This window comes from Melanerpes formicivorus, unplaced genomic scaffold, assembly GCF_026170545.1.
Source record: "Melanerpes formicivorus ecotype bairdi unplaced genomic scaffold, bMelFor1.0.p_v2 SCAF_468, whole genome shotgun sequence".
Lineage (NCBI taxonomy): Eukaryota > Metazoa > Chordata > Aves > Piciformes > Picidae > Melanerpes > Melanerpes formicivorus.
This window is the reverse complement of record NW_027142820.1, coordinates 523-135019: the sequence shown is the minus strand read 5'-3', so window position 1 is coordinate 135019 and position 134497 is coordinate 523. Positions and strand designations below refer to the sequence as shown.

The 134497-nt window shown below is 63.1% G+C and overlaps 5 protein-coding genes across 5 annotated transcripts; 1 reads left to right on the top strand and 4 right to left on the bottom strand.

The window, feature by feature from the left end:
- The first annotated feature begins 47419 nt into the window (after positions 1-47419).
- LOC137459942 (uncharacterized) lies at positions 47420-52465 on the top strand. Its single transcript, XM_068170612.1, is given in 3 exon segments — positions 47420-47957; positions 48978-51653; positions 52317-52465. Coding segments are annotated over 3 exon segments (3363 nt in total).
- A 7569-nt stretch (positions 52466-60034) lies between these two features.
- LOC137459943 (hydrocephalus-inducing protein-like) lies at positions 60035-70951 on the bottom strand. The gene is made up of 11 exons (XM_068170613.1): positions 70917-70951; positions 68885-68987; positions 68079-68283; positions 67489-67730; positions 66455-66606; positions 64909-65101; positions 64140-64245; positions 63296-63556; positions 62539-62681; positions 61625-61843; positions 60035-60156 (listed from the first exon to the last, which is right to left on the bottom strand). The coding sequence occupies exons 3-11, from the start codon at positions 68263-68265 to the stop codon at positions 60037-60039; spliced, it is 1623 nt and encodes a 540-aa protein (XP_068026714.1). The 5' UTR covers positions 68266-68283; positions 68885-68987; positions 70917-70951; the 3' UTR covers positions 60035-60036.
- A 2512-nt stretch (positions 70952-73463) lies between these two features.
- Positions 73464-75564, bottom strand: LOC137459944 (hydrocephalus-inducing protein-like). Its single transcript, XM_068170614.1, has 4 exons — positions 75517-75564; positions 74431-74625; positions 74153-74325; positions 73464-73737 (listed from the first exon to the last, which is right to left on the bottom strand). Exons 1-4 carry the CDS (start codon positions 75562-75564, stop codon positions 73464-73466), a joined length of 690 nt encoding a protein of 229 aa, XP_068026715.1.
- Positions 75565-77155: 1591 nt separating this feature from the next.
- LOC137459945 (hydrocephalus-inducing protein homolog) lies at positions 77156-86460 on the bottom strand. Its single transcript, XM_068170616.1, has 7 exons — positions 86389-86460; positions 83739-83882; positions 82729-82872; positions 82317-82454; positions 78849-79026; positions 77640-77770; positions 77156-77193 (listed from the first exon to the last, which is right to left on the bottom strand). The coding sequence occupies exons 1-5, from the start codon at positions 86449-86451 to the stop codon at positions 78982-78984; spliced, it is 534 nt and encodes a 177-aa protein (XP_068026717.1). The 5' UTR covers positions 86452-86460; the 3' UTR covers positions 77156-77193; positions 77640-77770; positions 78849-78981.
- A 16763-nt stretch (positions 86461-103223) lies between these two features.
- On the bottom strand, positions 103224-109419 carry LOC137459941 (ubiquitin carboxyl-terminal hydrolase 36-like). The gene is made up of 13 exons (XM_068170611.1): positions 109158-109419; positions 108866-109087; positions 108065-108175; positions 107066-107168; positions 106415-106482; positions 106182-106252; positions 105737-105819; positions 105314-105425; positions 104873-105013; positions 104467-104570; positions 104092-104179; positions 103502-103801; positions 103224-103235 (listed from the first exon to the last, which is right to left on the bottom strand). The coding sequence occupies exons 1-13, from the start codon at positions 109417-109419 to the stop codon at positions 103224-103226; spliced, it is 1677 nt and encodes a 558-aa protein (XP_068026712.1).
- Positions 109420-134497: the final 25078 nt, after the last annotated feature.

Sequence of the window (134497 nt, the reverse complement as noted above, 5' to 3'; positions counted from 1 at the left end):
GGACCCAGCCCCAGCCCAGCCCCAGCCCCAGCCCTGCCCTAGCCCAGCCCCAGCCCTGGACCAAGCCCCACCCCTGAGCCGAACCCAGCCCCAGCCTGGCCCCAGCCCTGCCCTAGCTCCAGCCCTAGCCCTGTCCCCAGCCTCGGCTCGTGCCCCTGCCCCAGTCCCAGATCTGCCCCATCCCAGCCCCCAGCCCCAGCCCTGCCCTCAGCCCAGCCCCAGCCCCAGCCGAGCCCCAGCCCTGTCCCGAGCCCCAGCCACAGCCCAGCCCCAGGCCCAGCCCCAGCCTAGCCCCAGCCCTGCCCCAGCCCCAGCCCTAGGCCTGACCTCAGCCCTGCCCCAGCCCTGGCTCCTGCCCCAGCCCTGGCTCCTGCCCCAGCCCCAGCCCTGCCCGTGCCTTGGTTCCAGCCCGAGCCCCAGCCCTGCGCCAACCCAGCCCCAGCCCAAGGCCCAGCCTCAAGCCTAGTCCTGCCCCAGCCCTGGCCCCAATCCAGCCCCAGCCCTACCCCTACCTCAGCCCTAGCCCCAGCCCTGTCTGCAGCCCCAGCCCCAGCCCCAGCCCCACCCTCACCACCAGCCCAGCCCCAGCCCCAACCTTGGCCCCACCCCAGCCCCAGTTCAAGCCCTGCCGCAGCCCTGCCCCTGCCCCGGCCCCAGCCCCTGCCGCAGACTCGGCCCCAGCCCAGCCCCAGGCCTAGCCCTGTGCCAGCCCTACCCCAGCCCAGCCCCGGTCCCAGCCCAGCCCAAGCCCTGGCCCAGCCCCAGCCCCAGCCCAGCCCCAGCCCAGCCCCAGCCATGCCCCCTGCGCCGGCCCCAGCCCTCAGCCCCAGCCCAGCCCCAGCCCTGCCACCAGCCCTGCCCCAGTCCTGCCCCAGCCCCATTCCTAGCCCCAGCCTTGCCCCATCCCCGGACCCAGCCCCCTACCCCAGCCCAGCCCCAGCCCCGGCCCAAGCCCAGCCCCAGCCCTGCCCAAGCCTTGGTTCCAGCCCTGGCCCCAGCCCCAGCCCAGCCCCAGCCCAGCCCCAGTCCCGGCCTGAGCCCAGCCCCAGACCTGCCCAAGCCTTGGTTCCAGCCCCGGCCCTAGCCCCAGCCCAGCCCCAGCCCAGTACAAGGCCTCAGACCAGCCCCAGCACCAGCCCAGCCCCCAGCCAAGTCCTAGCCCTGCTCCAGCCCCCACCCCACCCCCAGCTCAGCCCCAGCCCAGCCCCGGCCCCAGCCCAAGCCCCAGCCCTGCCCCAGCTCATGCCCAGCCCAGCCCCGGCACCAACCCCTGCCCCAGCCCCAGTTCCAGCCCCGGCCCTAGCTCCAGCCCAGCCCCAGCCCAGCCCCGGCCCCAGCCTCCAGCCCCAGACCTGGCCCCAGCCCAGCCTCAGCCCTGCCCCAGCCCTGCCCCTGCCCTAGTCCCCAGCCCACTCCCAGCACAGCACCAGCACAGCCCCAGCCCTAGACCCAGCCCATCCCCTGCCCAAGCCCCAGCCCAGCCCTGCCCACAGCTCAGCCCCAGCCCAGCCCCAGCTCTGCCCCAGCCCTGCCCAGCCACCAGCTCACCCTTGCCCCAGCCCCAGCCCAGCCCTAGCCCCAGCCCAGCCCCAGCCCAGCCTCGGCCCCAGCCTTCAGCCCCAGCCCTGCCCAAGCCTTGGTTCCAGCCCCAGCCCCAGTCCTGCCCCATCCCAGCCCCCATCCCCAGCCCTGCCCCAGCCCTGCCCTCAGCCCAGCCCCAGCCCCAGCCCAGTCCCAGCCCTGAAAGTGCCCTGGCCCCAGCCCCGAAACTGCCCTGGCCCCAGCCCCACCCTCAGCCCAGCCCCAGCCCCAGCCCTGTCCCCAGCCCAGCCCCAGTCCCAGCCCCAGCCCCATCCCAAGCCCAGCCCTAACCTAGACCTGCCCCAGCCCCAGGCCTAGCCCAGCTGTGCCCTCAGCCCAGCCCCAGCCCTGGACCAAGCCCCAGCCCTGAGCCGAACCCAGCCCCAGCCTGGCCCCAGTCCTGCCCTAGCTCCAGCCCTAGCCCTGTCCCCAGCCTCGGCCCGTGCCCCTGCCCCAGTCCCAGTCCTGCCCCGCCCCAGCCCCCAGCCCCAGCCCTGCCCTCAGCCCAGCCCCAGACCCAGCCTGGCCCCAGCCCTGTCCCCAGCCCTGGACCCAGTCCCAGCCACCGCCCAGCCCCAGCCCTGCCCCCAGCCCAGCTCCAGCCCCAGCCAAAGCCCTGCCCCAGCCCAGCCCCAGCCCAGCCCCAGCCCAGCCCCAGCCCCATTCACAGCCCCAGCCCAGCCCCAGCCCTGCCCCAGCCCCATTCACAGCCTCGGCCCAGCCCCAGCCCCAGCACAGCCCCAGCCCCGGCCCAAGCCCAGCCCCAGCCCTGCCCAAGCCTTGGTTCCAGCCCCGGCCCCAGCCCCAGCCCAGCCCCAGCCCAGCCCCAGTCCCGGCCCGAGCCCAGCCCCAGACCTGCCCAAGCCTTGGTTCCAGCCCCGGCCCTAGCCCCAGCCCAGCCCCAGCCCAGTACAAGGCCTCAGACCAGCCCCAGCACCAGCCCAGCCCCCAGCCAAGCCCTAGCCCAGCCACAGCCCAGCCCCGGCCACAGCCCTGCCACAGCCCTGGACCCCGCCCCAGCCCCAGCCCAACCCCAGCCCCAGCCCAGCCCCCAGCCCCAGCCCTGCCCCCAGCCCAGCCCCAGCCCCAGTCGCAGCCCCCGGCCCCAGCCAAGCCCTAGCCCAGCCCCAGCCCAGCCCCAGCCACAGCCCTGCCACAGCCTTGGACCCCGCCCCAGCCCCAGCCCAACCCCAGCCCCAGCCCTGCCCTCAGCCCAGCCCCAGCCCCAGCCTGGCCCCAGCCCTGTCCCCAGCCCTGGACCCAGTCCCAGCCACCGCCCAGCCCCAGCCCTGCCCCCAGCCCAGCCCCAGAGCCAGCCTGGACCCAGCCCCAGCCCCAGCCCAGCCCCAGCCCTGCCCCAGCCCAGCCCCAGCCCCAACCCTGCCCTGGACCCAGCCCCAGCCCCACCCCAGCCTCATCCCCAGCCCAGGCCCAGACCTGCCCCAGCCCAAGCCCCAGCCCCAGCCCCAGCCCTGCCCCCAGCCCAGCCCCAGCCCCAGCCAAATCCCTGCCCCAGCCCAGCCCCAACCACCGCCCAGCCCCAGCCCGGGACCCAGCCCCAGCCAAAGCCCTGCCCTCAGCCCAGCCCCAGCCCCAGCCCTGCCCCCAGCCCAGCTCCAGCCCCAGCCAAAGCCCTGCCCCAGCCCAGCCCCAGCCCAGCCCCAGCCCAGCCCCAGCCCCATTCACAGCCTTGGCCCAGCCCCAGCCCCAGCCCAGCCCCAGCCCTGGACCCAGCCCCAGCCCAGCCCCACCCCAGCCCCAGCCCTGCCCCAGCCCAGTCCCAGCCCAGCCCCAGCCCCATTCACAGCCCCAGCCCAGCTCCAGCCACAGCCCAGCCCCACCCTGGACCCAGCCCCAGTCATAGCCCAGACCCAGCCCTGCCCCAGCTCTAGCCCCAGCCCCAGTCCAGCCCCTGCCCTGGACCCAGTCCCAGCCCCAGCCCAGCTCCAGCCACAGCCCAGCCCCAGCCCTGGACCCAGCCCCAGCCCCAGCCCAGCCCCAGCCCCAGCCCCAGCCCCAGCCCAACGCCAGCTCCAGCCCTGCCCATGCCCAACCCAAGCCCCAGCCCAGCCCCAGCCCAACCCCAGCCACAGCCCTGCCCCAGCCCTGGACCCAGCCCCAGCCCCACCCCCGGCTCCATCCCCGGCACCAGCCCAGCCTTAGCCCAGCCCTGCCCCAGTCCCAGGCCTAGCCCAGCCGTGCCCTCAGCCCAGCCCCAGCCCTGGACCAAGCCCCACCCCTGAGCCGAACCCAGCCCCAGCCTGGCCCCAGTCCTGCCCTAGCTCCAGCCCTAGCCCTGTCCCCAGCCTCGGCCCGTGCCCCTGCCGCAGTCCCAGTCCTGCCCCATCCCAGCCCCCAGCCCCAGCCCTGCCCTCAGCCCAACCCTGCCCTCAGCCCAGCCCCAGACCCAGCCTGGCCCCAGCCCTGTCCCTAGCCCCAGCCACAGCCCTAGCCCCAGCCCTGTCCGCAGCCCCAGCCCCAGCCCCACCCTGCAACCAGCCCAGCCCCAGCCCCAACCTTGGCCCCAGCCCAGCCCCAGGCCTAGCCCTGCCCCAGTCTCCACCCCAGACCCAGCCACAGCCCCAGCCCTACCCCTACCCAATCCCGGTCCATGCCCAGCCCCAGCCCTGCCCCACCCTCGTTCCCAGCCCAGCCCCTGCCCCAGCTTTACCCCTGCCCACTCCCGGTCCATGCCCAGCCCCAGCCCTGCCCAGCCCCAGACCCAGACCCAGCCCTGCCCAAGACTTGGTTTCAGCCCCAGCCCCAGCCCTGCCCAAGCCCCACCCTCGGCCCCAGCCCAGCCCCAGCCCCAGCCCTAGCCCTGCCCTGGACCCAGCCCCAGCCCCACCCCAGCCTCATCCCCTGCCCAGCCCCAGCCCTGCCCCAGCCCAAGCCCCAGCCCCAGCCCCATCCCCATCCCAGCCCCAGCCCCAGCCCCAGCCCCAGCCCCAGCCCTAGCCCTGCCCTGGACCCAGCCCCAGCCCCACCCCAGCCTCATCCCCTGCCCAGCCCCAGCCCTGCCCCAGCCCAAGCCCCAGCCCCAGCCCCATCCCCATCCCAGCCCCAGCCCCAGCCCCAGCCCCAGCCCCAGCCCTGCCCCAGTCCCTGCCCCAGCCCGGTCCTGGTCCCAGCCCAGCCTCATCCCAGCCCCAGCACTGCCCCAGCCCAGCCCCAACCCCAGCCCAGCCCCAGCCCTGGACCCAGCCCCAGCCCCAGCCCCAGCCCTGCCCCAGCCTAGCCCCAGCCCCAGCCCATCCCCTGCCCTGGACCCAGCCCCGGCCCCACCCCAGCCTCATCCCCAGCCCAGGCCCAGCCCTGCCCCAGCCCAAGCCCCAGACCCAGCCCCAGCCCCATCCCCATCTCTGCCCCCAGCCCAGCCCCACCCCCAGCCCTGCCCCAGCCGAGCCCCAGCCACCGCCCAGCCCCAGCCCTGGACCCAACCCAGCCCCAGCCCTCTCCCAGTCCCCGCCCCAACCACAGCCCCAGCCACAGCCCCAACACCGGCCCCAGCCCCTGCCCCAGCCCAGCCCCACTCACGGCCCCATCCCCGGCCCCAGCCCAGCTCCAGCCACAGCCCTGCCCCAGCCCCAGCCTAGCCCCAGCCCCCGCCCCAGCCCAACGCCAGCTCCAGCCCTGCCCATGCCCAACCCCAGCCCCAGCCCAGCCCCAGCCCAACCCCAGCCACAGCCCTGCCCCAGCCCTGGACCCAGCCCCAGCCCCAGCCCCACCCCCGACCCCATTCCCGGCACCAACCCAGCCCTAGCCCAGCCCTGCCCCAGTCCCAGGCCTAGCCCAGCCGTGCCCTCAGCCCAGCCCCAGCCCTGGACCCAGCCCCACCCCTGAGCCGAACCCAGCCCCAGCCTGGCCCTAGACCTGCCCTAGCTCCAGCCCTAGCCCTGTCCCCAGCCTTGGCCCGTGCCCCAGCCCCAGCCCCAGCCCTGCACCAACCCAGCCCCAGCCCAAGGCCCAGCCTCAAGCCTAATCCTGCCCCAGCCCTGGCCCCAATCCAGCCCCAGCCCTACCCCTACCTCAGCCCTAGCCCCAGCCCTGTCCGCAGCCCCAGCCCCAGCCCCACCCTCGCCACCAGCCCAGCCCCTGCCCCAACCTTGGCCCCAGGACAGCCCCAGTTCCAGCCCTGCCCCAGTCCCCGCCCCAGGCCCAGCCACAGCCCCAGCCCTGTGCCAGCACTACCCCAGCCCAGCCCCGGTCCCAGCCCAGCCCAAGCCCTGGCCCAGCCCCCGCCCCAGCCTAATCCTTGCCCCCAGCCCAGCCCTAGCCCGGCCCCAGCCCCAGCCCCAGCCCCTGCCCTGCCCTGGACCCAGCCCCAGCCCCACCCCAGCCTCATCCCCAGCCCAGGCCCAGCCCTGCCCCAGCCCCAGCCCCAAACCCAGCCCCAGGCCCGGCCCCAGCCAAGCCCCACTCACGGCCCCATCCCCAGCCCCAGCCCAGCCCTAGCCCAGCCCTGCCCCAGCCCTGCACCGAACTCAGTCCCAGCCCTGCCCCAGCCCTGCCCCAGCTCTGGCCCCAGCCCTGTCCCCAGCCCCGGCCCCTGCCCTCAGCCCCAGCCCCAGCCCCACCCTCGGCCCCAGGCCAGCCCCTGCCCCAGCCCTGCCCCGGCCCAGCCCAAGCCCCAGCCCAGCCCCAGCCCTGGACCCAGCCCCAGCCCAGCCACAGCCCAGCCACAGCCCTGGACCCAGCCAAGCCACAGCCCCAGCCCCAGCCCTGCCCCAGCCACAGCCCTCAGCCCAGCCCCAGCCCGGCCCCAGCCCTGCCCCAGCCCCGGCCCCAGCCCCACCCTGGACCCAGCCCCAGCCCCACCCTGCACCCAGCCCCAGCCATAGCCCAGACCCAGCCCTGACCCCAGCCCAGCCCCAGCCCCACCCTGGACCCAGCCCCAGCCCCAGCCCAGCCCCAGCCACCGCCCAGCCCCAGCCCTGACCCCAGCCCAGCCCCAGCCCCACTCTGGACCCAGCCCCAGCCCCAGCCCCAGCCCTGCCCCAGCCTAGCCCCAGCCCCAGCCCATCCCCTGCCCTGGACCCAGCCCCAGCCCCATCCCTTCCCCCAGCCCAGCCCAGCCCCATCCCCATCTCTGGCCCCAGCCCAGCCCCAGCCCCAGCCCTGCCCCAGCCCAGCCCCAGCCACCGCCCAGCCCCAGCCCTGGACCCACCCCAGCCCCAGCCCTCTCCCAGTCCCCGCCCCAACCCCAGCCACAGCCCCAACCCCGGCCCCAGCCCCGGCCCCAGCCCAGCCCCACTCACGACCCCATCCCCGGCCCCAGCCCAGCTCCAGCCACAGCCCTGCCCCAGCCCCATCCCCCGCCCAGGACCCAGCTCCAGCCCAGCCCCAGCCCCACCCTCAGCCCTAGCCCAGCTCCAGCCACAGCCCAGCCCCAGCCCTGGACCCAGCCCCAGCCCCAGCCCAGCCCCAGCCCCAGCCCTAGCCCTGTCCCCAGCCGCGGCCCGTGCCCAACCCCAGCCCCAGCCCTGCCCCAGCCCAACCCCAGCCCCGGCCCTACCCCTGCCCAGTCCCGGTCCATGCCCAGCCCCAGCCCTGCCCCACCCTCGTCCCCAGCCCAGCCCCTGCCCCAGCCCTACCCCTGCCCAGTCCCGGTCCATGCCCAGCCCCAGCCCTGGACCCAGTCCCAGCCCCACCCCAGCCTCATCCCCTGCCCAGCCCCAGCCCTGCCCCATCCCAGCCCCAGCCCCAGCCCCAGCCCCAGCCCCAGCCCTGCCCTCAGCCCAGCCCCAGGCCCGGGCCCAGCCCCGGCCTCAGCCCAGCCCCAACCTAGCCCTGCCCCAGCCCCCGCCCTGCCCAGCCCCAGCCCTGTCCCGAGCCCCAGCCACAGCCCAGCCCCAGGCCCTGCCCCAGCCTAGCCCCAGCCCTGCCCCATCCGCAGCCCTAGGCCTGACCTCAGCCCTAGCCCCAGCCCTGTCCGCAGCCCCAGCCCCAGCCCCAGCCCCACCCTCGCCACCAGCCCAGCCCCAGCCCCAACCTTGGCCCCAGCCCAGCACCAATTCAAGCCCTGCCCCAGCCCTGCCCCTGCCCCGGCCCCAGACCCAGCCCCAGACTCGGCCCCAGCCCAGCCCCAGGCCTAGCCCTGTGCCAGCCCTACCCCAGCCCAGCCCCGGTCCCAGCCCAGCCCAAGCCCTGGCCCAACCCCAGCCCAAACCCCATCCTTGCCCCCAGCCCAGCCCTAGCCCTGCCCCAGTCCCAGCCCCACCCCAGCCCCAGCCCTGGACCCAGCCCCAGCCCCAGCCCCACCCCAGCCTCATCCCCAGCCCAGGCCTAGCCCTGCCCCAGCCCCAGCCCCACCCCCGGACCCATCCCCGGTCCCAGCCCAGCCGTAGCCCAGCCCTGCCCCAGACCCAGCCCCAGCCCTAGCCCGGCCGCAGCCCTGTCCCCAGCCCCGGCCCCTGCCCCAGCCCCAGCCCTAGCCCCGCCCTGCCCTCAGCCCCAGCCCCACCCTCGGCCCCAGCCCAGCCCCTGCCCCAGCCCCTGCCCCAGCACTGCCCCAGCCCAGAACCAGCCCCAGCCCAGCCCCAGCCCTGGACCCATCCCCAGCCCCAGCCCAGCCCTAGCCCAGCCCTGACCCAGCCCCAGCCCTACCCCAGCCCTGCCCTCAGCCCAGCCCCAGGCCCGGACCCAGCCCCAGCCTCAGCCCAGCCCTAACCTAGCCCTGCCCCTGCCCACCCCTGCCCAGCCCCAGCCCTGCACCGAACCCAGCCCCAGCCCGGCCCCAGCCCTGCCCCAGCTCTGGCCCCAGCCCTGTCTCCAGCCCCGGCCCCTACCCCTGCCCCAGCCCTAGCCCAGCCCTGCCCTCAGCCCCACCCCAGCCCCAGCCCCACCCTCGGCCCCAGCCCAGCTCCTGCCCCAGCCCTGCCCCGGCCCAGCCCCAGCCCCAGCCCAGCCCCTGCGCTGGACCCAGCCCCAGCCCAGCCCCAGCCACAGCCCCAGCCCCTGCCCTGGTCCCAGCCCCAGTCGCAGCCCCAGCCCCAGCCCCGCCCTAGCCCAGCCCCAGCCCCACCCTCAGCTCCAGCCCAGCTCCAGCCACAGCCCAGCCACAGCCCTGGACCCAGCCCCAGCCCAGCCCCATCCCCAGCCCTGCCCCAGCCCTGCCCTCAGCCCAGCCCCAGCCCCAGCCCGGAACCAGTCCTAGCCCCGGCCCTGGACCCAGCCCCACCCTGGACCCAGCCCCAGCCCCAGCCCAGCCCCAGCCCTGCCCCAGCCTAGCCCCAGCCCCAGTCCAGCCCCTGCCCTGGACCCAGTCCCAGCCCCAGCCCAGCCCAAGCCCAGCCCCAGCCACCGCCCAGCCCCAGCCCTGCCCCCAGCCCAGCCCCAGCCCCAGCCCTGCACCAGCCCTGCCCCAGCCCCAGCCCAGCCCCTGCCCTGGACCCAGCCCCAGCCCCAGCCCAGCCTCATCCCCATCCCTGCCCCCAGCCCAGCCTCATCCCCAGCCCCAGCCCCGGCCCCAGCCAAGCCCCACTCACGGCCCCATCCCCAGCCCCAGCCCAGCCCTAGCCCCAGCCCCAGCCCTGCACCGAACCCAGGCCCAGCCCGGCCCCACCCTCAGCCCCAGCCCAGCTCCAGACACAGCCCAGACACAGCCCTGGACCCAGCCCCAGCCCAGCCCCAGCCCCAGCCCTGCCCTAGCCCAGCCCCAGCCCTGGACCAAGCCCCACCCCTGAGCCGAACCCAGCCCCAGCCTGGCCCCAGCCCTGCCCTAGCTCCAGCCCTAGCCCTGTCCCCAGCCTCGGCTCGTGCCCCTGCCCCAGTCCCAGATCTGCCCCATCCCAGCCCCCAGCCCCAGCCCTGCCCTCAGCCCAGCCCCAGCCCCAGCCGAGCCCCAGCCCTGTCCCGAGCCCCAGCCACAGCCCAGCCCCAGGCCCAGCCCCAGCCTAGCCCCAGCCCTGCCCCAGCCCCAGCCCTAGGCCTGACCTCAGCCCTGCCCCAGCCCTGGCTCCTGCCCCAGCCCTGGCTCCTGCCCCAGCCCCAGCCCTGCCCGTGCCTTGGTTCCAGCCCGAGCCCCAGCCCTGCGCCAACCCAGCCCCAGCCCAAGGCCCAGCCTCAAGCCTAGTCCTGCCCCAGCCCTGGCCCCAATCCAGCCCCAGCCCTACCCCTACCTCAGCCCTAGCCCCAGCCCTGTCTGCAGCCCCAGCCCCAGCCCAGCCCCAGCCCAGCCCCAGCCATGCCCCCTGCGCCGGCCCCAGCCCCCAGCCCCAGCCCAGCCCCAGCCCTGCCACCAGCCCTGCCCCAGTCCTGCCCCAGCCCCATTCCTAGCCCCAGCCTTGCCCCATCCCCGGACCCAGCCCCCTACCCCAGCCCAGCCCCAGCCCCGGCCCAAGCCCAGCCCCAGCCCTGCCCAAGCCTTGGTTCCAGCCCCGGCCCCAGCCCCAGCCCAGCCCCAGCCCAGCCCCAGTCCCGGCCTGAGCCCAGCCCCAGACCTGCCCAAGCCTTGGTTCCAGCCCCGGCCCTAGCCCCAGCCCAGCCCCAGCCCAGTACAAGGCCTCAGACCAGCCCCAGCACCAGCCCAGCCCCCAGCCAAGTCCTAGCCCTGCTCCAGCCCCCACCCCACCCCCAGCTCAGCCCCAGCCCAGCCCCGGCCCCAGCCCAAGCCCCAGCCCAGCCCCAGCCCCAGCCCCAGCCCTAGCCCTGTCCCCAGCCGCGGCCCGTGCCCAACCCCAGCCCCAGCCCTGCCCCAGCCCAACCCCAGCCCCGGCCCTACCCCTGCCCAGTCCCGGTCCATGCCCAGCCCCAGCCCTGCCCCACCCTCGTCCCCAGCCCAGCCCCTGCCCCAGCCCTACCCCTGCCCAGTCCCGGTCCATGCCCAGCCCCAGCCCTGGACCCAGTCCCAGCCCCACCCCAGCCCCAGCCCCAGCCCCAGCCCCAGCCCTGCCCTCAGCCCAGCCCCAGGCCCGGGCCCAGCCCCGGCCTCAGCCCAGCCCCAACCTAGCCCTGCCCCAGCCCCCGCCCTGCCCAGCCCCAGCCCTGTCCCGAGCCCCAGCCACAGCCCAGCCCCAGGCCCTGCCCCAGCCTAGCCCCAGCCCTGCCCCATCCGCAGCCCTAGGCCTGACCTCAGCCCTAGCCCCAGCCCTGTCCGCAGCCCCAGCCCCAGCCCCACCCTCGCCACCAGCCCAGCCCCAGCCCCAACCTTGGCCCCAGCCCAGCACCAATTCAAGCCCTGTCCCAGCCCTGCCCCTGCCCCGGCCCCAGACCCAGCCCCAGACTCGGCCCCAGCCCAGCCCCAGGCCTAGCCCTGTGCCAGCCCTACCCCAGCCCAGCCCCGGTCCCAGCCCAGCCCAAGCCCTGGCCCAACCCCAGCCCAAACCCCATCCTTGCCCCCAGCCCAGCCCTAGCCCTGCCCCAGTCCCAGCCCCACCCCAGCCCCAGCCCTGGACCCAGCCTAGCCCCAGCCCCAGTCCAGCCCCTGCCCTGGACCCAGTCCCAGCCCCAGCCCAGCCCAAGCCCAGCCCCAGCCACCGCCCAGCCCCAGCCCTGCCCCCAGCCCAGCCCCAGCCCCAGCCCTGCACCAGCCCTGCCCCAGCCCCAGCCCAGCCCCTGCCCTGGACCCAGCCCCAGCCCCAGCCCAGCCTCATCCCCATCCCTGCCCCCAGCCCAGCCTCATCCCCAGCCCCAGCCCCGGCCCCAGCCAAGCCCCACTCACGGCCCCATCCCCAGCCCCAGCCCAGCCCCAGCCCCAGCCCCAGCCCTGCACCGAACCCAGGCCCAGCCCGGCCCCACCCTCAGCCCCAGCCCAGCTCCAGACACAGCCCAGACACAGCCCTGGACCCAGCCCCAGCCCAGCCCCAGCCCCAGCCCTGCCCTAGCCCAGCCCCAGCCCTGGACCAAGCCCCACCCCTGAGCCGAACCCAGCCCCAGCCTGGCCCCAGCCCTGCCCTAGCTCCAGCCCTAGCCCTGTCCCCAGCCTCGGCTCGTGCCCCTGCCCCAGTCCCAGATCTGCCCCATCCCAGCCCCCAGCCCCAGCCCTGCCCTCAGCCCAGCCCCAGCCCCAGCCGAGCCCCAGCCCTGTCCCGAGCCCCAGCCACAGCCCAGCCCCAGGCCCAGCCCCAGCCTAGCCCCAGCCCTGCCCCAGCCCCAGCCCTAGGCCTGACCTCAGCCCTGCCCCAGCCCTGGCTCCTGCCCCAGCCCTGGCTCCTGCCCCAGCCCCAGCCCTGCCCGTGCCTTGGTTCCAGCCCGAGCCCCAGCCCTGCGCCAACCCAGCCCCAGCCCAAGGCCCAGCCTCAAGCCTAGTCCTGCCCCAGCCCTGGCCCCAATCCAGCCCCAGCCCTACCCCTACCTCAGCCCTAGCCCCAGCCCTGTCTGCAGCCCCAGCCCCAGCCCAGCCCCAGCCCAGCCCCAGCCATGCCCCCTGCGCCGGCCCCAGCCCCCAGCCCCAGCCCAGCCCCAGCCCTGCCACCAGCCCTGCCCCAGTCCTGCCCCAGCCCCATTCCTAGCCCCAGCCTTGCCCCATCCCCGGACCCAGCCCCCTACCCCAGCCCAGCCCCAGCCCCGGCCCAAGCCCAGCCCCAGCCCTGCCCAAGCCTTGGTTCCAGCCCCGGCCCCAGCCCCAGCCCAGCCCCAGCCCAGCCCCAGTCCCGGCCTGAGCCCAGCCCCAGACCTGCCCAAGCCTTGGTTCCAGCCCCGGCCCTAGCCCCAGCCCAGCCCCAGCCCAGTACAAGGCCTCAGACCAGCCCCAGCACCAGCCCAGCCCCCAGCCAAGTCCTAGCCCTGCTCCAGCCCCCACCCCACCCCCAACTCAGCCCCAGCCCAGCCCCGGCCCCAGCCCAAGCCCCAGCCCTGCCCCAGCTCATGCCCAGCCCAGCCCCGGCACCAACCCCTGCCCCAGCCCCAGTTCCAGCCCCGGCCCTAGCTCCAGCCCAGCCCCAGCCCAGCCCCGGCCCCAGCCTCCAGCCCCAGACCTGGCCCCAGCCCAGCCCCAGCCCTGCCCCAGCCCTGCCCCTGCCCTAGTCCCCAGCCCACTCCCAGCACAGCACCAGCACAGCCCCAGCCCTAGACCCAGCCCATCCCCTGCCCAAGCCCCAGCCCAGCCCTGCCCACAGCTCAGCCCCAGCCCAGCCCCAGCTCTGCCCCAGCCCTGCCCAGCCACCAGCTCACCCTTGCCCCAGCCCCAGCCCAGCCCTAGCCCCAGCCCAGCCCCAGCCCAGCCTCGGCCCCAGCCTTCAGCCCCAGCCCTGCCCAAGCCTTGGTTCCAGCCCCAGCCCCAGTCCTGCCCCATCCCAGCCCCCATCCCCAGCCCTGCCCCAGCCCTGCCCTCAGCCCAGCCCCAGCCCCAGCCCAGTCCCAGCCCTGAAAGTGCCCTGGCCCCAGCCCCGAAACTGCCCTGGCCCCAGCCCCACCCTCAGCCCAGCCCCAGCCCCAGCCCTGTCCCCAGCCCAGCCCCAGTCCCAGCCCCAGCCCCATCCCAAGCCCAGCCCTAACCTAGACCTGCCTCAGCCCCAGGCCTAGCCCAGCTGTGCCCTCAGCCCAGCCCCAGCCCTGGACCAAGCCCCAGCCCTGAGCCGAACCCAGCCCCAGCCTGGCCCCAGCCCTGCCCTAGCTCCAGCCCTAGCCCTGTCCCCAGCCTCGGCCCGTGCCCCTGCCCCAGTCCCAGTCCTGCCCCGCCCCAGCCCCCAGCCCCAGCCCTGCCCTCAGCCCAGCCCCAGACCCAGCCTGGCCCCAGCCCTGTCCCCAGCCCTGCCACAGCCACAGCCCTGCCACAGCCCTGGACCCCGCCCCAGCCCCAGCCCAACCCCAGCCCCAGCCCAGCCCCCAGCCCCAGCCCTGCCCTCAGCCCAGCCCCAGCCCCAGCCTGGCCCCAGCCCTGTCCCCAGCCCTGGACCCAGTCCCAGCCACCGCCCAGCCCCAGCCCTGCCCCCAGCCCAGCCCCAGAGCCAGCCTGGACCCAGCCCCAGCCCCAGCCCAGCCCCAGCCCTGCCCCAGCCCAGCCCCAGCCCCAACCCTGCCCTGGACCCAGCCCCAGCCCCACCCCAGCCTCGTCCCCAGCCCAGGCCCAGACCTGCCCCAGCCCAAGCCCCAGCCCCAGCCCCAGCCCTGCCCCCAGCCCAGCCCCAGCCCCAGCCAAATCCCTGCCCCAGCCCAGACCAACCACCGCCCAGCCCCAGCCCGGGACCCAGCCCCAGCCAAAGCCCTGCCCTCAGCCCAGCCCCAGCCCCAGCCCCAGCCCTGCCCCCAGCCCAGCTCCAGCCCCAGCCAAAGCCCTGCCCCAGCCCAGCCCCAGCCCAGCCCCAGCCCAGCCCCAGCCCCATTCACAGCCCCAGCCCAGCCCCAGCCCTGCCCCAGCCCCATTCACAGCCTCGGCCCAGCCCCAGCCCCAGCACAGCCCCAGCCCCGGCCCAAGCCCAGCCCCAGCCCTGCCCAAGCCTTGGTTCCAGCCCCGGCCCCAGCCCCAGCCCAGCCCCAGCCCAGCCCCAGTCCCGGCCCGAGCCCAGCCCCAGACCTGCCCAAGCCTTGGTTCCAGCCCCGGCCCTAGCCCCAGCCCAGCCCCAGCCCAGTACAAGGCCTCAGACCAGCCCCAGCACCAGCCCAGCCCCCAGCCAAGCCCTAGCCCAGCCACAGCCCAGCCCCAGCCACAGCCCTGCCACAGCCCTGGACCCCGCCCCAGCCCCAGCCCAACCCCAGCCCCAGCCCAGCCCCCAGCCCCAGCCCTGCCCTCAGCCCAGCCCCAGCCCCAGTTGCAGCCCCGGCCCCAGCCAAGCCCTAGCCCAGCCCCAGCCCAGCCCCAGCCACAGCCCTGCCACAGCCTTGGACCCCGCCCCAGCCCCAGCCCAACTCCAGCCCCAGCCCTGCCCTCAGCCCAGCCCCAGCCCCAGCCTGGCCCCAGCCCTGTCCCCAGCCCTGGACCCAGTCCCAGCCACCGCCCAGCCCCAGCCCTGCCCCCAGCCCAGCCCCAGAGCCAGCCTGGACCCAGCCACAACCCCAGCCCAGCCCCAGCCCTGCCCCAGCCCAGCCCCAGCCCCAACCCTGCCCTGGACCCAGCCCCAGCCCCACCCCAGCCTCATCCCCCAGCCCAGGCCCAGACCTGCCCCAGCCCAAGCCCCAGCCCCAGCCCCAGCCAAATCCCTGCCCCAGCCCAGCCCCAACCACCGCCCAGCCCCAGCCCGGGACCCAGCCCCAGCCAAAGCCCTGCCCTCAGCCCAGCCCCAGCCCCAGCCCTGCCCCCAGCCCAGCTCCAGCCCCAGCCAAAGCCCTGCCCCAGCCCAGCCCCAGCCCAGCCCCAGCCCAGCCCCAGCCCCATTCACAGCCCCAGCCCAGCCCCAGCCCTGCCCCAGCCCCATTCACAGCCTCGGCCCAGCCCCAGCCCCAGCCCAGCCCCAGCCCTGGACCCAGCCCCAGCCCAGCCCCACCCCAGCCCCAGCCCTGCCCCAGCCCAGTCCCAGCCCAGCCCCAGCCCCATTCACAGCCCCAGCCCAGCCCCAGCCCTGCCCCAGCCCAGCCCCAGCCCCAACCCTGCCCTGGACCCAGCCCCAGCCCCACCCCAGCCTCATCCCCAGCCCAGGCCCAGACCTGCCCCAGCCCAAGCCCCAGCCCCAGCCCCAGCCAAATCCCTGCCCCAGCCCAGCCCCAACCACCGCCCAGCCCCAGCCCGGGACCCAGCCCCAGCCCCAGCCCTGCCCCCAGCCCAGCTCCAGCCCCAGCCAAAGCCCTGCCCCAGCCCAGCCCCAGCCCAGCCCCAGCCCAGCCCCAGCCCCATTCACAGCCCCAGCCCAGCCCCAGCCCTGCCCCAGCCCCATTCACAGCCTCGGCCCAGCCCCAGCCCCAGCCCAGCCCCAGCCCTGGACCCAGCCCCAGCCCAGCCCCACCCCAGCCCCAGCCCTGCCCCAGCCCAGTCCCAGCCCAGCCCCAGCCCCATTCACAGCCCCAGCCCAGCTCCAGCCACAGCCCAGCCCCACCCTGGACCCAGCCCCAGTCATAGCCCAGACCCAGCCCTGCCCCAGCTCTAGCCCCAGCCCCAGTCCAGCCCCTGCCCTGGACCCAGTCCCAGCCCCAGCCCAGCTCCAGCCACAGCCCAGCCCCAGCCCTGGACCCAGCCCCAGCCCCAGCCCAGCCCCAGCCCCAGCCCCAGCCCAACGCCAGCTCCAGCCCTGCCCATGCCCAACCCAAGCCCCAGCCCAGCCCCAGCCCAACCCCAGCCACAGCCCTGCCCCAGCCCTGGACCCAGCCCCAGCCCCACCCCCCGGCTCCATCCCCGGCACCAGCCCAGCCTTAGCCCAGCCCTGCCCCAGTCCCAGGCCTAGCCCAGCCGTGCCCTCAGCCCAGCCCCAGCCCTGGACCAAGCCCCACCCCTGAGCCGAACCCAGCCCCAGCCTGGCCCCAGTCCTGCCCTAGCTCCAGCCCTAGCCCTGTCCCCAGCCTCGGCCCGTGCCCCTGCCGCAGTCCCAGTCCTGCCCCATCCCAGCCCCCAGCCCCAGCCCTGCCCTCAGCCCAACCCTGCCCTCAGCCCAGCCCCAGACCCAGCCTGGCCCCAGCCCTGTCCCTAGCCCCAGCCACAGCCCTAGCCCCAGCCCTGTCCGCAGCCCCAGCCCCAGCCCCACCCTGCAACCAGCCCAGCCCCAGCCCCAACCTTGGCCCCAGCCCAGCCCCAGGCCTAGCCCTGCCCCAGTCTCCACCCCAGACCCAGCCACAGCCCCAGCCCTGTGCCAGTCCTACCCCAGCCCAGCCCCGGTCCCAGCCCAGCCCAAGCACTGGCCCAGCCACAGCCCCAGCCCCATCCTTGCCTCCAGCCCAGCCCTAGCCCGGCCCCAGCTGCAGCCCCAGCCCTAGCCCTGCCCCAGTCCCTGCCCCAGCCCAGTCCTAGTCGCAGCCCAGCCCTAGCCCAGCCCTAGCCCAGCCCCCGCCCTGCCCCAGCCTAGGCCCATCCCCAGCCCAGCCCCATCCCCAGCCCAGCCCCTGCCCTGGACCCAGCCCAAGCCCCACTTCCGCCTCACCCCAGCCCAGGTCCAGCCCTGCATCAGCCCAAGCCCCAGACCCAGCCCCATCCCTGCCCCCAGCCCAGCCCCAGCCCCAGCCCTGCCCCAGTTCAGCCCTAGCCCAGCCCTGCCCCAGACCCCGCCCTGCCCCAGCCCCAGCTCTGCACCGAACGCAGCCCCAGCCCTGCCCCAGCCCTGCCCCAGCTCTAGCCCCAGCCCTGCCCTCAGCCCCAGCCCCAGCCCCACACTCGGCCCCAGCCCAGCCCCTGCCCCAGCCCTGCCCCGGCCCAGCCCCAGCCCCAGCCCAGCCCCTACCCTGGACCTAGCCCAGGCCAAGCCCCAGCCCAGCCCCAGCCCAGCCCCCATCCCCAGCCCTGCCCCAGCCCTGCCCTCAGCCCAGCCCCAGCCCCAGCCCGGCCCCAGTTCTGCCCCAGCCCCAGACCCAACCCCTGCCGTGGACCCAGCCGCAGCCCCACCCCAGACTCATCTCCAGCCACAGCCCTGCCCCAGCCCCAGCCCTGCCCCGGCCCAGCCCCAGCCCCAGCCCAGTCCCTGCCCTGGACCCAGCCCCTGCCCTGGACCCAGCCACAGCCCAGCCCCAGCCCTGGACCCAGCCCCAGTCGCAGCCCCAGCCCCACCCTCAGCCCCAGCCCAGCTCCAGTCACAGCCCAGCCACAGCCCTGCCCCAGCCCAGCCCAGCTCCATCCCCATCCCCATCCCTGCCCCTAGCCCAGCCCCAGCCCCAGCCCAGTCCCAGCCCTTTACCCAGTCCCAGCCCCAGCCCTGCCCCAGCCTAGCCCCAGCCCAGCCCCTGCCCTGGACCCAGCCCCAGCCCCACCCCAGCCTCATCCCCAGCCCAGGCCCAGCCCTGCCCCAGCCCAAGCCCTGCCCCAGCCTAGCCCCAGACCAGCCCCTGCCCTGGACCCAGCCCCAGCCCCACCCCAGCCTCATCCCCAGCCCAGGCCCAGGCCTGCCCCAGCCCAAGCCCTGCCCCAGCCCCAGCCCCAGCCCCATTCGTTCCCCCAGCCCAGCCCAGCCCCAGCCGCAGCCCTGCCCCCAGTCCAGCCCCAGCCACCGCCCAGCCCCAGCCCTGGACCCAGCCCCAGCCCCAGCCCTCTCCCAGTCCCCGCCCCAGCCCCAGCCCCAGCCCCACCCCCAGCCCCAGCCCCGGCCCCAGCCCAGCTCCAGCCACAGCCCAGCCACAGCCCCCGCCCTGCCACTGCCGTGGACCCAGACCCAGCCCAGCCCCAGCCCTGGACCCAGCCCCAGTCGCAGCCCCGGACCCAGCGCAGCCCTAGCCCAGCCCCAGCCCCACCCTCAGCCACAGCCCAGCCACAGCCCTGGACCTAGCCCCAGCCCTGCCCCAGCCACAGCCACAGCCCTGCCCCAGCCCTGGACCCAGCCCCAGCCCTAGCCCAGCCCCAGCCCCAGCCCAACCCCAGCCCCAGCCCAGCCCCAGCCCAACCCCAGCCCCAGCCCAGCCCCCCAGCCCCGGCCCTACCCCTACCCAATCCCGGTCCATGCCCAGCCCCAGCCCTGCCCCACCCTCGTTCCCAGCCCAGCCCCTGCCCCAGCTTTACCCCTGCCCAGTCCCGGTCCATGCCCAGCCCCAGCCCTGCCCAGCCCCAGCCACAGACCCAGCCCTGCCCAAGACTTGGTTTCAGCCCCAGCCCCAGCCCTGCCCAAGCCCCACCCTCGGCCCCAGCCCAGCCCCAGCCACAGCCACAGCCCTGCCCTGGACCCAGCCCCAGCCCCACCCCAGCCTCATCCCCTGCCCAGCCCCAGCCCTGCCCCAGCCCAAGCCCCAGCCCCAGCCCCATCCCCATCCCAGCCCCAGCCCCAGCCCCAGCCCCAGCCCTGCCCCAGTCCCTGCCCCAGCCCGGTCCTGGTCCCAGCCCAGCCTCATCCCAGCCCCAGCACTGCCCCAGCCCAGCCCCAACCCCAGCCCAGCCCCAGCCCCAGCCCTGCCCCAGCCTAGCCCCAGCCCCAGCCCATCCCCTGCCCTGGACCCAGCCCCGGCCCCACCCCAGCCTCATCCCAAGCCCAGGCCCAGCCCTGCCCCAGCCCAAGCCCCAGACCCAGCCCCAGCCCCATCCCCATCTCTGCCCCCAGCCCAGCCCCACCCCCAGCCCTGCCCCAGCCGAGCCCCAGCCACCGCCCAGCCCCAGCCCTGGACCCAACCCAGCCCCAGCCCTCTCCCAGTCCCCGCCCCAACCACAGCCCCAGCCACAGCCCCAACACCGGCCCCAGCCCCTGCCCCAGCCCAGCCCCACTCACAGCCCCATCCCCGGCCCCAGCCCAGCTCCAGCCACAGCCCTGCCCCAGCCCCAGCCCAGCCCCAGCCCCCGCCCCAGCCCAACGCCAGCTCCAGCCCTGCCCATGCCCAACCCCAGCCCCAGCCCAGCCCCAGCCCAACCCCAGCCACAGCCCTGCCCCAGCCCTGGACCCAGCCCCAGCCCCAGCCCCACCCCCGACCCCATTCCCGGCACCAACCCAGCCCTAGCCCAGCCCTGCCCCAGTCCCAGGCCTAGCCCAGCCGTGCCCTCAGCCCAGCCCCAGCCCTGGACCCAGCCCCACCCCTGAGCCGAACCCAGCCCCAGCCTGGCCCTAGACCTGCCCTAGCTCCAGCCCTAGCCCTGTCCCCAGCCTTGGCCCGTGCCCCAGCCCCAGCCCCAGCCCTGGACCCAGCCCCACCCCTGAGCCGAACCCAGCCCCAGCCTGGCCCTAGACCTGCCCTAGCTCCAGCCCTAGCCCTGTCCCCAGCCTTGGCCCGTGCCCCAGCCCCAGCCCCAGCCCTGCACCAACCCAGCCCCAGCCCAAGGCCCAGCCTCAAGCCTAATCCTGCCCCAGCCCTGGCCCCAATCCAGCCCCAGCCCTACCCCTACCTCAGCCCTAGCCCCAGCCCTGTCCGCAGCCCCAGCCCCAGCCCCACCCTCGCCACCAGCCCAGCCCCTGCCCCAACCTTGGCCCCAGGACAGCCCCAGTTCCAGCCCTGCCCCAGTCCCCGCCCCAGGCCCAGCCACAGCCCCAGCCCTGTGCCAGCACTACCCCAGCCCAGCCCCGGTCCCAGCCCAGCCCAAGCCCTGGCCCAGCCCCCGCCCCAGCCTAATCCTTGCCCCCAGCCCAGCCCTAGCCCGGCCCCAGCCCCAGCCCCAGCCCCTGCCCTGCCCTGGACCCAGCCCCAGCCCCACCCCAGCCTCATCCCCAGCCCAGGCCCAGCCCTGCCCCAGCCCCAGCCCCAAACCCAGCCCCAGGCCCGGCCCCAGCCAAGCCCCACTCACGGCCCCATCCCCAGCCCCAGCCCAGCCCTAGCCCAGCCCTGCCCCAGCTCTGGCCCCAGCCCTGTCCCCAGCCCCGGCCCCTGCCCTCAGCCCCAGCCCCAGCCCCACCCTCGGCCCCAGGCCAGCCCCTGCCCCAGCCCTGCCCCGGCCCAGCCCAAGCCCCAGCCCAGCCCCAGCCCTGGACCCAGCCCCAGCCCTGCCCCAGCCCAGCCCCAGCCCAGCCCCATTAACAGCCCCAGCCCAGCTCCAGCCACAGCCCAGCCACAGCCCTGGACCCAGCCCTGCCCCAGCCCCAGCCCCAGCCCTGCCCCAGCCACAGCCCTCAGCCCAGCCCCAGCCCGGCCCCAGCCCTGCCCCAGCCCCGGCCCCAGCCCCACCCTGGACCCAGCCCCAGCCCCACCCTGCACCCAGCCCCAGCCATAGCCCAGACCCAGCCCTGACCCCAGCCCAGCCCCAGCCCCACCCTGGACCCAGCCCCAGCCCCAGCCCAGCCCCAGCCACCGCCCAGCCCCAGCCCTGACCCCAGCCCAGCCCCAGCCCCACTCTGGACCCAGCCCCAGCCCCAGCCCCAGCCCTGCCCCAGCCTAGCCCCAGCCCCAGCCCATCCCCTGCCCTGGACCCAGCCCCAGCCCCATCCCTTCCCCCAGCCCAGCCCAGCCCCATCCCCATCTCTGGCCCCAGCCCAGCCCCAGCCCCAGCCCTGCCCCAGCCCAGCCCCAGCCACCGCCCAGCCCCAGCCCTGGACCCACCCCAGCCCCAGCCCTCTCCCAGTCCCCGCCCCAACCCCAGCCACAGCCCCAACCCCGGCCCCAGCCCCGGCCCCAGCCCAGCCCCACTCACGACCCCATCCCCGGCCCCAGCCCAGCTCCAGCCACAGCCCTGCCCCAGCCCCATCCCCCGCCCAGGACCCAGCTCCAGCCCAGCCCCAGCCCCACCCTCAGCCCTAGCCCAGCTCCAGCCACAGCCCAGCCCCAGCCCTGGACCCAGCCCCAGCCCCAGCCCAGCCCCAGCCCCAGCCCCAGCCCTAGCCCTGTCCCCAGCCGCGGCCCGTGCCCAACCCCAGCCCCAGCCCTGCCCCAGCCCAACCCCAGCCACAGCCCTGCCCTCAGCCCAACCCTGCCCTCAGCCCAGCCCCAGACCCAGCCTGGCCCCAGCCCTGCCCTCAGCCCAGCCCCAGCCCCAACCTTGGCCCCAGCCCAGCCCCAGGCCTAGCCGTGCCCCAGTCTCCGCCCCAGACCCAGCCTCAGCCCCAGCCCTGTGCCAGCCCTACCCCAGCCCAGACCCGGTCCCAGCCCAGCCCAAGCACTGGCCCAGCCCCAGCCCCAGCCCCATCCTTGCCCCCAGCCCAGCCCTAGCCCGGCCCCAGCTGCAGCCCCAGCCCCAGCCCTGCCCCAGTCCCTGCCCCAGCCCAGTCCTAGTCGCAGCCCAGCCCTAGCCCAGCCCCAGCCCTGCCCCAGCCTAGGCCCATCCCCAGCCCAGCCCCTGCCCTGGACCCAGCCCCAGCCCCACTTCCGCCTCATCCCCAGCCCACGTCCAGCCCTGCCCCAGCCCAAGCCCCAGCCCAGCCCCAGCCACCGCCCAGCCCCAGCCCTGACCCCAGCCCAGCCCCAGCCCCACTCTGGACCCAGCCCCAGCCCAGCCCCTGCCCTGGAACCAGCCCCTGCCCTGGACCCAGCTCCAGCCCCACCCCCAGCCCCATCCCCAGACCAGCACGAGCCCTGGACCCATCCCCAGCCCCAGCCCAGCCTCATCCCCAGCCCAGGCCGAGACCTGCCCCAGCCCAAGCCCCAGACCCAGCCCCAGTCCTGCCCCATCCCAGCTCCCAGCCCCAGCACTGCCCTCAGCCCAGCCCCAGACCCAGACTGGATGCAGCCCTGTCCCCAGCCCCAGCCCCAGCCCAGCCCCAGGCCCCGCCCCAGCCTAGCCCCGGCCCTGCCCCAGCCCTGGCTCCTGCCCCAGCCCCAGCCCTGCCCATGCCTTGGTTCCAGCCCCAGCCCCAGCCCTGCGCCAACCCAGCCCCACCCCAAGGCCCAGCCTCAAGCCCAGTCCTGCCCCAGCCCAAGCCCCAATCCAGCCCCAGCCCTACCCCTACCTCAGCCCTAGCCCCAGCCCTGTCCGCAGCCCCAGCCCCAGCCCCAGCCCCACCCTCGCCACCAGCCCAGCCCCAGCCCCAACCTTGCCCCCAGCCCAGCCCCAGTTCCAGCCCTGCCCCAGCCCTGCCCCTGCCCCGGCCCTAGCCCCGGCCCCAGACTCTGCCCCATCCCAGCCCCAGGCCTAGCCCTGCCCCAGTCCCCGCCCCAGACCCAGCCCCAGCTCTGTGCCAGCACTACCCCAGCCCAGCCCCGGTCCCAGCCCCCGCCCCAGCCCAATCCTTGCCCCCAGCCCAGCCCCAACCTGGACCCAGCCCCAGCCCCAGCCCAGCCCTAGACCTGCCCCACCCTAGCCCCAGCCCAAGCCCAGCCCCTGCCCTGGACCCAGCCCCGGCCTCACCCCAACCTCATCCCCAGCCCAGGCCCAGCCCTGCCCCAGCCCAAGCCCCAGCCCCAGCCCGAGCCCCAGCCCCATCCGTTCCCCCAGCCCAGCCCAGCCCCATCCCCATCTCTGCCCCCAGCCCAGCCCCAGTCCCAGCCCAGCCCCAGCCACCGCCCAGCCCCAGCCCCGGACCCAGCCCCAGCCCCAGCCCTCTCCCAGTCCCCTGCCCCAGCCCCGGCCCCAGCCAAGCCCCAGTCACGGCCCCATCCCCGGACCCAGCCCAGCCCTAGCCCAGCCCCTGCCCTGGACCCAGCCCCTTCCCAGGACCCAGCCCCAGCCCAACCCCAGCCCTGGACCGAGCCCCAGCCCAGCCCCAGCCCCAGCCCAACCCCAGCCCTAGCCCAGCCCCTGCCCTGCCCCAGCCCAGCCCTGCCCCAGCCCAACCCCTACCCTGGACCCAGCCCCTGCCCAGGACCCAGCCCCAGCCCAGCCCCAGCCCCACCCTCAGCCCCAGCCCAGCTCCAGACACAGCCCATCCCCAGCCCTGGACCCAGCCCCAGCCCTAGCCCCGCCCCAGCCCAACCCCAGCTCCAGCCCTGCCCCAGCCCAACCCCAGCCACAGCCCTGCCCCAGCCCTGGACCCAGCCCCAGCCCCAGCCCCACCCCCGGCCCCATCCCCGGCCCCAGCCCAGCCCTAGCCCAGCCACAGCCCTAGCCCAGCCCTGCCCTCAGCCCAGCCCCAGGCCCGGACCCAGCCCTGGCCTCAGCCCAGCCCTAACCTAGCCCTGCCCCAGGCCCAGGCCTAGCCCAGCCGTGCCCTCAGCCCAGCCCCAGCCCTGGACCAAGCCCCACCCCTGAGCCGAACCCAGCCCCTGCCTGGCCCCAGCCCTGCCCTAGCTCCAGCCCTAGCCCTGTCCCCAGCCTCGGCCCGTGCCCCTGCCCCAGTCCCAGTCCTGCCCCATCTCAGCCCCTAGCCCCAGCCCTGCCCTCAGCCCAACCCTGCCCTCAGCCCAGCCCCAGACCCAGCCTGGCCCCAGCCCTGTCCCTAGCCCCAGCCACAGCCCTAGCCCCAGCCCTGCCCTCAGCACAGCCCCAGCCCCAGTCCCACCCTCGCCTCCAGCCCAGCCCCAGCCCCAAACTTGGCCCCAGCCCAGCCCCAGTCCCACCCTCGCCTCCAGCCCAGCCCCAGCCCCAAACTTGGCCCCAGCCCAGCCCCAGTTCCAGCCCTGCCCCAGTCCCCGCCCCAGACCCAGCCACAGCTCCAGCCCTGTGCCAGCCCTACCCCAGCCCAGCCCCGGTCCCAGCCCAGCCCAAGCCCTGGCCCAGCCCCAGCCCCAGCCCCATCCTTGCCCCCAGCCCAGCCCTAGCCCGGCCCCAGCTGCAGCCCCAGCCCCAGCCCTGCCCCAGTCCCTGCCCCAGCCCAGCCCCTGCCCTGGACCCAGCCCCAGCCCCACTCCAGCCTCATCCCCAGCCCAGGTCCAGCCCTGCCCCAGCCCCAGCCCCAGCTCTGGCCCCTGCCCCAGCCCCAGCCCTTGCCCAGCCCTGCTCTCAGCCCCAGCCCCAGCCCCAGCCCCACCCTCGGCCCCAGCCCAGCCCCTGCCCCAGGGCTGCCCCGGCCCAGCCCCAGCCCCAGCCCAGCCCCTGCCCTGGACCCAGCCCTAGCCCAGCCCCAGCCACAGCCCCAGCCCAGCCCCAGCCCAGCCCCCGTGTGGTGGGTGGAAGGGTAAGGCCAAGAAGCCTCCTCCCTTCCCCCTTGTAAAGTAAAGGGAAAGAAAAATTGAAGGGAAAGAAAAAAAAACTCACAAGCTGAATTAGCAAAGCAGTGGAGCTATATTTACAAAGCAATGTAGGGTATGCAGGGGAATATTTACAAATTTACAATATCTACAATATATACAAAGATATACATCAGAGTAACACAGAAATGAGAGTAACCCCCCTCGGACACAGAGGGGTTCCTCACCTCCGCTCTCCCCTCTCTCCCCCCCCTTTCCCCAGAATGGGATAGAAAGAGAAAGAAAAGAGAGGAAAAAAGGTTAGAAGCAGTTCGTGTTAATTGGAAGGGAGTTAATACAGGCCTTTATCTGGTTTTCAAGGCAGAGGCCTTGGCAGAAAGCCCAGCACAAAACAGAGCTGCTGCACGAAGAAGAGGTGGAAGCAAGACTGAAAATAAAGTGCTGGAAAAACCCAGTATGCCCTCCTGCTGTCCCAGTTCAGAAGGTGCTTCCTCTCACTCTTCCAATGAAATTAGTTTAGATTATTCCTTCCGTTTACCAACTTCCGTCCACCATATTCCCTTTCTTAAGGGGGCAACGTCAACCGGCCACAGTCCACCCCTTCTAAACAATTTCATTGGCTGTTCATACTGTCCATCCAATCCACAACGATATTTACAGTTCGTGAGTAAAGTTCATAGTCCATTCCGGCTATGCTCAGATGTAGATGATTCAAAAGTCCAAGAAAATCAGAAAATGAGAAAAATGGAAAACAGTTCATTTCTTCACCGACGAAGCAAAGAAAAGGGAAACAGGGATTCTCAGGGTCTCTTAGTTGACTCAGGGCTCTCAGGGATCTCAGGGTTCGTGCACCGTAGATTCCTCGTTGATTCTTCCTCTGGACGCGATGTAGCTGTACAGCAGTTTGAAATTAACCTCTTTCAGCTAAAGTTAAATTTCTTTGTGGAATACACTGAATTTCACCATTCTCTTGCATTACCCAATAAGTGTGACCCAGACCTTCAGCTGAAACCACCCCTCGGACAGGTTTAGCCTCTCCTGAGGGTGAAAATACCCAAACAGTTTTACCTAACAGATTCTTTTCTCTAACAACAGGAACTCTATCACCTTCTACTTTCCGTAGCAAATCTGAATGTGCAGGTCCAGCTCGGTTCACTGAACCTCTACTATTTACCAGCCAGGTTGCTTGTGCTAAATGTTTTTCCCAGTTTTTCAAAGATCCACCTCCCATGGCTTTGAGAGTGGTCTTCAACAAACCGTTGTAGCGTTCAATCTTCCCTGAAGCTGGTGCATAGTAGGGAATGTGGAATATCCACTCAATACCGTGCTCTTTTGCCCAGTTCTTTACAAGGTTGTTCTTGAAATGAGTTCCGTTGTCTGACTCAATCCTCTCTGGAGTTCCGTGTCTCCACAGGATCTGTCTCTCCAGACCGAGAATGGTGTTGCATGCAGTTGCATGTGGAACTGGATAAGTTTCCAACCATCCAGTGTTTGCCTCTACCATAGTAAGCACGTATTGCTTACCGGAACGAGAACGTGGTAGAGTGATGTAGTCAATCTGCCAAGCTTCACCATACTTGTACTTGGACCATCTGTCACCATACCACAAGGGCTTAAGTCGTTTTGCCTGCTTAATAGCAGCACAAATGTCACAGTCATGGATGACTTGTGTGATAGCATCCATGGAAATGTCTATGGATCTGTCACGAGCCCATTGGTATGTTGCATCTCTACCTTGATGTCCTGACGAATCGTGAGCCCACCGAGCTAAGAATATCTCACCTCGGTGTTTCCAGTCGAGATCAAGATTAGAGTCCATGTCTACTTGAGAAACTCTTGCAGCTAGATCTGCCTGATGGTTGTGTTGCTGTTCCTCAGTAGCTTTGCTCTTAGGAATGTGAGCATCGATGTGTCTCACTTTCACTGGAATTCTCTCGATTCGGTCAGCAATGTCCTGCCATAGGTTGGCTGCCCAAATGGGTTTTCCTTTCCTCTGCCAACCACTCTTCTTCCAGTTCTTTAGCCAACCCCATAGAGCATTGGCTACCATCCATGAGTCGGTGTAGAGATAAAGCTTTGGCCATCTCTCACGTTCAGCCACGTCGAGAGCTAGCTGGACAGCTTTTACCTCTGCAAACTGACTGGATTCTCCTTCTCCATCTTTCGCTTCTGCAACTCGGCGTGTTGGACTCCACACTGCAGACTTCCACCTTCGCTTGTTTCCAACAAGACGACAGGAACCGTCTGTGAACAGAGCATATTTCTTTTCATCATCAGAAAGGTCATTGTAAGGAGGAGCTTCCTCAGCACGAGTCACTTTCTCCTCTGGAGGTTTAGCACAGTTGATGCCTTCAGGCCAACTTGAGATCACCTCCACTAGACCAGGTCTTTCAAGATTTCCCATTCGAGCTCTCTGTGTTATCAGAGCCATCCACTTAGACCAGGTTGAGTCTGTGGCATGATGTGGTGTGGATCCTTTGCCTTTGAACATACAATTCAAAACTGGTAATCTGGGAGCTAGGAGAAGTTGTGATTCAGTTCCAATCACTTCAGAAGATGCTTTTACTCCTTCATAGGCAGCTAAGATTTCTTTCTCTGTTGGAGTATAATTAGCCTCTGAACCTCTGTAACCTCGACTCCAGAAACCAAGAGGTCGTCCACGTGTCTCACCTGGAGCTTTTTGCCACAAGCACCAGGTTGGACCATTGTCACTTGCAGCCGTGTACAAAATGTTCTTAATGTCTGGACCATCTCGGACTGGTCCCAGACCCATTGCTTGAATCACCTCTTGCTTTATCTGGTCAAAGGCTGCTTGTTGTTCAGGTCCCCAGTGGAAATGGTTTCTCTTTCGAGTCACATCATACAGAGGTTTCACAATCTGACTGTATCCAGGAATGTGCAGTCTCCAAAATCCCACTATCCCCAAGAAACGTAGGGTCTCTTGCTTGTTGGTGGGACTTGCCATGGTAGAGACTCTATTTACCGCATCCACTGGAATGTGTCGGCGTCCATCCTGCCATCGCACTCCCAGAAACTGAATCTCTGTGGTAGGTCCTTTCACCTTGTCTCGCTTGATGGCAAAACCTGCATCCAGAAGAATGTCAATGATTTTGTTCCCTTTCTTGAAGACTTCCTCAGCAGTTTTACCCCAGACGATGATATCATCGATGAACTGGATGTGTTCTGGAGCACCGCCTTTCTCCAGAGCATCGTGGATCACTGCATGACAGATGCTTGAGCTGTGGATCCAGCCCATTGGCAATCTGTTGAAAGTGTACTGGATTCTTCTCCAGGTGAAAGCAAACTGAGGCCTGCATTCCTCTGCTATGGGAATAGAGAAAAATGCATTAGCAATGTCTATGGTAGCATACCATTTGGCCTCTTTGGATTCCAGCTCATACTGTAGTTCCATCATGTCTGGTACTGCTGCACTCATAGGTGGTGTCACTTCATTCAGGGCTCGGTAGTCTACTGTCAGATGCCAGTCTCCATTCTGCTTCCGCACAGGCCACACTGGACTGTTGAAAGGTGAATGAGTTTTGCTGACAACTTTCTGACTCTCCAACTGACAAATCAGATTCTGAATGGGCAACAAAGAGTCACGGTTGGTTCTGTATTATCTGTGATGCACAGTCTGAGAAGCAACCGGCAATTTAATGTCCTGTATCTTATGTTGTCCCACAACTGCAGATTCATCAGAAAGTTCAGGTCTGGCAGACAGCTTCAATTTTTGTCCATCAATTTCTATAGAAGCTACTCCAAAAGCCCACTTGTAACCTCTAGGGTCTTTGAAACGCCCTTCTCTCAGAAAATCAATTCCCAAAATACAAGGTGCATCAGGTCCGGTCACAACTGTATGCTTCCTCCATTGTTTACCAGTTAAACTTATATTAACCTCTACCTTACTTAACTCTTGAGATCCACCAGTGACTCCCAGAATAGTTATAGACTCTGATCCCTGATAATTTGATGGTATTATGGTGCACTGAGCTCCTGTGTCAACCAAGGCCCTGTACTTCCGAAATTGTGAAGTGCCAGGCCACTGGATGTACACATCCCAATAGATTCTATTATCTCTGTTATCCCTCTCCTCCCCCTGGCGGGAGGCAGGGCACCCCTAGTTATGGGGAACATGCGCACATGTGCATTGCACATAGTTTGCAGGGTTATAACTTTGCATGTTATAACTGGAGCCACTGTTGGAGCCATAAGAGTCGTTCTGGGGAACTGTGGAAGTAACAGCTACCCTACTGGTATTGCTACCTCGGGTTCTGCCACTTTGCAATTCCCTCAGTCTCCTGAAAAGATTAGCAGTTGGTTGGCCATCCCAGCGGTTCATGTTCTCACCAAACTGATCACGCAGAGTTATCCAAATAGTTCTACGTGATTGCCTTGGTGGTCTGTTTTGGAACGACCCGTTTTGGAATGTCCTGTTTTGGAATGACCTCCTTGGAGGATGTGTATTCCTCACAGATGAGACTTGTACCCACCTGGAGGAAGAATTGAAATTATCCCTTTGTGCCAATTGGGATATGGAATTTCTAAATTCATCTTTTAACTCTCTTATGCAATTCTGAATATCACCAGACATCGTTTTAATGGCCGAAACCAAAGAACCACGTGTCATGCTATCCTCCAATTGTCTCATTTGATCACTGAATTGGCCAACCGTGGGAGAAGCTCCACCATAACTTCTTGACACAATTCTGCTTGCCAGAATGTTTGCATAATTAGAAGGAGCAAGTTTGATGATCTTTTTAGCAAGACCAATACCCACAGGAATGTCATCAGGATTCAGAGTTTCATGTTCACCATAGAGTAGCTCTCTAACAGCAAATTCTCTCAAGCGCTTAATTCCCTCATCTATGGCAGTCCAGGGTTTAGGATTCCAGGAAAGATCATCTCGGGAAGGGTATCTCAGGGCAACCGCCATTAAAAGGCGTATCCACAGATTAACCTTACCGAGAGCTTCGCCTAGATGTCTATCTATTCCTTTGTCCCTTGAGAGAGTTCCTAACTGAGCTGCTGACTTGTCTCCAACTGTTAGAGCTGAAGCACCTGTATCATAACACCTACTAAGCCAAGCTAGAACTGGCTCCTTATCTGCCCTGGTGAAATCTTTACGGACATTTCGCAATTCCTCCCGTGGAGAAGAACACTCCAAAATATCATCTTGGTCTTCATCTCCCTGAATTCTTTGCCCATAAAATCCTGCTGTCATTCTCCTAAGGATCTCTTTAAGCTGAGAACCACCTTTGCCAGCTGCCTTCCTAACTTCATCTCTATCCTGCTTTGATCTCACTAGGTTAGCTAGATCTTTAAAACAAACCTTCTCTTCCTCCTGAGCAGGATCTTTTAGAGTAGAGGGCCCCTCACCAGGATCAGTCTTTACCTCTTCTTCTCCATCTTGGGCCTTTCCACTTCTAGTCTTTAAAGGAGCCACCTTAACTGGAGCTGTGTTTGAATTTACAGCCACCTTAATGGAAGCTGACAGGTCCTGAGATAAATCAGCTGCTGGGGCAGTGACTTCCGGTCCCACCGAGGGAGTGGGTGGAAGTGACGTTGCTCCGTTAATGGCCGATGGAGAAGAAGAAGGAGGAGAAGGAGTGGGAGAAGGAGTAGGCGCCATGTTGATACCAGCCGATGCCCTTGGCTGCTTGCTAGAATCAGCAAAGTCATTTAGAGCTGCTTTACCAATTAACTTTTTAGCCTTCTTTTTAACTGACACAGGTTCTCCACAGTCCTCGTCACTAGATGACTCTGGGACTGATCGAGAACCATGGCGTTTTCTTTTTGATCTAGTTTTAATAACAAAACAAGCTCTGGACACCTTTCTCTCTCGACGCAGAGAAATCAGGAGATACACGTTAATTATCACCAGCAGCAGAATTATAAACATGAGATAAATCACCTTTGGATCCCAGGCATCACCTAAAGTTACTCTTTCCTCCGGTGGAATCTTAAAACCCTTTATCTCAATTGGGAGAGTGGTGGAGGTAACATTCCTGCATCTCACTGGCCATAGGAAATTCATACATTTTCCATACCATAATTTAACTCTATACATAACCCACATATAAATTGTCCGCACCAAATATTTACCCAGGTAATCCAAAATCAAACCCAAACAATATCTGTAAACCAGAGCCCCAAAAATTGAAAAGAATAATCGCTCCACAAACCACAATACCTTCATGTTTGCTAATTCAGCTAGAAAACACTAAATCAATCAAGTAATAAATTAAACTAATTATCTGCCCCACGTTGGGTACGCCAATAAAAAAAATGTGGTGGGTGGAAGGGTAAGGCCAAGAAGCCTCCTCCCTTCCCCCTTGTAAAGTAAAAGGAAAGAAAAATTGAAGGGAAAGGAAAAAAAAACTCACAAGCTGAATTAGCAAAGCAGTGGAGCTATATTTACAAAGCAATGTAGGGTATGCAGGGGAATATTTACAAATTTACAATATCTACAATATATACAAAGATATACAACAGAGTAACACAGAAATGAGAGTGACCCCCCTCGGACAGAGAGGGGTTCCCCACCTCCGCTCTCCCCTCTCTTCCCCCCCTTTCCCCAGAATGGGATAGAAAGAGAAAGAAAAGAGAGGAAAAAAGGTTAGAAGCAGTTCGTGTTAATTGGAAGGGAGTTAATACAGGCCTTTATCTGGTTTTCAAGGCCGAGGCCTTGGCAGAAAGCCCAGCACAAAACAGAGCTGCTGCACGAAGAAGAGGCGGAAGCAAGACTGAAAATAAAGTGCTGGAAAAACCCAGTATGCCCTCCTGCTGTCCCAGTTCAGAAGGTGCTTCCTCCCACTCTTCCAATGAAATTAGTTTAGATTATTCCTTCCGTTTACCAACTTCCGTCCACCATATTCCTTTCTTAAGGGGGCAACGTCAACCGGCCACACCCAGCCACAGCCCAGCCCCAGCCCTGGACCCAGCCCCAGCCCCAGCCCCGGCCCCAGCCCCAGACCTAGCCCCAGCCCCAGCCGAACCCCAGCCCCAGCCCTGCCCCAGCCCAACCCCAGCCCCAGCCCAGCCCCTGCCCCAGCCCTACCCCTTCCCAGTCCCGGTACATGCACAGACCCAGCCCTGCCCAGCCCCAGCCCCAGCCCTGCCCAAGACATCGTTCCAGCCCCAGCCCCAGCCCTGCCCCAGCCCCGCCCTCGGCCCCAGCCCAGCCCCAGCCACAGCCACAGCCCTGCCCTGGACCCAGCCCCAGCCCAGCCCCAGCCTCATCCCCTGCCCAGCCCCAGCCCTGCCCCTGCCCAAGCCCCAGCCCCAGCCCAATCCCCATCCCCATCTCTGCCCCCAGCCCAGCCCCAGCCCCAGCTCTGCCCCATCCCAGGCCAGCCCCAGCCCCAGCCTAGCCACAGCCCTGGACCCAGCCTCAGCCCCAGCCCAGCCCTAGCCCAGCCCTGACCCAGCCACAGCCCTAGCCCAGCCCTGCCCTCAGCCCAGCCGCAGGCCCAGACCCAGCCCCGGCCTCAGCCCAGCCCTAACCTAGCCCTGCCCCAGCCCCAGGCCTAGCCCAGCCATGCCCTCAGCCCAGCCCCAGCCCTGGACCAAGCCCCAGACCTGAGCCAAACCCAGCCCCAGCCTGGCCACATCCCTGCCCTAGCTCCAGCCCTAGCCCTGTCCCCAGCCTCAGACCGTGCCCCTGCCCCAGTCCCAGTCCTGCCCCATCCCAGCCCCCAGCCCCAGCCCTACCCTCAGCCCAGCCCCAGACCCAGCCTGGCCCCAGCCCTGTCCCCAGCCCCAGCCCCAGCCCCAGCCCCACCCCCGACCCCATTCCCGGCACCAGCCCAGCCCTAGCCCAGCCCTGCCCCAGTCCCAGGCCTAGCCCAGCCGTGCCCTCAGCCCAGCCCCAGCCCTGGACCCAGCCCCACCCCTGAGCCGAACCCAGCCCCAGCCTGGCCCCAGACCTGCCCTAGCTCCAGCCCTAGCCCTGTCCCCAGCCTTGGCCCGTGCCCCAGCCCCAGCCCCAGCCCTGCACCAACCCAGCCCCAGCCCAAGGCCCAGCCTCAAGCCTAATCCTGCCCCAGCCCTGGCCCCAATCCAGCCCCAGCCCTACCCCTACCTCAGCCCTAGCCCCAGCCCTGTCCGCAGCCCCAGCCCCAGCCCCACCCTCGCCACCAGCCCAGCCCCAGCCCCAACCTTGCCCCCAGCCCAGCCCCAGTTCCAGCCCTGCCCCAGCCCTGCCTCTGCCCCGGCCCCAGCCCCTGCCCCAGACTCGGCCCCAGCCCAGCCCCAGCCCAGCCCCAGCCCTACCCCAGCCCAGCCCCAGCCACCGCCCAGCCCCAGCCCCAGCCCCAGCCCCGGCCCCAGCCCTGCCCCAGCTCTGGCCCCAGCCCTGTCCCCAGCCCCGGCCCCTGCCCCAGCCCCAGCCCCAGCCCTAGCCCAGCCCTGCCCTCAGCCCCAGCCCCAGCCCCAGCCCCAGCCCCAGCCTCGGCCCCAGCACAACCCCTACCCCAGCCCTGCCCCAGCCCAACCCCAGCCCCAGCCCAGCCCCTGCCCTGGACCCAGCCCCAGCCCAGCCCCATCCCCAGCCCTGCCCCAGCCCTGCCCTCAGCCCAGCCCCAGCCCCAGCCCAGCCTCAGCCCTGCCACAGCCTAGCCCCAGCCCCAGTCCAGACCCTGCCCTGGACCCAGTCCCAGCCACCACCCAGCCCCAGCCCTGCCCCCAGCCCAGCCCCAGCCCCACCCTGGACCCAGCCCCAGCCCCAGCCCTGCCCCAGCCCTGCCCCAGCCTAGCCCCAGCCCCAGCCAAGCCCCTGCCCTGGACCCAGCCCCAGCCCCACCCCAGCCTCATCCCCAGCCCTGCCCCAGCCCTGCCCTCAGCCCAGCCCCAGCCCCAGCCCTGCCCCAGCCCTGCCCTCAGCCCAGCCTCATCCCCAGCCCAGGCCCAGCCCTGCCTCAGCCCAGCCCCAGTTCCAGCCCCAGCCCCAGCCCCAGCCAAGCCCCACTCACGGCCCCAGCCCCGGCCCCAGCCCAGCTCCAGCCACACCCCAGTCCCAGCCCCAGCCCATCCCCAGCCCCACCCTCAGCACCAGCCCAGCTCCAGCCACAGCCCAGCCACAGCCCTGGACCTAGCCCCAGCCCAGCCACAGACCCAGCCACAGCCCTGCCCCAGCCCTGGACCCAGCCCCAGCCCTAGCCCAGCCCCAGACCCAGCCCTGCCCCAGCCCAAACCCAGCCCCAGCCCAGCCCCCAGCCCCGGCCCTACCCCTGCCCAGTCCCGGTCCATGCCCAGCCCCAGCCCTGCCCCAACCTTGTCCCCAGCCCAGCCCCTGCCCCAGCCCTACCCCTGCCCAGTCCCGGTCCATGCCCAGCCCCAGCCCTGCCCAGCCCCACCCTCGGCCCCAGCCTAGCCCCTGCCCCAGCCCTGCCCCGGCCCAGCCCCAGCCCCAGCCCAGCCCCTGCCCTGGACCCAGCCCCAGCCCAGCCCCAGCCCCAGCCACAGCCCAGCCCCAGCCCCAGCCCCAGCCCCAGCCCCAGACCTGCCCCAGCCCAACCCCAGCCCCAGCCCAGCCCCCAGCCCCAGCCCTGCCCCACCCTCGTCCCCAGCCCAGCCCCTGCCCCAGCCCTACCCCTGCCCAGTCCCGGTCCATGCCCAGCCCCAGCCCTGCCCCAGCCCAGCCCAGCCCCAGCCCCAGCCCAGCCCCAGCCCAGCCCCAGCCCAGTCCTAGCCCAGCCCTGACACAGCCCCAGCCCTAGGCCAGCCCTGCCCTCAGCCCAGCCCCAGGCCCGGACCCAGCCCCAGCCCCAGCCCAGTCCTAGCCCAGCCCTGACACAGCCCCAGCCCTAGCCCAGCCATGCCCTCAGCCCAGCCCCAGCCCTGGACCAAGCCCCAGACCTGAGCCGAACCCAGCCCCAGCCTGTCTCCAGCCCTGCCCTAGCTCCAGCCCTAGCCCTGTCCCCAGCCTCGGCCCGTGCCCCTGCCCCAGTCCCAGTCCTGCTCCATCCCAGACCCCAGCCCCAGCCATGCCCTCAGCCCAGCCCCAGACCCAGCCTGGCCCCAGCCCTGTCCCCAGCCACAGCCACAGCCCAGCCCCAGGCCCTGCCCCAGCCTAGCCACAGCCCTGCCCCAGCCCTGGCTCCTGCCCCAGCCTTGGTTCCAGCCCCAGCCCCAGCCCTGCGCCAACCCAGCCCCAGCCCAAGGCCCAGCCTCAAGCCTAGTCCTGCCCCAGCCCAAGCCCCAATCCAGCCCCAGCCCTACCCCTACCTCAGCCCTAGTCCCAGCCCTGTCCGCAGCCCCAGCCACAGCCCCACCCTCGCCACCAGCCCAGCCCCAGCCCCAACCTTGCCCCCAGCCCAGCCCCAGTTCCAGCCCTGCCCCAGCCCTGCCTCTGCCCCGGCCCCAGCCCCTGCCCCAGACTCGGCCCCAGCCCAGCCCCAGCCCAGCCCCAGCCCTGCCCCAGCCCAGCCCCAGCCACCGCCCAGCCCCAGCCCCAGCCCCGGCCCCAGCCCTGCCCCAGCTCTGGCCCCAGCCCTGTCCCCAGCCCCGGCCCCTGGCCCAGCCCCAGCCCCAGCCTCGGCCCCAGCCCAACCCCTACCCCAGCCCTGCCCCAGCCCAGCCCCAGCCCCAGTCCAGCCCCTGCCCTGGACCCAGCCCCAGCCCAGCCCCATCCCCAGCCCTGCCCCAGCCCTGCCCTCAGCCCAGCCCCAGCCCCAGCCCAGCCCCAGCCCAGCCCCAGCCCTGCCCCAGCCCAGCCCCAGCCACCGCCCAGCCCCAGCCCCAGCCCCAGCCCCTGCCCCAGCCTTGCCCCACCTCTGGCCCCAGCCCTGTCCCCAGCCCCGGCCCCTGGCCCAGCCCCAGCCCCAGCCTCGGCCCCAGCCCAACCCCTACCCCAGCCCTGCCCCAGCCCAGCCCCAGCCCCAGCCCAGCCCCTGCCCTGGACCCAGCCCCAGCCCAGCCCCATCCCCAGCCCTGCCCCAGCCCTGCCCTCAGCCCAGCCCCAGCCCCAGCCCTGCCCCAGCCCTGCCCTCAGCCCAGCCTCATCCCCAGCCCAGGCCCAGCCCTGCCCCAGCCCAGCCCCAGTTCCAGCCCCAGCCCCAGCCCCAGCCAAGCCCCACTCACGGCCCCAGCCCCGGCCCCAGCCCAGCTCCAGCCACACCCCAGTCCCAGCCCCAGCCCATCCCCAGCCCCACCCTCAGCACCAGCCCAGCTCCAGCCACAGCCCAGCCACAGCCCTGGACCTACCCCAGCCCAGCCACAGACCCAGCCACAGCCCTGCCCCAGCCCTGGACCCAGCCCCAGCCCTAGCCCAGCCCCAGACCCAGCCCTGCCCCAGCCCAAACCCAGCCCCAGCCCAGCCCCCAGCCCCGGCCCTACCCCTGCCCAGTCCCGGTCCATGCCCAGCCCCAGCCCTGCCCCAACCTTGTCCCCAGCCCAGCCCCTGCCCCAGCCCTACCCCTGCCCAGTCCCGGTCCATGCCCAGCCCCAGCCCTGCCCAGCCCCAGCCCCAGCCCCAGCCCTGCCCCAGCCCCGCCCTCGGCCCCAGCCCAGCCCCAGCCCAAGCCCTGCCCTGGACCCAGCCCGAGCCCCACCCCAGCCTCATCCCCTGCCCAGCCCCAGCCCTGCCCCAGCCCAAACCCCAGCCCCATCCCCATCCCCATCCCTGCCCCCAGCCCAGCCCCAGCCCCAGCCCTGCCCCATCCCAGCCCCAGCCCCAACCCCAGCCCCATCCCTGCCCCAGTCCCTGCCCCAGCCCAGTCCTGGTCCCAGCCCAGCCACAGCCCAGCCCCAGCACTGCCCCAGCCCAGTCCCAGCCCCAGCCCAGCCCCAGCCCTGGACCCAGCCCTGCCCTCAGCCCCAGCCCCAGCCCCAGCCCAGCCCCAGCCCTACCCCAGCCCAGCCCCAGCCACCGCCCAGCCCCAGCCCCAGCCCCAGCCCCGGCCCCAGCCCTGCCCCAGCTCTGGCCCCAGCCCTGTCCCCAGCCCCGGCCCCTGCCCCAGCCCCAGCCCCAGCCCTAGCCCAGCCCTGCCCTCAGCCCCAGCCCCAGCCCCAGCCCCAGCCCCAGCCTCGGCCCCAGCACAACCCCTACCCCAGCCCTGCCCCAGCCCAACCCCAGCCCCAGCCCAGCCCCTGCCCTGGACCCAGCCCCAGCCCAGCCCCATCCCCAGCCCTGCCCCAGCCCTGCCCTCAGCCCAGCCCCAGCCCCAGCCCAGCCTCAGCCCTGCCACAGCCTAGCCCCAGCCCCAGTCCAGACCCTGCCCTGGACCCAGTCCCAGCCACCACCCAGCCCCAGCCCTGCCCCCAGCCCAGCCCCAGCCCCACCCTGGACCCAGCCCCAGCCCCAGCCCTGCCCCAGCCCTGCCCCAGCCTAGCCCCAGCCCCAGCCAAGCCCCTGCCCTGGACCCAGCCCCAGCCCCACCCCAGCCTCATCCCCAGCCCTGCCCCAGCCCTGCCCTCAGCCCAGCCCCAGCCCCAGCCCTGCCCCAGCCCTGCCCTCAGCCCAGCCTCATCCCCAGCCCAGGCCCAGCCCTGCCTCAGCCCAGCCCCAGTTCCAGCCCCAGCCCCAGCCCCAGCCAAGCCCCACTCACGGCCCCAGCCCCGGCCCCAGCCCAGCTCCAGCCACACCCCAGTCCCAGCCCCAGCCCATCCCCAGCCCCACCCTCAGCACCAGCCCAGCTCCAGCCACAGCCCAGCCACAGCCCTGGACCTAGCCCCAGCCCAGCCACAGACCCAGCCACAGCCCTGCCCCAGCCCTGGACCCAGCCCCAGCCCTAGCCCAGCCCCAGACCCAGCCCTGCCCCAGCCCAAACCCAGCCCCAGCCCAGCCCCCAGCCCCGGCCCTACCCCTGCCCAGTCCCGGTCCATGCCCAGCCCCAGCCCTGCCCCAACCTTGTCCCCAGCCCAGCCCCTGCCCCAGCCCTACCCCTGCCCAGTCCCGGTCCATGCCCAGCCCCAGCCCTGCCCAGCCCCACCCTCGGCCCCAGCCTAGCCCCTGCCCCAGCCCTGCCCCGGCCCAGCCCCAGCCCCAGCCCAGCCCCTGCCCTGGACCCAGCCCCAGCCCAGCCCCAGCCCCAGCCACAGCCCAGCCCCAGCCCCAGCCCCAGCCCCAGCCCCAGACCTGCCCCAGCCCAACCCCAGCCCCAGCCCAGCCCCCAGCCCCAGCCCTGCCCCACCCTCGTCCCCAGCCCAGCCCCTGCCCCAGCCCTACCCCTGCCCAGTCCCGGTCCATGCCCAGCCCCAGCCCTGCCCCAGCCCAGCCCAGCCCCAGCCCCAGCCCAGCCCCAGCCCAGCCCCAGCCCAGTCCTAGCCCAGCCCTGACACAGCCCCAGCCCTAGGCCAGCCCTGCCCTCAGCCCAGCCCCAGGCCCGGACCCAGCCCCAGCCCCAGCCCAGTCCTAGCCCAGCCCTGACACAGCCCCAGCCCTAGCCCAGCCATGCCCTCAGCCCAGCCCCAGCCCTGGACCAAGCCCCAGACCTGAGCCGAACCCAGCCCCAGCCTGTCTCCAGCCCTGCCCTAGCTCCAGCCCTAGCCCTGTCCCCAGCCTCGGCCCGTGCCCCTGCCCCAGTCCCAGTCCTGCTCCATCCCAGACCCCAGCCCCAGCCATGCCCTCAGCCCAGCCCCAGACCCAGCCTGGCCCCAGCCCTGTCCCCAGCCACAGCCACAGCCCAGCCCCAGGCCCTGCCCCAGCCTAGCCACAGCCCTGCCCCAGCCCTGGCTCCTGCCCCAGCCTTGGTTCCAGCCCCAGCCCCAGCCCTGCGCCAACCCAGCCCCAGCCCAAGGCCCAGCCTCAAGCCTAGTCCTGCCCCAGCCCAAGCCCCAATCCAGCCCCAGCCCTACCCCTACCTCAGCCCTAGTCCCAGCCCTGTCCGCAGCCCCAGCCACAGCCCCACCCTCGCCACCAGCCCAGCCCCAGCCCCAACCTTGCCCCCAGCCCAGCCCCAGTTCCAGCCCTGCCCCAGCCCTGCCTCTGCCCCGGCCCCAGCCCCTGCCCCAGACTCGGCCCCAGCCCAGCCCCAGCCCAGCCCCAGCCCTGCCCCAGCCCAGCCCCAGCCACCGCCCAGCCCCAGCCCCAGCCCCGGCCCCAGCCCTGCCCCAGCTCTGGCCCCAGCCCTGTCCCCAGCCCCGGCCCCTGGCCCAGCCCCAGCCCCAGCCTCGGCCCCAGCCCAACCCCTACCCCAGCCCTGCCCCAGCCCAGCCCCAGCCCCAGTCCAGCCCCTGCCCTGGACCCAGCCCCAGCCCAGCCCCATCCCCAGCCCTGCCCCAGCCCTGCCCTCAGCCCAGCCCCAGCCCCAGCCCAGCCCCAGCCCAGCCCCAGCCCTGCCCCAGCCCAGCCCCAGCCACCGCCCAGCCCCAGCCCCAGCCCCAGCCCCTGCCCCAGCCTTGCCCCACCTCTGGCCCCAGCCCTGTCCCCAGCCCCGGCCCCTGGCCCAGCCCCAGCCCCAGCCTCGGCCCCAGCCCAACCCCTACCCCAGCCCTGCCCCAGCCCAGCCCCAGCCCCAGCCCAGCCCCTGCCCTGGACCCAGCCCCAGCCCAGCCCCATCCCCAGCCCTGCCCCAGCCCTGCCCTCAGCCCAGCCCCAGCCCCAGCCCTGCCCCAGCCCTGCCCTCAGCCCAGCCTCATCCCCAGCCCAGGCCCAGCCCTGCCCCAGCCCAGCCCCAGTTCCAGCCCCAGCCCCAGCCCCAGCCAAGCCCCACTCACGGCCCCAGCCCCGGCCCCAGCCCAGCTCCAGCCACACCCCAGTCCCAGCCCCAGCCCATCCCCAGCCCCACCCTCAGCACCAGCCCAGCTCCAGCCACAGCCCAGCCACAGCCCTGGACCTACCCCAGCCCAGCCACAGACCCAGCCACAGCCCTGCCCCAGCCCTGGACCCAGCCCCAGCCCTAGCCCAGCCCCAGACCCAGCCCTGCCCCAGCCCAAACCCAGCCCCAGCCCAGCCCCCAGCCCCGGCCCTACCCCTGCCCAGTCCCGGTCCATGCCCAGCCCCAGCCCTGCCCCAACCTTGTCCCCAGCCCAGCCCCTGCCCCAGCCCTACCCCTGCCCAGTCCCGGTCCATGCCCAGCCCCAGCCCTGCCCAGCCCCAGCCCCAGCCCCAGCCCTGCCCCAGCCCCGCCCTCGGCCCCAGCCCAGCCCCAGCCCAAGCCCTGCCCTGGACCCAGCCCGAGCCCCACCCCAGCCTCATCCCCTGCCCAGCCCCAGCCCTGCCCCAGCCCAAACCCCAGCCCCATCCCCATCCCCATCCCTGCCCCCAGCCCAGCCCCAGCCCCAGCCCTGCCCCATCCCAGCCCCAGCCCCAACCCCAGCCCCATCCCTGCCCCAGTCCCTGCCCCAGCCCAGTCCTGGTCCCAGCCCAGCCACAGCCCAGCCCCAGCACTGCCCCAGCCCAGTCCCAGCCCCAGCCCAGCCCCAGCCCTGGACCCAGCCCTGCCCTCAGCCCCAGCCCCAGCCCCAGCCCCGGACCTGCCCCAGCCCAACCCCAGCCCCAGCCCAGCCCCCAGCCCCCAGCCCCAGCCCTGCCCCACCCTCGTCCCCAGCCCAGCCCCTGCCCCAGCCCTACCCCTGCCCAGTCCCTGTCCATGCCCAGCCCCAGCCCTGCCCCATCTCAGCCCAGCCCCAGCCCCAGCCCAGCCCCAGCCCAGTCCTAGCCCAGCCCTGACACAGCCCCAGCCCTAGGCCAGCCCTGCCCTCAGCCCAGCCCCAGGCCCGGACCCAGCCCCAGCCCCAGCCCAGTCCTAGCCCAGCCCTGACACAGCCCCAGCCCTAGCCCAGCCATGCCCTCAGCCCAGCCCCAGCCCTGGACCAAGCCCCAGACCTGAGCCGAACCCAGCCCCAGCCTGTCTCCAGCCCTGCCCTAGCTCCAGCCCTAGCCCTGTCCCCAGCCTCGGCCCGTGCCCCTTCCCCAGTCCCAGTCCTGCCCCATCCCAGACCCCAGCCCCAGCCGTGCCCTCAGCCCAGCCCCAGACCCAGCCTGGCCCCAGCCCTGTCCCCAGCCCCAGCCACAGCCCAGCCCCAGGCCCTGCCCCAGCCTAGCCACAGCCCTGCCCCAGCCCTGGTCCCAGCCCCAGTCGCAGCCCCGGCACCAGCCCAGCCCTAGCCCAGCCCCAGCCCCAGCCCCAGCCCCAGCCCTGCCCCAGCCCAGCCCCAGCCACCGACCAGCCCCAGCCCTGGACCCAGCCCGAGCCCCAGCCCTCTCCCAGTCCCCGCCCCAGTCCCAACCCCAGCCCCACCCCCGGCCCCATCCCCGGCCCCAGCCAAGCCCCACTCACGGCCCCATCCCCGGCCCCAGCCTAGCCCTGCCCCAGCCCCAGACCTGCACTGAACCCAGCCCCAGCCCGGCCCCAGCCCTACCCCAGCCCAGCCCTGACCCGGCCCAGCCCCAGCCCAGCCCCAGCCCTGCCACAGCCCAGCCACAGCCACAGCCCAGCCCCAGCCCTGGATCCAGCCCCAGTCGCAGCCCCGGCCCCAGCCCAGCCCTAGCCCAGCCCCAGCCCAGCCTCATCCCCAGCCCTGCCCCAGCCCTGCCCTCAGCCCAGCACCAGCCCCAGCCTGGCCCCAGTCCTGCCCCAGCCTAGCCCAGCTCCAGTCAAGCCCCAGCCCCAGCCCAGCCCCAGCCCCAGCCCTGTCCTAGCCCAGCCCCAGCCCTGGACCAAGCCCCACCCCTGAGGCGAACCGAGCCCCAGCCTGGCCCCAGCCCTGCCCTCGCTCCAGCCCTAGCCCTGTCCCCAGCCTCGGCCCGTGCCCCTGCCCCAGTCCCAGTCCTGCCCCATCCCAGCCCCCAGCCCCAGCCCTGTCCCCAGCCCCAGCCCCAGGCCTGACCTCAGCCCTGCCCCAGCCCTGGCTCCTGCCCCAACCCTGGCTCCAGCCCCAGCCCCAGCCCTGCCCAAGCCTTGGTTCCAGCCCCAGCCCCAGCCCTGCGCCAACCCAGCCCCAGCCCAAGGCCCAGCCTCAAGCCTAGTCCTGCCCCAGCCCTGGCCCCAATCCAGCCCCAGCCCTACCCCTACCTCAGCCCTAGCCCCAGCCCTGTCCGCAGCCCCAGCCTCAGCCCCACCCTCGCCACCAGCCCAGCCCCAGACCCAACCTTGGCCCCAGCCCAGTCCCGGTCCATGCCCAGCCCCAGCCCTGCCCAGCCCCAGCCCCAGCCCCAGCCCTGCCCCAGCCCCGCCCTCGGCCCCAGCCCTGCCCCAGCCCCAGCCCCAGCCCAAGCCCTGCCCTGGACCCAGCCCGAGCCCCACCCCAGCCTCATCCCCTGCCCAGCCCCAGCCCTGCCCCAGCCCAAACCCCAGCCCCATCCCCATCCCCATCCCTGCCCCCAGCCCAGCCCCAGCCCCAGCCCTGCCCCATCCCAGCCCCAGCCCCAACCCCAGCCCAAGCCCTGCCCCAGTCCCTGCCCCAGCCCAGTCCTGGTCCCAGCCCAGCCAAAGCCCAGCCCCAGCACAGCCCCAGCCCAGTCCCAGCCCCAGCACAGCCCCAGCCCTGGACCCAGCCCTGCCCTCAGCCCCAGCCCCAGCCCTAGCCCAGCCCTGCCCTCAGCCCCAGCCCCAGCCCCAGCCCCACCCTCGTCCCCAGCCTAGCCCCTGCCCCAGCCCTGCCCCGGCCCAGCCCCAGCCCCAGCCCAGCCCCTGCCCTGGACCCAGCCCCAGCCCAGCCCCAGCCCAGCCACAGCCACAGCCCAGCCCCAGCCCCAGCCCCAGCCCCAGCCCCAGCCCCAGCCCCGGACCTGCCCCTGCCCAACCCCAGCCCCAGCCCAGCCCCCAGCCCCAGCCCTGCCCCACCCTCGTCCCCAGCCCAGCCCCTGCCCCAGCCCTACCCCTGCCCAGTCCCTGTCCATGCCCAGCCCCAGCCCTGCCCCATCTCAGCCCAGCCCCAGCCCCAGCCCAGCCCCAGCCCAGTCCTAGCCCAGCCCTGACACAGCCCCAGCCCTAGGCCAGCCCTGCCCTCAGCCCAGCCCCAGGCCCGGACCCAGCCCCAGCCCCAGCCCAGTCCTAGCCCAGCCCTGACACAGCCCCAGCCCTAGCCCAGCCATGCCCTCAGCCCAGCCCCAGCCCTGGACCAAGCCCCAGACCTGAGCCGAACCCAGCCCCAGCCTGTCTCCAGCCCTGCCCTAGCTCCAGCCCTAGCCCTGTCCCCAGCCTCGGCCCGTGCCCCTTCCCCAGTCCCAGTCCTGCCCCATCCCAGACCCCAGCCCCAGCCGTGCCCTCAGCCCAGCCCCAGACCCAGCCTGGCCCCAGCCCTGTCCCCAGCCCTGTCCCCAGCCCCAGCCACAGCCCAGCCCCAGCCCTGGCTCCAGCCCCAGCCCCAGCCCTGCCCATGCCTTGGTTCCAGCCCCAGCCCCAGCCCTGCGCCAACCCAGCCCCAGCCCAAGGCCCAGCCTCAAGCCTAGTCCTGCCCAAGCCCAAGCCCCAATCCAGCCCCAGCCCTACCCCTACCTCAGCCCTAGTCCCAGCCCTGTCCGCAGCCCCAGCCCCAGCCCCACCCTCGCCACCAGCCCAGCCCCAGCTCCAACCTTGCCCCCAGCCCAGCCCCAGTTCCAGCCCTGCCCCAGCCCTGCCTCTGCCCCAGCCCCAGCCCCTGCCCCAGACTCGGCCCCAGCCCAACCCCAGCCCAGCCCCAGCCCTGCCCCAGCCCAGCTCCAGCCACAGCCCAGCCCCAGCCCCAGCCCCTGCCCCGGCCCCAGCCCTAGCCCAGCCCTGCCCCAGCCCAGCCCCAGCCCCAGCCCCAGCCCAGCCCCTGCCCTGGACCCATCCCCAGCCCAGCCCCATCCCCAGACCTGCCCCAGCCCTGCCCTCAGCCCACCCCCAGCCCCAGCCTGGACCCAGTCCTGCCCCAGCCTAGCACCAGCCACAGTCCTGCCCCTGCCCTGGACCCAGTCCCAGCCCCAGCCCATCCCCAGCCCCACCCTGGACCCAGCCCCAACCCCGGCCCCACCCCCAGCCCTGCCCCAGCCCAGCCCTGCCCCGGCCCAGCCCCAGCCCAACCCCAGCCCCAGCCACAGGCCTGCCCCAGCCCTGGTCCCAGCCCCAGTCGCAGCCCCGGCACCAGCCCAGCCCTAGCCCAGCCCCAGCCCCAGCCCCAGCCCTGCCCCAGCCCAGCCCCAGCCACCGACCAGCCCCAGCCCTGGACCCAGCCCGAGCCCCAGCCCTCTCCCAGTCCCCGCCCCAGTCCCAACCCCAGCCCCACCCCCGGCCCCATCCCCGGCCCCAGCCAAGCCCCACTCACGGCCCCATCCCCGGCCCCAGCCTAGCCCTGCCCCAGCCCCAGACCTGCACTGAACCCAGCCCCAGCCCGGCCCCAGCCCTACCCCAGCCCAGCCCTGACCCGGCCCAGCCCCAGCCCAGCCCCAGCCCTGCCACAGCCCAGCCACAGCCACAGCCCAGCCCCAGCCCTGGATCCAGCCCCAGTCGCAGCCCCGGCCCCAGCCCAGCCCTAGCCCAGCCCCAGCCCAGCCTCATCCCCAGCCCTGCCCTCAGCCCAGCCCCAGCCCCAGCCCGGCCCCAGTCCTGCCCCAGCCTAGCACCAGCCCCAGTCAAGCCCCAGCCCCAGCCCCACTCTCAGCCCCAGCCCAGCTCCAGCCACAGCCCAGCCACAGCCCTGGACCCAGCCCCAGCCCAGCCCCAGCCCTGTGCCAGCCCTACCCCAGCCCAGCCTCGGTCCCAGCCCAGCCCAAGCCCTGGCCCAGCCCCTGCCCTGGACCCAGCCCCAGCCCCAGCCCTGTGCCAGCCCTACCCCAGCCCAGCCTCGGTCCCAGCCCAGCCCAAGCCCTGGCCCAGCCCCTGCCCCGGCCCCAGCCCTAGCCCAGCCCTGCCCCAGCCCAGCCCCAGCCCCAGCCCCAGCCCAGCCCCTGCCCTGGACCCATCCCCAGCCCAGCCCCATCCCCAGACCTGCCCCAGCCCTGCCCTCAGCCCACCCCCAGCCCCAGCCTGGACCCAGTCCTGCCCCAGCCTAGCACCAGCCACAGTCCTGCCCCTGCCCTGGACCCAGTCCCAGCCCCAGCCCAGCCCCAGCCCTGCCCCAGCCTAGCCCCAGCCCCAGTCCAGCCCCACCCTGGACCCATCCCGAGCCCCAGCCCAGCCCCAGCCCTGCCCCAGCCTAGCCCCAGCCCCAGTCCAGCCCCTGCCCTGGACCCAGTCCCAGCCACCGCCCAGCCCCAGCCCATCCCCAGCCCCACCCTGGACCCAGCCCCAACCCCGGCCCCACCCCCAGCCCTGCCCCAGCCCAGCCCTGCCCCGGCCCAGCCCCAGCCCAACCCCAGCCCCAGCCACAGGCCTGCCCCAGCACTGGTCCCAGCCCCAGTCGCAGCCCCGGCACCAGCCCAGCCCTAGCCCAGCCCCAGCCCCAGCCCCAGCCCTGCCCCAGCCCAGCCCCAGCCACCGACCAGCCCCAGCCCTGGACCCAGCCCGAGCCCCAGCCCTCTCCCAGTCCCCGCCCCAGTCCCAACCCCAGCCCCACCCCCGGCCCCATCCCCGGCCCCAGCCAAGCCCCACTCACGGCCCCATCCCCGGCCCCAGCCTAGCCCTGCCCCAGCCCCAGACCTGCACTGAACCCAGCCCCAGCCCGGCCCCAGCCCTACCCCAGCCCAGCCCTGACCCGGCCCAGCCCCAGCCCAGCCCCAGCCCTGCCACAGCCCAGCCACAGCCACAGCCCAGCCCCAGCCCTGGATCCAGCCCCAGTCGCAGCCCCGGCCCCAGCCCAGCCCTAGCCCAGCCCCAGCCCAGCCTCATCCCCAGCCCTGCCCTCAGCCCAGCCCCAGCCCCAGCCCGGCCCCAGTCCTGCCCCAGCCTAGCACCAGCCCCAGTCAAGCCCCAGCCCCAGCCCCACTCTCAGCCCCAGCCCAGCTCCAGCCACAGCCCAGCCACAGCCCTGGACCCAGCCCCAGCCCAGCCCCAGCCCTGTGCCAGCCCTACCCCAGCCCAGCCTCGGTCCCAGCCCAGCCCAAGCCCTGGCCCAGCCCCTGCCCTGGACCCAGCCCCAGCCCCAGCCCTGTGCCAGCCCTACCCCAGCCCAGCCTCGGTCCCAGCCCAGCCCAAGCCCTGGCCCAGCCCCTGCCCTGGACCCAGCCCCAGCCCTGCCCCAGCCTCGGCCGCAGCCCTGCCCCAGCCCCAGCCCTATCCCAGCCCTGCCCTCAGCCCAGCCCTAGCTCTGTCACAGCCCTGTCTGCAGCCCCAGCCCCAGCCCCAGCCTCACTCTCGTCCCCAGCCCAGCCCCTGCCCCAGCCCTACCCCTGCCCAGTCACGGTCCATGCCCAGCCCCAGCCCTTCCCCAGCCCCCGCCCCAGCCCCAGCCCCAGCCCCAGCCCCAGCCCTGCCCAAGACTTGGTTCCAGCCTCAGCCCCAGCCCTGCCCCAGCCTCAGTCCTGTGAAGCCCCAAAACAGATAGCTTTTAAGAAATAATGGGTTAGCAATTGAAGGAAGCACAAATCACATAGAGCAATAAATCGACTGAGGCATGGGACACTGTGACAGAGAAAGGAGATAAGTGATAAGAACTGACAGAGCAAGCATGATTCAGGGCCGACAAGGTCAAACTGACCCTAACAGCCTTGTCCAGTCAGTAAAACTAAGCCAGGCACACCGGGAATTGACCAAATTAGGAAAGGAGTTCAAAAGTTTAAGGAGGAAGACTCATCAGAAGACCCCTGCCCATGATGAAGGTCACCGGAAAGACCACCAAGAGGATCCTCAAAAGAGATGTCCCCGCCCACGCTCCGCCTACACCACACCTCTTATGAATATGTATGCAGAGATATGATTATGTATGTGATCTGATGCAATACCACATCCAAAACTGTATAAAAGACATGCTTTTGTTACGGGAAAGGTAGAAATCCATTTAGTGATTTCTCCAACGCGTTGCTAATAAAATACCTCCTGTCTATCTGACTTAAACTGAGTCTCTTAGGCAGTTATTCTTGCCTTTTGGGGAAAAATTCGGCATCATTTTCTGGCGAGCCAGCCAGGAGATAGACAGGAGATCCAGACCTTAAGGGGTCCTCCCGAGCCGGGTCCGGGGCCGGGACCCTCTGGGCGCCCCTGACGACTTTTTTTGTCAGAAGAGACCCCCCCGGACCAGCGCTCGTTGGTGGACAAAGGGTTACCTGCATCTCCTGCTCCAACCAAGAGGTATTTTAACTGTTTATTTGTTTGGGGATAAAAGCGCTTTGACTGGGAAACGGGGACCAGACGTGGTCACCTGATGGGAAGGCCTGGGGACGCCCTGGCATAATCCCGTTTATAGGGGTTGGAGTCCCCACTGGAAATAGGGGTTGGAGTCCCCACTGGGTGCTTGTTAATCGGGTGTATGTTTCTCTTTCATCTTAATGTTGTTGCTGTGCTTCTGAGAGGGTACATTTGTGTTACACTTTTGTCTAACATTGTTATGTTGTCTGCAAGAATCTCGTAATTTAGTACTCGGTATTTTGTGTTAACTGTAATCTCTTTTGTGTGTAAGAATTTATTGTGATATCATCTGCAAACCGTACCTTGGTTTACAGCTGACATCCCGAAGCTGACTGGTATCGGTATTATACGGTTGACCAGCGACATCTCGAGGTAAAGCAGTGTACTCGGGTAAGGTAGGATAGTTTGGGTGGATGCGTTAAGAGTGTGAATGAATGAGACGCAGCATCGCTGCGAAGCAAGAGGGAGTCCTGATCCGCATTTCCTGTTCTTTGCGAGAAGCCAGGTCGGAGACGGACAAAGCGATTGAAAATTGTGTGTTAAAATATATTGGTATATAGTGCTTGTGGGAGAAAGAGACTATTCCGGGAACAGCCATGGGAGGACGACAGAGTAAGGACATAAATATGAAAACTCCATTAGGATGTATCTTGAAGCATTGGAAGGACTTGGGAGGAATTCCAGGGGGAAGCATAAGTAAAAAGACACTCCTTAAATATTGTACACAGTGGTGGCCGTTGTATAAGTTAGACGACAATGAGAAATGGCCACCGGAGGGAACAACTAATTATAACACTGTTTTACAACTGATGCTCTTCCTCCGCCGGCTCAATAAATGGGATGAGGTGATGTACGCAGACATGTTCTTCACTCTAAGGAATAAACCTGAGTGGCAAAAAGAGTGCGGAATTAATGTAGCCCCTCAGGATCCCCTAGTATTAGCCCTGGAAAGGGATAAGAAGGGTCCAAAGCCTAAAGAACGTTGCTGTGATGCATGTAGTATTGGACAGCAGTGTCTCAAGCTAACAAGAAGAGATAGTGGAAAGGAGAGTGAAATAAGCCTGAGGGAATACCATCCATTCGCTCCAGGGTGGGAAGGGCCTCTTCCCAGGCCAAAAGAGGAACAAGGGGATCCCAGCCCATTAGAGGAACTGGAGCGATGGTGGAAATCTAAGTTTGGGCACAGCCCTCAGAAGTTAGACAACAGTTGGGAGGAAGATAGTCCATTAAAATCAGGGATTGACGAGAGGAAAAGCAGCCCTCAGGGACTAGATAGTCCACAAGGGTTGGGGAGCCACATGGATGCTGACAGCCCACCCAGACTAGAAGTCGAAAGGGAGGAAGGCAGTCCGTCAGGAGCAGAGAGCCAAAGGGAGACACGTAGCCTACCCAAGCTCAGTCCATATGGGGATAACAACACATCCAGAAGTGGAGACATTTGTAGAATGGAAACCAGCACACCAAGGACTGGGGACAAAAGTAACTCGCTGGGAAGCGGCGTCTCTAAACTGAGAGGCGACGTCTCTGAATTGAGATATAGTGAAAAGGATGATAACGAGACATGCAAAAAGGGGGGCAGAGAACAACTTAATATAGTAATTCAGATAAAGGATGAGAGAAATGGGAGGGGAGCAGAGGATGAGAGGGACAGCAGCCCGGGACAGGATAGGAGCCAGCAGATACAAAAAGGGCGACAGACGCAGGACGAGAATCGGATGGATGGTGTAATAGAGATAGGAGGGGAAAATGAAGAACAGGAAAGGGGGAAGAGGACAGAGAAGAGAAAGAATAGGGGAGACATTGAAGCACAGGAAGGAGATCCCGGAGAAGAGATCGGTCACTCGTATTATACCAGATCTGTGGCACGGGGGGAAGCAAAGCAAAGAGAGGAAGGGAACCATATGATAGCTCCTCTCTGACAAGTTGTACCAACGTTAGGGGAAAAGACTAGAGTAAAGGTGCCGTTCTCGACAAATGATTTGAACAGTTGGAGGGATGAGGCAAGGAATTTCAGGAGAAATCCTGAGGGAGTGGCGAAGAGGTTTGAATTAATGGCAAAGAATTTAGATATTGATTGGGAGGATATAGAAGTGATGCTGTCAGAATTGACAGATACAGAAAGGGAACTCGTATTGGAAACAGGAAAACAACATGCTCAAGTATTATCAGGAAGACTAGAAGATAATTTTCCCAGCAATAAACCAGAATGGGACCCAGACAATGCCGAGCACTATCAACAGCTAGTGCAGTATAGAAAACTGATAGCGATGGGCTTGCGTAATGCGATCCCTAAGGCTATCAATTGGTCAATGCTATATGACATCAGACAGGGAAAGAATGAGACCCCATCAGAGTTTTTGGATAGACTTAGGGCAGTGATGAGACAATATACACCCCTGGACCCAGCAACAGAGGAAGGGAAACAGCACTTGTTAGGGTTGATGATGGGACAGAGTAACCCAGACATCAGGAAGAAATTACAAAAACTTGAGCATCCAGCAAATAAAAACCTAGAGACACTGCTGAATGAGGCATGGAAAGTATACAATAATAGAGAGATTGAGGAGAAGAAAAAAGAGGACAGGAGGATAGCGAGAGTAGTGGCTGTAGCAGTGGCAGCTCAGAAGACAGGTTACTCAGAACCTGGAACCAGGGGAAGAGGTAGAGGCAACCCAGCAGGAAGGGGAGGGAGGCTCCAACCCCACCCAGCTAGGGTGGGGTCAAATCAATGTGCGTACTGCCTACAGATGGGACACTGGAAGCGAGAATGCCCCCAACGAAGGGAAAGGCTCATGGCCACTACTACTACCACACATCAGGATAGTGAATGAGGGGGACCGGTGGGCCATACCCTAGCAGACCCACTGGTTAAAATGGAGCTAGGGGAAGGTAAAAAGGAATTGAACTTTTTGATTGATACGGGAGCAACTTTTTCGGTTTTAAATCAGGAATTGGTACCTAAAAGTGATGAATTTGTACAAGTTGTGGGAGCAAAAGGCCAACCAGAAAAGGCTTACTTTTTGAAACCCATTAAATACAAAATTGGGAAACAGATGGGAATTCATCAGTTCCTGTATTTACCAAATTCGCCAAAGCCCTTATTGGGGAGAGACCTATTGGAGAACTTGGGAGCCATAATAAAGTTCAACAAGGACAAATTAGAATTACAAGTAAATGAGGAACAACTGATTACAGCTCTAAGCCTAACGATCAGTTGTGTGGAACCTAAACCTGAGAATCACAATTTCGAGCGAATCCTGAACAAGACATACCCATTAGTGTGGGCTACTGATATACCTGGGAAATCAAAACAAGCAGTACCGATTGTTGTTGAACTTAAAGTTGGGGCAAAACCGGTGATAAGAAAACAATACCCTCTGAGGATAGAAGACAGGAAGGGGATCGAGCCCATAATCGAAAGGTTTTTGGAACTGGGGTTATTGGTAGAATGCGAATCAGATTTTAATACACCAATCCTGCCAGTAAAGAAACCTAACGGAGCCTATAGATTAGTTCAGGATCTGAGAGCAGTAAACGAAATAACCAAGACATTACATCTGGTAGTTGCTAATCCATACACACTTTTAACTAGACTGAAGGATAATTTGGCCTGGTTCACCGTATTAGATTTAAAAGACGCATTCTTCTGCCTTCCCTTAGCTCCCGAGAGTCAAAAGATTTTTGCCTTTGAGTGGGAATCTGTAGATAGAGGAAGAAAGACTCAACTTACCTGGACGGTATTGCCCCAAGGATGGTGCAATTCCCCTACGATTTTTGGGAACCAGTTAGCCAAAGAATTAGAACAGTGGGAAAGGCCGCTGGGAGATGGCACCCTTCTGCAGTACGTAGACGACCTCCTAATAGCAACGGTGACAGAGGAAGAATGCCTTGAATGGACTATTTCCTTGTTAAATTTCCTGGGTTTAAGTGGATATCGAGTTTCTCAACAGAAAGCACAGCTGGTGCAAAAAGAAGTGGTGTACCTGGGATAAGAAGTCTCCAGAGGACAGCGATCCCTGGGAGCAGCTAGGAAAGAGGCCATCTGCCAGATACCTAAACCGGAGACGGTGAGAGATCTGCGCGCCTTTCTGGGGATGACAGGGTGGTGTCGGCTATGGATCTACCAGTACGGGATACTCGCTAAACCACTGTATGATTTGTTGAAGGAGACTAAGAACGTCCTAGTTTGGACTCCCGAGGCAGAAGGGGCCTTCAAGAAGTTGAAGCTGGAGCTAATGAGAGCACCGGCCTTAGGTCTCCCAGATGTATCAAAACCATTCTGGCTGTTCTCCCATGAGCGGCAAGGGATGGCCCTAGGAGTCCTAGCACAGCAATTGGGACCACACAAGAGAGCTGTGGCCTACTTCTCCAAGCGATTGGATGAAGTAAGTAAAGGATGGCCAGGCTGTCTGAGGGCAGTGGCCGCAGTAATAATTAACATAGAAGAGGCCAGGAAGCTCACGTTGGGTCAAAAGATGACTGTGTTAGTGTCTCACACTGTGTCAGCTGTGCTGGAACAGAAAGGCAACCATTGGCTGTCGCCTTCCAGATTCCTAAAATACCAGGCCATCCTGGCTGAATCAGATGACATAACCATTCAGGTGACTAACATTGTGAACCCAGCTTCATTTCTAGAAGGAAGAGACCCAGCAGAACCCATCGAACATGACTGCCTGGAAACAATTGAAGCAGTCTACTCCAGTCACCCGGATCTCAAAGAAGAGCCGTTCGAAGATGCAGACAACTGGTTCTCAGATGGCAGCAGCTTCGTGAAGCGAGGAGTAAGAATGGCTGGCTATGCAGTCACTACTACAGAAAGGGTAATTGAGTCGAACTCCTTGCCTGCAGGGACCTCAGCTCAAAAGGCAGAACTGATAGCTCTGACTCGAGCCCTGGAATTGGCGGAGAACATGCAAATTAATATATGGACAGACTCTAAATATGCCTTTTCCATTGTACATGCTCATGGAGCCATCTGGAAAGAAAGAGGACTGTTGACTACACAAGGAAAAACGGTCAAACATGCAGAGGAGGTTCTGCGATTGCTAGAGGCGGTCCAGCTCCCAGCACAAGTGGCCATAATGCATTGTAAGGGACATTTGAAAGGTAACACTATTCCAGAAATAGGAAACAGGAAGGCAGATACAGAAGCTAAATTGGCTGCCACGAGGACTAGGGAAGTGAAAATAACGGCCCTAATACCAGGAGAGCTGGATACCAACATCCAGCCAGATTACCAGGAATCAGATCATAGGTGGATACGAAGAAGGAAGGGCAAAATATTAGAAAATGGTTGGGGTCAATTGGAAACAGGACAGTTAGTAATACCAGGAAACGTGATGTGGCAGTTTGTAAAGGCAGAACATGAGAAGGCCCATTGGGGTCTAGATTCGCTTCACCAATATTTGCAAACCAGGATAGCAGGACCGAAATTATTTACTACTATAAAACACGTTACATCCCAGTGCGAGCGGTGTCTGAAAAACAACCCGAATACGGGAACCAAGGTACACCAAGGAGCCATAAATCGAGGTAAATTCCCAGGTGAAGTATGGCAAATTGATTTTTCTGAACTCCCAAGAAAAGGGGGGTTTCGGTATTTGTTGGTATTAACTGATACGTTTTCTGGGTGGCCTGAAGCATTCCCTTGCAGGACAAATAAGGAAAGAGAAGTAACTAAGGTACTGTTGAATGAAATTATTCCACGGTTTGGGGTACCGAAGAGCATTTCTTCAGATAGGGGTACACATTTCTGTGCAAAAGCGGTGAGAGCAATAAGCAAAGCATTACAAATCAAATGGCAATTACACACGCCTTACCGTCCACAGGCCAGTGGGCAAGTGGAAAAGATGAATCACCTTATTAAACAGCAAATTGCCAAAATATGTCAGGAGACTAATTTGCAGTGGTATCAAGCTCTGCCTATTGCTCTACTGAGGCTGAGAGTCAAACCAAGATCAAAAGAAAAGTTAAGCCCATTTGAAATTTTGTATGGTAGACCTTATGCTATGCAAGTTGTGAATGGGGACGCTATAGGCCAAATCGGTGATCAGTACATTTATCATTATGTAATTACGGTGGGAAAACAGTTTGACAAAAATGCTACTGTGGTGATAGAGCACCAACCTAAACAACCTGATTGTAAATTGCATTCGTTTAATCCCGGTGATTGGGTGTATGTTAAGAATCTTTTAGTGAAACCCCTACAAGAGAAGTGGGAAGGACCTTTCCAAGTGCTGCTGACTACCTTCACCGTGGTTCGAATCAAGGAGCGACCTACGTGGATCCATTATTCACGAGTCAAGAAAGCTCCGGAGAACAAACCAGAGGAGCAGACGTCATGATCCTGACTCCACCTCAAACATTTACAACTCTGATCATTGGACTCTCGATAAGTATAGCTCTTCCCCAAGGCTCTGCCCCAATAGACCCATGGTCTCATGCACACCAGTGTATCCACCTGGAGAGGGGAGAGAAGGGACCCTATTTCGAGGTTTATGCCTTACGTAACAATCAGCCATACATGAGTAAAGTATGGCATCAGCCCTCCATGGTAGCATACAAGGGAGATCAAATCCAAATTGGGTGTCGAGAGCTTGACCCAGTGGAAGGAAAAACAAGGCAGCTAGTATTAACAATTCGACCCTTGATGCCAGACTCTAAACATAACCTAATTACCTTTAGTCCAGTGAAAATGGGCAAGCCCACTGTCTGGGTCCAGCAAAAGGGTCCAATTTCATGCCAGTGGAGTGACTTCAGGGATCCACCCGGATTACAACCCCATAACTCGGTAGTTTATAGAGAAGATTCGCTTGGGGAACTACATCCCCAAAACCTAACCCTTGACCTACACCCTCTTCTCTTTCCTGCGGGAAAGATCGTAGCATCTAATGGTCCTGAGGAAGGGAAAGCACGGTGTGAAATGGCATTTAGATTGGATCAATCAATGTCCTTCGTATGCGAAAGACAGTTGAAAATGCTGGAACAGGGTTTTAGCTTCCCTAGGCATGCTGTCGAATATAAGGTGCAATTACCGGGGGACGTGATCCCATTGTATCCAGATTTAGACTTGCCCCAAGAAACCACTCTACCAATAGGATGTAAAATAGTACATAACCTAACCTTTATAGGGCCTCAAGTGATAAGAAGATCTAACGAACTAAAATTATTGTTAGACCCCACTTATTCCCTGCAAAAGGTGCAGATGAACATTCACACCGATGTTACACATTTGCAGAAGGATTGCCGACCATTTATACAGCAAAGCCTTAAGGGATGGAATGCATGGCTGGCAACTAGGTCTTATCACAGACGGGCGCAAAGAGATATGAGTGGATGGGTCGGCACTGGATTTGGAATACTAAATGCAGTGGATCAAGAGGTATTGGTGAACAAATTAAGTACTGTCACCACCAACTTAGGAAAACTCAAAGTGCCCCTGAGTTCATCTGTGCTTACATTAGCAGAAACGCAATCGCTAGCAGTAAAATTACTAACCATGGTAGCAAACCATACTGCAGAGGATTTTGTGAAGCTCGCTGATTATACAGGGGAACTTAGTAGAGACATTGCACTCGCTATCCAATGCTCTCAGACACAACAATGGGTACAATCAGTAGCGGCAGGAATAATGAGAGAGGGAATGTCAGGTACATTACCTCAAGAAATAAGGGAAACAATATTAAAGGACAATCACACTACACAATTTGAGAAGGACCACCAAGCCTGGTGGCAATTAGTAAATTTCACTTATGAGCCTCAATGAGATCACATTGAAGCTTATGTCCTCACCATCAGTACGGCAGAAGAAAGAGCTATCTTTCCTATCCTCACTCTAGGGACAATACATCAAGATGTCATTGTCAGACCAATAGACCACAATGTCTGGGCCAGTTATGATTATACCAAAAATAGGTGGCAATCAGTTAGCACAGAGGCATGTATTCCTAGAGGACAATTAGGCTATGTTTGCGAAAACGCTGTAGTAGAAGCAGAAGATTTATGCTTAGATGTCGAAAACAGTATATGTACCTTTGAAATGCTTTCACATAATAGAACACAATCACAAGTTTACTATATAGGGAATGGGTGTGCTTGCGTGAGGACAGCTTGTGACAACGTCACTATAGATAATTGCCAAGAGGAGACTAACAATACTAACTTCTGTGTGTGCAACTTCACCAAGATAGTGGGTTGTGATTTTCATTATACTGTCCCAATAACTACTCAACAGCTAATTAACGCAGATTTTAACCTATATCAAGAGATACCGAAATTACAAATAGGGATGGACGTCAAAATTCTTAAAGCGATGCTCGCACATCCTAAAGTGAAGAAATTGGTGCAAAAGGTGAATCAAACGACTAAATGAATGGTATGGCAGGTAGAGCATAATTCAGAAAAAATAAAAGATGTCCTGACCGAAGTAGAACAAGTAGGCCAGCAACATTGGTGGGACATCTTTACAGGATACTCCCCAACAGCTACACAGGTCTTCAACTATCTGGTGCACCCAATGATAATAGTAATTGTAGTTCTGTTACTATTAACTCTCACAAATATTTGTATGTGGTGGAGACTAAGAATCATAATGAAAAGGACCCAAATGGTTTGGGCTATGGTACGAGCGTACCAGCGCCCTATAGGATTAGAATTTGACGAAAGAATTCGTAAGTAATAAGAAAAAGGGGGGAAATGAAGCCCCAAAACAGATAGCTTTCGAGAAATAATGGGTTAAAACATAGAATGTGGAGCATTTGAAGAAAGCATAAACCAGATAGAGCAATAAATCGGCTAAGGCATGGGACACTGTGACAGAAAAAGGAGATAAGGAATAAAGACTGATAAGAACTGTTAGGGCAAGCATGATTCAGAGCCAACAAGGTCAAACTGACCCTAAGAGCCTTGTCAAGTCAGCGGAACCAAGCCAGGTACACCGGGAATTGACCAAATTAGGAAAGGAGTTCAAAAGTTTAAGGAGGAAGACTCATCAGGAGACCCCTGCCCATGATGAAGGCCACCAGAATGACCACCAAGAAGATCCTCAAAAGAGATGTCCCCGCCCACGCTCCGCCTACACCACGCCCCATATGAATATGTATGCAAAGATATGATTATGTATATGATCTGATGTAATACTACATCCAAAACTGTATAAAAGACATGCTTTTGTTACGGGAAAGGGAGAAATCCATTTAGTGATTTCTCCAACGCGTTGCCAATAAAAATACCTCCTGTCTATCTGACTTAAACTGAGTCTCTTAGGCAGTTATTCTCGCCTTTTGGGGCAAAATTCGGCATCAGAGGTGTCCCACAAAGTGTCACCTCTGGATTCCATGCCCAGAAGTCCTGCCCCCCTGGAACACTGCCTGCAAAGGTCCTTTCTTCCCTTTTCCCTTCCTCTCTCCTCCTGGGAAGATGTGCAGGTTCTTAGCTGAGGCCTGCTCAGCATTGGTGATTCTGCCAAGCAGGCCTGGAGCCGCTGAATTGGGGCCTGGAGCTGCCAGGCTGAATCTTGTGCTGCGGCACAAGCGGTGGGGGAAGGGAGGGGAGAGAGGCAATGGCAGGGAGGGGGCCGTGGAAGCCTGGGGGTGGGTGGCCTGGTAGAGAGAGAGGTCTGTGTGAACCTTTGGCTTCATGAGCTTCTGTGTGGAGTCCAGAGCAGGGATTTCTGTGTATTTGCTCTGCACTACAGCCCTGGAGCAGTGGAGTTTGTGAGCAGCCTCTCCAGTGTAACTTCCCCATCCTATTCCCTCCTCTCTGGGAGCCCAAGCCCTTCTCTTGCCCCTTGTGCAGCAACAGAGCAACCTTCCTGCTCGTGAAAGCACCCCAGGCTCTCTCCAGCAGATCCCTGTCCCTCCTGACCTGGGCAGAGGCAAACCCACACCTGGGAACAAAACTCCCTGAGCAATGCTGCTGGCTTGGCTCAGGCCCTGAGGCCTGGCAGCACAGGAACAAGGGCACTCCTGAGCCACACAGGAGGAGGTTGCTAAGAGGATGTTTGGGGGGGCTGCACAGCTGCCTCCAGAGGAAGTCAGCCTTGGCTCAGAGCAGTTGAAGTGTAAAAACACCAGAGGGGGAAAAGCAGCCAGGCAGAAACTGCTGGGAAAGTCTGCCCTGGAGTCAGCTCTCCTGCTCCAGGCACCAGGGCATGGCAGTGATCACCGCTCCCTTGGCAGCTGAGATCTGGCCCAGCAGCAGCCTTTAGCAGGCCAGGCTTACCTAGCTTGTGTCCAAGGGAAAACTAAGCCCATGGCTGCTCCCCCTTAAGCCCAGGAGGGGCAGGAAGAAGCCAAAGGAACCCTGCCTGCTGTGGGCACTTGAGAAGCAAAGCCAGAGAGCCAAAGAGAAACCCCTGTGGAAAGAGAGCAGGAGAAAGCTGGAAGGCAGCTGAAGGCAGAGCTGAGAGAACACAGCCCAGGCAGTGCCAGCTGAATACCTCTTGGCAGGATGTCCTGGGTGGACAGGACTAGGCCCAAAACAGGTTTCAGTCAGAGCCCTAAGAAGCTGGGGGAGACAGACCAAAGGAAAGATGTCCCAGTACAAAGCTAGCCAAAGCTGTTTGGCAGGGATCCTGACCACTCAGTGCTGTGCTGATGCCCAGCAGGGGATGGGCTAAGTTTCCAATCGCTTTTCTGCCAGGGGTCAGTTGTGTTTCACAGCAGCAGCTCAACAGAGAGGTTCTTCAGTCACCCGGCCCCTGTTTGCCTTTGGCTCTGGCTCCTCTTCAGCCAGCCAGGTGTGTGCCACTCGCCCATCCCCCTGCACCAGCATCCCCCACCTGTACTTCAGTTTCACTTTCAGTGTCAGGCACCGTGCTTATAGTTTTATAGTTTCATTCAGGGTTGGAAGGGACCACAAGGATCATCTAGTTCCAACCCCCCTGCCATGGGCAGGGACACCCCACACTAGATCAGGCTGGACAGAGCCTCAGCCAGCCTGCTCTTAAACACCCCCAGGGACGGGGCCTCGACCACCTCCCTGGACAACCCATTCCAGGGCTTCACCACTCTCATGGTGAAGAACCTCCTCCTCACATCCAGCCTCAATCTCCCCACCTCCAGCTTCATTCCATTCCCCCTAGTCCTATCACTACCTGAGATCCTGAGAAGTCCTTCCCCAGCCTTCCTGTAGGCCCCTTTCAGATACTGGAAGGCGACAATTAGGTCACCTCGGAGCCTTCTCTTCTGCAGACTGAACAGCCCCAACTCCTTCAGTCTGTCCTCATAGGAGAGGTGCTCCAGCCCTCTGATCATCCTTGTGGCCCTTCTCTGGACACGTTCCAGCACCTCCACATCCCTCTTGTAATAGGGGCTCCAGAACTGGACACAGTACTCCAGGTGGGGTCTCACCAGGGCTGAGTAGAGGGGGAGGATCACCTCCCTCGACCTGCTAGCCACACTTGGGTCCTATTTGTACTGTTCCTTGGCTTTACAAAATTATACCCAGCACAGAGTTCTGGGTGATAAACATTCCTGCCCGCTGCTTCCAACCCCAGGTCTGGGACTGACTCACAATCTCCGGCCTGAATGTTGATTCACAGTGTCACAGGATCACCAAGGTTGGAAGAGACCTCAAAGATCATCCAGTCCAGCCTGTCACCACAGACCCCATGACTAGACCATGGCACCAAGTGCCACATCCAATCCCCTCTTACTATGGTAGAGCCAAACACTACATGGTTGGAAACTCATCCCGTACCTCCTGCTACTGCACCGAACACCATTCTTGGTCTGGAGAGACAAATCCTGTGGAGACATGGAACTCCAGAGAGGATTGAGTCAGACAACAGAACTCACTTCAAAAACAATCTTGTGAAGAACTGGGCCACAGAGCAGGCATGGAGTGAATATTCCACATCCCCTACTATGCACCAGCTGCAGGGAAGATTGAGCACTACAATAGTTTGCTGAAGACCACTCTGGGAGAAACATCTAGCAGCAGCAACCTGGCTGGTAAATAGCAGAGGCTCAGTGAATGGAGCTGGACCTGCACACTCAGGTTTGTCCCGAAAGGTAGAAGGTGATAGAGTTCCTGTTGTTAGAGAAAAGGATCTGTTAGGCAAAACTCTTTGGATATTTTCTCCTTCAGGAGAGGCCAAACCTGTCTAAGGGCTGGTTTCTGCTGAAGGTCCTGGTCACACTTATTGGGTAATGCAAGAGAATGGAGAAATTCAGTGCATTCCCCAAAGAAATCCAACTTTAGCTGAGAGAGTTTCAATTCAGAGTGTTGTACAGATACAACCTTGTGCCCAAAGGAGTAATCCATGAGGCATCTACGGAGCACGAACCCTAAGATCCCTGAGAGCTCTGAGTCACCTGAGAGTCCCTGCTCCTTTTCTTTGCTGCAATGCAGAGAGACAAACTGTTTTCTGTTTTCTTGGTGCCTGGTTTTTGGACTCCTGAATCATCTCCATCTGAAAGTATCCAGAATGGACTGTGAACTTTATTTACTCATTGTAGCTATTGTTTTAGATGAGATGGATAGTATTAGCAGCCACTGGAATTGTTTAGAAGGGGTGGAGCTCAGTGTGGTGAAGGCACATTATGCCCAGAATTATGCCCAGATATCGATACCTGTCCCAGCATGTGGACAAGTTCCCTCTCCTTTCATGAGGGGAACAAAGGCCGAGGCAGCACAGCCCACCGCACACACCCATGGCAGGGGATGCTGGTGCTAATACCAAGTATGGCATCATTCTAGCTTCACGCTTCCTGTAGGCTGCAGCCGATTGTTTACGGCATGCCCATTGGCCAAGTCTAGCCGCAAGAAACCTGTAAGTATTACCCCAACTTGTAAATACGTTGCCCTCTTTCACTTTGCTCTCTCTCCTTGCTCCAGCCTAACCTCATGCCATAGCCTTGCTCTTAAGCCTGCATCCAGGCAGGCCTGTTGAGCCTTGGGCCTGAGAGTATCTCCAGAGGAGTGACATACGCTGAGCGCCTGAGAAGCTACAGCCTTGTATTACCAGTCTCAGAGGCCGGAAGACCCTGCCATGTCTTCAAGAGGACTGGACCCCTGAGGGTAAGATCTGCCCAGTTGCCAGGGAAGAGACTAGCCGAGTCCAGCAGTCCAAACATCTGCCTCAGCCTTAAGCAGCAGACTAACAAGCTGCACAACCCTGGGTGTCAGCTCAGAAAGCGGGACCAGTGCTTCATCGCATGCCTGCATGATGTCACTGTTGTGGGAGAGAAGAGGAGTCCATGCCCTGTGCTCCAAAGCTGGGACCACTCCGATAGGGTCCCGTCCACACCTTCGAGCCAAGCAAAGGGGAAGTCGCTGCTTCATGCAGCCGCACTTCCTCCCCAGGGCTGTCCACGCCGGCCCCGAAGGTCGTTGCCACAGGGCCGACCCCATCCTGGGACCAGCCCTACCGGCCCTGCCAGGCCGATCCCACAGGACCGCTCCCTGCCATCTGAAGGGAGCTGCCACAGTCCTGCCAAGGGAACCTGCCTGCCAGCTAGCCTACATTCCATCTCTTCTCTGCTGCCGTGGGAGGGAGAAGGCTGCCCCCCACTGTCACCATCTGGACCAGTCAGGAGCCAGCCCGGTGACAGCAGACTGCTACAACAAAGGACACAGTGAATCTTCCCCCGTGCTTTCCACTTACTCATTAACATTTGGTTCAAAGCACCCGCGTCTAGCAAAGTAACCTCTGATGCATTGTAATGTCTCTCTATATAGTTAGGCAGCTGCCAATGTCCCATGAACTCGCCATCTGGTGGACAAGCAGTGGAATTGCACCCTTCTTGAGATTCATAGAAATTAATTCTGTAAATATTCCAATGGAGTCCAAATGATAAATACTAAACCACTTATGGGATGTATTGCACAACTGTGTACTAGAATATGTACATCAAATAGTGGTTATTAATTATTTTAATAATTAATACTATTAATATTTCTGTGTTTCATATTAATTAATAACCTCTTCATCACACCCCGAGCCAGTGACAACAGCGCTGAGGAAAATCTGCACCTCACGGCTGCTGCTCTCCAAGACAGTGTGAGCTGGTTCTGCCTCTGGCTCCAGCACCTGCAAAGAGACGAGAAGAGTCACTGAGCAGGGCCCTGAGTGCCAGGCTGATCAGGGAGCCTCCAACAGCAGCCACACAGAGGGGCTAGGAAGGACATTCCCATGGCTCATCCCATGAAGACGGCAGCAGGAGACCCTTCTGCTGTAGGCTGTGTGTCACCTGCTGACCAAAGCCAGCAGCGCCAGCACTGCAAGCACACACGTGGGAACTGCCACTGGGTACCAGTGCCTGACCTTGCTTTTCCTGGCCCCTATAAACCTAGCAGCCTCCAGTTTCCCTCCTGGACGCTGTGGGTGGAGAACCCCAAGAATGAACAGCTCTGGAAACTCTTTTTAGGACAAAGGACTTTCCAGAGAGATGTCTGGTGTGGGGCAGCCACCACACTGCTGGGGGCTGGGAAGGGGTATTTGGGGGTGGGAGTGAACTCATTTGGAAAGTCTCTGACTGCTCTGCCTCTGCTAGGCAAAATGATTTGGCTTCCAGGTCTTGCAGTGGTTCAGCAGCTGGGGCAGAGCCATCACCCAAGAGAAGTGTGTTGGGCAAGGAAAGTCAAAGCAGAAGCTGCTGCTGAGATCCCCACAGCCAACAGCAGAGGGTGTTGGAGTTGGAAAAGACCTGGATGATTGTCGAGTCCAACCATCAGCCCTGCTCTCCAGACCCTTGGCCAGCTTTGCTGCCTTGCTCAGTGCAGACAACGCTCAAAGCTCAGCCCCAAGGTGCTGGGGGGCTCCGCAGCACACACAGCAGAGTGCTGCTACTGCTGCTCTGCACCCAAAACAAGAAGCAGGGGATTGAACTCCTTGGGAGTTCAAAGGCACTGAATCTAAACCAGATCTGAACTCCAGGGAATAGAGATCTGCTCAGTGCTGACCAACAGCTCAAGTGGGGGGCAGGAGGTTGGGGGGCAAGAGGATGAGGCCAGACTCTTTTCTCAGTCATGCCCAGTGACAGGACAAGAAGCAAGGGGCACAAACTGGAGCCCAGGAGGTTCCATCTGACCAGGAAGAGAAGATTCTTTGCTGTGGGGGTGCTGGAGGCCTGGAGCAGGCTGCCCAGAGAGGCTGTGGAGTCTCCTTCTCTGCAGAGATCTCAACCCCCCCTGGTTATTGTGATCCGGGCAAGCTGCTGTGGGTGTCCCTGCTTTAGCAAGGCGTTGAGACTGGATGACTTACAGAGGTCCCTTCCAACCCCCACCATGCTGTGCAAGTGGGTTCAAAACTGTGAGCTCCCATCCAACACAGACTGCAACACTTCAGCTCTTGGTTTAGGGTTTGCCTTCTTGTCCAAGAGACTTCCCCATCTTGTCTGAGCCCTCAGATCCCTGAGCAGCATCCTTTCCTCTAACACATCCTGCTGGTTCCCATTCAGGGGTGGATTCACTGTCAGGAGGAGCAGAGATGGAGATCTGCTGCCATCAGCAGACCTTCCTGTGGCAGCTCAGGGAGCTTTTGCTGTTGTGCTTCTTACCTTCTTCTTGACAGGCCAGGTGGCACCTGGGGCCCTTGTGGTATCCACCCACTTGATGGCATGCAGGCTGTCATCCCAGTCAGGGACCTCCTCTGGTGGCAGCTGGAAGGAGATCCTGGACACCTGACACTTCACTGGGTGCTTTTTAAAGGTGACCTCAACTTCTGATTGCAAGGTCACTGTGATGTCCTTTGCACAGCCAGCATGGAGGTGTCCCACCTAGGGAGAAGCAGAGAGCCAAGACCAACCTGGGATCACTGGCAAGGACAGGAGAGGTTGTGGGCGTGGGGAGCAGCTGTGCCAGCAACACCTCTGTGAGGAGAGGCTGAGAGCCTGGGGAAGAGCAGCCTGAGAGACAATCTCTCAAAGCTTATCAAGAGCTAGAAGGTGGGGCACAAGAGGATGGGGCCAGACTCCTCTCAGTGGTGCCCAGGGACAGGGCAAGGGGCACAAACTGGAACCAAGGAGGTTCCATCTGAGCCAGAGGAGAAAATTCCTTGCTGTGAGGGTGCTGGAGCCCTGGAGCAGGCTGCCCAAAGAGGTTGTGGAGTCTCCTTCTCTGCAGAGATTCAAACACACCCCCCTGGCCATTGTGATCCTGGGCAAGCTGCTGTGGGTGCCCTGCTTTGGCAGGGGGGTTGCACTAGATGACTCCCAGAGGTCCCTTCCAACTCCCACCATGCTGGGATTGTGTCAAACTGCATCTTACTGAGGATTTATCTGGGTTTTGATGGAGAAGAACACCACCAAAAGATGCCACGTCCCACAACATGGAGCTCTTCTGGCCCCAGCAAAGCCAGGGATGGCATCTCCTAGGTGGCACTGAAAGGGGTTCTCACTGCTCCATGGTGGCTCCCAGAAAGCTGCCAGGCAGGGTCTGAGCAGCAGGGAAAAGCAGAGACAACCAAGCTCACCTGGGGGCAGAAGTGGAAGGGAGGCTCAGGCAGCCACTGGAAGCGCAGGGCCTGCCCCCTGCTGCGGTTGGCGATGGTGAAGGTCACGGTGCAGGGGGTGCCAACGGGACAGAACCCAAACTGGATGTGATCCCCTGGGTCAGCTGTTGGCAATGAGAGAGAGAGCTCTCAGCATGAGGGGAGAGCCCTCTGCCCCCCACAGACACACAGGACTCCAGCTCTACCTTCTCCAAGCCTTCCTTCCCCTGGGACATGCAGCCCAGGACATGTCTGGGCCTGGGCTGAGATCACAGCACCAGCTCACCTCCAGATCTGCACCTTCCAGCACCCCCAAGTCCTTCTCTGCAGGGCTGCTCTGGGCCCAGCATGGACCCCTGAGGGACACCAGTCTCCATCTGGACATTGAGCTGTTGATCACTATCCTCTGGCTGTGACTATCCAACCAATTCCTTAGCCACCAAGCAGTCCACCCAGAGAGGACACAAATGATCAGATGTGCTCTTCACAGCACCCCATGGGCTGGCAGACCTCCTTTTAGAGCTCCTCAATCAAAAGCTGCTTCCTTTGAGCCCTCCCTGCTGGCCTGCAAACTTCTCCCTTGACAGGGCACCTGCCCTGGGGCTCCCAAGCAAGGCTGCTCTGCAGGCTACAAAAGGTGACAGCAGCTGGCTGCTAAATCTGGGCCAGCCCTGTGCTGCCACAAGGTGTGCCCAGCCCTGGAGGTTCCTTGCTACACCCTGGCAGCCTCTCCTCTTACCCTCCAGGCTGTCCTCCTCCAGGCTGCTCTCAGGGAGGTTCTGCTCCTCCCTGTCTGCCACTAGTCCCTGGATGTTGTCCAGGGTGAAGTCATCCTCATAGCCTTCCCCCAGCAGCCTGATGGTGGTCTCAGAGGGGTTGTCCAGCACGGACAGGTGGAGCTTCCCTTCCAGGCGTTGGGCCAGGGTGGGCTTGAAAACCACCTCAAACTCTGCTGTCTGCCCACGCTGCAGGAGCAGGGAAGCAGTGTGGGGCTTCCTCTCTGCACAGAGATGGACACCAGGGACAGGTGAGGCACTGCAAACATTTCCATGCTCCAGAAAAGGAACAGGAGCTTGAAAAACAGCTGTCTCTAAGCACAGCCTGGCTCACCAGTGCTTCCAGACCCTCCTCCCATGGTCACAAAGCTGTGACACTACCAGGGCCATCCCTGTTAGTTGTCTTAAGCTCAGCTCAGTGCTCAGCCCTGGCTCAAACTGCAGCCAGATAGCTCCTGCCTTAAGCACAGCTGAGTCAGAGTGCTTTGGGCTTTTGCTGGCTGGCTGTGAGCTCAGGGGCAGCCTCCCTTCAGGCTGGGGACTCCCCATATGCAGCACAGACCTCAGATGCTCCACTGAAGTGGTGTTACCCCGCCCAGGACTCAACCCACCACCTCCATAAGAATGGAAAAGCTTCCTAGAGCTTGCCAGGTAGAAATCAACCCTGCAAAGAGTCCATGTGCAACAGCCCCAGAGAGCCCCAGGACACAAGCTATGGCCAACAGCTGCTTGCTGCTTGGCCAAGCCAGCAGCAGGACACAAGTTTTCCCTCTGTGAGTGACCACATTTCATGGGTGATGAATTCACCTTCCCCAGCAGAGTCCTTCATGCCCACAGCTTGGGAGAGGCATTTGGTGCTGGGCCTGGCTTTCAAGAAGAAAACTCCCTCTTCATCCAGCAGGTCCAGCAGCACCTGGGAAAAGAGCAGGACCAGACTGGGGTGGGCACAGCATGGCCCAGGGCCTGAGCCCACACTGCTGCTGTTCCACCACGGGGAGCCCAGCACGCTGCCCCCCTTCCAACACAGCTCTGAGCACAAGGCTGGAGCGAAACCAGCCCGAAGCCAGGCATCCAGAGACACTGGGAGGGGATGGAAACAGAAGCAGGCAGGACAGGAAGGCTCCAGCCTGACTCTCTGAGTTGTGTTTCCCTGAGAAGGTCCCAAAATCCCCTTTCCCAGAGGAACTCCCTTCCTGGCAAGCAGAAGTCAGCCAGGGGCTTCCAACAGACTTTCTGAGGCCCCTTCCCAGGCTGTTCCCTGAGGCAGGGAAAACACAAACCCCAGGGCTGGGTCAAGGCTGGCAAGGACAGCAGCAGAGCTTGCAAAGGAGGTGGAGGCAAAAGTGAAGGGCTGCTGAGGCACGAGCCTCTGCCCACTGCTTTGCCACAGCAGAAGCTCAGGAGGTCGTCCTCCTGCCACAGAGGGGCTCTGAGCACAAGCCAAGGCTTTCCTTTGGGCTCCAAGGGCACCTGCAGAGCAGTGGGGCCCCTGCCCACCCTCACCGGCTGCGCTGGGCCCTCTCCTGCCCAGCAGCAGCCTTGTTCCCAGAGCAGAGCTCCCTCAGCAGCTGCTCACCTGGGCAGGGACAGGGCCAGAGTTCTGCAGGAGCAGGGGCAGCTTCTCCCAGGCCCCCAGCAGGAGCCTCCTGAAGAGCAGCAGGGGGTTCCCTCTCCTGTCCTTCAGCGCCGGGCGCAGGACCCTCACCTCCGGCAGCTTCCCCTCGCCGCTGATCTCAAAGCTCAGGCTCTGTGCTCTCACTGCTGCAGGGCTGCAGGGGAGGGGCAGCAGAGCCACTGCTCACTTGGCAAGCAGTGGAGCCAGGGCCACCTGCTGCATTTCCCCTGCCTGGGGCTCCTGGCCCCCAGGACACAGCTCCCCCTTGCCCCTCTCCTCCCAGTCCCATCCAAGAGGAATCTGCTCTGCAGAGCCAGAGCCTCCCAGAGCACCAGTTCAAACCATTTCACTTAGAGGAGCCCTGCAGGGCAGCAGAGACATGAGGAGGTGACAGAGGCCATGGGGCAGGTTCCCTGGCTGTGCTGAGGTGAGACAGAAGCAAGGAGCATGAGCAGAGCATGGAAAAGTCTCCAAGGAAGAAGGGGCAAATCAGTGACCCCAGCAGGGAAGGTGATCTCCACAGAGGCTCAGAGCAGGAATTGCTCCTTAGGGCAGCAGACTGATGGATCCACTCCCAGCTCAGCTACTAAAGGGCTGGGCAAGGGCAGGGCAGGCCCAGGACACACACAGGGCCTAGGGCAGAAGAGCTGGGGTCTTTTAGTGAGGATCCAATGGCTCCTTTAGCATCAAAGATCTTCATGCACCCCAGGAGATCCACCAGATCACCTCCTGAGCACAGGAACAAGGAGGCAACAAGGGCAGCTGGCTCAGGGCATGGAAACAATCCTCTGTCCTTGGCATTCTCCAGCTCAGCTGAAGCTGCACACAGCTCCATTGCTTCCTGATTCATCCACTCCCTGTTGGCTCCTTGGCATCAGAGAATCCTGGAATGCTTTGGCTTGGAAGGGACCTTGAAAGCTCATCCAGTCCAAGCCCCCTGCAGGCAGCAGGGCCCTTGGCAACTCCTGCAGTTTGCTCAGAGCCTCAGCCAACTTGACCTGGCATGGTTCCAAGCATGGGGCATTCCCCACCTCTCTGGGCACCCTGGGCCAGTGTCAATGTCCCACTGCCCTCACAGGCACTGCTGCAGGCTACAGCAGGGCACTGACTCCCCAGCTCTGCTGGATCTCGCAGCTACAGCTTCTGAGTTCTCTGCAGCATCTCTGTCAGCAGGAGAGGCTGAGAGCCCTGGGGCTGCAGAGCCTGGAGAAGAGCAGCCCCAGAGGGGATCCTGGAGGTGAGGGTGCTGGAGCCCTGGAGCAGGCTGCCCAGAGAGCTTGGGGAGTCTTCTCTGCAGAGATTCCACAGTCCCCTGGCCATGGGGATCCTGGGCAAGCTGCTGTGGGTGCCCTGCTCAGGCAGGGGGTGGGGCTGGATGATCCCTAGAGCTCCCTTCCAAGCCCCTCCCTGCTGGGATGCTGTAACGCTGAGTACTCTACCCAAGGCTACTCCAAGAGCTAGAAGCCATCAGGAAGGTCCCCTCCCAAGCTCTCCTGAGGTGAGTTACCTTGTGTGGACATCGAGGGAGGCCTCAAAAGTGCAATAGTAGCTCTTCACCTTCCGTGGAGTGAAGGTGACCGTGGCAAAGGCCTGGGAGCAGCTGGGCACGGACAGCCGGACAGGATCCACCTCAAACACCTGGCCAGAGTGGCTCTTCAGCTTGGGGAAGCCCAGAGAAGGCTGTTAGGAGGAAACTTTTCTCCATGTGCTGCTGTCTCACCCATACAAGGATCATGAGGAACAGCCCCAGACAGTGTGGCCTCCTTCTGGCTTCCCTAGACAGGCTCCATCTGTCTCAGGGGGGGAATCCAAAGCAGTGCTGCCCCAGGGGGCTGCCATCAAGCCCAGGAGTGCAAAGCTTGCTTTCAGCGCTGGTCAGAGCCCCAGCACACATGGGAAGTGAGGACTGCATGGAGAACCCTGCAAAGAACCTGCCCCTGGCCTTTAAAGAGAAGGGGCAAAGAGCAGGGAGCCTAAGGAAAGCAGAGAATGGCTTTGGTTGGAAGAGACCTTTAGGATCATCAAGTCCAACTCTGAGCCCAGCACTGCCAGGTCACCACCAAACCATGGCCCTCAGCACCACAGCTCCACAGCTCTGAAATCCCTCTAGAGATGGGGCTCCACCTCTGCCCTGGGCAGCCTGGGCCAGGCCTTGACAACCCTCAAGGGAAAGAAATTGCTCCTCGTGTCCAACCTAACCCTCCCCTGGCACAACCTGAGGCCATGTCCTCTTGTCCTAGCACTTATTCCTTTTGAGAGGAGACCAACCCCACCCCAAAAGGGTCTGCTTGGAGCCCTGGCTCAAAGCTGAGGAAAAGCTCCTCCTCTGCCTGTGCTTCCAAGAGATGTTCAGAAGGGCTCAGGTCTCACTCCAAAGCCCCAGGGGCCTGGAGCTAAAACCTTGCCTGAGACACACTGAATGCAGCCCAGCTGTCACCTGCCCTGAGCTGCACTAGGCTGGGCAAAAGGAAGCAAGGAAGCTGGAGAACAAGGCAGATGCCACACAGCCTTCAGAGACTCCCCAAGGCCTCCTGTTCTTACCTTGCTGGGGCTGGGTTTGCTGGAGAGGAGCACATCGCAGGGGATTCTGTTCACATTGCAGATCCTGAAGCGTGCCGTGGCCTGGTGCCCAACCAGGAGCTTGGTGAAGATGAACTTGTTCTCATCTGTGAGGAACAGCCCCTGCTGCTCCTGCACTGTCTGGAGGACCTGGCAGAGGTTGCTGCTGCTGCTGCAGATCTGATGCCCCTCAAAGATGGACTCAAGGTCATCAGCCAGGAATGCTGTGAGCAGAGCAGAGGGAGGGCTGAGGATGGAGAATCCTTCCTGCTGACCTGCCCTGCCCCTGCTGGCCTCTGAGAAGCTCTTTCTGCCCAGGGAGCTGCAAACCCCAGCCTTGGGTGGGGGAGCTGCCTGTGAGGATGGAGCTCAGGCACCCTCAGTCTGAAAGGGTTTCTTTTGATCCTTCCATGCATCCCTCCCAGCCTCTCCCACTGGTGGGCTTGGCAAGAACCTCTGAGGATTCGCAGAGAGATGCAAGGTCAGGCTCAGGCTGTCTGCTCTGTCCCAGGACTGAGGCTGGGTGCCGAGCAGCAGCAGCCTGGCCACAGGAACCCGTGGGCAGCACTCACCTGGAAGGCAGGACTCGGCCAGCAGGGTGTAGGGGATGCCAAGAGGGTTGTCCCTGGGGTCTCTGTTGCTGATGTCGATGAGCAGCTGCTCCTGGCACGGCCCTGGCAGCTCTGCAGCACAATCTACTGTCACCAGCTGCTGCTCCCCAGGAAGGATGGAGCCAAAGGCAGGGGACACTGTGAACATGCCCAGGGTGAGGCGAGCCTGCAGAAAGAGTCCCAGCAGAGGCTGATGGCAAACAGCCTCACTCTGAGCATCCCAGCAAGGAGGACCCTGGGCCTTGGCCTCCAGCTGGGCCCAGGGCAGGCAGGGATGACACCACGGCCCAGAGCACAACCCAGGATGAGATGAACAAGCTAAGAAGATGTGCAGGCCTAGCCTGAGTGGCTTAGAGAAAGGAGCTGGGTTGTAAAGGGTGAAGGTGGGAGCTGGGGTCCTTCAGCCTCCAGTGTGAAACAAGAGAGCAGAGAGAACTGTGAGAAACCATCAGAGAGGAGAGCAGACTGGGCAGAAGGCAAGGCAAGGTCATCTCCTGTCCCTGGACTGGGAGTTCAGCAGGGACACTCCACAGCTGTGGCACTCACAGCCTTGTTTTGGCCAGCAGCTACCAGGTACAGATCCCTTCCCCTTGGCCCCACAGCTCCAGGGCTGAGCAAGAGCACAGCATTGAGCAGCTCCTTCCTCTGCTCAGGGCTGGCAGAGGATGGGTCTCCCCCATGCAGCCCGTGTCCCATGCCGTGGGCACAAGCCCCCAGCCTGGGCACAGCAGGGGAGGAGCCTGTCTTGGGGAGCAGGAGCCACCCACCTTCACAGAGGGCTTGGTTTCCTTTGGCAGCAAGGGCTTGCTCTGCTTGGCTGCAGCAGACCTTCCACTGGAGCTCCCCTGCTTGTGGGAGTCGGAGAACTTCCTTTGATGTGCACCCAGAGGAGAGAGCAGAGAACATCCCTCAGGCTGAGCTCCTCCTGCCCTTCTCCACAGCCAAACCTTCCTCCCCAGGGAAGAAAGTCCTCCTGCTCTTCACAACCCCCTGCACCACCTGTGGCTGTAGCTGATGGGCAGATGGGCTCCAGCAGCAGCTGCATGAGGATGAGCAGGAGGATTCTGTGGCATCTCTCTCCTCCCTGCTCACAAGCCAACTGCACAGGCAGACAATAACCCAGGGCTCACAGAACATGGACTTGTTTAGTTGGGAGAGACCTTTAAGGTCAGCAAGGCCAAGACTGACCCCAGCACTACAGGTCACCACTAAGCCATGGCCCTCAGCACCACACCTCACAGAGTCACAGAGGTGTTGGGGCTGGAACAGACCAAGCACCACATCTAAACGACCTTCAAACACACCCAGGCTTGGTGACTCCACCACCTCCCTGAGCAGCACATTCCTCTCCTGACCACTCTTGCTGGGACACAGTTTTTCCTGATGCCCAGTCTGAACCTACCCAGTCACAGCTTGAGGCTATTCCCTCTTTTCCTGTCCCTAATTACCTGAGAGGAGACCAGCACCAACCTCTCCACAGCTCTGAAACCCCTCCAGGAGCAGGCACTCCACCACTGCCCTGGGCAGTCTGGGCCAGGCCTTGACAAGCCTCAAGGGGAAGAAATTGTTCTTCATGTGCAGCCTAAACCTCCCCTGGCACAACTTGAGGCTGTGTCCTCTTGTCCTAGCAGTTGTTCCTTGGGAGAAAAGACTAACCTCAGCTGGCTCCAGCCTCCCTTCAGGGAGTTGTAGAGAGCCAGAAGGGCTTCCCTCAGCCTCCTCTTCTCCAGGCTAAACAATGCTAGGTGCCTCAGCTGCTCCTCACAGCCCATGTGCTCCAGACCCTTCCCCAGCTTTGTTGTCCTTCTCTGGCCACCTTCCAGCACCTCAATGCTCTTGGAGTAAGGGGCCCAAGCCTGGCCCCAGGACTCACAGTGCAGCCTGGTTGTGTGTCCTGGCTGCCTGCCACACGCCAGCCCTGCTGTGGGGCCTCCTCCAGCAGGAAGGTTGCTGCAGGCCTTCTCACCTTTTCTTTGTGGGCTCAGCTGCAGCCTGCTCTGCTCTGCAGATGAGGAACTCGAAGGGCAGGAGGCCTCTGTTCTGCAGCAGGAAGCTGCAGGCCCTCCTGGTGCCGCTGGCCATGGCCCCGCAGTCGAGCAGTGCCGCAGGGCTGATGCTGTACTGGCTGAAGACAGCTCTGGCTGAGAGCCTCACTGGGATGCTGGCCATGGGCTCCCCTCCTGCCCTCAGCTTGGGCTCCAGCACCTGCAACCAGGGCAGGGCTTGGTAAATCCAGCAGAGCCCAACCTCTGGCTCTGGCCTGTGGCCACAGCCCAGGTGCCCATCAGCTCATCCCCCTGCTCTGAAGTCCTTCTCCAGAACTGCATTTTCAGCCCCTCTTAGAATCATGGAATGGGTTGGCTCGGAGGAGTCATTGCTTCAATTTTCCTGCAGTCAGCAGGAACAGCTGAGGGCAGAGCAGGTGCTTCAGAGCTCCAAACAACCTGACCTGCAGTGCTCCCAGTGATGGGGCAATGACCACCTCCCTGGCCAAGCTGGGCCAGGCTGGCACCACCCTCAGTGTCAGACATTTCTTCCTCCTATCCAGGCTGAATCTTCCTCTTTTAGTTTCAAACCATCACCCCTTGTCCTGTCCCAGCAGGCCCTGATCCAAAGTCTGTCCCCAGCTTTTGGATTGGCCCCCTCCAGCACTGGAAGGGCCAGAGCTGGCTTCTGAAAGCCTTTGCTGTGTGCAAATAACAGAAGGTTCCCCAGCTAAAGCTTGCTTTCCAGCACAGCCATGTCCTCCTGACCCCCTCAGCCCAGCTGTGCTCACCCTGCCTGCCCCAGGCAGCTCACCTGGCACAGCAGGATGGCTTTGTCCTCAATGCTGATCTCCCTCTGGGGGTGGAAGAGCAGCTGGACAGTGACAGGATGCTCAGAGGCAGGCAGCAGGCCCTGCTGGGGCTGCACAGTGAGGTGGGAGGCCAGGTCACGGCTTCCGGGGTCTGTGGGGCGCAGCCTGAACCTGGGGAGGGAAGGAGAAGAAGATCTCTGCAGTGAACAGCCCAGGGGGCAGCAGCACAGCCAGGACCTGGCATGGGACCAGTAAAAACCAACCAAAGAATTCTGCTGTGCTTAGGAGCCCCAGGCCCTGGCAGAGCCAGGCAGTGCTGAGTGCTGGCAGCTCCCCTCCACCCCCAGCGTTTTCATTCCTGCTCTGAAGAGTCTCCTGAAGAGAAAGGACTTAGCCCTGGAAGGACAGCAACAGAGCTCAGCAGGGACTGGCCTCAACTTCAGGGGCACAAAATCCCAGACCCCCAGCATGGGAGGGTTTGGAAAGGACCTCTGGGGATCATCTGGTGCAAGCCCCCTGCTAAAGCAGGGCACCCACAGCAGCCTGCCCAGGAGCACAAGGGCCAGGGGGGGTTGGAATCTCTGCAGAGAAGGAGACTCCACAACCTCTCTGGGCAGCCTGCTCCAGGCCTCCAGCACCCTCACAGCAAAGATTCTCCTCCTGCTCAGATGGAACTTCCTAGGTTCCAGTTTGTGCCCACTGCCCCTTGGCCTGTCCCTGGACACCACTGTCAGGAGTCTGGCTCCAACCTCTTGCCTGCCACAGGTCCTTCATCTCCTGCTGAGCATTGCTCAGCTCCCCTCTGGGGCTGCTCTTCTCTAGGCTCAGCAGCCCCAGGGCTCTCAGCCTTTGCTCCTCACAGAGCTGCTCCAGGCCCCTCAGCACCTTTCTAGTTTCTGCTGGACTCTCTCCAGTGGTTCCCTCTTGCACTGAGGAGCCCAGAGCTGGAGCCAGGACTCCAGAGGTGGTCTCCCTAGGGCAGAGGACAGGCAGAGGAGAATGTCCCCTGACCTGCTGGCCACACTCTTCTTACTGCACCCCAGAGCCCAGGGGCTCTCCTTATGGTGCCTGCTGAGCTGTGCAGAACTGCTGGGCTGGGGCTGGATTCTCCATGGCAATGGAGCCTGGAGCTCAGGACAGTCCCAGTGGTCACACACACCATGAGGCAGCCAGCATGGGAACAGCTTCTAGCCACAGGAGCAGACTGCAGGCCTGGGCAGGTGCTGGCCCCAGGCACTCCCAGAGCAGGCAGCTGGACCAACCTGTATGCAAGCTTGCACTGCCCTTGGTTCCTCAGGGTCAGCACTTGCTTGGCACTCCCCAGGACCTCCAGGACTCCAAAGTTCACACAGCCATCTGCACCTGCAGGACACCCCCAGAGCGAGGGAAGGGATGGGGAGGATGCTGGGGCTGCTGCAGGCTGCACCCAGTCAGGAGACAGAGACTGGGAGAGCTCAGGTGGGACAAAGCTCTGCTCAGCAAGTCTCCAGCCTTGCAAGGTTTCTCTGCCTGCTTTGCTGCCCTTTGCTCTTCTCACTCTGAGAGGATCTGTAGGGCTTAGCAGCCAAGGAGCTCAGCCTCTACCTCCTTGCTTCCAAGCACAGATCAACCACTTGATGTGCTGTACTGAGCCTTCAGGAACTGCCAGCTGCTTGTTCCCACCCCTGGTGTTTCAAAGGGGCACACTTCAAGGTGTGAGAGAGGCAAGGCACTGTGTGACCTGACAGTGCTCTACTCCACACAGCTGGCAAGAGACCTGTGCCATGCATCCATGCCAGGCCTGCATTGCTGTCCCATCCCATCCCATCCCATCCCATCCTACCCCATCCCATCCCATCCCATCCCATCCCATCCCATCCCACCCCCCACTTGCCCCAGCAATGCAATGCAGATGAATTCCTTTGCTCTGGGGCCAGCCACTGCCCTTCAGGCAGGGTGATGTTCAGAGCAACTTCGTAGGCCTCAGCCACAACTTCAATGCTCTCCACCTGAACAACACCCTGGACATTCTCTGCAGCTGAAACCTGAGGCAGCAAGAAGCAAACCCTAAAGTCATTCTCCTCAGTGTTCCTGCTAAACAAGAGGAGTCCTTGTCTCTAGCAGCTGTCTTTACCCAGCCTGGGAGGCAGTGTGATGTACAAACACCCACAAGAGTCCTGAGGTGTCCCAGAGCAGGTGGCAATGACAGCCAACTCTCTCTTAGCAGGCAGCAGCCTCACTGCAATGCAGCCTCTAAACCCCAGGGAACAAAGCCTTAATAGCCAGAGGAGGAGACTCCACAACCTCCCTGGGCAACCTGCTCCAGGGCTCCAGCACCCTCACACCAAAGATGTTGGAGCCTCCTGGCTTCCAGTTCCTGCCTCTTCCCCCTTGTTCTGTGCTGGCACCACTGCCTGGCTCCAGCTTCTTGCCCCCCACCCTCAGCTCCTGCTCAGCACTGAGGTATTCATAAGCAGCATCCTTCAGTGAGGGTCCCTTGGTGCTAAGGGCCCAGACAATGTGGGCTCAAAGGAATCTCCTCAGGGCTCATCCTTTGGCCCTCTTTGCCTTCAGACACAGCCTCCATCCCCCAGGGCCCACAGCACTCTGCCCAGCTCTGCCAGGCAGGGCCCTGTCCCCCTCACCTCCAAGCGGAGCTTCTTCTCCACGCCGAGAGCCTTGGTGCTCCTGAAGCACAGCTGCACGGCCAGCTCCGAGCGGGGCCCGACCGTGCCCTGCCTCTGCCGCACCGAGAAGCCCTCGCCGAGGCTCTGCAGCCCGCTGAGCCTCCAGGCCACCGGCAGGGGGCAGCTGTTCCGCAGCAGCAGGCTCCTGCTGTGCTCGCTGCGGAGACACCAAGGCTCAGTGCCAGCTGCTGAGGGGCACAGCGGCAGCCCTGCCGCTGGCAGCAGCCCTCCCCATGGGGCTGAAACCACCCTGCAGGTTTTGCTCTTTGCCACAAGCCTGAGAGGGGAGGCCCCTAGGGAGAGCTTGGTGGCAGAAGGGGATCCAACAGCAGGCAGAGCCAGAGCCAGATCCACTCTCTCTGCACCAGCAGAGGAGAAGCAAATGCATCAGGGCCCCCACTGCTGGGGGGCTAGAGCTGGGGACTGTCATGGGACATCCCAGCCAGCAAGAAACAGTGAGCAAGAGGCTGGCAAGTGCTGGGAGCAAGAGGGCTGCTGGCCCAGCCTCCAAGCTGAGGAAAGGGAAGCTGCAGCAGAGCCACCCCCAGCAGAGTGCCCCTGGCCTGACTGACCTGTGCAGAAGCACCCTGTTGAAATGCAGCTGCTTGGGGCTGACCCCCAGCTTCACCTGCACCCCTTGGCAGCACAGGTGGAAGACCACTGGCTCTGGGTTGCCCTTGATGCAGCAGATGAGGCTGTCTTCCACCAGGCCAGGTGAAGTGGGGTATGCCCAGATGCTCAGCTCCTGGCCCCAGCCCCACAAAGAGAAGCACAGAAGAACATTCAGTGAACAGGAGGGGCAGCTCCTGGGCTCTGCTGCTGCTCCCTGGCCCACCTGCCTGTCTCCTACCTGCTTCTCCTTAGGTCCCAGCTGCATGCTGGCAGGCTCCAAGAGGAAGGTGCCCCCACTGCCACCCCTCTCAAAGGAGAAGTGCAGCTCTGCCTCCCAGGGGCTGACATTGCAGATGGAGAGCTGCTCGCAGTTGTCATCCTGCAGCACAGCCTTGGAGCTGGCCACAGAAAGGGCAAAGGCTGCAGGGGAGCTCTGTCAAGCAGCCTGAGAGAAAGGCTCATGTGGGACACCTTGCATGCTGCCTGTGTTCATTCCCTGCTTCCTTGGATGCCCAGCCCACACTTGGTGTCTCCATCCCAGAGGTGTGCACAGGCCACTTCAAGAGGCCTTCTACAAACCAGGACCTCAAAGGTGCCTGGCAAAACAGAAGCACAGCAGGCACCTGGATTCCTCCCCTCCTCTGCTGGCTTTCCCTCCCTGCAGGCTTCCCAGAAAAGTGTGGAGAGAGCTCAGCTTCTCTCTTCCAAAGCAGCCAGGAGACTGCCTGGGCCCAGCTCCTGGGTGAGCCTGAGGCTGAGGGCGGGAAAGCAAAAGGATTCCTTCCCAAGAGGAATCCCAGAGTTAACAAACACCTCCTGGTTCAGGTGTGGGACAGAGGTTGGTGGGAAAAGGTCAAAAAAAGGCAATGCCTCAGCCTGGCCAAATCCTCTTTTGGTTTTTAAACTCTTTTGATTTACCCTCCCTGGGGTGTCAGAATGCCACCAGCTCTCCAGAGCTCCCCTGGAGACAAACCTCCATTCCTAATGCTGAAAGAAGAGGGAAGTGAAAAACAGAAAGATGCCAGCAGCTACAGGGACATTATTTTAAGGCCAGACTCTATCCAGCAGTGGGGATCAGGAAAATGGAAATCCCCTTTGCCCTGCCCTGCAGGTGCTTGTCCCCCAACAGCAGCTCCAACCATCAAGTCTTGCTGACACTGCAGATTTCACGGAGGGTTTCCAGTCCCTCAGCAGAAAAACTTCCTTTGCTCCTTCAGGCTGACCCACAGAGCTCCCAGCACTTGAAACAAACAGCACAAAGCTGCTGAAGCTGAGATGGGGGCTGACAAGTGACCCCAAGCTGCTTTCAGGCTGCAAGCAGCACCTGGCTCTGGCCACCAAAGCCCCCAGGGGGCAGGAAGATCAGCTCCATCCCCCCCAGCACTCCTGTGCCTGCTAGGTGCTCAAGTTGCCACAGCTGTGCTCCTTCAAAGCCACCAAACTCCCAGCTCTCTGCCCGGGCCTGCCCTGAATCGTGCCCCTGGGTGCATGTTCCTGGAAGCACAAGGTCCTGCAAGCAGCACAGCTGGGGGCTGGGCAGCACCTACCTGTCTCTTGCCTGGGCACACAGCAGCGGCCCCAAGTGGAACATCCCCGTGCTCAGGACATACTGCTTGGAGATGATGGCATCAGCTGCCTTGCTCTGCCTGCAGCGAGGAAACACCTCCCTGGCACAGAGAGAAGGAAGAGTTGGGAGATTCTCTGAGCACAAAACCTGCTCCCAAAGGCTGAACTCTTAGTGCTGGCCGAGGCACAGCACCGCTGCCCAGCTCCAAGCACGGCAAGAGATGCTGGGGGGCTCAGGCAGGTCCCAGGGGCACAAGGGGCAGAGTCTCAGCTCTGAGCTCAGGGGCAGCAGAGCGGGACGGCCCCAGGGGCCAGCCTTACCGTGGCTCCTGGCTGATGCTGGGGTACAGGCAGGTGCCCCTGCAGTGCAGCTGGTAGGGGCGCTTGGTGCCCAGCAGCTCCAAGTGCAGCCTCTGCTCAAAGCTGCCCAGCAGCGCGGAGCTGAAGTGGACCTGCAGCACCACCTGGCCCTGGGCAGACACTACCCAGCGGTAGCTGCTGAGCCTGGCAGGGAAAGAGGAACCTTCAGGCACTGCTGAGGAGCAAAGGAGAGCAGGAGGAGCCATGGTGGAGCTGGGGTGGGAAACCTCCTTGGCAAGCTGGCCCTGAAGCAGAGGGATCCCTCCTCCCTCACAGCTCACCTGGCACAGCTCTCTGGGGGGGGCAGGGTGTCCACGTCTGGGGGGTCCTGTGGCTGGTCCCTGGAGATCTCTCCTGCCACAGCCAGAGCTCTGCTTTCCCCTCACAGCCTCCTGGCTGCTCCTGCCTTTCTCCCTTCTCCAATGGCCTCTGGCTGGGGTGCCCTGCTCCTCTGAGGTCTTCACCCCAAAGGGAGAGAGCAAAGGGAAAGACAGCTGAGACCTGCCCTGAGAGCCAGCACTGCAGGGGAGGTCTCAGCAGAGCAGAGCACAGCACAGGGGCAAAAGCCTCTCCTTTGACCTGCTGCCCACATTGCTGGGGATCAGCCCAGGATAGGGCTTTCAGTGCCAGCTCCTCTCCATCTTTGCACCTCCCAGCTGAAGGTTTGAGGGGCAGAGCAGGGTTTGCTGCTGAGGCTTTGCCTCTCCTCTCAGACTGGCCCTGTGTTTCAAGCAGAGCTCTTTCTTCTGGACAGCCAGAAGGGATCTCTGCAGGCTTGGGCCCTGTCACATCTTCACTGCCCTGCCACTCTCACCCTTTTCCATCCCACCTGCCCCTTTGCCCCCATCCAGCCTGGTCCCTGTCCTGGCACCTTCACTGTGGGCACAGTGGGGACATCCACAACACTTTCAGGAGCCTCCTCCTCTTCTGGCCCTGTGGCAGCTGCTGGCAGGAGCACAAAGTGCTGGAGGACTTCTGCAGGCACCTCCCGCTTGGCTGGGCAGTGAACCACAGAGTAGACAGCAGGGGGAGGAATGGGGGACCCTGAGGGACCCAGGCCCAGCTCATCCAGGACCTAAAGCAGAAGAGCAAACCTTGGTCATGCTCCTGTGGCCTCTATCCTCACACCTCCTGAAAGACACTGAGCTGTTAGGGAGCTCTGATTGATTGAGGTGGAGCACAGCCCTTGCTCTGCCCAGGGTGGGGAGCAGGCTCCAGAGCAGGGCCAGGACTACAGGTGGCACCTGCAGAGGAATCTGGCCCCATCAATTCACCCCCATGAGCATGGCCTGCAGGATCTCAGCCAGCTGCCAGGAAGCTCCTCCAGCTCCAGCAGGGACAACCTCCAGGGGTGGACAGCCCTGGGGCAGCACTCAGCTGATGAGAGTCATGGCTGAGTGTGGGCAGGGAGGTCCCACCTGCTAGCAGGGCCCCAGGAAGCCTGTTGTGGGGTACAAGGGGATGCAGTGACACAAGGGGGAGAGGCTGGCTCCTGCCACACAGGGCAGCAGCTGTTCTCACCGTGGCAGCCAAGTCATCTGGGGTTGGTTCTGTGGCTGCAGCCTCCCCCAGGACAACTTCTCCATCTCTCTCACTGTCCTTGGCCATCTTTTCTTTCACCTTCCTGAAGGCCTTCTCATATTTCTCATTGCCTGAAGGCAGAAACCCCCCAGAGTGCAGTGTGGGCATCTGAGCTGGGCAGCCCCCTCCCCACACCACCTCTCCCAGAAACACTCCTCCAGCAGCTCAGGGCACAGCATTGGAAGAGACCTCGAGGATCATCCAGCCCAACCTGTCACCACAGACCTCATGGCCAGACCATGGCACCAAGTGCCACATCCAATCCCCTCCTGAACCCCTCCAGGGATGGGGACTCCACCACCTCCCCAGGCAGCACATCCCAATGACCAATGACTCTCTCAGTGAAGAACCTTCTCCTCACCTCCAGCCTAAACCTCCCCTGGCACAGCTTGAGACTGTGTCCTCTTGTTCTGGTGCTGGGTGCCTGGGAGAAGAGACCAACCCCCACCTGGCTACAACCTCCCTTTAGGTAGCTGTAGAGGGCAATGAGGTCTCCCCTGAGCCTCCTCTTCTCCAGGCTAAACAACCCCAGCTCCCTCAGCCTCTCCTCACAGGGCTGTGCTCAAGGCCTCTCCCCAGCCTTGTTGCCCTTCTCTGGACACCTTCAAGTGTTTCAATGTCCTTCTTGAACTGAGGGGCCCAGAACTGGACACAGGACTCAAGGTGTAGCCTAAGCAATGCAGAGCACAGGGGCACAATGACCTCCCTGCTCCTGCTGGCCACACCACTCCTAATGCAGGCCAGGATGCCCTTGGCCTTCCTGGCCACCTGGGCACACTGCTGGCTCATGTTCAGGCAGCTGTCAGTCAGCACCCCCAGGTCCCTCTCTGCCTGGCTGCTCTCAGCCACTCTGAGCCCAGCCTGGAGCTCTGCCTGGGGCTGCCGTGGCCAAAGTGCAGCACCCGGCAGTGGGTGCCTATCCTCCTGCTGCATGCTGAGCTTCAGCCCTGCCCAGCTTCCTCCCCCAGAGGAGCAGCTCAGCCCCAGCCAGCTGGTGCAAACCCAGCTCTGCAGGGTGGCTCCTGGGACAGAGCCCACAGGGACTTGCAGAGCCTGGGGAAGCCACCAGTGCTGCTCTGACAGCCTTGGGGGTAGGCCCTGGGGGAAAGCCCAGGGGAGCATCCTGAGGAGCAGCCAGGCAGTGCTCACCTTGGCTGTTCCTGGGCAGGTGCAGGCAGAGCCTGGGAAAGCTTCCCTCTCCTTTCAGGCAGACTTCTTGCGGCTCCAGGTGACCCACTGGGAGCTGGAAAGCCTTGCAGAAGGCCCCAGGCGCTTCTGGCAGCTAAGAGACTTTCAGCACCTGCTGCTGGCCGGCTCCAAGGCTACCCTGCAGGGAGGGAATGCACCAAAGAGGCTTTGATGGAGGGGGTGATGCTCAGCCAGGTTCTCCTCTAGAAGACAGCAGACAGCAGCACCTTCTAGCTGTCTGGTTTCCAAGAGCTTGTCTCCTGCCCCAGGCTGCCAGGTCCCCTCCAGAGTGCCAGCGTGGGGAGAGCTGGAAAGGACCTCTGGAGGTCATCACTCCAACTGCCCTGCTAAAGCAGGGCACCCCCAGCAGCTTGCCCAAGAGCAGCATGGCCAGGGGGAGCTGGAATCCCTCCAGAGCAGGAGGAGGCCTTCCCTCAGCACAGCCTGGCCTTTGCTCAGCACCAGCACAGCTCTGCTGCTCCCAGGCTTTGCCTTCAGCCAGCAGGAGCCAGGCCTGACCAAGCAAAGCTCCAGCAGCAGTGCTGGGCAAGGCAAGGGAAGTGCCCCTGCCCTCTGCAGGGCCAGCAGCTCCTGTCACAGCACCTCAGTGGTGTCCACTAGGCTCCTCAGCTCAAAAGGGACAGGGACCTACTGGAAAGAGTCCAAGGGAGACTACACACATGCTGAGGGCCTGCAGCATCTTTGTGAGGCTCAGAGGCTGAGACTCCTGGGGCTGTTGAGCCTGGAGAAGAGCAGCCCCAGAGAGGGCCTCTGCTCAAAGCTCAGCAAGAGCTAAAGGGCTTGTGGGGGACAAGAGGATGGGGCTGGACTCTTGTCAGTGGTGCCCACTGACAGGACAAGAGGCAAGGGGCATCAGCTGGAACCCAGGGAGTTCCAGCTGACCAGGAGGAGAAAATTCTCTGCTGTGAGGGTGCTGGAGGCCTGGAGCAGGCTGCCCAGAGAAGTTGTGGAGTCTCCTATGGAGAGATGCCAACCCCCCCTGGGCACGCTGCTGGGGGTGCCCTGCTGGAAGGAGGAGGTTGGGCTGGATGACCCCCAGAGGCCCCTTGCAAACCACCCCCCCTCCTGGGATCCTGGGAGTGCAGGTGGGTGTCCAGGGCTCTGAGCCCCACCTGGGACTCCCACCAAACCTCCTGCCTGTGCAGTTCAACTCAGGGTGCAGGAGCCTGCCCTGGCTCATGCTGAGCTCCAGAGAAAGGCCACAAGGAGGAGCAGAGGGCTGGAGCTGCTCTGCTATGAGGACAGACTGAGAGAGTTGGGCTTGTGCAGGCTGGAGAGGAGAAGGCTCCAGGGAGACCTTCTTGTGGCCTTCAGGTCTCTGCAGGCAGCTCCAAGAAAGCTGGGGAGGGACTTTTGAGGGTGTCAGGGAGGGACAGGACTGGGGGGGTGGAGCAAAACTAGACAGGGGGAGATTCAGGTTGGGTGTTAGGAAGAAGTTCTTCCCCATGAAGGTGGTGAGAGCCTGGCCCAGGCTGCCCAGGGAGGTGGTGGAAGCCTCCTGCCTGGAGGTGTTTGCAGCCAGGCTGGAGGTGGCTGTGAGCAACCTGCTGTGGTGTGAGGTGTCCCTGCCCATGGCAGGGGGGTTGGAACTGGCTGAGCCTTGAGCTCCCTCCCAACCCTGACAATTCTGTGAGCTGCAAACACATCTCTGGCCACACAGCAGCAGAGCCTAGGACAAGATCTAGAACAGAAAGTGTCACTGGGGCTTCCAGAAGTGTCTCTGGCTTCCAGAAGAGCTGTCCCAGGCCAGAGCAAAAGGAAGCAGATCCAGAGGCACCTGGCTCTGGGTGACAGGACACATCTGCAGCCTTCCTCAGCTGCCCACTGCACACAGGGCTGCACTTGCAGGTCCCTGCTCTCCTTCAGGCTGCAGGGAGAAGCTGAGGAGTGGGCCAGGACCTGCCCCCTGAGCCCCCACTCCAGCACAGGACACAGCCAGAGCCAGCCCAGCCCCACTGCCAGCACCATCCACGCTGCCACAGCAGCACCAAGCAGAGCTGTGCCTTCAGAAGCTGGCAGGAAGAGGGCATGAGCCTGGCACCTCTTGCAGGAGGCAGGCAGGAGGAAAGATGGAAGCCATTTGGCTTCCTTTGCCCATGGCACCAAGGGCCTGAGAGAGGAATGCTGCTCCAGCCCAGAGACATCCACCCAAGGCTCAGGAGCTGAGGTCACAGAATCCTGGAAGGCTTTGGCTGGGAAGGGACCTTTCAAGGTCACAGAATCACAGGGCTTGGAAGGGACCTCTGGAGATCATCAGAGCAGGGTCACCTAGAGCAGCTTGCACAGGAGTGCAGCCAGGAGGCTTTGGAATGGCTCCAGAGGAGACTCCACAGCCTCTCTGGGCAGCCTGCCCCAGTGCCCCACTGCCCTCAACACACAGAAGTTCCTCCTGCTGTCAGATGGAACTTGGCTGTTGCAGTGTGTGCCCATTGCCCCTTGTCCTCTCCCTGGGCACCACTGACAAAGCCTTGGCCAGAGCCCCCTGGGTCCCCTTGAAGGCTTCAGAAGCACTGAGGGGATCTGCCCTCTGTCTTGTCTTCTCCAGGCTACAAAGCCCCAAGCCTCTCAGCCTTTCTTCACCAGACAGATGTTCCAGTCCCCTCAGAGCCCTTGGCTGGACCCTCTCAAGCAGCTCCCTCAGGTCCTGACCAGCTCCTGCCCCCTGGGGACCACCACTCACTACAGAAGCTCCAGCCAGCCTCTGTGCCAGCAGCTCCTTCAGGCCTGCAGTGAGCAGGGACAGCTGCAGCTAGGGCAGGCTGCTGGGATGCTGCAAACTCCTCTCTGCACTGCTCCAGCCCTGCTCAGCCCTGGCCCCCTCACTGCCCCCCCCAGCTGCTGCAGAGGAGCAGAGCTGGAGGGGTGAAGGAGCAGGGAAGGGCTGCTCCAGCTCCTGGCACAGGAGCTTCATGGCCAGGCAAGAGCAAGGCAGTCTCCTGGGCAGCCCTGGCAGGGGCAGGCAGGGCAGTTCCTGTCTGCTCCCACAGGAGGTGACCCAGGACAAGAGCAAATGCTCTCAGGCTGTGCCAGGGGAGGGGGAGGTTGGGCATCAGGCACAATTTCTTCCCCACAAGGGCTGTGAAGGCCTGGCCCAGGCTGCCCAGGGCAGCAGGCAGTCCCCAGCCCCGGAGGGACTGAAAAGCTGTGGAGATGTGGTGCCAAGAGCCAGGGTTTGGGGCTGGCCTGGCAGTGCTGAGCTCCCAGCTGGCCTTGAGGATCTGAAAGGGCTCTTCCAAGCCAAAGGATCCTGTGATTGCATCCCCTCAGCAGAGACAGCTCCCAGCCCTGCCTGCTGCTGGGACAGTTCCCTCCTGCTCTTCTCTTTCTCCCCGGTTTTCCCCTCCAAGCCCAGCCAGGGCAGGCTGGCACAGGGCCAGGGTCAGGCCCTTGTGCTGCCCCCATCCTCACCGTGCTGGGCACCACCAGGGGCACCGCGGGCAGGGGGCTGCGGGCAGTGCCCGTGCCAGGGCTCAGCACCACGAAGGGGAAGGGCAGCTTCCCACAGCTCTGCAGGGGCAGCTCCACCTCTGTGACCACGTCCCACAGCTGCAGAGAGGAGAGAGGAGTGGGCAGTTAGAGACAGGCCTGGCACTGGGCACCTCCTGCAGCTGGCACTGGGGAAGGAGCCAAGGGAGGCAGTGCAGCAGAGCAGCAGAGCAGAGCTGGACACTTGGCTCCCAGCTTCACCTGGGCACCCCCAGCCCCAAGGGACCTCTTGGCCCTGCACAGGAGCTGAGCTTTGGGGCCCTCCCAGCAGGAGCACACCACCACACTGCTCCCTCTTCACACTCCAGCAGCAGCAAGGCCCAGGGCTGCTCACCTGAGCATCTGCAGGCAGGGGCTGCTGCTCCACATCACAGAGAGAGAAGGGCTGCCCTAAGGCCAGGACCATGCTGAGGGGCAGGGGGCAGATGTTCTTCAGAGACAGAGGCTGGGCCAGAGGAGTTAGGACATCCCCTGCTTGCTGCAAGCACAGGAGAGAAGCATCACTCACCCCCAAGTGCCCAGGGCCCTCCTTCCCCACCCGCTGCCTTTCCAAACCCTTCAGCCCCCAGAGCTCCCAACAGCTCCTCTGGACTCTTTGGATAGGTTTCTCCCCTTCTGGAAGGGCTTTCTCCAAGCACAGCAGATGCTGCTGCTGGCTGCAAACCACAGCACTGCCCAGGGGGAACAGCCTCAGGAATGTGCAGGGAACAGGCCCCTGAGAGGAGGCAGCTGCTGCTAAGAGATCCAGCCCATCTGATTGCAGTGGCCTGTCCTCTCCTGGGGACAGCAGCACAAGAGGAGTTCCAGTCACCTACACTCATGCTTCTAGGAGCCTCCTAAGGCCAGGGGTGCTGGGCAGAGGAGACAAGCAAGCAGGATGCAGCAGAGAGCCTGCAGGAGCCTAAGGCTGGCTTTGAGTATGCACAGCCAGCCAGCAACCTCCAGGCTCCTGCTGCCCCTGCTACAGTGCCAAGATGCTCAGGGGCCTGGAGCAGCTCTGGGAGGAGCTGAGAGCCCTGGGGCTGTTGATCCTGGAGAAGAGCAGCCCCAGAGGGGATCTGATCAGTGCTCAGCAAGAGCTAAAGGGTGGGGGACAAGAGCTTGGGGCCACTCTCCTCAGTGGTGCCACACCAACAAGAGCAAAGCAGTGCTGCTGAGGCTGTTGCCAGCCCCAGGGCAGCAAAGAATGAGCTCAGTGCTAACAGCAAAAGCTTGGTCCTGCTGCAGTCAACAGCCAAAGCCCTGGGGACTCAGAGCAGCTCTCTTCCCTCCTCCTTTGAAGCCAAGCACAGCCACAGCTTCCAGCCAGCAGATCCAGGGCCAGGATGCCAGCCAGACACTCACCTTCTCCACCTGGAAAGTGATTGCTGTGGAGGACATCTGCAGGGCAGGAGCAATGAATTGGCAGCTGAGCTCCACCTGCAGGATCTGGGTGCTCCTGGCCTCGCTGCCCACCGCGGCCTGGCACAGCAGCTGCTCCCTCACCGCCTGCAGGAGAAGCCACAGGGCACATGGGGGCTGCCAGCAGGGTGGCCAGAGGACAGCCTGCCTCTGCCAGCCACCAGCCACGGCCCTGCCACTGCCCCCCTCACTGCTGGTTTCCCCTTGCCCTCCACAGCTTGTGCTGCATCCCCTTTCTCCTGCACTCCAGTGGCCATCAGGCTGCAGCCAACAGCCACAAACAGCTCTGGGGAGGCTTGTGCTGCCAGGGACAATCCCTGCCCCAAAGGGTTCTTCCTTTGATGTGCCCCAGTGCTGAGCACAGTGCTACAGAAAGCTGGAGGAGCTGATGGAATGAAGATGGAGATGGAACTGGGCAGAAAAACAGGAGACAGAAAGGCCAAGGGCAGTCAGCTCTGCCTTGGAAGCTCAGTGGAAATGATTCCTGAGGAGGAACAACCCCTGCCCCAGCACAGCTGAGGCCTTGGCCTGCTGGGAGCTTGCAGCTCTGCAGACAGGGACCTGGGAGTGCTGCTGGAGAGCAAGTTGCCCACGAGCCAGCAAGCTGCCCTTGTGTCCAAGAAGGCCAAGAGGATTCCTGAAGGAGACTGTGGCCAGCAGGCTCTCCTCCCCCTCCATCCTGCCCTGCTGAGGCCACAGCTGGGTCCAGTTTGGGGCTGCCCAGTTCAAAGTAGTCAGGGAACTACTGAAGAGAGCCCAGTGAAGACTACAAAGATGCTGAGGAGCCTGGAGCACCTCTCTGAGGAGGAAAGGCTGAGACCTGGAGCTGCTGAGCCTGGAGCATCACAGAATCACACAGAAGCACAGAAGGCTCTGAGCTGGAAGGGACCTCCACAGGTCTTCTAGTCCAACCCCCTCAAAAAGAAGAGCAGCCCCAGAGCAGATCTTCTGCATGCTCAGCAAGAGCTAAAGGGTGAGGGGCAAGAGGAGGGAGCCTGTGACAGGACAAGGGGCACAAACTGGAACCCAGGAAGCTCCATCTGAGCAGGAAGAGAAAATTCTTCTCAGCGAGGGTGCTGAGGCCTGGAGCAGCCTGCCCAGAGAGGTTGTGGAGTCTCCTTCTCTGCAGAGACTCCAAACACCCCCTGGACACTGGCAACCTGGCCAACCTGCTGTGGGTGCCCCTGCTTTAGCAGGGGGGTTGGGCTGGATGATCCCCAGAGGTCCCTTCCAACCTCCCCCATGCTGGGATTCTGTGACCCACAGGAACCCCCCCCCAGGCAGATGCCTTCAGGTCAAGGAGGGATCACTCCCCACTAGGATGCCTCCTGCCCTCCTTCCCAGAGCTGCTTTGAAAAGAGACCTCCCCAGGACAGAGCTGCCTTGCATGTCCCAGCAGAGTCCTCTCTCAAGCTGGATGGGCTCACAGCCAAGCCTTGCTCTGGACAGCTCCTGGGATCACTTCTCCACTGCTCGCTCTTTCCTCTGCTACAGCACCACAACCCAACTCCTCCCAGAGCTCTTGGCTCTGACTGCAGGGCCAGGCAGGCACAGCTGGCTGCACAGAGCCCCTGCCAGCTTTCCAGGGAGACATTCTCACCACTGCACTCAACAGCTTGGTGCCTTTTGCTCCTCCTCAGCAAAACCTTTGGGCTCAGAACTGCATGGGGACAGCCCCAATACAGCCACCCAGGTGAGCAACGAAGTCTTCTTCAAGCCACTCTTGAGGCAAGCCTTTAGAACACCCTTCAAAACATGAACATCAGCAGGAGCTTCCTCTAGAGCTGTCCCACAGAGAATCATCTCATGGCTTGGCTTGGCTTGGCAGGGACCATTCAAGGTCATCCAGTCCAAGCCCTCTCCACTTCAACCTCTGTGCTGCTGGAGCTCAGCAGTGCACATCAGGGTGCAGCTCCTCTGCAGAGCTGCATTCCCCTGGCAGAAGGCTCCAGGCAGGAGGAGGCCCAGTGACCCATCCAAGGGTGCTGGCAAGACCTGGCTGCCCTTGGCACAGCAGGGCTGGCTGGGAGCCTGGGGCAAGTGTCACTGTTCCCAGGAAAGCAAGTTAAGCTGCCAGTTGCAGTGGTGCCATGGGGATGAACATCCCTGATCAGCAGAGCTGGCACTGGGCTCCTGCCTCTCCTCCAGCACTTGGTGCCAGACAAGGCCTCTGCCCATCTTTGTCTGCAGAGGAGAAATGCTGCAGCTCCAGCCACTGCCTGCCCTGCTGGCTTCCCCCAGACACAGGAAACCTGCCCTCCTGCCTTCCTTTCTGCCTCTGCTCCCAGGCTGTGAGTCACTTCTTCTCTCTGCCCTTCCCTCCTGCCTCAGCACCTGGCACCTTGGCACCTGCCACAGCAGCAGCTGCCTTCAGCCCCTGCTTTGGTAGCAGCAAGTGCTGCAGGATGGAACACAGAGCAGCCCCAGCCACTGATGGTGGCCAGCAAGGAAAGCAGAGGACTCTGCCAGGGGGAACCTGTGGCCTTCAAACAGTCTCTTGCTCACATTCTCAGGCCAGTGCCAGGGGGCTGCAGGACAAGTCCCAGGGGAGGTGATCTGATGGGGAAGGCTCAGCCCTTGTGAGGGACCTCACCTGGGGAGTGCTGGAGAAGCCTTCCAGCATCACCTCCATCGTTTGGCCTGGCCTCAGCTCCATCCTCTTGGGCCGAAGCTGAAACACAGGGCAGGCAGCAGGGGGGCCCTGGGAGGAAGCTTTGCCCTTGGTGCTGCTGAGGGAAGGCAGCCAACGGCGCTGGCCAAGCAGGGAGCAACCTCCCACGGTCCAGCGGAGCCGCTGGGTGCGGCGGCCTCGGTTGGTGACCCTGAAGCTGTAACAGCAGGGAGCCAGGCTGCAAGAGGAGCAGAGATGGAAAAGATCAGGAGAGCTGCTACTGCCCAGCACTCACCCAGCTGCTGCAGCTGCTGTCTGACCACACAGCTGGCAATGGAACCACCTCTGAACTGCTGACCTAGCTCAAACCTTCAGCGGGAGCCAGCCCGTGCCTACCCCTGAGCTTCTCCCCACCCAGCAGCAGCTCTGGTTGTGCCCAGCCAGGGAAAGCTTCCTGAAGCACATCCTCTCAGCTGCTGTGGGCAGAGCAGCACCAGCCCCTGCTGCTTCACACTCAGCAGAGTTTTAGCAAAGGGCTGCCTGAGGGTCAGGCTGGATCAGACCCTGAGCTGGCCTGACCTGGCTGCAAGCTCCTATGACAAGAGGGATCTGGAGGTGCTGGAAGGTGTCCAGGGAAGGGCCACAAGGATGAGCAGAGGGCTGGAGCACCTCTCCTATGGGGACAGACTGAAGGAGTTGGGGCTGTTCAGTCTGCAGAAGAGAAGGCTCCCAGGTGACCTCATTGTGGCCTTCCAGGATCTGCAGGGGGCTACAGGAAGGCTGGGGAGGGACTGCTCAGGATCTCAGGCAGTGATAGGACTAGGGGGAATGGAATGAAGCTGGAGGTGGGGAGATTCAGGCTGGAGGGGAGGAGGAAGTTCTTCCCCATGAGAGTGGTGAAGCCCTGGAATGGGTTGTCCAGGGAGGTGGTTGAGGCCCCAGCCCTGGAGGTGTTTAAGGCCAGGCTGGCTGAGGCTCTGGCCAGGCTGATCTAGTGTGGGGTGTCCCTGCCCATGGCAGGGGGGTTGGAACTTGTGGTCCCTTCCAACCCTGACTGATACTATGACACTAAGCAGATGGAGGAAGAGCTCCAGGCCACTGCAGCTTCCCCTGGGCAGCTGCTGCCTCAGTTGGCTTCCTCTGCAGATGCCAGCGGGGAGCTGCAGGGTGTGGACTCCTCAGGGCCTGCCCATGGCAGGAGGGTTGGAACCAGATGATCCCTTCCAAACCAAACCATTCTAGGATCCTATCTGGTGGTCAGGGCACCACTGGCTTCGCTGGTGGGGGGCCCTGGCATCCCTTTCATGCCTCCATCCTTTAGGAAGCATCCAGCCCTCATCAGCCTCTGCTGACCAGAGCAGCTGGGGTTGTGTTTGAGACAGAGCACTGAGCCTAAGAACATGGATCACCAGGAGTGTGGCTGAGAGGAGCAGGGCAGCCAGCCCAGCTCTGGCTGCTGAGGAAGCAGAGCCACAGCCAGAGATGAACAACCAGAGCCAGACAGAAACCCAGGGGAATGTCCCATGGGAATGGAAGTTCCTTCCTGGAAAGAAAGCCCAAGTGCAGCTGGGCAGACATGGCCACCCTTTGCTCCAGGAAACCCCTCCAGGGATGGGGACTCCAGCACTGCCCTGGGCAGCCTGGGCCAGGCCTTGACCCTTAGGGGAAGAATTTGTTCCTCATGTCCAACCTAAACCTCCCCTGGAGCAACCTGAGGCCATCTTCTCTCCTCCTATCACTTGTTCCTTGGGAGAAGAGCCCAACCCCCACCTGGCTCCAGCCTCCTTCCAGGGTCTTGTAGACACCTGGCCCTCGGGGGGGATCACTCCTCGGCTGGGCTCAACCCTCCAGCACCAGCCTCTGCCAGACTGCAAGACAAGGCAGAGCCCAGCTGAGGCCAGGAGCCACAGCCCTCGGTCTCTTGTGGGCTGGAGGAGCAAGGATGTGAGGGCAGCAAACCAGAAGGGCTTCCTTTGCCTGCAGCTGAGCTGGGGGGGCTGCAAGCAGCACCTCTGCAGGAGCTGACACCCCCCCTGTGCCACCCTCCTCTCACAGACTCCCCTCATTAGCCACCACCTCACCAGCCCCAGAGACACTCGGCCTCAAGAGAAGGTTGTTTCCTCCTCCAGCCTCCTTGCAGGGAGTGCTCCCTGGCCAGCAGGACATGCACTGGCATGCAGATCTGCAGCTCCCAAGGCTCCAGCGTGGGGGCAGTGGGACATGCTCCACATTTCAGGGCTGTGCTTGGGACAAGAGGCCCTGCTCAGCCCAAACCCTGCAGCATCCCTGGAGAGGTTTTGCCCTTTGGAACAGGAGGCAGCAATGTGCTGGCAGGCTGGGCACGAGCCAAGCACATTGCATTGGGCAGGAGCCAGGGGCAGGCAGCTGGAGTTTCCAGCCTGGCAGCCCTGAGCTCTCACAGGACAGCTGCTAGAAATCTCCCTCTTGGAGTTTCCAACTATCCCTCTTGGCCTCTCACTACAAGTCCTAGTCAAAAGTCTGTCCCCAGCTTTCTTAGAGGCCTCTTTAAGTACTGACAAGCTGCAAGAAGTTGACTTTCCTCCAGCAAATCCCAGGGAGAAGATCAGAGAGTCACAGAATGCTTTGGCTTGGAAGGGACCTTCAACTAGTTCCAAGCCCCTGACCTGGGCAGGGACAGCTTCAACTAAAGCAGCTTGCTCAGAGCCCTGTCCTCATTTCAAAGCTGAAGGACCTGGCATTGCTCAGCCTGGAGAAAAGGAGGCTGAGGGGAGACCTTCTGGCTCTCTACACCTCCCTGAAAGGAGGCTGGAGCCAGGTGGGGTTCAGTCTCTCCTCCCAGGTACAAGTGATAGGACAAGAGGCAATGCCTCCAGTTGCACCAGGGCAGGTTGAGGGTGGCCATGAGGAACAATTCCTTCCCTTGAGGGCTGCCAAGGCCTGGCCCAGGCTGCCCTAGGCAGGGGTGGAGTCCCCATCCCTGGAGGGATTTCAAAGCCTTGGAGCTGTGGTGCTGAGGGCCACGGTTCAGTGCTGAGCTGGCAGTGCTGGGCTGAGGCTTGGCCTGGAGGATCTGAAAGGTCTTTTCCACCCCAAGGCATTCTGTGATCCCAGAGCTCCAAACCCATGACTCCCACAGCCAGAGACCTTCCACAAAGGAAAGGGAGAGCTTGGAAACAGGCTCCAGGCTCACTGCTGCTCAAACCTCTCCTCAAGCTCTGGGCTCCTGAGGGCTGCCCCAGCTGAACCTGCCCCCACAGCCAGGCTCCCCTGGCCACCTTCTGATGGAAGATCTTGCTTGCTCTCTCAGGCAGCCAGCTGGAAAGGCTCCAGAGGAGAACTGAGCCCCGGGTGGCCACAGAGCAGCCATTGCCACTGGAAGCCTCTCCAGATACTCACCACCTCTGCCTGGAAGGCTGCAGGGATGGGGCTCTGATTGCAGAGCTGCAGACACCGGGAGGCCTCCTGCAGAACTTGGATGCTGCCAAAATCGACCTGGCTGGGCTGCACAGAGACAACTGGGCCCTCTCCAGTGCTCACCAAAGAGACCTTCTGCTCCAGGGAGGAGAGAGGAAAAACACCATGGGGAAAGCTGGCAAGGGTCAGACAGCTCTGGGGCTGCTCCTGGATGGGGGAGAGCTCTGCCTGCTGGAAGCTGGCAGTGTTGGAAGCCTGAAGCAGGAGGCCTGCAGCAAGGGTGGGCTCTGGAGGGACCCCAGCTGAAAGCCACAAGCTGCTGTTGTCAGGGGGAAAGAAAGCAGCCTGCCCAGGCTGCAGTCTCTCCAGCAGCTCTCCTTCCTCTGCCCTGTGCCTGCTCCCAGCCCTGCTGCTGCTCAGCCTTGCCCCAAACCACTCTCCCTGGCTTCTGCTGCTTCACAGCCAGGCTTGGGCAGCAGCTTTTGGAACACTCCCAAAGCTCCCCCTTGACCAGCAGCCCTAGCTGGCACCAAGCTGGCTCTGCAGAGGAGAGATCATGGAAGCTGCTGCTCTGCTTTGTGCTCTGGGGTAATCCTGGCACCACCTGAGGAACAGAGCTGATGGCAGCACTCCAGCAGCCTTTTGGTCTCTTGAGCCAAAGCAGTGTTCTTGCAGAAGCAGCAAAGAGCACTGGAGGTGGCAGCTGGATGCCTTTGCTGCAGCACCTTCTCACTCATTCCAGAGCCAGCCTTTGCTTCAGCAGCACTCTGGGCTGTCCCTGGCTGCTCCTCCCCAGGACCCCCAAGGCAGCAGCAGTTGTTGCTCCTCTCCTAAGAGCAGAGGAGGAGAGCCAGGGACAGTGCTGGCTCCTTCCCCCATCTGCCCTGTCCCCAGTGCACTGCTGTGGCACACACTCTGATCACCCTCCCAGAGGGCACCACGCTGCCTCTCCTCTCCCCCTCACCCAGTGCCAGGGATCCCTGTGGTACAAGCCCCCTTTGCCCTGCAAGAAGCCCTGTACACCTCAGGCTCCAGCAAGCCCTGTGGCACGGAGCAGGCCCCTCCAGCACTCACCAGGGGGTGTCCTGCACGCCCAAAGACAGCCACACGGGCAGGAGTGTGCTGCTCTCCTGGCACCTGGGCCCCCAGGCTCAGTGGCACCTCCACGGAGCTGTGAGGCTGAAGGAGCCCACAGGGCACGGGGCTGGAGCCCAGCACAGCAGCATCCTCCTGGTGCTCCTGGCAGGGGCAGGGGCACAGAAGGGGCTGGGCTGAAAGGGATCTTTCAAGCTCCTCCAGTCCAAGCCCCCTGCACTCAGCAGGGACAGCTGCAACTGCAGCAGGCTGCTCAGCACCCCTGACAGCCTGGCCAGGCTCCAGGGAGGGGCATCTCTCACCTCCCTGGGCACCCTGGGCAGGCTCTCACCACCTTCAGAGTGAAAAAATGTCTTCCTCTTCTCCAGCCTGAAGCTCCCTCTCTCAGTTCAAGCCATCCCCTCTCCCAACAGGCTCTGCTCAAAGCCTGGCCCCAGCCTGAAGCACTGAAAGGCCACCAGGAGCTCTCCCTGGAGCCTTCTCCTCTCCAGGCTGAGCAGCCCCAACTCTCCCAGCCTGGCCTCACAGCAGAGGGCTCCCAGGCCTCCCAGCATTGCTGTGGCCTCCTCCAGCCCCACTCCAACAGGTCCCTGGCTGTGCTGAGGCCTCCAGAGCTGCCCCAGCACTGCAGGGGGGCTCAGCAGAGCACAGCAGAGGGGCAGAATCTCCTCCCTGCCCCTGCTGCCCACTGCTGGGGACCAGCCCAGGGCACAGCTGGCTCTGGGCTGGTACTGCACAATGCCAGCTCAGGAGCAGCTTGGCAGCCCTCAGTATCCTCAGGGGCTTCTCCATAGGGCTGCTCTCCAGCCTGGGTTGATCCTGGCAATCAAAGGTTACTGCAGAGGGAACTTGTAGAAAAATGTCAACCCTTAAGGTGTGCACAGCAGCAACTCACAAAGAGTTTGAAATCCCTGGCAGGAAGGCACAGAATGAAAGGCAAGACTTGGATGGCCTCAGCATCCTCAGGGGGTCCCAAAGCTGCTGCACTCACAACTCTCCCTGCTTGGGCTGGCAGAGCAGCTTCTCACCACCCTCTGAGTTCTCCTGCATGACAGCACCCCAGAGCCAGAGCGCAAACTGCTTCCCAAGGAGCTGAAATTGCTGCCTGAAGTTGATCCTCAGGAAGGTTCCCATTTCCCTGCTTCCTGAGCTTACATTTGGGCAGCTGAGACAGACTGAATCTTGGCTCTCTTGATGGGACTCAACAAAGGTAAAGTCACCTTTGCTGCTTGCCCAGGCAATAGCTGATGTGTATTGGGAGCAGCCACTGGGATGCCTCTCAGGAAGGTGCAGAGATAAGCAGACTGCAGCTGTCCTGGAAACGGGCAGAGGCCACTGCTATCCCTGCTCTCTGGAACACACACCTCTGAAAAGCTGTTCAACAGATCTGAGCAACTACTGGCTCAGGAGGAGGCCAAGAGAGGAGAAGGCAAAGACAGGAGAAGGCAAAGGCAGGAGAAGGCCAAGGCAGGAGAAGGCCAAGGCAGGAGAAGGCCAAGAGAGGAGAAGGCCAAGGCAGGAGAAGGCCAAGGCAGGAGAAGGCCAAGAGAGGAGAAGGCCAAGAGAGGAGAAGGCCAAGGCAGGAGAAGGCCAAGAGAGGAGAAGGCCAAGGCAGGAGAAGGCCAAGACAGGAGAAGGCCAAGGCAGGAGAAGGCCAAGAGAGGAGAAGGCCAAGGCAGGAGAAGGCAAAGACAGGAGAAGGCAAAGACAGGAGAAGGCAAAGACAGGAGAGGGCCAAGAGAGGAGAAGGCCAAGAGAGGAGAAGGCAAAGACAGAAGAAGGCAAAGACAGAAGAAGGCAAAGACAGAAGAAGGCAAAGACAGGAGAGGGCAAAGACAGGAGAGGGCAAAGACAGGAGAGGGCAAAGACAGGAGAAGGCAAAGACAGGAGAGGGCCAAGAGAGGAGAAGGCCAAGAGAGGAGAAGGCAAAGACAGAAGAAGGCAAAGACAGAAGAAGGCAAAGACAGGAGAAGGCAAAGACAGGAGAAGGCAAAGACAGGAGAAGGCAAAGACAGGAGAGGGCAAAGACAGGAGAGGGCAAAGACAGGAGAGGGCAAAGACAGGAGAGGGCAAAGACAGGAGAAGGCCAAGGCAGGAGAAGGCCAAGGCAGGAGAAGGCAAAGACAGGAGAAGGCAAAGACAGGAGAAGGCAAAGACAGGAGAGGGCCAAGAGAGGAGAAGGCCAAGAGAGGAGAAGGCCAAGAGAGGAGAAGGCAAAGACAGAAGAAGGCAAAGACAGAAGAAGGCAAAGACAGGAGAGGGCAAAGACAGGAGAGGGCAAAGACAGGAGAGGGCAAAGACAGAAGAAGGCAAAGACAGGAGAAGGCCAAGGCAGGAGAAGGCCAAGGCAGGAGAAGGCCAAGAGAGGAGAAGGCAAAGACAGGAGAGGGCAAAGACAGGAGAGGGCAAAGGCAGAAGAAGGCAAAGACAGGAGAAGGCCAAGGCAGGAGAAGGCCAAGGCAGGAGAAGGCAAAGGCAGGAGAAGGCAAAGGCAGGAGAAGGCAAAGACAGAAGAAGGCAAAGACAGGAGAGGGCAAAGACAGGAGAGGGCAAAGACAGGAGAGGGCAAAGACAGGAGAAGGCAAAGAGAGGAGAAGGCCAAGAGAGGAGAAGGCAAAGACAGAAGAAGGCAAAGACAGGAGAGGGCAAAGAGAGGAGAAGGCCAAGACAGGAGAAGGCCAAGAGAGGAGAAGGCAAAGACAGAAGAAGGCAAAGACAGGAGAAGGCCAAGGCAGGAGAAGGCCAAGGCAGGAGAAGGCCAAGGCAGGAGAAGGCAAAGGCAGGAGAAGGCCAAGGCAGGAGAAGGCCAAGACAGGAGGCAGGACAATGCTGCTCTGAAGGAAAACGGAGAGCATACCAGGAGAGGAAAAATGACAGAGACCCTGGAAGAAGCAGACCAAAAGGAGCCCTCTCTCCATGTCCTAAGTTGTGCCTGCTACAACTCATGGAGCTGCAGAGGCTGCTCAGAGGACAGCAATGACCTCTGCTCTACAGCCAAAGCTGCAGCACCCTTCCTCCACAGACCCAAACTGTCTTGGGGGGTGAGGGGGTGCCAATAGAATTCCTCTTCTCTCTCTCCCTATTTTCTCTCTCTCTCCCCTTCTGATCCATCCACTTTATTTGTGTACTACACAGTCTAGCTGTTGCTATTTTGGCCTCCTCTGTGCCTCTAATTTCCTAACACAGGAATATTCACAAGAACTGAGGCTCTTTCCCTCTCCAGACCAAGACAGTGGGTTCCTGTTCCCAGCAAACCTGTAGGATGGACTGGAAAGCATCAAGGTCTCTCTCTCCCAAAGCCCTTTGCTCCCCAGCACAGCCTGGCTGAGCCCTGGGGGCAGGAGGTGGGTGGGGGTGATGCCAACCTGAGGCAGCAGTGCATAGCAGCCTGGCAGGTCGCTGTCCTTCCCCAGGGGCAGCAGCTGCTGGGCAGGGAGCTGCAGGTAGCAGCGGCCGAAGGTCACCACGGGCTTGGGCACTCCCAGAGCAGGAAGCACACAGCTGGGCAGAGAGAGGGCCAGAGGCAATGGAGACACTGGCAGAGGAGAGGCTGCTTGACCCCTCGTGTGGCATGGAAGGGAGCAGAACACAGCTGCCCAGAGCAGAGTGGCTGCAAATTGCCACCAGCAGCCTGGCCTGGATCAGCAAGCCTGTGGCCAGCAGGAGCAGGGCAGGGATTGGCCCCCTGGGCTCAGCACTGCTGAGGCCACCCCTCACATCCTGGCAGCACTTTAGGGCCCCTCACTCCAAGAAGGCCACTGAAGGGCTGCAGCAGGTCCAGAGAAGGGCAACAAAGCTGGGGCAGGCTCTGGGGAACAGGGCTGGGCAGGAGCAGAGCTGCTGGCTGGGCTGCTTTAGCCTGCAGCAAAGGAGGCAGAGCAGAGCCCTCCTGGCTCTCCACAAGTCCCTGCAAGGAGGCTGGAGCCAGCTGGGGCTTGGGCTCTGCTCCCAAGGCACAAGTGACAGCACAAGAGAAATGGCCCCAGGCTGTGCCAGGGGAGGGGCAGTGCCAAGCAGCCACAGAATTGCTGTGCCCTCTAGGAAAAGGCTCAGGGCCAGGCCTGCCCATTCTGGGCAGATGCTCCTCCAGGGGGCTGCCTGCAAGCCCTGCTGCTCCCAGCTCTGCCTGGGCAGAACCAGCTCATGATGCAAGGCTCCTCCTGGGGAGCTGGAGCCAGCAAACCACATGCAAGGGGCTGGAGGCAGCAGGAGAGCCAAAGGGCTGCAAGGAAAGTGCTGGTCCCTGGCTGTGAGGGGCAGTGCCAGCAGCTCCTGGCCCACACCATCCACATCCAGCACCAGAGCCAGCTCATACAAGCCCTGGGTGTTGGAGCACAGGGTGAGCTGGGGGGAGAGCAAAGCCCCAGACACTTCAGCACCCCCACAGCTGCTGCCTTTCCATTCCCAGGCCATGGGAAGCAAGGGAGGCCTTGGCCCTGGTGCTGCTCCATCTGCAGAGCACAGGCCCTGGCAGCACCACAAGGCTGCTGGCAAGAGCTGCTTGCAGAAGTGCCTGTGGCAGCTCCCAGGCCATGGGTGAGAGGAATGCAGGCCCCAGCAGGCTGCCACTCAGCACTGCATGGCCAGGGAACAGCAGCAGTGCAGGGCAGAGCTGCTGCCTCCAGCAGAACCACTCCAGCTGTGCAGGGGGAAGCTGCTGCAGAAGCTTGGCCCAGCAGAACCTGCTCAGCTCACAGCCACCACAGCTTCTGCAGTCCCCCTGCAGAGCACTGCAGGGAATCCAACTCATCCTGCCCACAGCACAGGAGGAAGAAGAGCAGGCAGAGAAGCTAACTGCTTCCTCCAGCCACATCTCTCCCTGCAACAGCCTCCTGCTGCCCTCAGCCTTCCTCTGCCCAGCTGCAGGCCAAGGAATCAGCCTAAGCAGCTCTGAAAGCCTCAGCAGTGGCTTCTGGCCTGGAGCCTGGGGGGCAGGAGCTGCAGCTTCTGCCTGCAGGCTCCAAAGGCTGCTCCTTCAGGCAAGCCCCAGAGCAGCACAGCTCCCAACAGCCCAGCCCTGCTGCAGGGCTCTGCCTGGCCTCCCCCTCCCAGCCAGCAGCACTGAAGCCCTCTCCCAGAGCAGGGCAGCCTCAGCCCCAGCTGCTGAAGCCCCTCTGGCCCCACTGCTCCCTACCTGGATGTCCTGGAAGCTCAGGGCAGGGATGGTGCCTCTGCCAGGGCTGATGGTGAACTCACAGGGCCTGAGGCAGCTCCTGGCTCTCCTCTCCCAGCAGGGCAGAGAGGTGTCCAGCCCCTGGGCAGCGCTGGGCACGCTGGGCTCTGCCACACCGTCCCCGGGCACACGGAGGGTGAAGGCCACAGGCAGCAGGGAGGTGTTGGTCAGGCGACAGAACAGGCTGGGAGGGAAGCCTAGGAGAAAGGACACAGCTCTGCACCTCTGCACACAGCTCCTCTGCCTCCTGCAGGCAATCTCCTGACATGCTCAGGCTGCCCTTGGCCTCTGGCTCTCTTCCCTCTGAGCTGCAGCTGCCGCGGAAGCCAAGCAGCTCTGTGCTGGCACTGCTGGGGGACAACAAGTTCCCCATCGGGCAGCCAGGGGCCCTCCTGGCCAAGAAGGCCAAGGCTGCTCTCAGCAGAGGGTGGCCAGCAGGGCACAGCAAGCACCAGGAGCCTTCTCCAGGCCAGCAGCTGGAGAGGACTCTTCTCCTCTTGGATCCCAGGCCGCTGCCTGCTGGCATCCCTCTGGCTTTGTCTGCTCACAAGGAAGCCAAGAGACAGGGCAGGGATGGAGGGAGGGGAGGATGCAGCTCAGCAAGGGCCAGCACTTCTCTTAGCCAAGTCCCTCAGCAGGAGGAAAACAGAGAGGCATCCTGGCCAGGCTGAGCACAGCTCTTCAGTCAGCCCAGAACTGGCTTCCCAGGCAGAGCTGAGAGCCCCTCAGGGAAAAGCCTTCTGGGAGCCTGAGCTGAAGCAGCAGAACCTGCAGCTCAGTGCTCAGGCAGCAGAGCTGGGCCTCTGCTGGGCAAGGAGAAGGAGCCAGGGCTCTGAGCACACCAGGGCCTGAGGCAGAGCTCTTTCTTGGCCACATTCCCTGGCAGTGACAGCCAGTGGCCCTCCCAGCACCAAGCAACATCTCACCCTGCAGCTCAGGGGGAAATGGTCTCCAGGCCTGGCAACATTGACCCACAGCAGCTATGGGCTAGGCCAGAGCTTCAACTCCCTGCTCCTGCAGTCCCAGCCCCTGGGCCCTGCTGGGGCTCTCACAGCCATCCTGCTGCCAAGGACTGGCAGCCTGGGGCTGATCAGACCATCAGGGACCCCACAAGACCCTGCTCTGCCAGTCCTTTGGGCCTCTGTGCCCTCAGGATGGCAAAGCCCTGCCCAGGCAGCCTGCAGCCCTGCTGGAACCTCCTGCAGGCTGCTCTGGAGGGCCACCAGTGCTGGAGGCTCTGAGGCTGCACTCTGGGGCTGCAGAGCCCTCGGGCTGTGCTCCAAGGCCAGGCCACACTCATCCCAGGAGCCGTCCCCGAAGCGCAGGCAAGGGACATGGAAGCGCAGAGGGGGTGCAGAGACACAGCCCCTGGGGGGACACAGCAGAGGAGGCCTTGGCTTGGCTGCAGAGCACTGCAGAGCCTGCAGCTTGCACTGCTGCTGGCAGGCTGCAAAGCTGCTCTCACAGCACAGGGGGCTGCACTCAGCCTCTCACCTGACAGCCAAGGGCCCAGGCTCAGGGGATCCTTCCACACTGCACCTCAACTCCTCTCTCAAGTGCCCCAGGACAGGGGGACAGAAGCAGACCTGCAGGAGTTGGAACTCATCTGGCCAAAGGAGGCCCTGGCAGGGGCAGGAGCTGAAGCAGGAGCCCAGAGCTGCAGCTGCAGGAGGCATGGATGGCTCCTTTGTTGTGCAGGATCACCTGCAAGACATCCCATGGCAAGCCCTGAGGAACCTTCTTTCCTTCCAGGAGGCTGATTTGTGTCCTGCCCAAGCACCTCCCTGCAGGGTTACACCCCCCTTGATGGGGGCTGAAAAGAGCCCAGCCCCAGCTGCTCTGGCTGGGCAGAGAGAGACTTGGCTTTCCCCCTCCCAGGAGGAGGGGGCCCCTGGCTCCAAGGGGCTCTATGCCACTGCCCCTCCCTGCCCAGCAAGCCTTGCTAGGCAGGGCAGAGCTCTGCTCCTGCTCTCTCTTTCCCCTGCACAGCCACTGCTGCACAGAAGGCTCCCCAGGGCTGCTGCATCCCCCCCCTGCTGCTCCCTGCTGCATCCACACCTCCTGAAGAGCTGCAGCCACTGGCACCAAGGGAGTCCAGTGCCAGCTGGGGCTGCCTTTGGATGCTTTGCCCCCTGCCCTTCACCCTATCCCTTTGGAACCTGCCCTGGGACTGAGATCTACACAAAGAGAGTGGAACAAGGACCTTTTCTTCTGCCCAACAGATTCCAGACCATTTGCTGTCCTGAGCTTACCTCTCCTTTCTCCTGCCTGATTTGCTTGACCTTCCCAGCCAAGGGAGAGGGGGAGGGAATCTCCATCAGCTTCCATTTGGGCTTTTGGCCTGCAGGTCCAGCCCAGAGCAGCACAAGCTGACAGCTGGCAAAGGCAGAGGATGCTGCCTGCTGCTGCTTGGCAGAAGCCAAAGGGAAGTTCAGCCTTTGGGGGTTTGATGCCAAGCAGCCAGGACTTCATAGAATGGATCCTGGAATGGCTTGGTTGGAAGGGACCTTCCAGCTCATCCAGTTCCAACCCCCACCAGAGGCAGAGACCCCTCCCACCAGCCCAGGCTGCTCCAGGCCTCATCCAGCCTGGCCCTGAACACTTCCAGGGAAGGGGCAGCCACAGCCTCCCTGGGCAGCCTGTGCCAGGCTCTCCCTCCTCTCACTCTAAAGACTCTTCCTAAGCTCCAGGCTCAAGCTGCCCTCCCCAAGCTTCACCCCATTCCCTCTCATCCCCCCTCCCAGCCCTTGGCCAAAGTCCCTCCCCAGCTCTCCTGGAGCTCCCACAGCTCCTGGAAGGCTGCTCTGAGCTCTCCCTGGAGCCTTCTCTTCCCCAGCCTGAACAGCCCCAGCTCCCACAGCCTGTCTCCACAGTGGGACTTCCCCCCAAGCCCTGCCAGCCCCTGCTGCTCACCTCAGAGCTGTTGCTGGAGCCAACCAACAGCTGCCCAGGGTCCAGCTGCTCAAGGCTGAAGCAGAGCCAGGGCCCTCGGCCTTCCCCTTGGATGTGCAGAGGCAGCCTGGCCTCACAGCCTGGGGGGAGAGTTCCATTGGATGACTCCTTGAGGCCTTGAGGTGGGAAGGGAGCTTCCAAGGGCAGCCAGCCCAAGCAGCAGCACTCAGCAGAACAGCTGCAGGCACAGCAGGGAGCTCTGAGCCCCAAGCAACCTGACCTGAAGTGGTGCCAGCAGTGGGGCACCTACCCCTCCCTGGGCAACTGGGGCCAGGCTCTCACCACCCTCAGTGTCAAACATGCTGGAGGTCTGAGGAGGTCAGCCAAGGGGCTTGGAGGAATCAAGGAGCAACAGGAACTGACTGCCCACTTAAACATCCTGGGCTTCCTCTTCAGGCTCACAGGGACCTGGACTCTGAGCCAGTGTCTGCCCCGGGGGCACAGGGGATCCCCCCTGGGGGCACAGGGGATCCCACCCCGGCAGAAGAGCCAAGGGCAGCCTCTGCTCATCTCACTTGTCAGCTGGAGCAGCACTTGGATCCTTTCTACAAGCTCCAGCCAGCTCCAGTGCTCACTGCAGGGCTGCAGCACCACAGCAGCACCCAGAGAGCACAGCAGGCTGCCCAGGAGCCAAGGGCAGCCCCAGGCACAAAGCAAAGCTCTGCTGCAGGCAGAGACAACACAGCCCCAGGGCACTGTCAGCAAGGCTCTGCCTCAGCATCAGCTCTGCTGAGCCAAGGCTGTGGGCAGCATTTGGAGGTCACCTTGGCTCCCCACTTCCTCCTCAAGGGCCTGCTGAGGCTGACACTTCTCCTGGGGCCTGCTCTTGGCTTCTCCTGCCCCAGGAGGAGTTTGACACCTCTCCAAGGAGGCAGTGAGCGCTTCCTGCCCAAGCCCAAGAGCCTGAAGAGCCAGCAGAAGCAGAGAACCTTTCTGGCTGGAAGAGCTCTTTCAGCTCCAGTCCATGCTCCCATTGCTAGGGCACCCCCAAACCATGGCCCTCAGCACCACACCAACCCCCCAGGGATGGGGACTCCACCACTGCCCTGGGCAGCCTGCACCAGGCCTTGACAACCCTCAAGGGCAAGAGATCCCAGCCTAGAAAGCAGCCAGGGCCAAGCAAAGCCTGGCCTGAAGAGCAGAGCAGGATGCTGAGCTCCTCACCTCTGAGTGCTGAGGCTGTAGGGAGCCTCCTTGGCTCTCTTCCTGCCCTTGGCTCCTGCAGCTCCTCCCAGACTCTGCTCTCTGGGCAATCTCCGCCGGCTCTGGCCACTGGCCTGCCCCCTGCCCCCTCAGCCTGCTCAGGGCTATCTGAGGCAGCTCTCTAATTTGAGGAGTTGCTGAAGGAGGAGACTAACTTCTAAGCCTTTTTCTGAGGCTCTGTGAGCAGCACCACTCAGCCCTTTGCCTCTGCTGCCTGCTGCTCTGCCTCTGCATGTCTCGGCTTCTGCTTTGGCTTCCTTCTCCCTGCAGCTCCTCCTTTTCTTCCCCTCCTTCTCTTCGCCCTCTGCCTTATCCTCAAGATGTCTTTTCAGCCTTGATTGCTGCTTGCTGACTCCAGACACCTTTGTGCTGTCCCTTGCCTGGGGGGCAGCACGCTGGGGAGGACTTGGGCAGGGTTGCTTCTCCTCAGCTTGCACAGCAGGCTGAGCAGGGCCTTTAGCTGCCAGATGAGCTGTGGCAGCCCTGTGCTGCTCAGCAGGGGCTGGAGCTGGAGCTGCAGGAGATGATCCTTGCTGAACACCCAGAGAGGCAGCCTGCAAGACAGACAAATCCACCACTGGGCTGCCTGGCACAGCTCTGACTCTGAGCTGCTCAGATCCTCTCTGCAAACCAAAGCCACCACCAGAAGTGTCTTGAAAGCTGTGAGGCTCAGCCCCTGCCCTGCTAAGGAGCCCTGCACTGCTCATCACCAGCACTGCAGCCATGGAGCCCCCTTACAAAAGATCCAATCCAAGCCCAGTGCAGAATCAGGGCTCCAGAGCAGCACTGCAAGCTGTGGCCCTTCACACAGGGCCTCACTGCAGCCTTCCTGCTTCTCCCCAGCCCTCCTGCTCAAGGCCACTCAGCTGCCCAGCCCCTGAGACACTTTCCCTCTTGTGGCCCTTCTGAGGTGCTTGGCTTTGCCTCCAGCTGCCAGCACAGCAAACTTTCAATGGCAAAGGCAAAGCCCTGCAGCTTAGCTGCCATCTTCAGAGGCTGGCATCCAACCAGCCTGGCCTGAGGAGCAATGGACTTGATTGCCAGCAGCCAGGCCTCCTTGTCCTTCCACAGAGCAGAGCTTTGAGGAAGCCTGGCTTGCTGTGAGCCACAAGAAGGGCTGGAAGAGGAGGATCACAGGCAGGGATCATTGGGGAGGGAAACTCAGGACCTTTTTTTGCCTCCCTTTTGAGTGCAAGTCTTAGTTTTGAGGTCACCACGTCCTGCCCAAGCTCCCCAGATGAACTGGCACTGCTCCACTCCTCACAGAGCTCTGCTTCCCAGGCAGCAGCACCAGCTGAGGGCTGGCAGCTCCCAGCACAGCCAAGTTCTGTCCCCAAGAGCCTGAGCCCCCCCCAGCAAAGTGTCACCACCTGTCCTGCTCACCTGTGCTTGGGCCTGCTCCAGCTCTGAGAGCTTCTGCCGCAGCTCCAGCAGCTCCTTTTCCTTCTCAAGCACTTGCTGCCTCAGCAGCTGCTCCTGGCTCAAAGGCTGTGCTGGAGAAGCAGAGGCAGCAGCCCTGGCACAGGCAGGGGCAGTGCATTCCTCTGGCTGGAAACAGAACAGAACCTGTGACACTGCACATCCTGAGGGAGCCAGGGAGCCCTGGAGCTGCTTTGCTTAGGACAAGGTCACCCAGCCCCAGCCTCAACCTAACACCCCCACGGCCCCCATGCTCAGCTCACTCCAGCTCCCTTCCCTGCTGCCACCCTCCAGCACTGGAGCTCACTCTCTGCAGCTGTTAGGAGCTGCACTCTTCAGGCACAATGGAACCAAACTCATTTGAAACCTTTGCCCCCACTTCAATTTGCTGCTGTGACAGGGGGACGTCGCCTAACAGCACTTCCTCCATGGCCACCCTCCAGAGCACAGGTTTGACATAGGCAAAGCAAGCCCCCCCCCAGTGCTCTGCATTCAGGAGTGCCTCTGCCCTGCCTCCACAGCCCAGGCCCTGCACTCCTGAGGCACTGCACTCTCACCCAGCAGCCTACAAACAAGGATGGCTGCTCTGGGACCCTCTGTCCGTACAGCAGGCACACACACTGACCGAGGGAGCTGCAGGCTGAGGGCTCACAGGGCTGCCAGCAGCACTCCCAGCTGCAGGCAGAGGTTTCACTGGCCAAGCAGGATCTAGTGACTTGACTCTGACATCCAGGGCATGCAGCTTCTCCAGGGGGAAAACCCTGTCCCACGTCGAGCGCAAGAGGAATAAACTCTTGCGAGTCTCTGTGTCCCCCTGCAGCAACAAAACCACCCCAGGGCTCCCTCAGCTCCTGCCACACACAGCCTGCAGCTTTGCTGCCAGAAGGAAGGCTGCATGGCTGTCCTGTTGCTCTCAGCACTTGGCATCTCAACACACTGGCCTGGCTGTGCAGCAGCTCTCAGCAGTGCAGCTCACACTCCCATGCCAAGGGAATCAGGCAACAGCCTCTGAGGCAAGCAATGAGCCCAGGGGCTTGTGCTCAGCTCTCCAGCCCCTGAAGGACTTTGCCCCACCAGATGCCAGAGCAGGGCTAGCACTTCCAATTCAGCCAGCTCTGCTTCAGCTCAGCTGCACCCTCAGACCCATCTGGGAGACACAGATCCAACCTCCTTGGAGGCTCAGGGCCCACTTGATTGCTTCAAACCACCAGCAGGGACCATGGCCCTCAGTGCAGAGCCAGGACAGAGATGCAGAAAAGCCAAGCACTTGGTGTGCTTCACCACCCAAGCAAAGCCACCCCTGGGCACAGGACTCACTGCCCAGCCACAGCTTTGGCCTACAGAACTCTTCTGAAGTGCAGAGACCTTCTCAAAGACAGAGAGAAAGGTTTCCACCAGGTTTGGGGCAAAAGCCTGCAGGTATGCTCCTCCCACGTTCTTGATGATGGAGTCCAGCAGGTAGAGAGCAGGGAGCTTCTGTGCTGGAGGAGCCTGGAATCGTGAGAAGAGAGGGAGGAGTTGAGACAACCAAAGCACCTCTGAAGCATTGCAAACCCAGGGATTGCCAGGCTCAGACACCTCAGAGCCAGCACTTCAGCAGGGTTGGAACACTGAGGTTTGCTCGTGCAGGCCAAACCAGCCCCTGGGACAGGCTTGCAGACAGCTTTTAACCCCCAGGCTTCTGGGCAGGCTGGAAAGCAGCCCTCGGCCCCCTGCTGCCCTGCTCTGCCCCTCTCCTGCCTCACAGCAGGACATCTCCCCAGGCCCTCCTCGCCCTCCAGCCCCCCCCAGCCCGCTGGCTCCAGCTGCTCCCCCCAGCAGCACAGCTAGGAGCAGCAGGCAGGGGAACTTCCAAACCTTGGCCGCTTGTGCCTCCACCAGGGCGGCAATGCTGCTGGCAAAGGCCACCTTCTGCTGGGCCAGGATGGTCAGCTTGCTGATGTAGGACTTGCTGCTGCGTGTCAGGCCCTGCAGCTGTGCCCAATAATCCTGGCACACAGCTGGCACCTCTCTCCTGGCTGCTGGGCACTCAGCAGGCAGCTCTGGAAGGCTGGTTCCGCTCAGCAGCTCCGACCCCATCCCAAAGGCGCTGTGGGCTACAGGGCCTCCCACCTCCTCCAGCCCAGGCAGCTGCTTCCCTGGCAGCAGCTCTGCTCTCTAGACAGGGAGAGCAGTTCAGTGACAAGTCCAGGAGCCAAGGACACGCAGACCCTGCCCTCCCCAGCCCTCCCCAGCCCCACACAGGCCTTGGCTCTGCAGGATGCCTCCTGCAAACCCTCCTGCCCTGCGCCTGCCTCCCTGCCAGGCTGCAGCCCCCCTGCCCTGGCAGAGCAGAGAGAGGGGCAGCAGCTCCCAGCACCCAGGAGCACTGGCCAAGAGCAGCCTCCAGGGCTCCCCTGGCCCACCCCTGCTGAAGACAGGAGCCCCCTGCCCGCAGCTTTCCTGACCTCCTCTGGGACGCTGCCAGTGCGGCCGGGCAGGCTGGAGGCAGCCTTGGCAATGGGCCCCTGCCAGCTCTTCCTGAGGCTGGGGATCCTGGGGAAGGCAGAGAAGGGCTGGCATGAGCTGCCAGGGGCTGAGCCTCTCTCAGAGATGCAGAGGAGAAAGAGGAGCCAAAGCTCTGAGGGCATGAGGTGCTCTTGAGGGAGAGTGAAACCGTGACAAGGGGCTGGGCCCCTCCCTGCCACCCTCCTCCCAGCCAGGGCATGCACAGGGCATTGGGGTACGCGGGCCAAGCTCCTGCCCACAGCCAGCCCTGTGCCAGCCCTGTCCCAAGTGCTGGGAGCAGGGGGCAGAGGGGCCAGCAGGCAGCAGACACTCACCTCTGGTAGAACAGCAGGTAGGCCTGCTGCTGCTGCAGGACCTCTTGGGGGGCTGCGGAGCCGACCCGCTCGTCGTCCGCTCGATACCACTGCCCATCGCTGGCCTGCAGCAGCAGAAGAGAGAGCAGGGCTGGGCTGTGCCCAGGCACCTTCCTGGCAGCAGGAGCAGCAGGAGCAGCGCCCGTGGGCACAGCTCCTCTCCCCACGAGGCAGAGGAGGCCCAGGGCAGGCCAGGGGGCTCTGCCAGAGCTGAACCTTCCCCCCTCCTGCGGCACAGCACAGCCTGTACCCCGCAGCCAGTGCTCCCCACCACGCACATCTGCTGAGCACCCTCCTTGCTGGGCCTACAGGGACCCCCCAGCACCCCCCAGCCCTGAGGGGGTGGCACCACAGCTCCTGGGCTCACCTTCACGTAGCAGTAGTAGTGCCCTGCGTGGCAGCTGTGCCCAGAGTGCAGCAGCACCGCATAGAGGCTGTACAGGACGGGGTCCCTGCGCCGCACAGACATGTAGGGGCGGAGGTTCAGCAGCATGGGGTACCGCACCTCCTGCAGAGACAGGAGGGCTCAGCAGCCGGCACAGGCCATGGCTTCTGTGCTGGGGCAAGAGCAGCACAGCTCTCCCAGCAGGGCCACCTCTCCAGAGAAGGGCACTCAGCCTCCTGGTGCAGAGGGGGTGCTGAGGAAGGCGGCAGGAGGAGCCGAACTCCACCTGCAGCGCACAGCGGGGGAAGGGCTGCAGGAGCGCGGCACAGCTCCCGCTGGCCACAGCAGCACCTCCCGGCCTGCTCTGGGCAGCAGCACCTGGGGCCAGGAGAGAGCCTCAGCCCTGGGCTGCCAAGTGCTCACCTTGGTGATCTTCCCTGCGGCGTAGGGGGCAAAGCGCTTCAGTGCCACCGTGAGGACGTTGGGGGCTCGGTGGATGCTGAAGCGTTTGCTGGCCGACACCTCCTGCTGGCACCTGCACAGGCAGAGCTCCAGCTCTTCAAGCTGCTGCGCCAGCCAGCTGCCTGCCAGCCCTGGCCGGGCAGCAAAGCCCTTGGCACTGACCCTGCTGACAGCAGCCGCTGCTCCAGGGCCCCTGCTCACGGCCACGGCTGCCGGCCCAGCTCCTCCTCACCACAGGAGGCAGCCTTCGCGGCAGGCTTCCACGGCCACGGCCCTCAGGGCTGAGCCGCGGAGCAGGCAGTCAAGCCCTCCCGCAGCCAGCAGGGGGCACACCTGCTTGCCCCAGCACAGCGCCCCCCGGCCGCCCGCAGCCCCCAGCCTCACCTGCCACACTTGTAGGCATTCTCCCCGCACAGCAGCTCTGCCTGCACAAACTGCCCCAGCGCCTGCACCACGCTCCTGGCCTCCTGCAAGGACAGAGCAGAGCTCAGGCCACCAGTGGCTGTCCACGCCACGGCCCCGAGAGAGCACACCCAGCGTGGGCACAGGGCCACAGGCTGCAGCAAACCCCTCAGCCCCACCAGCTGGCAGCGCCCAGCACCACGAGGGGCAGCTGCAGGGGCCCCAGCACCACGCAGCCTCACGCCCAGGCACCGGGCACTGCCCTGCCAGACACAGCAGGCAGCTCAACAAGGCAGCGGCTTCCCTCTTGCCTGGGCTGTGCCTTGGCACCGGCAGGCTCAGGAGCCCTGAGGGCAGCGATGCTGCAGCTGCAGGAACAGCCCCAGGAGAGCAGAGCTCCTCCCCAGCCCCCACCCTGCCGCCCTACCCCGATCTCCAGCGCCAGGTCCAGGCAAGGCTCGTAGCTGTCCGAGGTGCTCTTGCACTCCAAGCACGTCACTGCCAGAGAAAGAGCACTGAGCGCAGCCTGCCATGGCCCTGCACCCACCCCAGCAGCTGCAGCTGGGCATCTTCTGCACACGCTCAGCAGTGCTCCCAAATGATTCCTCCTGCCGGGCAGCCCTGAGAGGCCCAGGCCAGGAGCTGGCAGCCAACACTCACCACGGGACCGCAGGGAGCCGCCGAAGATCTGCTGAACCAGCGTCGGGGCCTGGCTCTGGCCATCCAACCTAGGCACAGGAGCAGCAGGGCTCACACCGCCCCTCCCCCACGCCCGAGGGCCCCCCCCGTGTCCTCAGCACAGCTCCCCCCGCTGCGCTCTGCCCAGCACACAGGCTGCAGAGCTCCAGAGGCAGAGGGAAGTCGCAGCCTCTGCCAGGCTGCTCTCCCAGGGCCACAGCTCCAGGGCTGGCACCAGGCTCCCAGGGGCACCTTCCTCCAGAAGGAGCAGAAGCTGCCGGCCGCGGCTCAGAGCTGTGCGCTGCAGACTGAGGCAGCGCAGGGCCCAGAGGAAAGCTGCTCACCCACAGCCACAGAGCTGCACCTGAGCCAGCTGCACCCCGGGTTCCCGGGCAGCTGGCACAGGATCCAGACCCACAGCAGCCTCAGGAGCGGGGGAGAGGGCCACAGCTAGGCTGGGGCAGAGCAGCCGGGAGAAGGGGGACTGTGGCACAGAGGGGCAGAGAGCTGGGCCATCCAGTGCGGCCCCTGCACTCAGTGCCTCCCTCTGGCAGTTCAGCCTGGGGCACAGGGTCAGCCCTCCCACGGGCACGGGGCACTGGTGAGGGCACAGGGCAGGAGGGCCACACATACTGGGCACAGCCGTTCCTGCAGGCCTGCTGCATGGCGTCGATGCTGTAGCGCAGGAACTCGTGGGCATCCTGCTGCTGCCGCAAGCAGAGGTGCTGGGCAATGTCTGCAGGAGGGGCAGCAGCCAGCCTCAGCATCTGCTGCAACAGATGCAGCTCCTCCCTCCCTCCCTGCTCCCCCGCAGCCCAAACCTGCTGTCAGACTCACGGCCACGGGAGGAGCCCCCCGCAGCCCACGGAGCCCCCAGCCCCTGGCAGGCTCCCTGAGTCACCTCAGGAGAGCTGTCTGCCAAGAGCTGCTCCCAGCCCACAGCTTCTGCTCCAGCATCAGTCCCTGCTGCAGGGCAGGGCAGGGCAGGGCAGGGCAGTGCAGGGCAGGGCAAGGCAGGGCAGTGCAGGGCAGGGCAAGGCAGGGCAGGGCAGGGCAGGACAGGGCAGGGCAGGACAGGGCAAGGCAGGGCAGGGCAGGGAAGAGCAAAGCAGGGCAGGGCAGGGCAGGGCAGGGCAGGGTAGGGCAAGGCAGGGCAGGGCAGTGCACGGCAGGGCAGGGCAAGGCAGGGCAGGGCAGGGCAAGGCAGGGCAGGGCAGGGCAGGGAAGAGCAATGCAGGGCAGGGCAATGCAGGGCAGGGCAGGGCAGGGCAAGGCAGGGCAAGGCAGGGCAGGGCAGGGAAGGGCAGGGAAGGGAAGAGCAATGCAGGGCAGGGCAATGCAGGGCAGGGCAGGGCAAGGCAGGGCAGGGCAGGGCAGGGCAGGGCAAGGCAGGGCAGGGCAGGGCAGGGCAAGGCAGGTCAGGGCAGGGCAAGGCAGGGCAGGGCAGGGCAGGGCAAGGCAGGGCAGGGCAGGGCAAGGCAGGGCAGGGCAGGGCAGGGCAAGGCAGGGCAGGGCAAGGCAGGGCAAGGCAGGGCAGGGCAGGGCAAGGCAGGGCAGGGCAGGGCAGGGCAAGGCAGGGCAAGGCAGGGCAGGGCAGGGCAGGGCAGGGCAGGGCAGGGCAGCCTCCCTTACTCTTGAGGTTCCGGATGAAGGACACCGGCTTTATGGCCTGCCCACTGCTGGCAAACGCCTGCCCCACGTGGTCCTGCATCAGGCACAGCATGCAGAAGCCTTCTTGGCGACCTGGAGCAGCAGAGCAGAGGACAGGACGTCAAGGACAAAGCCAGGAGAGATGGAGGCAGGACAGAGGCTGCAGGGATCTCTCTTCCAACAGAGCTCAGCCACGCTCAGTGGTCCCTAGGAGCTCTGTGCTGCAGCACAGCTCTTGGGCATCCTGGGTACACAGGGGCCAGCAGACCTCACCCTGGCTGATGCCATCCCACTCACAGTACCACTGCAACAGCCCTCCCCCCCCCCAGAGGAGAGAGCGTCCATGGGGATGGAAACAGCCACAGGCACTCTCCGGAGGAGGGCACAGGTTGGCCCTGAGGGGCAGGTCCCAGCAGAGCCCTACAGACAGGGCTGTGAGCCCTGAGAGCTCCCCCTGCTCCCAGCTCCGAGCCTCCCACAGCAGCTGCTGCCCGCAGGCAGCCTCCTGCCCTGCCCTGGCTGCAGCCAGCAGAGGCAGCACCTCGCCGGTGCCAGGCTGCAGAGCTGGGGAGCACCGCTAGGGCCAGGAGAAGACAGGAAGAGCCTCTGGTGGAGACAGGGGCAGCAGGGACAGAGAGGGCACAGCCCAACACTCGCAGCCCCTGCCAGGGCCACCTGCAGAGGTGCCGAGCGCAGGACAGGCAGGCAGCTCCCGCTCCCCACGGGCACCCTGGCACCGCCAGCCTGGCACCGCCAGCCGCCCGGCCCAGGCTCCCCACTCACAGCTGCGGCCGTGCTCCTCGGAGAGCAGGTAGTTGGCGAGCGGCGCCGTGTGGCTCAGGCACTGCAGCGTGGCGTTGAGGAAGCAGCTGCGCCCCAGGTTGTGCAGCCCAGCGCCGACCCCGCAGAGCCGCTCCCACCGCAGGGACAGGCGCCCCACGGGGAAGGGCAGCTGCTGGGGCACGGGGACCCCGTCCCCTCCTGCTGCTGGGGCTCGCTCACCGCCTGCAGGGAGAGGGGCGCTGAGCCACAGGGCTGAGGAGCACCAGCGGCCCCCTCGGCCCTCTCTACCTACCCTGCTTGCTGGTCAGCTCCTCCTTGGGGCTGCCGCCGTGGCTGCCAGCCTCGACCCAGGGCTCCAGCTGCTTCCCCCCGGGCTGATCCCCCTTGCCACGACCGGCACGCTCAGACTCTGCCTCCTGCTGCCACAGCTCCTTGGGCGAGGCAGCCGGCGGCCAGCCCGGAGCCCCTTCCTCACCCAGCCCCAGCCGGCGCCTCTTGGCTGCCGGCGCCAGCCCCTCCTCCAGCTCCTTCAGCCTCCGCATGCTGTGCACCATGGCGCCACGCTCGCTGGCCTCGACTCAGCTGTCCCTGGCCACTGAACTCCTTCCTCCTCCTCCTCCTCCTCCTCCTCCTCCTTCTCCTCCTCCTCCTCCTCCTCGTGTCCCTCGCGCTCGGTGTCCAGGCAACAGGCTGAGGCGGAGCGGCGCTGCTGATTGGCTGCAGTGCCAAGGGGGGGCGGGACTTGTCAGGGCGTGGCCGTCGGGCTCCGCGATGCCCATTGTGTGCTGGCACCGCGGCGCAGCCGGGGGGGGCCTGGCCCTGTCCTGCTCCAGCCCCTGGCCCTGGCAGGTGCTGAGGGCAGTGGCACCAGGAGGGATCTGAAGGTGGCCTCGCAGCAGCTCCTCTCCTCCCCTCCTCCTCTCTTCCCCTCCATTCCCGGGGGCCCAGGGGATCCCTCCCTGGCTGAGGAGGGCTGCTGCAGACCCCAGCTAGTAGCTTCCCCTGCTCCTTGACCAGTGGGGTTCTTGTGCTGGTTTGCAGTTGTGAATATATCTCAACACTGTAACTCCTGGAGAGTTTGTACATATTCCTTGCACCCCATTGCAGATTTCCCTTTGCCTATACATACAGCTTTCCTTTGCTTCCAGCTGGGCTGGGCTGGCAAAGGTAATGTTGGGGGGGAATTTCAACCACAGGGAAGAAGGAGCAAAGATCATTGTCACATTTGATGCTCAGAGTTTACATCTGACTGGAGGGGAACAAGCCTTTGGCTGTCAAAGATCCTTCCAGACTTGCATTCCCAGGTACAGCTCTCCTTCAAAGTAAGCACAAGCTGTTCTCCAGGGCAGTATCAAAGCTAGGAGGAGAATCCAGGTGTGTTCCTGAACACCTCCTGAAGTCCATTCAAGGCAGCAGCTGGAAAACCAGCAGGGAAATCCAGCTTCTGGGTGATAAAAATGCCACCATGGGTCTGTTAAGGAAGCACAATCCACAGCACCCTCTGCCCTTGCCAGGCTGTGTCCCTCTGCCTAGATCTGCAGTTGAATTAATTTCTGACTCAGCAGTGGGGTTTTGTTTGCACTCTGCTGTTCCCTGCTCTGCAGAGGAGTTGGGGTTTTGTTGCAGACAAATGACTTGCATGTGCCTAAACAAAAGCAGGAACCACTCCCAGAAGTCTGCTTCTGTCTGCTGGCTTTTAAGGCACTGATTTGATTTGGGTTAAGCTAACCAGGCAGGAATTACAACAAGAGACTTCTCTTTATTCCCCCCCCCAAGATTAGGTATTACACTTATCAGATTGTGGACAGGTTCTGTTTGCTTGCAAATTCCCCCAGGGTGCTCCTGGGCAGCTTGAGTGCAGTGTAGAGCATTCAGAAAATGGCAAAGGCTAAACCACGAAACAGCTTCACCCCACTGATCAAACCAGAGGCCAGGCAGGAGCTGAGGGAGAGCCAAGGAGAGCGCAGGTTGTGCTCCCGGGGATGGAGCAGGAACTGGGAGATGCTCCCTAGGTCTCTGGCCGGCAGCAGGCTCCAGAGCTGCCGCTTTGTAATCTGATTTGCGGATCGTGTGGCACAGCCCAAAGGGAAAGGCCCTGCCAGAACGAAAGTGTCCTCAGGCACGGCTGCCACGAGGCCAAACTCCTGCGGCAGCCCTGTCGGAAGGGTGCGAGGCAGCCGCAGCTTGCCGGCAGGCAGCCAGGGAGCAGGGCCCCAGGGCAGGCAGGGCCAGGGAGAAGCCAGGACCCAGGGCTGGTGTCTGCAGTGCTGCCGCCAAGGCAGCGAGGCCAAGAGGAAAGCAGAACATGGGAGTGAGCAAGAGGAAGGCAAGAGCAAGAGAGCCCCCACAGCTTGCTGCTCACCCTGCTTAAGCTGTTCAGAGACAATGTGTCCCAGGCCAAGGCACACTGGGTGCCAAGCACCCTGCTAATCATAGTGCCAACCCCAAGCGCACTTCCCCCTCCAGCAGCCTTGACCTGTCCCAGGGGAAGGCAATTTCCTGCCTTTGCCTTTCCCCATTCAGACCTCCACTGGTGGAGATGGGGGAAGGAGGGTTTGGAGCACACTGTAACAGCCACATCTGAGCAAACTCCTTCTTTTAGGTGCAGTGGGGCTTAAACCCGAGATCCAGCTATAGATTGGCCTAGTGACAGAATGGTGTCAAAGCAGCTGCTCTGCTGCATAAGCAGAGGAAGGCACATTTTCCCCTGGGTGACATGTGTAGACCTCTAGCAAGACAGTTCCAGGGCCTCAAAATGCCAGAAGAAGTGAAGAGAGCTTATTCTGTGAGCCCCACCTGCATCTGTCACAATCCCCTCCCAGAGCAACCTGACAGGGCCAGTGCTGACCTGGAGATGTCACCTGAGGGCTGTGGGGGCAGGCAGGGCCCAGGCCAGCAAGAAGAGAGCAGAGACAAGCCCAGATGAGTGTGGAGTCCTGCCTGTGGGCTGGCATCAGCTGGGAGCCCTGTGCAGGCTGGGGAGCAGGCTGGTGCAGAGGGCCCTGGGGGTCCTGCTGGACAGGATGTGAGTGGGAGGCAGCAGTGCCCCATAGCAGGAGCTGGGTTTGGGGCTGTGTCCCCAGGGGCATTTCCAGCTGAGGCAGAGCTGGCAGCATCCCCCCAGTGCTGCTGTTGAGGAAGGCTGCTCTCAGGGCTCCTCCCTTTCTCCTCCCAGTGTTTGCCTACGGAGCAACAGGAGCAGGGAAAACCTACCCCATGCTGGGCTCAGAGAAGAGCCCTGGCATCATCTACCTCACCATGGAGGAGCTGTACAGGAGGCTGGAGGCTAGGAAGGAGCAGAAGAGCTACCAGGTCCTGGTCTCCTACCTGGAGGTAGGCTGTGCCCAGCTGTGCCCCTCCTGCTGCCAGGCCACCATCTCCAAGGTCTGGGCTTGTAGTGCCAGGGCTACCCCTGTGCTGCCAGCTGTGCCCAGTGGCCAGGACAGCCCCAGACTGGAAGCAGGCTGCCCCTACCCAGGCTGCTGAGCTGGTGCTGCTGGTCTGCTCCCTCTGGAGCTGGGGGCCACAGGGCACAGGGCAATGAGGGCTTCCTGGCTGCAAGGGCTTTGGAGGAGCAATGGCTCAGTGCCTGACTGGTGAAGCCTCCTGAGCTGTCCCCTGCCTTAGGGCACCTTCAGCTGCTCCTGCTGGGTCCAGGTGCCAGAGGTGCTGTTGGGTGGGCAGCAGGCCCTGGGGTCCAGAGCTGCTCTGCCTGCTGCCCTTTGGGGCCCCAAGCCTCAGCCTGAGCTGGAGCTGCCTGCTGCAGGTCTACAACGAGCAGATCCGTGACCTGCTGGAGCCCAAGGGCCCTCTGCCCATCCGAGAGGATCCTGAGAGAGGAGCTGTGGTTCAGGGTCTCTCCATCCAGCAGGTGGGGGTGGAAGCAGGCACAAGGTGTGGGCAGCACTGCGCCTGCCCCAGGGGTGCCAGCGGGCACTGGGGGACTTGGAGGGGGGAGGGGAGGGCTGCGGGGACCCGGGGCAGGGGCTGCGGGGACCCGGGAGTGCCAGCTGGCTGGGTGCTGGCTGGCAGCAGCGCTGAGCCCGAGGCCAGAGGAGCCCTGCAGAGCCGCAGGAGGCCTCAGCCTGTGTGCCTGTGGCCGCTCGGTGCCCGTGCCGGGGCTGCGCCGATCCCTGCCCTCTGCCTGCTCCCCGCCAGCCCAGCTCGGCAGAGCAGCTCCTGCAGATGCTGCTCGGGGGCAGCAGGAACCGCACGCAGCATCCCACCGATGCCAGCGCCTCCTCCTCCCGCTCCCACGCCGTGCTGCAGGTGAGGGGTGGTGCTTGGGGCAGCCCCTGGCACCGCTGCCCGGAGGGGGGCAGGCGGCGATGCTGTGCCAGGGCCGGCGTGCCAGGGCTGCTGCCGCGGCTGCGAGCGGCGAGCCCGAGCGCCCTGCGGAGCCGCAGCCTGCCCTGCCTGTGCCCTGCCAGGTACAGGTGAAGCAGCAGGACCGCGCCGGGGGCCTCGCTGGGGCTCTGCCGGTGGCCGAGATGAGCTTGGGCGACCTGGCCGGCTCGGAGCGAGCCGCGGTGGCCAAGAGCAGGGGCGAGCGGCTGCGGGAGGGAGCCAGCATCAACCGCTCGCTGCTGGCCCTGCTCAGCGTCAGCCAGGCGCTGGCTGGGGCCGAGGGAAGGCTGCCGCCGAGGGGCCCTGAGCGCCGTCCCCAGGGCAGAGCTGCCGTGGGCTGAGCGTGGCCAGGGCTGGGAGCCGAGGGCTAGCCCCTGAGCGGAGCCTCGCTGTGCCGGGCAGGGCAAGCAGAGCCACGTCCCGTAGCGGGACAGCAAGCTGAGGCGGCTGCTGAAGGGCTCCATCGGCCGCACCCTGATGCTGGCTGCCCTCAGCCCCTCGCCGCTCTGCTGCCAGGACACCCTCAACACCCTCAGGTGTGCCAGCAGGGCCAAGGAGATCCAGGTCTCGGTGAGCACCTCGCCCCGCGGCCGGCAGCTGCTGGGGCTGCCCGGGAAGGAGCCTGGGGCAGGCTGCTGCGGGCTGCTGCCTCCCTGCCGCCTCCCTGCTGCAGCCGGGCTGCCTCTGGAGCCCCTCTCAGAGTCGGCTGCAGCCGCCCGGGCCCCACCAGCCCAGAGGAGGCTGAGGAGCTGCCCCGCTGCCGCCTCAGCAGAGGGGAAGGAGCTGTCCCGGTGCTGCTCTCAGCTCCGCTCCTCCCTCCCTGCAGCTCAAGAGCAACCTGCTCAGCCCGGACTCCCACGTCTGTCCGTACGTTGTGCTGTGTGCGCAGCTGAGAGCGGAGGTGAGCTGCCGGGGGCAGGGCTGGGCTCTGTCTGCAGCTCTGCTTTGCCTGGCACCCAGCCTGCTGAGCTGCTGGGGCTCAGGGCATGCTCTGAGCCAGGGCTGCCCCTTGCTCACAGGTGGCAGAGCTGCAGGCCAAGCTCCGTGCCTATGAGGATGCTGCCCGGGGGGCACAGAGCCAGGCGCCAGTGCTGCTGCCTGCCCTCGGCTCCAGCCCCTTGGAGCTGCCCAGGTGAGGCTGCTGGGCAGGAGGGATGGAGCCTGGGCTGGCACCTTGGGGTCCCCCATGGCCAGGAGCTTGCAGAGTTTGGCTGCTGGCTGCAGCCCAAGTGGCTGCCAGGACGCAGCTGAGCTGCTCTGCTGCTGTGCCACAGCCTCTCCACTGCCCAGCTGGAGTGAGGAGCCTGGCAGCCCCCAGAGCTGGGGGACAAAGGCCAAAGCTTCCTTGGGCTCCCTCCCAAACCTTGGTAGGCCCAGGGATGGCTTCCCCAGAGGCTCTTCCCTGGCTCAGGGGCTGCTGCTGTGACTCCTGCAGGTTGGAGGAGGCTGTGCCCAAGGTGTGCCTGGACCTGACTGGTGGGGAGAGGGCTGGAGAGCAGCAGCAGCTGGCAGCTGGGTGTCCTGCTCCCTCGCAGCTGGCCTTGGAGGAGGTGAGAGGAGGGCTTGGCCTGGTGAGTGGGACCCAGCAGGCAGCTCAGGTACCTTGCTGGGCTGCACTGGGCAAGCTGGGAGCTGAGCTGCTCTGGGAGGTCTGGGCTCAGCAGGTGCTGGGCTGTGGAGTGCTGGAGAAAGCTCTGAGCCTGGCAGGGAAGGGGCAGCTGGGGGCCCAGGCTCAGCTCAGCTCTGGCCTGATGCTGCTCTGGGGGCTTGCTGCAGGCTGCAGAGGAAAGGTCTGCCCCAGCCATCCAGCAGGCAGATGTGCAGCAGAAAGCAAAGGAAGCAGCCCTCCTCCTGCAGGGCTTGACTGCCAGCCAGCCAGAGGGGTGAGTGTCCTTGTGCCCCCTCCCTGTGCCACTTCCTCCTGGCTGCTCAGAGAGTTTCAACCTTCCTGTGGTGTGCAGCCCCCTGAGGGTGCTGGAGGTGGGGGAGGGCCCAGGCCTTGGCTTACAGAGCAGTGCCTGCCCTCTGAGGTGGGATTTGGCTCCTAGAGAGCCAGTCCCAGGGGAGAAGCTCCCCTGGAAGGGTCAGCAGGGAAGGTTTCCAGGCACAGCAGCTGAGAGCCTTCAGTGCCTCTTGCCAGGCCTGGAGCTGCCTTCCCCAGGGCTCTGCTGCTGCCTCTGCTCCCCGAGGTGCTGCCCTGGCAGGGCTGCCCTGGCACCACCTGCTGCTGTCTCTGCCCCAATCTCCTGGCAGAAGGAAGCTCTTGGGGAAGGTCTCCCGAGGGAGGCTGCCTGTGCTGTGTGCCTGAGGCCCAGCACAGCTCTGGGGCTGCTGTTGGGTGCCCTGCAGCCCACAGGTGACCTCCCAGCCCAGCTTCTGCAGTCCCAGCCTGGGGATCCCTCAGCCTCAAAGCTTGCCTGGCCCAGAGCTCCCCCCAGGCTGTGCCCCAGCTGAGGAGGGGGCTCAGAGGTGCTGCTGGTGGTGCTGAGCCTCTCTTGGGTGCCAGTGGCTGAGGTTCAGCCCCTCACTGCTCCTTGGCTCTGTCTCTCTCTGCCCCAGGGCTGCAGCTGCTGCCAGGAGCCATGACCTCAATGTCACCTACCAGGTCTGCAGGCTGCCAGCCTCAGCCAGCAGCCCTGAGCCCTTGGGCTGCAGGGGCCTGGAGCCCCCAGGCTGGCAGCACAAGCAGGATGCCCTCTCGGTGCCCAAGTGAGTGCTGCCCTGGGGCCTTCCCTGTGGCTTGGGGGATCCTGCCCTCCATGGCTGGGTGCCTCCTGTGTGGATGGCTGCAGCTCTGTGGAGGGCAGAGGGTGGGCAGGAGGCACTTGGCCAGCAGGCACAGGCTGAGCTCACCTGGGCATGGCTGCACAGGGCAGAGAGCATTCCAAGGGAAGCTTTTCCTGCTCCTGCTCCTCCCTTTGGCCCTGGAGCATCCTCCAGATTGCTTCAGGAGTGCTGGCTGGCAGCAGGTTGGGCATCTGCTCTGCTGGCAGTGAGGGTCAGGGCTGTGCCCTTAGGGGGTTTGGGGATTTGGGGGTGGCTTTTGGCTGGTGCAGCAAAGAGGCTCTGGCTCTTCTGGAGCCCTGTGGCTGTGCAGAGGCTGAGCCCCACCTGGCCCTGCTGGTGCAGGACACCCCCAGGGAGACCTCCTTGCTTCTGGAGCTCTGTAAATAGCTCAGAGTGAGGAGAGCTGGACATGGGGACAGGGAATGGCCCAGCCCCGTGCCAGGGGCAGTCAGGATCCCCCCTGGCACTAACCATCCCTGCCCTGCCTGCAGGCCCTGCACGCTGGCCTGTGCCCCACAGACACCCTCTGTGCCCAGGCTCCCCTGGGCTGCAGAGCCTCTGCCCTGAAGCAGAAGGCAGCAGAGAGGTGAGAGAGCTGCCAGCAGCTGCCTGTGCTCCCCACTGTGGGGCCAGCCCCATGGCTGCAGCTGCACCTTGCCTGTGGCCTCTGGGCTGCAGGGAGGCCTCTGCCCCGAGCCTGGCTGGGTGCCAATGGCCTCTTTGCCCTCCTCAGAGCCCTTTGCCCCCCCGGGGGTGGGCAGCAGATCTGTATCCCCCAGCTGCACAGCAGGCACCGAGCTGCCAAGGCCTCTGCAGCCCAGGTGAGGCTGCCCTGGGAGCCACTCTGCCAGGAGTGAGCCCTGCCCCGGGGCAGGCTGCAGCCTGCTGCTGTGCCAGCCCCGTGCCAGCTGGAGCAGAGCCCTGCCCTGGGGATGGTTGGTGCTGGGGGTGGCTGCAGCCTGCTGCTGTGCCAGCCCCGTGCCAGCTGGAGCAGAGCCCTGCCATGGGGATGGTTGGTGCTGGGGGTGGCTGCAGCCTGCTGCTGTGCCAGCCCCGTGCCAGCTGGAGCAGAGCCCTGCCATGGGGATGGTTGGTGCTGGGGGTGGCTGCAGCCTGCTGCTGTGCCAGCCCTGTGCCAGCTGGAGCAGAGCCCTGCCATGGGGATGGTTGGTGCTGGGGCAGGCTGCAGCCTGCTGCTGTGCCAGCCCCGTGCCAGCTGGAGCAGAGCCCTGCCATGGGGATGGTTGGTGCTGGGGCAGGCTGCAGCCTGCTGCTGTGCCAGCCCCGTGCCAGCTGGAGCAGAGCCCTGCCATGGGGATGGTTGGTGCTGGGGGTGGCTGCAGCCTGCTGCTGTGCCAGCCCCGTGCCAGCTGGAGCAGAGCCCTGCCATGGGGATGGTTGGTGCTGGGGGTGGCTGCAGCCTGCTGCTGTGCCAGCCCTGTGCCAGCTGGAGCAGAGCCCTGCCATGGGGATGGTTGGTGCTGGGGGTGGCTGCAGCCTGCTGCTGTGCCAGCCCTGTGCCAGCTGGAGCAGAGCCCTGCCATGGGGATGGTTGGTGCTGGGGGTGGCTGCAGCCTGCTGCTGTGCCAGCCCCGTGCCAGCTGGAGCAGAGCCCTGCCATGGGGATGGTTGGTGCTGGGGGTGGCTGCAGCCTGCTGCTGTGCCAGCCCTGTGCCAGCTGGAGCAGAGCCCTGCCATGGGGATGGTTGGTGCTGGGGGTGGCTGCAGCCTGCTGCTGTGCCAGCCCCGTGCCAGCTGGAGCAGAGCCCTGCCATGGGGATGGTTGGTGCTGGGGGTGGCTGCAGCCCCAGCTGGGGGGAGGGCAGGAGAGCAGGGAGCTGCCAGGGCCTGGGTGTGCCCCAGAGCTGCCTGCTGCCCCTCTCTCCTCTCTCTGCAGCCCCAGAGCATCCTTCAGGCCCTCTGAGCAGCAGCGCAGCAGGAGCAGCCCCAGAGTGCCTCCAGCCCCGGCTGAGAGCGCAGAGCCCTGGGGGATGCGTGGGCAGCCCTGGGGGTGCCCCGTGCGGGCCCTGGTGGGTGCCCGGTGCTGGCTTCTCAGCGCTGCTGAGGGGCAGGCGGCGCTGGGCTGGCCGCGGGGGCTGGGCAGGGCCGGAGCTGCCGGCAGGGAGCTGGGAGGAGAAGCTGCCAGGGCAGGGCTGGGGCTGAGAGCAAAGATGGCGGCCGGGCCCCGGCGGCCTACGGCTCCCATGGTGCTCTGCGCGGGCGGGAGGGGGTGGGGCTGTCGGCGTTCGAGAGCCAATGGGAGGCTGTGTTCGGGCACCGGCCAATGAGCGCAGGGGGCAGCTTTTGAAGCCCTGTGGCGCAGGCGGCGGTGAGTGGCGCTGGGGCCCCGGCAGCGACGAGGGATAGGGATGGGGACGGCTGCGGGGGGCGGGGCCTGGGGGAGGGAGGGAGTGCCTGCTGCTGTGCCAGCCCCGTGCCTGCTGCTGTGCCAGCCCCGTGCCAGCTGCTGTGCCAGCCCCGTGCCAGCTGCAAGGCAGAGCCCTGCCATGGGGATGGTTGGTGCTGGGGGGGATGGCTGCAGCCTGCTGCTGTGCCAGCCCCGTGCCAGCTGCAAGGCAAAGCCCTGGCATGGGGATGGTTGGTGCTGGGGGGGATGGCTGCAGCCCCAGCTGGGGGGAGTGCAAGACAACAGGGAGCTGCCAGGGCCTGGATGTGCCTCAGGAGGGGAGCTGCATTTGCTGCTTGTGCCCCAGTGCTGTCCTCATGCCCCTCTCCTCTCTGCAGCCCCAGAGCATCCTTCAGGCCCTCTGCGCAGGCAGTGCAGGAAGAGGAGCCCCAAAGTGCTCCCAGCGCTTGGCAGCAGTCTCCCTGCTTCCAGCCCCCAGCCAGTGAAGCTCTTAAGGTGAAGACTTCAGCAGCCAGGAGCCCAGCCCAAGCTCCCAGCACTGCTTCCACCTTCTCCCTTGGTGTGGGAGCTCTTCTTCGTCCTTTGCTTTGTGTCCGTTCCCGCTTCCGCACTTTTACACCCGGTCCTGTCCGCGGCGCCGCTTTCCCCCGCTCCCCGTCCCGGTCCCGTCCGCGGCGCCTCTGCCCCCCGGTCCCGCTCCCCCTCCCCGTCCGCATCTCTGCTTTCCTCCGGCCCGGTCCCGGTCCCCGTCCCCTCCGCGGCGCCGCGTTCCCCTCTCCCGCCCCAGCCCTTTTTGCGGCTGCTTCCCCCTACCCCACTTCGCGGTTCCCATCCCTGTCCCCTCCCCTCTGCGCCGCGGTTCCCCCCCCCCCCCCGTTTGTGGTGATCACTAAACGTTTGGTTTTTTGGCTCTTCAGACCTCTTCTGGCTACTTCTTGCCTCCCCTTTGGGGACCCTGGGGCTGGGGCTCCCTCGGGGGGCTCCTGGGCCAGGCCCTTCCTCCCGGGACGGGCTCCAGTCTGCCTTCCCCCTCTCTGCCATCATCGCAGGGGCTCTGGGGCTCTTGTTCTTAGCCTCTGTGGATCAGGCAGCCCCACTCAGCTTCACAGGGGGAAGGTGGAACCAAAGGGCTCTCTTCTTTCTTCCCCAAGCTCCACTCCCTCACCTTGGTGTTTGTCTGCAGCTGTGGCATGAACTGAGACCACTCTGCCTCCCTTTTCATATAGCCATTAAGGCTGGAAAAGACTTCTGAGATCCTGCAGTCCAACCATAACCAACAGAGCATGTGCCCAAGAGCCATGGCCACACATTTCCTGAGCCCCTCCAGGCGTGGGGACTCCACCACCTCCCTGGGCAGCCTCTTCCACTGCCTGACCACTCTAGCTGTAAGAAATTCTTCCTAGTATCCAAGCTAAGCCTTCCCTAGCACAGCTTGAGCCCATGACCTCTTGTCCTGTCATCAGTTCCTGGGGAGAAGAGGCCTCCTTTCAGCTAGCTCTAGAGAGAAAGAAGCTGTCCTCTCAGCATCCTCCTCTTCAATAGCTTCTGCCTTGTGCAGGAATCTTCCAGCCCCAGCTAGAGCAGGAGCAGAGAATCCAGCTCAGGTCACCCAGGAACACATCCAGACCGGGCTGGAAAGGCTCCAGGGAAGGAGACTCCGCAACCTCTCTGGGCAGCCTGCTCCAGGCCTCTGGGACCCTCACAGTCAAGAAGTTCTTCCTCCTGTTGAGGTGGAGCCTCCTGTGCTGCAGTTTCCATCCACTGCCCCTTGGCCTATCCCAGGGCACAGTGAGCAGAAGCTGTCCCTGTCCCTGTCCCCTCCCTCCTGACCCCCAGCCCTCAGCTATTGAGAGGCATTGATCAGATCCTCCTCAGCCTTCTCCTCTCCAGACTGCACAGCCCCAGGGCTCTCAGCCTCTCCTCCCCAGGCAGTGCTGCAGTCCCTTCGGCATCCTTGGAGCCTCCCTTGGACTCTCTCCAGCAGATCCCTGTCCCTCCTGAACTGGGGAGCCCAGAGCTGGATGCAATATTCCAGGGGAGGTCTCAGCAGGGCAGAGCAGAGGGGGAGGAGAACCTCCCTGGCTCTGCTGGCCACACTCCTCTGAATGCCCCCCAGGACCCCCTTGGCCTTCTTGGCCCCCAGGGCACACTGCTGTCCCATGCAGAGCTTGTTGCCCACCAGCACTCCCAGGTCCTGTTTCAACCTCTTCAAGGATGTGCTGCCTGTGGGAGCCTGGGTGCTGCTCCTGCTTCCTGTGAGGAGCTCAGGCAATGAAATATTCTCTTAACTCCTTTTGCTCCCCTGTTCCAAACCATTTCACCTTGTGCCTTGCACCAAGCCCTTTGAGAACCTCTCCAACTGCCAGCCACACAAGGTGAGTTTCTCACATCAGCCTTCATGCTACCTGTGCTTGCAGACAGGGCAAGATCCAACTCAGAGTCCTCAGGGAAAGGGAAAACCAAGTCAAGGTTCTTGTGAGCCCTTCAGAATGCCAAATCATTTATTGCTCAGGGGTTAACCACCTGGGTTTCACAAATCATTTGGAACTCTTAGGAGTTGCTGCAGTCAGAACTAGGGGCTGGGGGTGGCTGACACCCCTCAGGCTGTGCTGTCATCCAGTGGGCTCTGGAAGAGCTGAGGGCTGGCTGCAGGCAACCCTCCTGGAGTTCAACAAGGATAAGGGCAGGGTCCTGCATCTGGGGAGGAGTAACAGCAGGCACCAGGACAGGTTAGGAGCTGCCCTGCTGGAGAGCAGCTCCGTGGAGTCTTAGTGCACAAGTTCTGCACGGGACAGCAATGTGCCCTGGTAGCCAAGAGAGCCAATGGGGTCCTGGGGTGCAGCAAGGAAAGTGTGGCCAGCAGGGCTGGGGAGGTTCTGCTCCCCCTCTGCTCTGCTCTGCCCTGCTGAGACCACAGCTGCAATCCTGGGTCCAGTTCTGGGCTCCCCAGCTCGAGGGAGACAGAGAGCTGCTGGGGACAGTCCAAGGGAGAGCCAGGAGGATGCTTAGGGGACTTGAGCATCTCCCCTGGGAAGAGAGGCTGAGAGCCCTGGGGCTGGTTAGTCTGGAGAAGAGAAGGCTGAGAGGGATCTGATCAATGTCTATTGACAGCTGAGGGCTGGGGGGCAAGGGGAGGGGGCCAAGCTCTTGTGGGTGGTGCACAGCAATCAGCCAAGGAACAGTGGAGACAAACTGGGACAGGGAAGGTTTCAGCTCAACAGGAGGAGAAACTTCTTTGGTGTGAGGCTGCTGGAGCCCTGGAGCAGGCTGCCCAGAGAGGTTGTGGAGTCTCCTGCTCTGGAGCCTGCCCAAGCCCTGCATCCTGGATGCATTCCTGTGCAGACTGCCCTGGGTGCTGCTGCTCTGGCAGCCACTCACCCCTAGATCTATGAATACAGTCTCACAGGCTCACAGTCTCGCCAAGGTTGGAAGAGACCTCGAGGATCATGGAGTCCAGCCTGCCAGCACAGACCCGTGACTAGAGCATGTCTCCCAGGGCCACGTCCAATCTCCGCTTGCACACCTCCAGGGACGGGGACTCCACCACCTCCCTGGGCAGCACATCCCAATGAGGAATGACTCTCTTGGTGAAGAACTTTCTCCTCACCTCCAGCCTAAACCTCCCCTGCTGCAGCTTGAGACTGTGTCCCCTTGTTCTGGGGCCGGTTGCCTGGGAGAAGAGCCCAACCCCCACCTGGCTACAACCTCCCTTCAGGGAGCTGCAGAGGCATTGAAAGGATTTCTGAAGAGTAGCAAAGCTTTCAATAAAACACAACTGAAGTTTCTCCCTTCAGGCACTCAAGAATTGCTAGGGCTACACATGGAAGGGTACTTGTCAAAACTGCTGTGGTTTGTTCATTCCCCTGGGGTGTTCTGCAGACTGAAACCCAGGAGCAGACTCACCAGGACAGCCATGAGAATGTCAGGAGAATTCATTCAGAATTGTCTTTTCCATTGATGCATTTAAAAATCTTTTCTAATGGATACTTGTGACAGTTCCCAGGAACTCCAGCAGACCTCAACAGAGCAGCAGCAAGCACCTCCATGTTTGATTTGCTTTGTGGGTAGTTTTGTCTCTTAACCCCCCCCACGTTCAAGAGTCTGTACTGGGATGGGTGGATCATAGTCGGCGTGGATTCTTCCCCATGAGAGTGGTGAAACCCTGGAATGGGTTGTCCAGGGAGGTGGTTGAGGCCCCGTCCCTGGGGGTGTTTAAGAGCAGGCTGGATGAGGCTCTGTCCAGCCTGATCTAGTGTGGGGTGTCCCTGCCCATGGCAGGGGGTTGGAACTAGATGATCCTTGTGGTCCCTTCCAACCCTGAATGAAACTATGAAACTATGAAACTATGAAACCTCCAAGGCACTGAAGTAGCTCTTGTGCTGCTTCACAAGCCCATCAAACCTGCAGTGTGAATGAGTCTGCCTTGAGCATGGGTGATCAGCATTTGGAGGTCACCTTGGCTCCCCACTTCCTCCTCAAGGGCCTGCTGAGGCTGACACTTCTCCTGGGGCCTGCTCTTGGCTTCTCCTGCCCCAGGAGGAGTTTGACACCTCTCCAAGGAGGCAGTGAGCGCTTCCTGCCCAAGAGCCTGAAGAGTCCTGGAGCTGTGAGGTGTGGGATGGAGCTGGGCAGCTGTGGTGGGTTAAGGCCTCTTTCTGCAAACAAAAGAAGCAAGCAGGGGGGAGGCTTGCGGGTACTTTACCCTCCCTGCAGGGCGTTTCCCCTGGGAAAGCTGAGGCTGTTCCACTCCCCCCTCCCTGCCCAGCTAGGGTAGAAAAAGCAGGACATCATAGCTGTTGGAGCTCCTTTTTGGCTCCTGCCTCTGCTGGATGAGAGCTACTGCAGCTGCCCTCCTGCTCCTCAGCCACGTGGCCGGACCTGATCCTTCTCCCTGCTGCCTCTGCCCCTCCTCAGAGAGAGACTGGTTCTGTATTATTCTTTTCTGTCCCACTCCCATCCACTCTTGCTCCTTGCCCTTGTGAACTTTTCCTGTTATTGCCATATATATATATAGTTTAAAGGAAAATTCTTTGCCTCTCTACTTCCAAGCTGACTCCAGATTGTTGCTCAGTGGATTTGCTCCTTACCCTTTTTTGTTCCCTCTCCCTGTTTGGAGGGAGGGGGGGGAGTGGGGAAGAGATTCTCAGCCTTTTCCCCATTTGAGCTTTTAACTCTCAGTTAAGGCTCCAACCACTACAGTAGAGGAGAGTGCAGCAAAAGGCTCTGAGGCAAGGCAAGGGAGAAGCAGAGCAGGGGACAGAGGAGTGCCAGAGGCCCTGGGCACCACAGCGTCTGACAGAGCCCTGCCCTCCTCCTGTCACCCCTCAGGCCCAGCACTGGCTGGAAACCAAAGGTCAGCCTCTGCAGTGGGCAGCCAGGGACACAGAGTGCAGGCAGGCAGTGCCCAGCACTGACCTGAGTCACAGTGCAGGCTCAGGGAGCTGCAGTGGTCCTCGGGCCGCAGCGGCAGCAGCTCCCCAGCCATCTGCATGGCGTCCCCGGCCCCCAGAGCTCCCAGCCAGGGCTCAGCAGAGAATGGGCTGCAAGAGAGAGACACAGCAGGGCTGCTGCAGAGACCTGGGCACCACAGGCCTGCTGCAGGCCACTGCTCTGCAGCTGCCTTCTGCAAGCAAGGAGCAAAGTAGCCACAGGCAGCAGAATCAGAGAACCTTTCTGGCTGGAAAAGATCTTTCAGCTCCACTCCAACCATGCTCCCATTGCCAGGGCACCCCCAAACCATGGCCCTCAGCACCACACCAACCCCCCAGGGATGGGGACTCCACCACTGTCCTGGGCAGCCTGCACCAGGCCTTGACAACCCTCAAGGGCAAGAAATTGTTCCTCATGTCTCAGCCCAAACCTTCCCTGGCACAACTGAGGGCATTTCCTCCTGGCCTATCACTTGTTCCTTGGGAGCAGAGACCAAGCCCTGCCTGGCTCCAGCCTCCTGTCAGGGAGCTGAAGAGAGACAGAAGATCCACCCTCAGCCTCCTCCAGGCTAAACATCCCCAGTTCCCTCAGCTGCTCCTCACAAGACTTTTGCTCTAGACCCTTCACCAGCTTTGTAGTCCCTCCTGGAGCCACCCCAGCACCTCAGTGTCCTCCCTGCAGTGAGGGGGCCAAAAGTCAATGCAGTACTCAGGCTGTGCATCCAGTACCCAGTGCAGGCTACACTGCTCTGCTCCTGTTGGCCACACCATGGCTGACCCAGGCCAGGATGCTGTTGGCCTGCTCAGCCACCTGGCCACAGGCTGGCTCAGATGCAGCCTCTGTTGCCCAGCACCCTAGGTCTTTGCTGGGCATCTTTCCAGCCACTCTTCCCCCAGCCTGCAGTGTTGCAGGGGGTTGCTGTGACCCAGGTACTGGACCTGCCACTTGGCCTTGATGAACCTCATGCCATTGGCTTGAGCTTTGATCCAGCCTGGCCAGGTGCCTCTGTACATTCACAAGCAGATGAACACTCCTGCCCAGCTTGGGCCTGTCTGCAAACTGACTGAGGGAGCCTCAATGCCCTCACCCAGGGCACTGATCAAGTGTTCAGGAGAGCTGGCCCCAGCACTGAGCCTTGGGGAACACCACTGGTGACCAGACACCCAGGGGAGTTAGCTCCATTCACTTGAAAGCAGAAGGAAAACCAACCCCATGGAATCAGAAAGAGAGCTCCTTGTTGGGGATTGTTTTGAGCAAGAGGGGACCTGGGTCCCAGCAACACCTGTGCAATTCAGGCCTTGAAGAACTCTCTGTTGATAATAGAGCGGTGGAGTAGGAGCTGTGGGAAAGAGTTGATTGCCTGGTATGCTGAAGTCCAGCTGCCCCTGAGAAGGGAGGCAAGCAAGATAAGCAGGAGGCGAGATCTGGGAAAGAGAGCAATTAGACTGAGTAGGAAAAATTCCACAGAGTTGTGAAAACAGTGATGTAACCTTCTAGAGAGGAACCAACAGTGTGTGTTAAATTAGAACAGAATTAACTATGCATAAGATAAGACTCTAAATAACAAAGTGTGGAACAATAAAGTGGGATGATTACTGTCACTCATACTGAGTGCTGTCGTCCCTGCCTCTGTTCTTGTCAGCTCCTGGCTCAGTGCTGAAGAGATTCAGCACTCAGAAGGTCCCAGAGTAGAGAATGACACCAGGTGCCCCATACACTGCATCCAGCTCCCTGCAGTGAGGCTGCAGAGCCCAGCTGCTGGCAATGCCACCAGAGCAGGGCTGCTGGAGAGCACAGGGCTGGAAGAGCTGCTGGCACTCACAGCCTCACCCTGGCTTCCTGCCACCCAGAAACCTCACCTCAAAAGCTGCAAATGGCAAGGCAGCTCCTGGCCCAGGAGATCCCAGCCTAGAAAGCAGCCAGGAACAAGCAAAGCCTGGCCTGAAGAGCAGAGCAGGATGCTGAGCTCCTCACCTCTGAGTGCTGAGGCTGTAGGGAGCCTCCTTGGGCTCTGTTTCTGCCCTTGGCTCCTGCAGCTCCTCCCAGACTCTGCTCTCTGGGCAATCTCCGCCGGCTCTGGCCACTGGCCTGCCCCCTGCCCCCTCAGCCTGCTCAGGGCTATCTGAGGCAGCTCTCTAACTTGAGGAGTTGCTGAAGGAGGAGACTAACTTCTAAGCCTTCTTGTGAGTCTTTGTGACCAGCACCACTCAGCCCTTTGCCTCTGCTGCCTGCTGCTCTGCCTCTGCATGTCTCGGCTTCTGCTTTGGCTTCCTTCTCCCTGCAGCTCCTCCTTTTCTTCCCCTCCTTCTCCTCACCCTCTGCCTTATCCTGAAGATGTCTTTTCAGCCTTGCTTGCTGCTTGCTGACTTCAGACACCTTTCTGCTTTCCCTTTCCTGGGGGGCAGCATCTTTACCCCTGGCTGGCTTCTCTCTCTCAGGCTTAGGTTTCCCTTGGGCCTGGCGAAGGGGTAGAAGAGGAGAGTCAGAGGCAGGGATCATTGTGGAGGGAAACTCAGAACAAACCCCAACAAATTCACCTTTTTTTGCCTCGATTTTGAGTGCAATTCTTAGTTTTCAGGTCACAAAATCCTGCCCAAGCTCCCCAGATGAACTGGCACTGCTCCACTCCTCACAGAGCTCTGCTTCCCAGGCAGCAGCACAAGCTGAGGGCTGGCAGCTCCCAGCACAGCCAAGAACTGTCCCCAAGAGCCTGAGCCCCCCCCCAGCAAAGTGTCACCACCTGTCCTGCTCACCTGTGCTTGGGCCTGCTCCAGCTCTGAGAGCTTCTGCCGCAGCTCCAGCAGCTCCTTTTCCTTCTCAAGCACTTGCTGCCTCAGCAGCTGCTCCTGGCTCAAAGGCTTCCCTGGAGGAGCAGAGGCAGCAGCTGTGGCACAGGCAGGGGCAGTGCATTCCTCTGGCTGGAAACAGAACAGAACCTCTTACACTGAAAATCCTGAGAGAGTCATGGAACCCTGGAACTGGTTTGGTTAGAACAAGGTCACCCAGCCCCAGCCTCAACCTAACACCCCCATGGCCCCCATGCTCAGCTCACTCCAGCTCCCTTCCCTGCTGTCACCATCTAGCACTGGAGCTCTCTCTGTGCAGCTGTTGGAAGCTGCACTGTTCATGCACAATGGAACCAAACTCATTTGAAACCTTTGCCCCCACTAGAATTTGCTGTTGTGACAGGGGGAGCAAGGGGAGCATGGATTGGAAAGGGACTGAGGCACAAACCCACAGAAATATCTCCAGCCAAAAGGCAACAAAGGAAACTCTTTGACATGACATAGCCCTCCTCAGGTACTGCAAGGCCTGTTGTGGATGGGGTTCTGCACTTCACTCCCAAGAGGGAAGTAACAAGCTATTTAAAGCAGCCACACTCTCAGCATAGAGCCTTATACAAACCCCAAGGGCTGTAAATCAGATTAACAACAATCATTCACTCTGATGCCTACCAGAACATCCTGAATCCAGAAGATGCTTCCTTTGCTCTTCCATTGGAGAAACAGAGTCAGGAGGAAGAATGCAGCTGTGCTGGACCAGCCTCCTGCAAGACCTGAAACCAGCCCTGAGACCATCTTCAGCAAGGTGTTGGCAGAGAAAGTGGAACAACAGCAAAGGCAGAAAGCTAAAGCTGCCCTCTTGCAGCACAGACACTGTGTTTCATGGAGAGCAAAATGCTCCCTGGGGACAGGAGGCTGGAAGCTGAAAAGCCTCTGCCCCCCCTGCACTCCAGACAAACAAGCAAACCCAAAGCCAAAGCACACAGCCAGCCAAGAGCGGCTGGGGGCTGCCACTGTGTCACCTATGGACTCAGGCCTGAGCTGCTACAGAACACTTTGATGGGAGGCAACCTTGTGATAAGGGAAAGAAACAGAAGCCTGGATCCAAACGAATGACCCTGACAGGAGCCTTGGAGCTGTCAGAGCACAAAGCCTGAGACCTGTCCAGAGCTGCAGCTGGACAGCAGAGGGGCTGAATGGAACAGAGTAACAGAAGCACAGCCAGGAGCAGAGGCTCTGATGAAGGCACTCAGGAGATGTGAAACAGGAGCCAGAACGAGGCCAGTTCCTAAAGGTGCTAAGTCTATCATCCAAAACTCACAGGAAATCTCCTTCTAGAGAGGTAAAAAGGGGCAGGAAAGCCTGAAGCTTTTCCCTGTCCCACCAACAAAGCCCAGGGGGGAGCAAGGGAAAACCCAAGAGCAAAGGATGCAAAAGGGATAAAAGTTTGAGCCCAGCTCCAGAGCTGAACTCAGGTGAGGGAAACACCACCTTGCTGTGACCAAACTCAAGAGTGCAACAAAAGAGACACTCCAGGGCTAGTAACTTGTCCCTGCTCACTGTTTTACTCACAGCAGTGTCAGGCAAGCTCCCAAGATTCCCCAGCAGCAGCCCTGGCACAGCGACTCCTCCAGTTTGCATTGACCTGGGGACAGAGACACAGAGATGTTTGCCAGCAGCCCCCTGCCCCTGCCCAGGGCCAAACATTTTGTGCCTGGGAAGAGCAGGCCCTGCATGCTCAGAGTGACAATGCAGCTCTTTGGAGATGAGATTTGCCAGCAGCTAAATAAGCCCTTGGTAAAGAGGCCAGCTCCTTCCCATGCCTCTGCTGGGTGATCTCTCCCCTGGCTGGAAGCCTGCACCCTGGGAAACAGCAGGAATCAACTGGTCTGCATCCCTGGGAATCCTCTCCAGTGCAGCTGCAGACAGCAGGATCTGATGACAAAAAGCCAGACAACAAATCCAGCAAACGCCACCAACCATCCCCTGCCCTTGCCCTTGGGGATAGCTTCAGCAGGGAGACTTTGTGCAATCATCACTATGTCTGGTGGCTGCTCTGCTGATGGAACTGGGCAGGGGAAGCAGGATGTGGAAGAGCACAGCAGTCACAGCCCTGCCACCGGGTATCACCAGGTGCTGAAGTGCTGAGGCTCCCTGGCACCCTGGAGCTGCCTGGCTGCCAGACTTCACCGGATGGAAGCAGCCGGGTTCAGCACCGAGCTGCACTGCAGCTGCTCGCAGCCTTGCCTGGCTAAGGGCTCCGTGCCGCGGGGCTTGGCCTCGCTCAGGCTTTAGAATGAAGCCTGCTCGGCAAACACAAGATCGAGACTCTTCTCTTGCCTTACCGCCACCGAAAGCAGCTCTTGGCCTTTAGCTTCTGCCCAGGCTTAGCCTTGCAGCAGCGCTTCAGAGGGAGCCGCGGTGCCGGGGCAGGGGGCGGCGTGGGGGCACGGCCGGCTCCGCGGCTGCCGCCCCGCAGAGACGCAGGGCCCGGCCCCGGCAGGACGGACGGCAGCCCGGGCACCCCAAAGCCACCCCGGAACCTCCTCCTCGCCCCCGCTGCGGGCAGCCTCCTGCAGGGCGGGGAGCAGCCGGCCCGGGCCCCGCCGCTGCCCAAGGCCAGCGAGGGCTCCCCTGCCCCTGCCCCTGCCGCTGCCCCTGCCCCTGCCGCTGCCCCTGCCCCTGCCCCTGCCCCTGCCCCTGCCCCTGCCCCTGCCGCTGCCCCTGCCCCTGCCCCTGCCCCTGCCGCTGCCCCTGCCCCTGCCCCTGCCGCTGCCCCTGCCCTTGCCCCTGCCCCTGCCCCTGCCCCTGCCCCTGCCCCTGCCGCTGCCCCTGCCCCTGCCGCTGCCCCTGCCCCTGCCCCTGCCGCTGCCCCTGCCCTTGCCCCTGCCCCTGCCCCTGCCGCTGCCCCTGCCCCTGCCGCTGCCCCTGCCCCTGCCGCTGCCCCTGCCCCTGCCCCTGCCGCTGCCCCTGCCCCTGCCCCTGCCGCTGCCCCTGCCCCTGCCGCTGCCCCTGCCCCTGCCCCTGCCCCTGCCGCTGCCCCTGCCGCTGCCCCTGCCCCTGCCCCTGCCCCTGCCCCTGCCGCGGGGCTGGCAGCGCTGCGCTGCGCTCCCGCCCGGCTCGGAGCGGCTCCGGCAGCAGCTGGGGCGGCAGGGGGCTGGGCCGCGGCTAACGAGCGCCCGGGGGCACCCCCGGCCCCAGCTCAGCTCCCCTGCAGCAGCCCCCTCAGCCCACAGCCCCCCGCAGCCTGCGTGCCCGCTCCAAGGGGCAGCCCGGGGGGGGGGGGCAGCAGGGCCCGGGGCCGCTGCCGCCAGCAGCCGGCAGCCAGGGCAGGCCTCGCTCGGCTGCGCCTCCCTCCGGGCACCCAGGCTCTGCCCTGCTCGCTCTCGGGCTCTGGCCCAGGCCCGGCCTCGCTCCCGGCCCCCTGCAATGCTGCGGCGCTGCCAAGCTGCCGGCTGGGGACACCTCCCCCAGGGGGACCCTTCCCGCTCTGCTCAGCTCCTCCTGCCCCTGGGGCGGCTGCGCCAGCGCCCCCGGCTGGAGGCAGAACCAGAGCAAGGGGAAACACCATGGGCAAACTCCACTTGTGGCCAAAGCCAGGTCAAAGATAGGGTAGGGTAGGGTAGGGTAGGGTAGGGTAGGGTAGGGTAGGGTAGGGTAGGCTGGGGTAGGACAGGACAGGACAGGACAGGACAGGACAGGACAGGACAGGACAGGATAGAATTAACCAGGTTGGAAGAGACCTTCAAGATCATCACGTCCAACCCATCAACCAATCCAACACCACCTAAACAACTAACCCATGGCACCAAGCACCCCATCAAGTCTCCTCCTAAACACCTCCAATGATGGCGACTCCACCACCCCCCTGGGCAGCACATTCCAATGGGCAATCACTCTCTGTAGAATTTCTTCCTCACATCCAGCCTAAACCTCCCCTGGCGCAGCTTGAGACTGTGTCCTCTTGTTCTGGTGCTGGCTGCCTGGGAGAAGAGACCAACCTCTGCCTGTCTACAACCTCCCTTTGGGTAGTTGTAGAGAGCAAGAAGGTCACCCCTGAGTCTCCTCTTCTCCAGGCTAAGCAGCCCCAGCTCCCTCAGCCTCTCCTCACAGGGCTGTGCCCCAGACCCCTCCCCAGCTTTGTTGCCCTTCTCTGGACTCGTTCCAGCAGCTCAACCTCCTTCCTAACCTGAGGGGCCCTGAACTGGTGTGACCTAACCAGTGCAGTGTCCAGGGGCAGGATGAGCTCCCTGCTCCTGCTGGCCACACTCTTCCTGATGCAGGCCAGGATGCCATTGGCCCTCCTGGCTGCCTGGGCACACTGCAGGCTCATGTTCAGCCTACCATCGACCAGCACCCCCAGGTCCCTCTCTGCCTGGCTGCTCTCAGCCACTCTGCCCCCACACTGCCTGGGGTTGCTGTGGCCAATGTGCAGCACCTGGCACTTGGATGTGTTCAATCTCCTGCCCTTGGCCTCTGCCCATCTGCCCAGCCTGTCCAGGTCCCTCTGCAGAGCCTCTCTGCCCTCCAGCAGATCAACTCCTGCCCCAGCTTGCTGTCATCTGCAAAATCACTGCCGATGGACTCAGTGCCCTCATCCAGATCATCAATAAAGATGTTAAAGAGCATGGGGCCCAGCACTGATCCTTGGGGCACACCACTAGTGATTGGCCACCAGCTGGATGTGGCACCATATGCCACGTAATGCCCTACCAGTGGATCAGCAGAAGGAATCTCGTTTGCTCGGGTGCAGGCAAGGAACTGTTTTGGCCACTCCACATCAGTTCAGCGATCAGGGAGAGCTGAACACCGCCACGAAAAGCCCAAAGGCTTTTGGCATGGCGCCGCCGGGGGTGCCCTCAGACGTCACTTCCGCCCTTCCTTCCGCAGGGGAGGCCGTGCTACCCACAGACACCATGGTGCTCTCCAGTGCTGCGTCGTGCCGTCACTTCCGCCCTTCCTGCCAGCCCCCACGCCCAGTGCTCCCGGCGGTGCTCCAGAGGCGCTGCTGCCAGCCGGGCGGCTCTGGCCCGGCGGCCCCCGGATCCGCACGGGGAGGCTGCAGCTGCCGAGTCGCACAGCCAGGACCCGCCGTGGCCAGAGCGCCGCTACGAGCGCACCCCGTGGCCCCTTCAGCCGCTCCGCCGCGGCTCCGGCTGCCCCGCAAGCGGGAAGCAGGGAGCGGAGGCGCCGGGTTCTGCGCCTGCACGGCCGGCGTTTGCTGAGCCTAGCCGCAGAGACACGGAGTCGTTTGGGTCGGGAAACCCAGCAGGTTCAGTTTAATCTTGGTGCCAGGGGTGAGCCCTGGGCTGGCCCCCAGGTGAGTGACAGCTGCTCCCCATGAAGCCCTCTGCTTACCAAAGGGGAAGAGAAAGAACTGAAGGAGGGAGACCGAGGCAGAGGGAAAGAAGGCTGAAAGCAGCTGTAAGGACACAAAGAGCAATCCAACGGAGTGGACAAAACCCCAGCTCCCTCAGCCTCTCCTCACAGAACTGTGCTCCAGACCCCTCCCCAGCTTTGTTGCCCTTCTCTGGACACCTTCCAACATCTCCACATCTTTTCTAACCTGAGGAGCCCAGAACTGGACACAGGACTCGAGGTGTGGCCTGAGCAGTGCTGAGCACAGGGCAGGATGAGCTCCCTGCTCCTGCTGGCCACACTGCTCCTGATGCAGGCCAGGATGCCATTGGCCTTCTTGGCCACCTGGGCACACTGCTGGCTCCTGTTCAGCCCAGGGGCCAAGTGCCAAGCTCCCCCATGCCAAAACTTTATGCCCAATGACTTCCCCCACGATGCTGAGCCAGATACATGTTCAGGTGCCTTACAGCACCCAAGCCAGGGAAATCCTCCTGCAGAACTGTCCCGATGGGGCATAGCCAAGCCCAGCCATGCTTGACCAAGAGCCGGAGGACAGCAGCAGCAGCTGGAGGTAGATGCCAGAGGCTCTGCACGGAGCTGGGTCCGGACTTGCCGGCGGCACCAAGCCAGCAGCAGAGCTGCTGGGCAGGGCCCTGGCCGCTCACTGCTGTGAGCTGCTCAGCAGCTACTTGGCTACATTTCAGATTGCTGTTCTGCTGCTGCTCTGGTTTGTTTCCAACAGGAGTTAAGAGAGGGGGGTTGGTAAACCCTTCCCTTTCCCCCCTTGCTTCTGCCCGGCTGCCGGCCGGCTGGGGGAGTGCTGCTGGTGCCTCCCCCTCCGCCGGTGCCCAGCGGCTCCACTTCTCTCGCTGTGGACAAGGTGGAAGCTTAGCTCCTTGCTTTCGCTTTGCCTCTGCAACTGCATCCAGAGCACAGCTTGGGCTTATGAAATTTCCTGCCTGCAGCTCCCGGCACAGCGCCTTGGACTGACCGAATTTCCCAGCCTGAGCATTGCTGTGTGAGGAACCTGACTCTGGAGCTTGAGCAAAGGCTCCAGAGTTTGGGGTTTCCCCCTCTTTCCTCTGCCTCTGCTCCATGAAGGAGCTGAAGGGAGTCCATCTTGTGACCGAAGCAGAAATTGCAGCTCCTGGCTCTCTCTAGCTCTGGATTTGATGCTAGGCTCAGAGTTGTCTTTTCCCTTCCTCTGCCTAAATCGTTCAGCTGTTCCTGAAGGTGCATTTGATGTGGATCCTTCCCAGCCGGGCACAGGAACCTGAACATAACTGTACAAAAGTTGTATTGACGTTTTCTGGGGGCCTTTGGGATTAATACAGTTATCAATATCATTATTAATAGTTCTGCCAGTTATTAACTGTTATTAATGACAGTCGATTGAATACAGTTTGAAAGGAGCAATTTTAAGGCAATGAGAGACATGCAAAACAGCGCTGGGTGCACAGTGCACACTCCTCACAGTCTAACTCCCCTTTAAATCTCCTACTCTTAATACACATGCATAGAAAGGTGGGTTTATTTAAATTAGCTTGTCCTTCTGGTGGGCTTTCCATGATGTAATCCTCTGGTCAGCACAGCCGGTGGGTTGTGTGCTGAGTCCTTGTGGTGGTGTCTTCTTAGCTCTGTTGTTGCCATCAACCTCCTTCCCAGGGATGAATTTTCACATAGGTTCTTGTGACTGTCACAATTGTCTCTTGTGTTCACATCTCCTGTAGCAACCTCTCTTCCTTTCTCATCCTTGAACAACTTCTTGTTTCATAATACTTCAACTGTTAGCTGTTAGTTCCTAACATTTCCCTAGGGCCTTTGTATACATACGTTAAAACAAATCAAATTAATAAACAACAGGTTATAATGAAAGCTAAAATCTTACTCTGGAGTAAAGCAAGTCAAATTAATCATCAACAACTGATTATAATGAAGCCTAAAAAGAATCTCACTCTAGTTACATATGTCAGTTCCCAGTGTCTGATCCCTTGCTTCACCATTCATGCTCCTGCTTTTGCTTTAATCAAAATCACCTAATTGACAGGAATTATCATTCCATTCATCACATTAATGACCATAATCCTGTCAGGCACATCCTCTCAGCTGCTGTGGGCAGGCCAGCAGCAGCCCTTGGTGCTTCCCACCCAGCAGTGTTTTTCCAAGGAGCTGCCTGCAGGTCGCCCTGGATCAGAGCCTGAGCTGGCCTGACCTGGCTGCAAGGGGATGGAGGAAGAGCTCCAGGCCATTGCAGCTCCCCCTTGGCAGCTGCTGCCTCAGATGGCTTCCTCTGCAGATGTCAGTGGGGAGCTGCAGGGTATGGACTCCTCATGGCCCGGCCCATGGAACTAGAAGATCTCTAAGGTCCTTTCCAACCCAAACCATTCCAGGATTCTATCTGTCAGTCTGGGCACCACTGGCCTCGCTGGTAGGGTGCCTTGGCATCCCTTAGGAAGCATCCAACCCTCATCACCCCCAGCAGATCACCCTCTGCTGACCAGAGCAGCTGGGTTTGTGTTTTAGAAAGGGCACTGAGCCTAAGAACACAGATCAGGAGTG

Excerpts from the sequence above, each read along its gene's own strand:
- LOC137459943 (XM_068170613.1), bottom strand. The coding sequence starts at position 68,265 with ATGTTCACAGTGTCCCCTGCCTTTGGCTCCATCCTTCCTGGGGAGCAG. Across the intron at positions 67,731-68,078 it reads GGCCGAGTCCTGCCTTCCAG|CATTCCTGGCTGATGACCTT; the intron begins GTGAGTGCTGCC and ends CTCTGCTCACAG. Across the intron at positions 64,246-64,908 it reads CTGGCCCTGTCCCTGCCCAG|GTGCTGCTGGACCTGCTGGA; the intron begins GTGAGCAGCTGC and ends CTCTTTTCCCAG.
- LOC137459944 (XM_068170614.1), bottom strand. The coding sequence starts at position 75,564 with ATGGAGCTGATCTTCCTGCCCCCTGGGGGCTTTGGTGGCCAGAGCCAG. Across the intron at positions 74,326-74,430 it reads TGGGACCTAAGGAGAAGCAG|GAGCTGAGCATCTGGGCATA; the intron begins GTAGGAGACAGG and ends GGCTGGGGCCAG. Across the intron at positions 73,738-74,152 it reads AACAGGGTGCTTCTGCACAG|CGAGCACAGCAGGAGCCTGC; the intron begins GTCAGTCAGGCC and ends GTGTCTCCGCAG.
- LOC137459945 (XM_068170616.1), bottom strand. The coding sequence starts at position 86,451 with ATGGAGCTGAGGCCAGGCCAAACGATGGAGGTGATGCTGGAAGGCTTC. Across the intron at positions 83,883-86,388 it reads GCTTCTCCAGCACTCCCCAG|GCGGTGAGGGAGCAGCTGCT; the intron begins GTGAGGTCCCTC and ends CTTCTCCTGCAG. Across the intron at positions 79,027-82,316 it reads CCCTGGTGGTGCCCAGCACG|GGTAGCCTTGGAGCCGGCCA; the intron begins GTGAGGATGGGG and ends CCCTCCCTGCAG.
- LOC137459941 (XM_068170611.1), bottom strand. The coding sequence starts at position 109,419 with ATGGTGCACAGCATGCGGAGGCTGAAGGAGCTGGAGGAGGGGCTGGCG. Across the intron at positions 106,483-107,065 it reads TGCAGGAACGGCTGTGCCCA|GTTGGATGGCCAGAGCCAGG; the intron begins GTATGTGTGGCC and ends TCCTGTGCCTAG. Across the intron at positions 105,820-106,181 it reads ACCTGGCGCTGGAGATCGGG|GAGGCCAGGAGCGTGGTGCA; the intron begins GTAGGGCGGCAG and ends CTGTCCTTGCAG.